Source organism: Erythranthe guttata, chromosome 7, assembly GCF_056151865.1.
Source record: "Erythranthe guttata isolate IM_541 chromosome 7, IM_541, whole genome shotgun sequence".
Classification (NCBI taxonomy): domain Eukaryota; kingdom Viridiplantae; phylum Streptophyta; class Magnoliopsida; order Lamiales; family Phrymaceae; genus Erythranthe; species Erythranthe guttata.
In genome coordinates this window covers 1,687-139,078 of record NC_142539.1, presented here as the reverse complement: position 1 = coordinate 139,078, position 137,392 = coordinate 1,687, and the positions used below count along the sequence as shown (strand labels likewise).

General features: G+C 38.1%; 17 protein-coding genes and 2 long non-coding RNA genes across 43 annotated transcripts; 10 read left to right on the top strand and 9 right to left on the bottom strand.

The window, feature by feature from the left end:
• Positions 1–816: 816 nt before the first annotated feature.
• On the bottom strand, positions 817–3,445 carry LOC105962813 (dihydrolipoyl dehydrogenase, mitochondrial). The gene is made up of 2 exons (XM_012987143.2): positions 2,934–3,445; positions 817–2,294 (listed from the first exon to the last, which is right to left on the bottom strand). Exons 1-2 carry the CDS (start codon positions 3,201–3,203, stop codon positions 1,044–1,046), a joined length of 1,521 nt encoding a protein of 506 aa, XP_012842597.2. The 5' UTR covers positions 3,204–3,445; the 3' UTR covers positions 817–1,043.
• A 1,847-nt stretch (positions 3,446–5,292) lies between these two features.
• LOC105962815 (calcium-dependent lipid-binding family protein) lies at positions 5,293–42,659 on the bottom strand. 2 transcript variants are annotated; one of them, XM_012987146.2, is made up of 63 exons: positions 42,422–42,659; positions 41,495–41,576; positions 40,320–40,423; positions 39,335–39,430; positions 39,170–39,217; positions 38,430–38,480; positions 37,529–37,632; positions 37,235–37,352; positions 36,813–36,914; positions 36,493–36,693; positions 35,838–35,995; positions 34,985–35,140; positions 34,503–34,595; positions 33,919–34,267; positions 33,391–33,504; positions 32,870–32,965; positions 32,686–32,753; positions 31,629–31,749; positions 31,339–31,548; positions 31,028–31,255; positions 30,835–30,944; positions 30,562–30,658; positions 29,489–29,587; positions 29,259–29,399; positions 28,991–29,059; positions 28,341–28,751; positions 27,927–28,253; positions 27,613–27,744; positions 27,408–27,521; positions 27,012–27,196; positions 25,703–25,811; positions 25,482–25,625; positions 24,268–24,543; positions 23,548–24,165; positions 22,611–22,829; positions 21,099–21,202; positions 20,419–20,714; positions 20,225–20,309; positions 18,854–19,561; positions 18,437–18,755; positions 18,160–18,318; positions 17,905–18,068; positions 17,614–17,794; positions 17,261–17,530; positions 16,948–17,154; positions 16,511–16,565; positions 15,897–16,027; positions 15,296–15,805; positions 14,408–15,214; positions 14,215–14,291; positions 12,524–12,977; positions 12,332–12,418; positions 11,787–11,939; positions 11,512–11,696; positions 10,051–10,587; positions 9,715–9,892; positions 9,497–9,639; positions 9,279–9,405; positions 8,589–8,810; positions 7,363–7,719; positions 6,468–6,626; positions 6,091–6,378; positions 5,293–5,995 (listed from the first exon to the last, which is right to left on the bottom strand). In XM_012987146.2, exons 1-63 carry the CDS (start codon positions 42,434–42,436, stop codon positions 5,852–5,854), a joined length of 12,672 nt encoding a protein of 4,223 aa, XP_012842600.2. In that variant the 5' UTR covers positions 42,437–42,659; the 3' UTR covers positions 5,293–5,851. The 2 variants fall into 2 exon arrangements, with proteins under 2 accessions (XP_012842600.2, XP_012842601.2); XM_012987147.2 differs by having other exon boundaries at positions 14,408–15,211.
• Positions 42,660–53,851: 11,192 nt separating this feature from the next.
• LOC148768935 (uncharacterized) lies at positions 53,852–55,926 on the bottom strand. Of its 12 annotated transcripts, none has more exons than XR_016032061.1 (7): positions 55,766–55,926; positions 55,335–55,408; positions 54,920–55,235; positions 54,713–54,819; positions 54,551–54,633; positions 54,425–54,466; positions 53,852–54,141 (listed from the first exon to the last, which is right to left on the bottom strand). It is a non-coding gene; the product is annotated as an uncharacterized LOC148768935 (long non-coding RNA). The 12 variants fall into 12 exon arrangements; XR_016032070.1 differs by lacking the exon at positions 53,852–54,141 and having other exon boundaries at positions 54,155–54,466; positions 54,920–55,020; positions 55,132–55,235; XR_016032071.1 differs by lacking the exon at positions 53,852–54,141 and having other exon boundaries at positions 54,155–54,466; positions 54,920–54,998; positions 55,132–55,235.
• Positions 55,927–69,236: 13,310 nt separating this feature from the next.
• On the top strand, positions 69,237–75,284 carry LOC105962786 (DEAD box RNA helicase family protein). Its single transcript, XM_088820441.1, has 8 exons — positions 69,237–69,447; positions 69,876–71,128; positions 71,347–71,577; positions 71,899–71,967; positions 72,532–72,801; positions 72,893–73,243; positions 73,421–73,698; positions 73,809–75,284. Exons 2-8 carry the CDS (start codon positions 69,890–69,892, stop codon positions 74,857–74,859), a joined length of 3,489 nt encoding a protein of 1,162 aa, XP_088676567.1. The 5' UTR covers positions 69,237–69,447; positions 69,876–69,889; the 3' UTR covers positions 74,860–75,284.
• A 409-nt stretch (positions 75,285–75,693) lies between these two features.
• Positions 75,694–80,147, top strand: LOC105962816 (YTH domain-containing protein ECT2). Of its 4 annotated transcripts, none has more exons than XM_012987149.2 (8): positions 75,694–76,137; positions 76,737–76,802; positions 76,968–77,109; positions 77,231–77,304; positions 77,390–77,866; positions 78,000–78,557; positions 78,686–78,898; positions 79,125–80,147. In XM_012987149.2, the coding sequence occupies exons 2-8, from the start codon at positions 76,755–76,757 to the stop codon at positions 79,755–79,757; spliced, it is 2,145 nt and encodes a 714-aa protein (XP_012842603.2). In that variant the 5' UTR covers positions 75,694–76,137; positions 76,737–76,754; the 3' UTR covers positions 79,758–80,147. The 4 variants fall into 4 exon arrangements, with proteins under 4 accessions (XP_012842603.2, XP_012842604.2, XP_012842605.2 ...); XM_012987150.2 differs by having other exon boundaries at positions 75,694–76,229; XM_012987151.2 differs by having other exon boundaries at positions 75,790–76,137; positions 76,949–77,109.
• A 131-nt stretch (positions 80,148–80,278) lies between these two features.
• On the top strand, positions 80,279–87,222 carry DRM3 (S-adenosyl-L-methionine-dependent methyltransferases superfamily protein). 2 transcript variants are annotated; one of them, XM_012995327.2, is made up of 12 exons: positions 80,279–80,599; positions 80,977–81,037; positions 81,152–81,280; positions 81,532–81,628; positions 81,845–81,891; positions 82,359–82,445; positions 82,984–83,082; positions 83,876–83,975; positions 84,485–84,585; positions 85,270–85,372; positions 85,482–85,552; positions 85,652–87,222. In XM_012995327.2, exons 2-12 carry the CDS (start codon positions 81,035–81,037, stop codon positions 87,017–87,019), a joined length of 2,205 nt encoding a protein of 734 aa, XP_012850781.1. In that variant the 5' UTR covers positions 80,279–80,599; positions 80,977–81,034; the 3' UTR covers positions 87,020–87,222. The 2 variants fall into 2 exon arrangements, with proteins under 2 accessions (XP_012850781.1, XP_088676568.1); XM_088820442.1 differs by lacking the exon at positions 80,279–80,599 and adding an exon at positions 80,603–80,864.
• Positions 87,223–87,598: 376 nt separating this feature from the next.
• On the bottom strand, positions 87,599–89,860 carry LOC105970482 (inositol transporter 4). The gene is made up of 4 exons (XM_012995311.2): positions 89,291–89,860; positions 89,090–89,197; positions 88,377–88,985; positions 87,599–88,271 (listed from the first exon to the last, which is right to left on the bottom strand). Exons 1-4 carry the CDS (start codon positions 89,831–89,833, stop codon positions 87,786–87,788), a joined length of 1,746 nt encoding a protein of 581 aa, XP_012850765.1. The 5' UTR covers positions 89,834–89,860; the 3' UTR covers positions 87,599–87,785.
• Positions 89,861–91,049: 1,189 nt separating this feature from the next.
• Positions 91,050–91,932, top strand: PER1 (1-cysteine peroxiredoxin 1). Its single transcript, XM_012987163.2, has 2 exons — positions 91,050–91,205; positions 91,304–91,932. The coding sequence occupies exons 1-2, from the start codon at positions 91,085–91,087 to the stop codon at positions 91,855–91,857; spliced, it is 675 nt and encodes a 224-aa protein (XP_012842617.2). The 5' UTR covers positions 91,050–91,084; the 3' UTR covers positions 91,858–91,932.
• Positions 91,933–93,345: 1,413 nt separating this feature from the next.
• Positions 93,346–103,725, top strand: POK1 (phragmoplast orienting kinesin 1). Of its 6 annotated transcripts, none has more exons than XM_012995313.2 (31): positions 93,346–94,232; positions 94,326–94,481; positions 94,661–94,744; positions 94,833–94,952; positions 95,038–95,151; positions 95,274–95,366; positions 95,447–95,607; positions 95,693–95,767; positions 95,972–96,059; positions 96,179–96,237; positions 96,318–96,381; positions 96,470–96,535; positions 96,608–96,775; positions 96,851–96,955; positions 97,041–97,276; positions 97,359–97,428; positions 97,509–97,577; positions 97,669–97,727; positions 98,165–98,231; positions 98,380–100,455; positions 100,530–100,637; positions 100,872–101,035; positions 101,117–101,204; positions 101,288–101,362; positions 101,775–102,011; positions 102,266–102,364; positions 102,451–102,525; positions 102,600–102,658; positions 102,872–102,983; positions 103,075–103,319; positions 103,411–103,725. In XM_012995313.2, the coding sequence occupies exons 1-31, from the start codon at positions 93,732–93,734 to the stop codon at positions 103,433–103,435; spliced, it is 5,718 nt and encodes a 1,905-aa protein (XP_012850767.1). In that variant the 5' UTR covers positions 93,346–93,731; the 3' UTR covers positions 103,436–103,725. The 6 variants fall into 6 exon arrangements, with proteins under 6 accessions (XP_012850767.1, XP_012850768.1, XP_012850771.1 ...); XM_012995314.2 differs by having other exon boundaries at positions 103,404–103,725; XM_012995317.2 differs by having other exon boundaries at positions 103,075–103,329; positions 103,443–103,725.
• An 18-nt stretch (positions 103,726–103,743) lies between these two features.
• Positions 103,744–106,157, bottom strand: LOC105970486 (S-adenosyl-L-methionine-dependent methyltransferases superfamily protein). Of its 3 annotated transcripts, none has more exons than XR_016032060.1 (9): positions 105,871–106,152; positions 105,336–105,449; positions 105,066–105,137; positions 104,825–104,900; positions 104,688–104,718; positions 104,450–104,525; positions 104,184–104,317; positions 103,928–104,105; positions 103,744–103,841 (listed from the first exon to the last, which is right to left on the bottom strand). XR_016032060.1 is itself a non-coding variant. In XM_012995319.2 (9 exons), the coding sequence occupies exons 1-9, from the start codon at positions 106,064–106,066 to the stop codon at positions 104,073–104,075; spliced, it is 726 nt and encodes a 241-aa protein (XP_012850773.1). In that variant the 5' UTR covers positions 106,067–106,157; the 3' UTR covers positions 103,819–104,072. The 3 variants fall into 3 exon arrangements, 2 of the variants coding, with proteins under 2 accessions (XP_012850773.1, XP_088676566.1); XM_012995319.2 differs by adding an exon at positions 104,967–104,986 and having other exon boundaries at positions 103,819–104,105; positions 104,825–104,877; positions 105,069–105,137; positions 105,871–106,157; XM_088820440.1 differs by having other exon boundaries at positions 103,819–104,105.
• On the top strand, positions 105,956–108,324 carry LOC105970488 (uncharacterized). Its single transcript, XR_001173955.2, has 2 exons — positions 105,956–106,094; positions 108,104–108,324. It is a non-coding gene; the product is annotated as an uncharacterized LOC105970488 (long non-coding RNA).
• LOC105970487 (putative E3 ubiquitin-protein ligase RHA4A) lies at positions 106,399–108,105 on the bottom strand. Its single transcript, XM_012995320.2, has 3 exons — positions 107,633–108,105; positions 107,421–107,512; positions 106,399–106,934 (listed from the first exon to the last, which is right to left on the bottom strand). The coding sequence occupies exons 1-3, from the start codon at positions 107,885–107,887 to the stop codon at positions 106,622–106,624; spliced, it is 660 nt and encodes a 219-aa protein (XP_012850774.1). The 5' UTR covers positions 107,888–108,105; the 3' UTR covers positions 106,399–106,621.
• A 1,847-nt stretch (positions 108,325–110,171) lies between the features above and the next one.
• On the bottom strand, positions 110,172–111,503 carry LOC105970492 (major pollen allergen Ole e 10). Its single transcript, XM_012995325.2, has 6 exons — positions 111,485–111,503; positions 111,140–111,280; positions 110,965–111,068; positions 110,799–110,871; positions 110,446–110,707; positions 110,172–110,349 (listed from the first exon to the last, which is right to left on the bottom strand). The coding sequence occupies exons 2-6, from the start codon at positions 111,227–111,229 to the stop codon at positions 110,321–110,323; spliced, it is 558 nt and encodes a 185-aa protein (XP_012850779.1). The 5' UTR covers positions 111,230–111,280; positions 111,485–111,503; the 3' UTR covers positions 110,172–110,320.
• Positions 111,504–111,669: 166 nt separating this feature from the next.
• On the bottom strand, positions 111,670–116,515 carry LOC105962819 (squamosa promoter-binding-like protein 1). Its single transcript, XM_012987155.2, has 11 exons — positions 115,577–116,515; positions 115,340–115,497; positions 114,694–114,833; positions 114,231–114,617; positions 114,031–114,105; positions 113,826–113,933; positions 113,573–113,690; positions 113,340–113,481; positions 113,089–113,239; positions 112,425–112,997; positions 111,670–112,332 (listed from the first exon to the last, which is right to left on the bottom strand). Exons 1-11 carry the CDS (start codon positions 116,080–116,082, stop codon positions 111,901–111,903), a joined length of 2,790 nt encoding a protein of 929 aa, XP_012842609.2. The 5' UTR covers positions 116,083–116,515; the 3' UTR covers positions 111,670–111,900.
• A 1,797-nt stretch (positions 116,516–118,312) lies between these two features.
• Positions 118,313–121,968, top strand: NPSN13 (Putative plant snare 13). The gene is made up of 10 exons (XM_012995324.2): positions 118,313–118,842; positions 119,095–119,187; positions 119,444–119,537; positions 119,782–119,819; positions 120,012–120,109; positions 120,846–120,925; positions 121,002–121,058; positions 121,144–121,236; positions 121,442–121,516; positions 121,621–121,968. The coding sequence occupies exons 1-10, from the start codon at positions 118,763–118,765 to the stop codon at positions 121,723–121,725; spliced, it is 813 nt and encodes a 270-aa protein (XP_012850778.1). The 5' UTR covers positions 118,313–118,762; the 3' UTR covers positions 121,726–121,968.
• Positions 121,969–123,112: 1,144 nt separating this feature from the next.
• LOC105962790 (Late embryogenesis abundant protein (LEA) family protein) lies at positions 123,113–124,271 on the top strand. The gene is made up of 2 exons (XM_012987113.2): positions 123,113–123,644; positions 123,740–124,271. Exons 1-2 carry the CDS (start codon positions 123,347–123,349, stop codon positions 124,084–124,086), a joined length of 645 nt encoding a protein of 214 aa, XP_012842567.2. The 5' UTR covers positions 123,113–123,346; the 3' UTR covers positions 124,087–124,271.
• A 327-nt stretch (positions 124,272–124,598) lies between these two features.
• RPL3P (ribosomal protein L3 plastid) lies at positions 124,599–127,935 on the top strand. Its single transcript, XM_088820437.1, has 5 exons — positions 124,599–125,168; positions 125,255–125,464; positions 126,097–126,201; positions 126,952–127,065; positions 127,456–127,935. Exons 1-5 carry the CDS (start codon positions 124,833–124,835, stop codon positions 127,627–127,629), a joined length of 939 nt encoding a protein of 312 aa, XP_088676563.1. The 5' UTR covers positions 124,599–124,832; the 3' UTR covers positions 127,630–127,935.
• LOC105970494 (putative pectinesterase/pectinesterase inhibitor 28) lies at positions 127,890–130,284 on the bottom strand. Its single transcript, XM_088820436.1, has 2 exons — positions 129,000–130,284; positions 127,890–128,887 (listed from the first exon to the last, which is right to left on the bottom strand). The coding sequence occupies exons 1-2, from the start codon at positions 130,039–130,041 to the stop codon at positions 128,190–128,192; spliced, it is 1,740 nt and encodes a 579-aa protein (XP_088676562.1). The 5' UTR covers positions 130,042–130,284; the 3' UTR covers positions 127,890–128,189.
• A 455-nt stretch (positions 130,285–130,739) lies between these two features.
• On the top strand, positions 130,740–135,023 carry LOC105970497 (hAT dimerization domain-containing protein). Of its 2 annotated transcripts, none has more exons than XM_012995333.2 (7): positions 130,740–131,052; positions 131,643–132,997; positions 133,119–133,805; positions 133,927–134,010; positions 134,094–134,169; positions 134,256–134,581; positions 134,679–135,023. In XM_012995333.2, the coding sequence occupies exons 2-7, from the start codon at positions 131,669–131,671 to the stop codon at positions 134,883–134,885; spliced, it is 2,709 nt and encodes a 902-aa protein (XP_012850787.1). In that variant the 5' UTR covers positions 130,740–131,052; positions 131,643–131,668; the 3' UTR covers positions 134,886–135,023. The 2 variants fall into 2 exon arrangements, with proteins under 2 accessions (XP_012850787.1, XP_088676561.1); XM_088820435.1 differs by having other exon boundaries at positions 130,832–131,070.
• The last annotated feature ends 2,369 nt before the right edge of the window (positions 135,024–137,392 follow it).

Here is a 137,392-nt window from a genome sequence, read left to right as displayed (position 1 = left end):
TATATGTTGATTGTTCTTTACTCTTTCGAGTGAATTCAGTAAATTGATAGTTGAGTCAGCACATGCTATGGCCATGTCATACACCATTTCTCCAATTGGATTTCAAAGTTTTTGAGCAAATTTGAGAATTGTTTGTCTTTTTGCAGAATTCATTGATGAGATCATTTGATGGAGCTGCACTGATATTGCTACTCGGTATAGATATCATCAGAAAATAAATAATTACAAGTTTCAATATTGATATTGCCATTAAAGGATATGAAGTTTGGTAGTACATATATAATTCGATGTCGTTAAATATATAGGATTCTGAATGATGTCCGAAATTGTTAAAGTCGGTAATAAAGCTGCGTTGAAGCTAATGATGATTTAAATAGACTTCATTTATCATGTTAAATGGCAAAGAGCAATTATTGTTAATGTTATCTATCTTTTTGGTTGATTGAGCAGTCAATTTGGCCAAGTCCATTGAGATTTTCCGGAGAAGAGGCATTTCTAGCTCTACGATTTGATATTATTTGTTTTTTTGCTTTCTCAATAGCCATATATATAGTTCATCACACTAGTGCAGAATGGTGGTCATTCAGAAATGGAATTCTCAATTTTCACTTATATAAATCAAGCACATAGTAATACATGCTCAGATATAGATTCGATATCATACATTATTTGGAAAAAATAAAATTAAATAATGAGAGATGAGTCCCGATACTAAATCCAAGTTACGGCGTTAGAAAGTGCAGGCAGACGTGATAGGCCCATATATCACACAATTAATTAACCCAATTAAAAGGGTATTAACAGAAAGTGAGAAAATTTTATTTCGCATCTCAAAGCACGAATCTTTATAATAAGCTCCAAAAATGTACACATATTCATGGTTTTATTATTACTTAATAATAAATCTTCATCAGAAGAGCATTTAACTCGAAAGTGAAATCATTGTTGATCACAGCCAAACAAACTATGCTAGCTAGTTTGAGTCTTTAAACTCTCAAAACACCAACTCAAAACTCATTAAATAAAAAATGTTTATTACCTTTCTAAATGTGAATGGGCTTGTCATAGGTAGCCATGGCAGCCTCCTTCAACGCCTCACTCATTGTCGGATGAGCATGGCATGTGCGAGCAATGTCTTCACTAGATGCTCCGTAATGCAATGCCAAAACAGCCTCGTGTATAAGCTCCCCTGCATTTGGTGACATAATGTGAACACCCAAAATCCTGTCTGTTTCTTTCTCAGCAAGTATCTTCACAATTCCCTCAGCATCGTCAATTGCCTTTGCCCTGCTATTGGCCAAGAAAGGGAACTTGCCCACGCGATATTCAACTCCTAGCGCTTTCACCTGCTCCTCGGTTTTCCCTACAGATGCCACCTCCGGGTGTGTGTACACAACCCCAGGTACCAAATCGTAGTCCACATGGCCTTGCTTGCCAGCAATATACTCCACGCACGCAACACCATCCTCCTCAGCCTTGTGAGCCAACATTGGCCCAGGAATGACATCACCAATGGCATATACACCTTGTACATTTGTGGCAAACCGATCATTCACCAAAATCCGACCAGCCTTGTCGGTCTCAACTCCTATCTTATCCAATTGGAGCCCAGATGTAAATGGAGTTCTACCGGCAGAAACAAGAACAACATCGGCCTCGAGGGTGGTCTGATCACCACCAGCTGCTGGTTCGAGGGTCAGCTTTACACCATTGCCAGTGCTGTCAACAGAAACGACCTTTGTTTTAAGCATGAATTTCATCTTTTGCTTCTCGAGGGAGCGTTGAAATTGTTTCCGGATTTCACCGTCCATGGTTGGAACAATGTCTGATGCAAACTCGACAACTGTCACTTCTGACCCTAGGCGACCCCACACAGAGCCCATCTCAAGACCAATATAGCCAGCACCTATAACTACGAGTTTCTTTGGGATTTCTTTCAAGGCTAAAGCACCGGTAGATGATACGATTCTCTCTTCATCAATGGTTATACCAGGTAGGCCTTTGACATCAGAGCCAGTAGCTATAATGATGTTCTTCCCTTTCACGACCGTGTTACCACCTTCTAGAGTATCAACTGAAATTTCAGAAGGGGAAAGGAACTTGCCATACCCCTTGACATAGGTGACCTTGTTCTTCTTCAATAGACCCTCAATACCTTTAGTCAAGTTACCGACAGCTTTATCTTTTTGGGCCATCATGGCCGGTAGATCAACCTCAACACCAGCAATCTTCACACCATGACTGGCAAATGAATGCTTAGCTTCATGATACATATGAGACGAATGAAGCAATGCCTGAAAATGTAAACAATGAGCAAAACTGAAGACATGGAAGCCCGAGCGACATCTTTGAAATCTTATCAGATACCTAAATGGCTAACAGATAGTTTGAACTCTTTTGTAACTTTCACTAAGCAATAAAATAATGAGAATCATACATGTCAAACAGATAGTTAAAACAAACTCCTGAAACACATTAGTTTCTTTTTTCAAAGACTCTTATGTCATACAGAAGCAACTGAAGCTAACTTGTTTGAGATCAAACTTTCTTAAACACTACATGATATTCAATTACCATCCTAACATATTCCGTTACCACCAGCTAGCCCTCAAAATCATTTAGGTAATAATTCAATTTAGGGCAACACAATCATGATTCACTTGCTCATCACCAAATCAAATTTTCATTTGCTACCATTTTCAATTACAATTAGAAAAAAGCATAAAGTAGAAGACGCAATTCCAGTACCAATATAAGCAGTAAGAATGAAAATCCTCACAAGAGCAGTTCGTACCTACTACTACTAGATGTATCATTAGTAATACACACTCAGAAGTCAGAACACATACAATAAAATACGACCAATCTTAAATCATAAAAAAAAAAAAAAAAGCAAAACAGATGTAGTAAATTATTGGAGAAGACGAGGATACCTTGGAAGGAATGCAACCAACGTTGAGGCAAGTACCGCCGAGAGCTCCGCGCTTCTCGATGCACGTGGTTTTGAGGCCGAGCTGTGCCGCCTTGATAGCGGCGACGTAACCACCGGGCCCGCCGCCTATGACGACGAGATCGTTTTCATCAGATCCAGAAGCGAATCCCCTGCTAAAAATCGAAGAGTATTTGGTGTTGTGGGAAAGATGCTTTGATGATGATGAAAAGAGAGCGGTGGATTTTCGCCGAGCGATATTCGCCATCGCCATTTCTCCGAAATTCGCTTCCGATAATTAGCTCTGGTCTCTAGTCTCTTGCCTTTTGGAGAAGGTGGCCCGTGGCCGACTTGAAACCATTATTTATATTTCCAACAAATGATCTAATCTTTTTTTTTTTTTTTAATTTATTTCAAAGGATCCAAAAAAAAAAATAGAAAAAGAAAGTCAATCTGAACCATTGAAAATCAAATCAAGGTGGCCAATTTGGATTTGAGTTGTTAATCAATTGTTCTAATTAACAAATACAGCGATTTATTTTAATAAGTATAAAGTATTTACATTCATTAAGAAATTTAAAACAAGACAACATAATAATAGTGGCTCAAAGGGCTGATGACCATAAAGAGGAATCAAAAGCCAAAACAATGATTTGTAACAAACAAATAAATAAGGCAATGAATATATGCAAGACTAAAATTACTAAGTGTAAGACCTTACTTGATGCAAGACCAAAATATAAATAAATTTACTAAGAGCAAGACTGCAAATTACAAATATAACCCCAATATTGATTTTGATACTATTCATTTAAATTACACATAATTACTATTGCAAGACCAAAAAGTTAAAAAAAATAAAAGGAAAAAAATAAAATAAAATAAAATAAAGGAGAAATTGAAAAAATGAGAGAGAGGAATGTTGTAGAGGAAGAAGAGAGGAACACAAGACGAGAAGAATCGACGCCGCCCATCCGCTGCCGAAGAATTGTCGCCGCCCATCCGCCGCCGAAAAATTGCCGCCGCCCAACCGCGGGTGCTTGAAAAGGAAGAGAAGAAGAATATGGAGGGAGGAGGAAAGAGGAAGGAGGAGTATGAGAAGAAGAAGAAGAAGAAGAAGAAGAAGAAGAAGAAGAAGAAGAAGAAGGAAATTCGACATCTACATGTTGATTTTTTAGTGAAAAATCGACATATAATCGATTTTTTTGGCAAAAATCTAGGTATTAATATTTTGGCGAAAAATCGACATGCAGTCGCAGATGTTGAATTTTGTCACAAAAATCGACATCTACATGTCGAATTTTGTGACAAAATTCGACATGTCAATGTCGAATTTTGATTGTACAAATTTTCTTTTTGAAAACTTAAGAATCGATCACCTAACTATTAAACTACATTCATTCATAATTTGTTTTCTATTTTTATATAGAATTCTCCATATTGATGTCTCGTGACTCCATAATGTTATCATTTGCATGTTTTAGTAAGTTGATTGTTTTGGGTGTTGAGGATTTTTGGAGAAGATGAAAAAAAAAATTGAAGAATTTGTGTGAAATGGGTTTGTGAGAAAGATGAAATGGGTTTTGCTTGTGTGGTCTTGCACAAAGAAAGTTGTGGAATTTTGTAATTGTGAATTTTGTATTTTAGCAAGGGTATAATAGTCTTTTAGTAATTCATTTTGTGAAAAATTAGATTTGAAGTAATTTTTGTGATTGTATATAGTCGCCGCCATAAATAATTGCTATGAGAAATTGTGTACATTTTGAAACGTCTGATTTTGCTTGAAAAACTTTTGTGTTATGTAGAATAATATGATTGTTATAGGGACTTCCTTTTTACAGTTGAAAAATTGTTATTTGCAGTTCAAACCTAATGTTATATGTATCTGAACGTCCAGACTTGGGCGCCCAAACCCATACCGAAGGCCCAAATTGGACGCCTAAACCGGGCGTGAAAAATGCTGGTGAACGCCCGTTTCGAGCGTTTACCGAGCGCAATTTTAGAAAAAAAACAGGCCTGCAAATCGATTTATATGGCTATTTAACATGAATTTACAACCGAAATTTCCTACCCAATACAATAAAAACGTTTAGGAGTTGAAAATACCTCAAAATTTCGATAAATTTGACTTATTTTTGCATCAATTCGATTTTTTTTAATTTTTTTTTTAAATGTTTTGGTGTTTGGGTGGGGAGTGGGTGGGAGAGAGTATATAGTGAGAGAAATGTTTTTGCGATATTAACTGCAAATAGCAAAGTTCTAACCCCAATGTTATACTAACAAATATTTTCACTAAAATACAAGCAAACAAACGCTTTATTTTAAATTTAAATTCAAATTCTTCTCAAAGATCTCTCCCATGATAATACTAAAATCAAAATAATATATTTATCAAGTCTCTTTGGATGGACCAACCAAACCGAACCATGTTTTGATTGAAAAGAGTATATACAAAAATTAATTATGTAGTATGTACAATAAAAGAGCACCAAGTACATTATTACCTCAGCCGACCACTTCGTAGAGGCTCTTCATACACTCACTTGAATATATACAGTGATGTGTATGTAATGTGCGTCTCTCTCTCTCTCTCTCTCTCTCTCTCTCTCTCTCTCTCTCTCTCTCTCTCTATATATATATATATATATATATATATATATATATATATTCTAGTATCCTCTTATGATGAAGCACATATTACAGTGCGAGAATACAATTACAACTCCAGATGGCGTATAAACAAAATCGCTGCAGCACAAGTTGCAATTCAACTTCAGGAAACAGCCTTTTCCTGTAAAGCTCTTGCCAGCATTCTTGATGTCTCTCATTTTTCAATCTTTCTTCACACTTTAGACGGTAAAAAGATAAAACGATCATCGTTTATGCCTTTTGCTGTTACTAGCAAAAGCTACATTTTCCATATCAATCATTGTTCACTGCTCCAAGAGTTGAATTTAGGGATACCGATGAAGGCATTTGTTGGGGTGACAATATGTATGCTCCTTTAGGAATTACAGCATCTACCGTAGGAGAATATGGCTTCCTCACTTTCCTCTTAAGCAACCCCTGCACACACCAAGAACCAACAAATTGTATCAAACCTTTTTTTCTCAAGTCTACAAAATCCAAGTGGAAACAGAAACAATCGGACAAAATCATACCATTGTATGTGTTGGACCGTAAGTAGACCTTGCTTGTTCGATTGACGAATAAACCTCAAATGCTTGATTAGAATCACGGCTACACTTTATAATGCGATATTGGTCCTTTGCATCTCCATTTTTATTGTGTAAATATAGAAGAACGCGTGAAGTTGGAGCACTCGGAAGATCTTTCTTTCCGTGAACCAGTTCCATTGTGACTAAGTCATCCCACACCACATCCCAGAGCACTGAACATGGATCTCTTGCAGGGTTGAATTTTTTCTGTGCAATGAGGTTGGATGGTTGCTGAAATAAAAAATGTACAAGAAGAGTTGAATTACAGTATATAGTTGACAGGATGATTGATTTGTTGGTTCAAATTTTAGTTAACTCACTTGCAACAACATAACTCTTCGATGAGTAACCAGAATGATTCTGCCCTTGGGAAGTGCAAAATGGTCCTCATAGGCATCTGTTAAGGCAAACTTTCCACGTACTTTAAACAGATCAACCTGGACGAAAAATGATCCCGATTCTGCTAATTGCAAAATCACCTTCATCATGGAAAAGAAGGTTCGTGAGACACATTTAGCAAGCATGGCCAAGGAAGAGAGAGCTTAAAATCATTTGTACAGGAAATGGGATATGAGAATCTAAGAATGTTATTTATACAACACACTAATAAGCAGGCCTTCAACATTTTCCAGTTTTATCCGGATAAAGTATTTAGAGCTGGCTGATGTTAATTGTCTAAGCTGAGGCACCTAGGTTACGAGGCATTGTGTTCAAGTCCCATCAAATTTATAACATAATGATATACATAACCGTTACAGGGAAGGGAATTCAATGCAGTAGGAAACTAAGGAAATTAAGTGAATGTCATGCACAGTACACAGCAGATCAATCTAGATGACCCTAATCAGAATGTCAATTCACAAATAACGATTTCTACAGCTGATTGAATGATACCATAGGTTCGCTTGGAAAGTTATAACATTTATTATTTTGCCAAAATCAATTTCAAATTGCCAATATCAGTTTACAACTCCGTATGTGAAGAAAATGATGAATTAGTTCAGTGCGGCAAAAAGGTAAGCTCAACATGTGCAGCTTCAGTTCATGCTGTAAAAATTAAGGAAAGACAATTCAAAGGTACTAGATGACATAAAATAAATCTTCTAGCATGTGAACTGTCAGACCATAACATAGTAGTTATAGAACATAATAATGACCAGCCAAAACATGATGAGTGCTTTAATGGGAGCATTGGATGGAGTTCAAAGAAAGTACCTGTCCCTGTGCTTTGTACTCATCATACGGCCTAAGCAAATTATCACCACTAATAGCTCGGGGTAATCTTCGGCGGAGAAGTTGATCTTCAGAAGCAATAGCAGATGCAATCTTCATTCTCATTGCATTTGCACCTTCGGTAGTTTTTGACAAAAGATCCAAAACACCGCTAACAGGTTGTGCGGCGGCACCTATTAATCCCTTCCCAACACCCTGTACAAAGCCCTCAACGCCCGATGCCTTTGCACCTTCGAGAGGTTTTGTTAAGATGCCAGTGAATCCTCGAAATATGCCTTTAGCTAAGGCCCCACCTCCTTCTCGAATGACATCACCAAAGTCCTCTACACCTTTGTTGTCCTGCAGGAAAGGATCAAGTCCATTAGAGGAAAAATCACCGCATTACACAACAAATATCATGTGCACATATGAAATTCGTGATAAATATTAGATATCCAAAGACGATAGTCAATGATATACATGATTGCCTAGTCAATGTGAAGTTATCATTTTCTCCACCAAAAAAAAATGTGAAGTTATCATGAGAAGCAAACATGGAGCTTATAGAGAGAGAGGTTTTCCACCTTTAGAGATAAAGCTGTCAAATAAACGGAGAGGTTTAACGCTCAGTTTAAGAGGTATGCTGTCAATTCGAGAATATTAACTAGGTATTGCGACTGCTTCTGGTTTGGGAGCACAATAAAGAAGGCTGAGTAAAACCTCAATTTGTCCAATAAAAAGAAAACGCACACATCATGAGAAAAACGCATCATGAATACATGTGTCATAAACTTACAGTAATTCCCAATTTCCTTCCGATTTTCAACTAGTTCCACAATACTGCCAACAGATAAGCAAGGGCTTTCATGGTTAATGGGCAAAAGCAGTATCTACCTAAAGACTAGCAGGAATTATGTCCGACAGGTTCTGCGCATGGTATTTTCAGCAGACAAGTTAGGATGTTTTTGGTACGAGCGTAATATCTATACAAATAGAATAGTCTATTGTCTGAAGTTCTGACTTTAGCACTTTGAAATCAAAGAGTGGGAACTGTATTATGAGGCTCTGCAATTTCTTGAACTTCTATTAGCAGACACAACTAGGCATCTTGTTAGGTCAAAGGTAAAAAATTTACAAGCATGGACTGAGCTAGCTATTACAAGAATCACAGAGAATTAGCCAGGACTATAAATACATGAAGTTTTTTCCAGAATGGGATAACTTCTAACCTGTCTTTGTCGACTTTGTATGAATTTCTTGTCCATTGATAGGGCAGCAACACCTTTGCTCATATGTCCAAGTGCACTACTTGCATTTCCCAAAATATCAACACCAGAAAGCAGCTGCAGAGGCTGACTGAGAATATCCTTTTTAATGTTTGAGATAGCATTACCGACTAGAATACTATGCCTCATAGATACATTTTCCTGAAATCTCGGGTTTATCCGCACCTGATAAAACGATATTAGTATTAGTACAAGTAGTATCTCATTAGGTTCACCCTCACATGAAATACAAGAATACTATTCGTTATACTCCTTTCTCAATTTGGGATCTCACACCCTCATAATTCAATGGTTCGTGTACAAGCGCAATGTTCTGAGACTATCAGATGATGTCACCTAGTGAAGAAGAAAGAAAAACGAAAAAGCAAGGGAGATATCTCGGATAGATGAAAAACAAGACAAAGATACAAAATCTTGGTTGAACTTATTACCAGAAGACATCATTGAGTAACCTTATAAAACAATTCTGATGTTTTCTCCTTGTTAGAACCTACCAAGTCATTTGGTTTGCCAATACAACCCTTTTCAGGGTCAATCAAAAATAGTAGCTCAAAGCTTTCTGAGGTAAAATACTAATTCTCGGGAATTACGTCAAATAGACAATATGGAAAAACACAAGGAGCACATGCTTACTGGCATATTTTCCGTATTTCCAAGAGCAGTCATTAAGCTTGCCCAAAAGCCAAGGACACCAACTGGCCGTTGGGTAGGGGACATAGCCATAGTCACTTTGAGACGAACTTCTGAGACATTAAGAACACTGCCAATACAGAGTATTAGGATTTTAACTCTACTTCATAGAAGCAAATCCAGAAATAGATGGATCAGATGATGTTGAAAGATATACATACCCAATTTGAATGATTGGATCAACAGAAACAGAAGTGGTCTGAGTACCAAAGATTCTGGCGATATTAGCTTGCTGGATTAGCCCATGAATGCGCCAAATAATTGGTTCGTGAATATTAATTAAAAAGGCAGTATTTTCAGGTCCCTGAAAGAATATTCGAAGCATCTCTTAGCATTAGGAAATCAGTTATTTATGCAGCAAATACAGTTCTACACTCACCTGCAAACCAATGTAAGGATATATGCACAAATCTAAAGATCCACTAGATTGTTGTGTGACAGAAAGCTTCAAAATATAATCAGTGTCCTCTCCAACTCTTTGTGGCCGGAACAGAACTGGCATTGGAGTTAAAGGCAACTGATTATCCAACTGAATCCCCCCCATTCTTATTTTTAACCTGGGTTAAAAAATCAAGATTAGCACAAGCATATACTCAAAAAAATGATCAAATGTAAAACGGAAGGAAGACCATCCAATCAAAATTACAGTCTAAGGTCTAAATAATATCACACAAAAAGTTGGCCCAAGCTAGAGTCCAGTGACCAAGAATTTTACCGACTAATTCCAGAGCCGAGTCCAGTAGAATATGACAGCAAGAAATTTTGCAGGGACAAATATAATATCTCTTCTGGTGTGTGATCAACAACAGACAACCCAAGCTCGGCGACTTCCAGGATGAGATGAAACTCGCAATCAGAGTTAAAAGTTGATGGCTGAAGCTGAGACTTATTTTCAGAAATTTGCTGTACATATGAAAGACTTCTATTTAAAAGCATCGGTGCTTCATTTTCTGGCATCCAGTCACTAATTTTAACAACATTTACTTTCTCTTCCCTGATGATAGTGACTCGTAGACCTCTCCTAGGTCCTCCAGCAACCTGAACGGGCTGATGATCTTTAATTTCATCAATATCATACTTCTGTGTTGTCCTTGGATCATCTCCATCTATAAATAGTTCCAAACATCGCTCTCTACCAAGGTCTTCCCATGAAAAAGAAGCAGCAGCATTAGGAAGTAGAGACCTCCACGAGTCTGTGGAACCACTGACTTGCCGAAATTGTATTGGTAGGAAAAGAGAGCGATTTTCAATCCTGTTAATAGGTTGCATTAGAAATCGGAGTATATTAACAGGAAAAGACGTTCAATTAATGGTCAAACAATTAAATATCTATGGCAGACAATTAAAATCATGAACCCTTTGCTTTCCTTGGTTAACATGAACAAGTTTACAAAATTAATCACACGTCTTAATTGCTACTTTCTTCGGTAACGGTAAAAATCATCAATATTGCTATAGCACTTTTAATAGAAGATATTTTATGTTTGCAAGGTAAAAGTCTTACACATACAGTTATTTCAAGTGAACTTTCCACGATTTTCAATCTGCCTAAAGCATTAAAGTTTTCATCAGCAATCTAGTACTCTTATATTTTTGTTAAAAAGGTTGTCCGGATGACATCAAACCAAGTATTTGTGTAGATTGACCTTTGGTCTTAACATTCTCCAGTCTTTAGCCTGTGATTTCAAAAAGTAGACCACATCGAGTGAACATCCCAAAAACGGAGAAAACAAACAATGAGACAGCATAGCCAAGTTTCTGCTAAACAGGATAACAATTATCCATGGAAACTAACTCCTACTCAGTTTGCACGATGATCTCTTGCCTAACCCCCACCCCGCTGGATGTTTCTCAAAAATAAAAATAAAAAAAAACTTGCAAGATGAACGCGTCCCAGAAGCTAACAAATTGAAGAAAAAACTTAAAATGAGAAAACAACATTAGGACACAAAGTTCAGTTCCTCAAAACTAATATATATTAGTGGTAACACTATAACGACGCAAAATAAGTCGCCATGAAGAACAAGCTCATTAGAGACTAAAACTTGCTTCTCCACTAAAGAAACAACGGTATTACTACATACCCATACATCCAATTGCATCAATTCTGTGTGAGATGATTGATTTAATTCCAAGAAAAACAAAATCATATAAAGAAGTATTATTCAGCAATCACCTGTAAGGACTTGAAAAAGAATCCGGACGAAATATAGCTTCATAGCGAGAGGTCTTTGTTCCGCCTCTTACTTGTATTGAAAGATTCATTTGATCACCTCCCAGCTCACTCCTCAGGCATATAGACATTAGACCTTCAGAGCCAATAGTGAATGGTGCACTCCACTGGTAGCCCTCCATCCGCAACTTAAGCAATAAGACAGATAAGGTAAGTCAATTCACATGCATGTAAGCAATTCATCTTTTCCGGATTAAGGATACGGCTGATACACATACCGTAAGCAATTCATCTTTTCCGGATTGCCATCCAAAATGTTTGGGAGGTTCAGTAGGATGAAGCCACTCTAGTGATTGACTATCAGATTGCCGCATGCATATGCTACACCCAACTCTGTTAATAAACATTGTGTGTGGCTGGAAATGTACAACCTACATATATACAGGTATTGTCATGTCAAATATCCACTTTGCATACTTTGAAGCAAAAAACTGCAGATAAGATAGAAAAATTCAATTTTCAATGAACAATGATTACAGATGAATCTGTTCCTAGGTTTCATTGGAATATTTCAGTAATCTTAAGTTACGAGTTGCTCATGTATAATCTATATACAACTACTGGAAGTCAGGTGTAAATCAATCCAGAATGGAAAGTATTATTATCAATCAAACCTAGAAAATAATATACTAAGCTTACTAACCAAGTAGATATATGTGAAGGTAAGAATTTGCATACATATGAAACCAAAATGGCAGAATCTGTGTATACCTTAATTGCACAATGAGTATTTAATTTACTAATTGTAGATCAGTATTTCTACCTTTGTTCTGTCTGAAGTCATGTGCAGCACAGCTGAAAGCTTGTAGTATGTTCCGTCAGAATGGGATGCCCTCACATCAACCCTTTGCTGAAGAATCAAGTAGCAACATTAGATACTGTAAGACCAAAATTTCATCTAAAGGAAAATAACTCTCAAATAATCATGAAAAACAAATGATAGTCTCCATATAACCTTTTTCTCTAGCTCAAGAAGTGATACCCCAGGACTGAAATTTTCAGAATCCCGAATAGCAACAGCAACACCCACCCTTGGGGACAGATACGTATCATTTCGCGATGAAAACAGCATAACGCCACCACGGCCAACATAATCTTGTGGAGAAAGCATACTGGGTGTTGGACTAGTATCTTCAATAGCTTCGAGCACTTGAATGTTTTTCCTCATACCAACCTGTCCCGCAACCACTGAGGTTGAAGGATGTCTCGATGCCGATTTTGCAGATTTAACTGCTTTGGAGATGACAAGAGAATCCACGTCCCCACTTTCCAGCGGTTCAATTTCCACTACTCTATAAGCCAATGGGAGGAAGGAATCATTATTTATCCAGTAGGGAACAAAAAACCTTATTGTTTTGGGGGCAGCTGCAGTTCCTCCCAAGTCACGCTCAATGCTCACCCGTAACCTCCTTCATGAAAGGAATCAAGAAGAAGTGAAACCAGTCAAATCAATTATCAATTTGAAAACCTAATTTCACATTGTCAAGGCAGTCACATTGCCTCTAGTATTTTACGAAGGAAATATTTTTGTAACAATAGAATGAAACAAAGTCGTGAGTAGGTTAATCATCCTAGGAGCTGATGAGTTGTAGCTTAACATTAATTATATCCCATTATAACTTCTACATCTAGATGCATGTCAGAATTTTTAACAGAAAACTAACTTTAAACCAGTTTGATACATACATTTCACACAATACTCATAACGTCGTAAGTGGCTCAGGCATATTTATGATCACTTGCCCAAGGATACAGCTATGAGTACAGTCAAAATAATTTTCAAATACTGATGAGAATGACATCATCAACATGACTGTTACCGTTCAACCAAGTACGCAAATATTATGAACATGTTGCCCACAGTTTTATTATTTAACATATTCCCTGGACATGATGGATGACATTACTTACCATTTCTGGACCCTTTATCACAAAGACTGCAATGCTCTATCAGATACTCGATAAAAGTCGCATTTAGGTCTACCACCGATTCAAGTGCTTGTATATATCAGTTCAGTTCAATTATCAGGTCTTATATAGAATTTCATGTACATATAGCAAATAAATCACCATTTCAACAGACATATGGCACAGTCATAGAGCTGAGGTCTCCTTAATCAGTGATTAATAAGATGTCCCAGGGCAAATCGAAGTAGCTAAATGCTATTTTCTTCATAGATGGCTTTTTAGGATAAATTACTAAATTCCATCACAGAATGTTGTCAGTGACTCAGATGAACAAGTCATGCTGGTAGATGATTATCAACTCAGCTCAAAGCATAAATTTCATAGGACATTCACAGAATAATAGGCCTTTTTTGCTGAACAAAGCAACTTATATAATAGGAAGAAACGAAATCCATGCCTGCATCCCCATTCTACATCAAATACTTGATGAAATGAGAAAATTGAAGGCAACTGTATTTTCTTTTGTCAAATTCAAACCTTCCCTACATCGGGAAAGTAGGGGAGGGATATCATCTTAACCACTGACCTTGGGTTTAATAGCCGTGGACAGGTACCGACTCTTGCAATTGACAACTATATGAATTCACAAAAGCATGTGCACGAGGTGCAAGAAGGTGCATAACATATAAAGAAGAAGAAAATATTGAGACATATATACGTAAAGAATTCTCGGACTACCTTTTTTTCTGCTGGTGAAGCATCCAAAATGAGGAAACGTGATTACCACATGCCATATCCAAAACAAGAACAGGGTCCTGATTTACCAAGAGAGATGAAATCATTGAATATTTTTTTTCAGAAACAATGGTATCGTGCACATATATACTCAAACATGCATGCATATGCCCAGTACAACCAAAAGAAGGTTTACCTTTTCCACAACCCAGCCACCCTGAACAAATAACATCACATATATCGGATTCTGTATGTCAGCAGTATATATGTGTACAGTCCCACGTGATGCTACAAAACCATGTTGTCTTTCTACATTTTTACCATCTTTCAACCTTTCCCAGATTTTGAATTCTGCAGAACAAGGAAGTCTGTTCTCCAACCGCAGTGGAGAACTCACAGATATTTTCCAATCATAAATAGGGGTATTAAGATCTGTATGAAGAACCGATGCATCTGTGCCGATGGAAAGCCAAAATAATTTACCACCAGATCCAGGGCAACACCAAAGAAGGTCCTTCTTCTCCATCTGATCTAGCCTCAATGGTGAAACTGGGGTCTTACTTACATGCTTCAAGGTACTCTGACGAGAAAGTGAAGGTTGTTCGACAGATAGCGGGTCCTTCTCAACAGAAACTGGACGGCCCCAAGCATAGGAAGTTTGAGAATGATCACTGGATGGCCGAATTCGTAGACACTGGTTAGAATTCCTTGACATGCTTCTCCAGGGTAAAACTGAAGAGCAACCTGGGGATATAGTAACGTCAAGAAAATTTGGGTTTGTTGTGGCCCAGTCATCAACTTCTTGCCTTGTTCGAATCCAACGCCTTCGACGGACAGCATCACGGGCTGATTTTGTTCCAGACTTGGGAGAACTTGGAGGCCATTTCAGACTATGATAGTCAGGCCCATAAGCCCAACCATCAGTATCAACAAACTGAGATTTGTCAACAGTCCATGTTGATGCCCATTTCCATCCAGGGGGGAGAGGATGTTCGAAGAACTCCTTTGAGAAAAGCAGGAAAAAAATCATCTAAATTTATTAAAACAAATATTTCTAAAATATCACTATTTAAAAGAAACTTACTTTAGAAGAATAAGAGAAATCCCTTGTACTCCAACGCCCTGGATCCTTATCACGAGAACCATATTCATTGTTACCCCAACCAGATCCTGGATGATATTGTTGATTTTCAAACATCTCTTCTATGACGATGTTATTTCTACTTACACTAGAAGAAATATCATGACCATTAACCAGTGAGACATGACATGTTGAAATATTCAATTGGATATCTGAATCATTGGTCACCGTAGCAAGACCCCTGAAAACCGCATGCTTCTTTCCATCTTTCATAGACACCTCTAAAGCCACAAAATCATTTTGGAGTTTCATGGTAATCACTGATAGAGGAAGCAATGAACGAAAACCATCCCATGGACCTTCTGGACCAAGTGCAACCCAGAAACCCATATCTTCATCTACATCATCTCGATCTCCCCATTTATCCTCAAAGTCGGTAGCCATACTCTTCTCAATGAAAGAAGTGGAAACGAAAAGGCAAGAACAAGAATGCATTTCATCAATATATTCGCCCTGGAAAGAGAAATGGTAAAGAGCAGGAGAAAGTTATGATATTGAACACACGAGACAAATGGAGAAACATGAAAAAACATATACCACATACCTTTCTTTTTAGTGGATAAGATGTAATACTTTGAACTTCAGATGACTGGTGGAGCATTTTAACAGAAGTAACCTTTTTCAACATGCTCGTCCCATGTCCAACAGAGAATGAACATGCACCCACGACCTCACCTAATATTTGAGAAAACAAGTTTTAGACTAAATTAACACAGCATATATCTATTGTAGTCTAGTACCTGTTGTAATCGTCGTATACGATGAAAGGAAAAAAATTGAACCTAATTAGACTAACCTATCTGCATTAAATTGTACATCCCGAAAAAATAAATGTTATTTTTTTTTTTCTAGCAAACCATTCTTCAAAAGAAAAATGTAAATCTCACAGATTGTTCAGTGGATAACAATAAAATATGTTTTTTTTAAACTGCGAAACCAGGGTTCTCTAAGTGCATGCAATAGTAAAGTAATGGGTAGCAACCAATTGAGGAAATTCTCGTTTTCTGTGCTACAAAAAAATATATTGGATAATCTGTGCCAAGTGCACCCTTGAATATCAAAAGAAAATGCATCAGTACATAGTACAGAATCTCCTGCATTCAAGAAGAAAAAAGAACAGAAAGAAATAAGGAAATAGTGCTATCATTTATAGCCTACCTTTACCGGCCTTTGCAGCAAGGTTTGTTACTTCCACCTCCAACTTAGCCATTCCCTAGGACAATAACAAAAAATGAATTTTGGACAAACTTAAATACCATAGATATATACGAGCCAACTTAAAAAAGTTGTAAAATTAAAAAAAAAAAAAAAAAATCCTATTGGCCAATAATTAATTGATATTTATCTCCATGACTTGTCTTGGAAGACAAGTCAAAATTATTTTAGGAATAATTTAATTAACCAAATAACTAGTTTTTGCCGTCTACGTTTAGATTAGTGGAACAGGAGTCTATCCCATAGAGGTGTTTGGTGAGAGGTCGGGGGTTCGAATCCCTTTGAGTGCGTGTGTTGTAGGCCATATTTAGAAGGCCAATTTAAAAAATAAAAGATTTTATTTTTTTATGATTTGGTTAAGCCATGGGTTTTTAGCATACCTTCCGAGGAACTTCGAAAATGAAGAGTTCATTCCATCTAGCTGTGCCTTCGTCAAGATCATTAACTTTAGTTGATAGTGGTCTAACACACTTTGTTCTTGCACTTTGAGGGAAAAGCTTTTGCGAATTAGCTTCTTGATTCTCTACAACCAAGCGCAGAGCACAAAAAAATCGATGACTATTTCCATCATCAAGGAGAGGTAAACCCTGCAGAAAATGGTAGAAAAATAAAACTTAAATAACATATTTACTTTTGTTTTTCAAGAAAATAGAGTAATAAATCTCTGAATTATCTAAATTGATACATAACAACCTGTGCTTCAACAATTTGAACTCCAACGTAACATCGAGGTTCCCTTGCTTCATCCGAAACATTTAATCTGTCTGAGTATCTTGGAGGTGGTATCCATAAAGAGGCACAATCATCATCCCGAAGTAAATTAATGGTATGCGAATTAAGTTGAGTTTTCTTTAGGTATATATCACAGCCAAGCTTATTTTCCACTATCACCGTCTGAAAATCGTCTTCATCCAAAGCCAGATGTGTCGATTCTTGGTCAGATGCATCAGGGCCAGCAGCTTCCTGTGGAGGTTAATAAGAAGTTAAGAAGGTGTATAAAATAAAAGGAACCTGAAAAGAGTGTGAAGTAAAAAGAGTCATTCAACCTCATACAATCTCATTGCTTTCTCTTCAAGTTCCCTCTGCTTTCTCCATGAATCCATTGTTTGCGCTAAGGTATCAATATTTGCAGCACTTAGATTCACATTCAGAATACTGGTAGCAGCAATTCGCATTCTTTTGGCTACTTTTACCGGTTGGCTTAAATTGGTATCATAAGTTTCCATCCTTCCAAATAAAAGAATAATTATTGTGCAGTAAGATGATTGCAAACGAATATGTTATCAATTATTGTTTTTCGTTTTTTGAAAAAGGAAAAAAGATTGAAAAATTCTTACTTAAATATTCCCTCAAATGGCTCAACAAGTGGCTCCCAAGCTTCTAAATGAATATTAAAAGTTGACGCGGCAAAGGAAGAAATCAATACAGCATTCATGGCCTCAAGGCGACCGTGACTTGCTAGCTTGATGTTAGTAATTGTGGCATCAAAAAGTGGAGTCATCTGAGGAACACAGATAGAAAATCAAGAAATAAATCAAGCTTAAAATTACTGAGCATGGCAAAGGGAAAAAAATAATCAGTAAGGGGTAAACCATTCCACACAAGCTGTCCAAAATAGTCAGAGAAAAGCATCTTATTTTCATGTCAGCTGTTAAATTATCCCTTGTCTTTGGCTTCACTGAGTCACCAATTGCAAATGATAATATGCTTGATGGTTTTTTGAGGTCAGAACGAGCAAGAAAGGTGCATGCCTGCAGTACAAAGTAATACATGAATGGTGAAGGGAAAAAATGCTACTCTGGAACTGGTGGGTGTGAGAAATGGTGAGGGTAAGAACATAGTCGGTTCAAAACTATCATGTAACTTAACCTGATTCTCAACTTTCCAGATACTCCAACAATTAGATGCTTTTGAACTTGATGATCTTGAAATAGGCATCTCAGCAATGTTAGCTTGGCTAACTAAATCCATTCTTGGGCAGCAAATAGATTCCAAACAAGGTGCTTCATCGTGTTGAGTTACCATACATCCCAAAGAAGCATAACCAGGAGGGGCAATGGGGTACCAGAAGAAAACTTCATCTGTGCCTTTCTTGCCTATACGAGCAACTTGTGTAAACTGGACAGGTTTTGCAGAAATTTCAGGGTCATCAGCTTTGAAAATGATGCCTAATGGAGGAGGTTCCAAGCTGAGAAGCAACATTACAAAAAAGAAAGATAAGTAACCTGATACTGCCACTAAAAAATACAAAAAAGTAACAAAGATTGCATAAAAAGAAGTTCTAACCCTTCAGTTATACAGTCACCCAGTATGGCATATCCAAGGCGTGGTATAGGTCTCCATATTGAAAATGGTCTCCGAAGATCACCACCTCTGTCCCACCAGATTCGTTCAAAATTTGGGGTTGACATGTAATATGTACTTGCTTTAGATATTGATCTTAAAACATCCCATCCAGATGAAGTTGAACCCTGATTACTTGTCTGGAGGCAAGCATTTTCCTGTCCAGTATTGAAATCCAAGAGAGATTCATTTGATGAAGATTGACGCTGGCTAGAGTTCCATAGAAGAAGATGATTCAGGTCAAAACAAGAATCTCTGGAGGGACAGCCAGAGGATGGATGGGCGTAAAATGACCCGAGACAGTTGTCAAGTCGCCATATGCTAAATCCGGATTCAAACAAATGATTAGCAGAACTATTGAGTAAACATTCTAAATATGTTGATGATGTCACCAGATCGGAACGAATACAGTGAACAATGTGACTTGGAGGTGGTTGACTTCCAACATGTGCAACACACCCTAATGCCAAGTATCCAGGAGGTGCAATGGGTAACCAAAGAGAACAGTCACTATCAGCACTTGAAAGAATTTGATCAGTCTGTTGTCCCTGAATACTTGAAAATAAACCAATGAGCTTAAAACCAAGAGGCTTTCGTACACGACCGTATGCGTTACTTACAGCCAGGACTGACTGTGAAGGGGGATTTGGCCTGCACAGTATGAAATGGAAACAGTTAATGCATACATCAAAAAAGGGTGACAGGAGACATACATTAAATTCGGAGAGAGTAGCTTACTATGACAGGACATTTATAATTTGCTCATAAATCGGGTTACATTTCAAAGCAAACATAGGCATCAGTACAACCATAACCACCACTATATATAAAAAATAATTTAAGCTGCTATATACGACCCAAAATAGATTAAAAAAACAAAAACCAAACCTGGAAGTCCCCTGCTCTCCCAAACCCAAGAATCAAACAACAGCAGATCTTTTACTATCACATTTAGCACAAATGATTTTTTCTACAAGGTCTCCGACACAAATAAAGATGGATACATAAATTATTTATATTCCCTCCGTTTGAAATCAACTGTCATTAAAGGTTTTGTACCCATATTAAGAAAGCTACTAAATGCATTACTAAATATGCATGGATCATAAGGAAAAATTATAACATGATTAAGACTTAAGTCCATCCCACTAATTATTTCTCCATTAGTTACTTATTTTCATTGTGAGAGTTAATGTTTGAAATAATTTATGAGCAATGAAGATAATACTGGAAAAGGAGTAATTAATGCATCATTTGGATTCTATAGTGACACATAAGAAACAATCAATAAGGTAATATGTATTCCACGATTACCTTGAGGTCACACAATCACCCAAAACAACATAGTTTGCCGGTGCTCGAGGTCTCCAAAATGTCATATTGCTGAGACGCTCATTTGCTGTGAACAAGTAAGTACAATAAATCATGTACAGTCAGACTTCTATAGAAAGAGGCAGAGCGGGTTAAAGAAAAAAATATATAAATACTTAAAGAAAAACAACAGACACCTTTTGGGGACACCCATATCCGATCAAAATTTGTACAAGGTGACAGGGGGTCAGCATTTCCAAATTGCAGTGCTGTAGATGCCTGACTTTGAAGATTTAGTAAAAGGGAAACCACACTTAGAGAAAGATGAGCATAGATATCGGTGGACACTACAGATATGTTTGTTTTATCTTTGACTGAAGTAAATCCCCCAGAAACATCCACTGGATCAAGAACAACAAGACCAGAACCAGCCTCCACGGTTAAATCCTTGAGAAGGCCCCTTATCCATCTATCATCTTCTTTTGATGCATACCTATTGAGCAAAACCAAAACAAGAGATAAAACTTGTATTCCTGCATGGAATAAAGAACAAATGCAGTGACTAAAATTTACAGTGATTACTGAGGTGAAGGATTTCTCAACTGGAATATCCTAATATTCCATTGTGCAAAAAGGCATAACCACATAGATTCAACTCATCCGCTTATTGTACAAGAACATATTCTACATCCACAGTCAAACATAAATTGCCAAATTAAAAAATCCTTTAAGAGGCAAGAGCATATATCTGGAAAAGGGATGTAGCAATTACTACAAATCAACGAGTTCCTGAGCTGCCTTAATTCCATCTGGTCAGAAACTTTGCTCTAGAATTTCATGTGATGAAAACCATTAATAAGTAAAAGCTAAGACTCACATGAAGCTAAAGTCTGTTTTTGCACGTAGAAGCTTTTCACCATGTGTAGAATCGTCCAAGAATGACTTACTGCTGTCATAGAAGGTGAATTCAGGAGAAACAACCTAAAAAATGAAAAAAAAAAAAAAAATCAGGAATAAAGACGGCGACAAAATCATGTTCGAGCATGCAAGTGAAATAGACATGTATTAAAAGAGTCAAGTACTTCTCATTCCCCAAAGCAGATTTTGAGAATTTATTTTCTGACACCTAGATGTTGTGAAATAACAAATTGTGGACATGTTAGGCATGGAATATTTCATTGAAAGGCAATATGCGAGTCTAGTTTGACAAAGCTCAATCGCAGAACACAGCGTGCCAGCTTCAAAGAAGCCAACAGGAAGATCAGAAAATGACATAAACACAGCCTGCCAGCTTCAAATCCAGTCTCCCATGAAAGGACAAAAGATATAGAAGTCGACTGTCACTTTGTAAGACAGAAGATTGAGCCGGGCTGCATTGCTATTGAATTTGTCAACTCAAAGAAGCAATTGGCTAATGTTCTCACTAAAGCTCTTAGAGGTCCTTGTATTGAGTATATATGTAACAAGCTAGGAGCATATGATACATACGCTAGAGCTTGAGGGGGAGTGTTATCAATCACTTAAATTAGGGGATTACAACTAGGGATTTGATAGGCATATATTATGGCTATCAAATCAATCATATTGATTCTTAGTTTGTATACCTCTATGCTTTGCTAATAATAAACACTCAGCATAGAGGAAATATTTCTCCTATGTCTCTTTTCAGTTTGAAGTTGTTATACATTAACATCTGACTTTCTTTTATCACATAGGAGCCGTGTGAGATGAAAGTCTCATACGAGACATCAGGAATAAAACCATGATAACTCATTAATTACTAAACTATTTATTCATAATGGCTAACATGTCGGCACGTTAAATCTCATTCTTTCAGGTAGCATAATTGGGTTAAATAGAACAGAAAATCTAAATAAAGATCAAAACGAGAAACAGATCTGGAGCGGAAAAATGGAAACGCTCAAAGTGACAACTTTAAACTGGGAATACTCTAGGCATGGCTAAGAAATTCAAGGAAGGACTCAAGATGTAGAAAAAAGAGGATGCATGAACTTAATGAAAGAAGAAAAAACAACTATAAAGTCTTCTCAGAAACCTTATCACGTACTGATTGGAGAGCAAACTTGCATATGAGACATGTAACCACTAGTTTAACATCAAATTACATGGATATAATACTGAACCTATTATATTTTTAATATAGAATTAGCACTCATTACTCATTAGCAATTGATTTGCATCAGTCTGATTGGAGAAAAAATTTATCCTTCAAGTTTTATTTATCCAGTAAAAGAAACTTGAGAGATGCAAGCATAATATACTGCAAAGTAAAGCATGCGATAAAATACGCAAGCAAACAGAATGTAAAGTCGAAAGACTCATTATCAAAAGATAATTATCCACTATCCAGAGTTTAAGATTTATCTACCTGGGCCTCAAAACTGAAACTCGGCATTTTACTTGATTCATATTGAGCTGTGCCGGAAGCATGTGAGATGTGTGACGATTCTTCCAATTGATCCGAGTCTTTATGGTTTTTATTCAGAGAACTATCATCCAGAAAAGATACTTCGACGCCATCTTCTTGGGAAAGTGAATAGCTGCTATCATTGCTCAAGTATGTATATTTCCTCAAAAGCAAGCCATTCTAAAAAATAAAGCAAAAAAAAAGTAAGGTTAGTTAGAAGCAGGGAAGGAGTTTTACAAACACTCCTAGTCTATATATGTAGGCCGAACTATCAGTCAAATCTAACCATGTTATTGCTAATGTCTAGTTTCTAGTTACCCCTGATTAGGCTACTTCAAGTGTGAGTCACCCAGTCATGGTGGCCGACATTACAGACTATCTTTTCTGAGCTGACTCTGGCTGGAGTATGTGTCCCAACAGAATGTGACAGGACAACTCGTCTGCCAAGCCAACTCTGACCGGACAACTATATGTATGACTCTAACTGATCACCTGTTATGTTTGCTTCTTTTTTGTTAACAAGTTGAGCTATGATTCAACTTAAGAGGGAATGTTATAAATATTTTACTTTGCATCCTATTTTTGTCTGACAGCTTCCAGCTAGCTGGGAATGTTCGAAGATATTTAGGAATCTATTTAGGTCTATGTGGTAATCATGGATATCTTAGGTTAGTAGATTTGTGTCTATCTTTGGAAGAATTCCTTATTTAAAGGTGTACTCTTATCCCATCTTTATATAAGAGAGTGGGACATCATATAATTTGTCTGGCTACTCTGGCTTTTCTATAATAATTTTATTTTGCTTTTCCATTTGACCCTACTTTTCTATTCTAATAGTATCAAACAATTGAAAACAGAAGACATAAAAAAATAAATAGAATTTAGAAATAGTTGGTACCTCAAATTTTACATTTGTGAACCTCAACCGTTTACCCCGCCCTATGATAATAATGGGCCGGAAAACCGACAACTGAAACTCTTTCTCTTCTTCCTCATTCACAAGACGGATTATCTTACCACAGCCATCATATATGTATTCATCAATCCCAACAGTATCAGCTATAAGTTGTTGACTTGGAGATAACTGCACCACATCTTCTATTTGTTTATATAGAGGAGCGGAAAGAACTATGCCGTTCTTCTTACAAATTGGATCATTTTTGGCATCCATCATATCGTCCCTCCCAGTTATAGTCCCCAAGGCAGGCACAAAAAACTCGCAGAAGGCTAGAAGAAAATCTGGAACAACAAGAACACGAGGCTGCTGCACTCGAACTACAAATGATTGCGATGAGAGTCGCCATCTCCCATCCATTAAAAACATTGTGGAATTTGGTAAATCAACATTTCTTTCAGGAGACATCTGCTTTGGGGCATCAGTGCACGAGCCAAGCATCAGCCTCATTTCAGCCTTTGTATTGGGACGAATGTCTAATATAGAGAACTTCGGTATTGTAATATATAGGTCAGCTTCACTTAATGATGTCATTCTGTATGAAACCCAAAGACCTTCAAGCTGCAAAACAGGAAACCCATTGAAAAGCAAGCATGAATTCATAAATTAGATGTAGACATGGGCATAAAATACACAAACACCCCATATACAAATTATACTCACAATAACATGAGCCAAAGGAGATTCTTTATCAGCCCCATAGCACAGCTCTAGCAAGGCATAGTCTACTTCAACAGCCACTATAGTAACAGTACGCGACAGAAGGACCTGGCTATTCATGTTCACCTTATCAGCTAGCAATCTTATTGTATCCTTTGCAGAAGATTTGCTGCTTCGGAAACTAGGAGGAAGAGTAGGTTGTTCACATAGGTTCATGTAGAAACAATCCAGAAGAATATTATATTCCTTATCAGACATTACGGCGTGCAACGAACCCACCTGTTCCACAAGAAAATGAATGATGATATCACTGTATTTATACAAAATTATTTGGAGATCTCACGTTAAAGATATAGATGTTTCCAGAGAATTACTACATAGGCTTGAAATAAACAAATGATTCACTTCAAGCACTGTACACACACACACACATATATATATATATATATATATATATATATATATATATATATATATATATATATATATATATATATGTGTGTGTGTGTGTGTGTGTGTGTGTGCGTGTGTGTGTGTGTGCGTGTATTATGTCATAACTAGTTCTGCAAAGCCTTAAAATCTCTTTTACCCCATATCGGTGTTTTGGGAAGTATAACCTCCATCCCGCATCTTCTCAACCCCCCCCCCCCCCCCCCCCCACCCTATTTCTTCATAAGATTTTGAAACAAATTAGCTCCATCAATTTCCAGAAATGTCGCACAGAGCATTTAAATAAACCCTAAATTACCCAATTCAACTAACTGTTCCCCTTAGTCTACATTTAGATCTGAATACAGTGTGGAGACACAAAGCTAATTATCCGACATTAAGGACGCTGTGTCTTAAAAACAAAAGATAATATGGGGTATACAGTAGAATGTAGGGCTCTGAAACTAAATGTGGATGGCTAAGAAATAGACAGAATAAATCAGCAACAATGTTTCTAAGTTCATTACAAAAATAATGTTTAGCTACCTGATAGACTCACTAAAGTTCTACATGATTTCACCAAAATTCAGCAAAGCAAACAAAATAAGTAAGTTAAATGCAGACAGCCTCTTACACATGTTGGTGAGAAAAAAACAGGAGAACGAAAATGAATGTAATAACGATAAAACACCCGTAATCACATAAACTTCCAATTAAAAGTTACTCCAGTGAGAGAAACAAATGACGATCAAGAAACAGAATGAGAAGTAATAGTAACGGAAAATTACTTTAACTTCCAAATTGAATGTTGGGACTTTGCGAAAGACGTCTCTCAAACTGCGCCTAACATAAACATGAACTTCTCTTCCTTCCCGTATCATTGGTTTTCCAATGCAGCCATGAATTCCAACAGCCATATTGATTCCCAGAATCTGTATACATGCAGATAGAACCAGAGTAAGGACCGATTTTTGGACTAGTTTCTAAGACTACAAATGAAAATAATAACCTCTGCATCAAGAACATCAAGATGGACAGCAGACGTATCTTTCTCACGACATCCATGCCAACTGAATGCATTTCTGATCCGTAGATGGCCAAGATCAAGTTGCATGAAACTGCATTAACAGATTTGTGAACATAACATTTCCACTCAACAGAAAGGGGTTCTAAAAAGGCCACGTTTGTTTCTAAAAAGAAAAAGAAAAAGGAATTTCAGCTTCAAATCAAATAATATAAATATTAAAATATAATAACCATCATGTTTTGCAGATATGAAGCAAGCAAGACAAGGAGACAGCATATAAAAACTCATGAACCTGATTTCCATGTTATTTGAATGTACATTTAACATATCATGTCCACTCGACAAAAACGAGGTACTGGAAAGATCTTTTTAGATTTTTACTTCTCAGTTCTCACAAAGAAAGTACAAAACAAATTTACCATCATTACTAAAAGGTAATTACCAACAACTTTTGCAGATAAGCAAGAGAGACAAACATATAGTATTTTAAAACTCCCGCTACCAGATTCCTTTGTAATTCTATGTTAAGAAAAATAAGATTAAGTCAATGAAATGAAGGAATATGATAAATTCAATAATCATTCCTCAGGCTCTCAAAGATCAAAACGTGAGAGACCTGCAAAACATCCTGAAGTTCTGAACGACCTAAAATCCTTTGGGAATTGAAAGAAGTCCGTTAATATAGATTGCCGTATGTTAAATCATAAAGTAAACAAAAATTTGAACAAATTTCACATGTTGGCTACCAAATGTCATAGTATCCCTTCAAAATTAGTGGAAGGGGAGAACACCTTCAAGAACTTGAGCACTAAAAATATTTGCTGGTTTTACTGCAAATATTTAAAGATTCAAACAATCCATTACAGCATAAAAGTGGACAACAAAGGAAAGGTATACAGGAAGAAACTGCCAATCTGTAAATCAAAGACTCTGAGAAACTAAAAAGTCCTTGTAGATTGTCGGTAACTGGGTTTGTTCAATCTTCAGTAATATGTGTGGAACTAATTTGAATCTCAAGGTTATTAAATAACTACTACTGATAAGCAAACCCTCAAGGTATTAAATAAATCTACCAATAACCACGCTAGATCATAGGGTGGGCTTGAACATGGTTGGTAGAATCTATCGCTTAGACTTAAACAGTTGAATATTCCTCATGGGATCGATATCCGGATTTAATTGTACACTATATTACTTGTTCGATACGAGCACTTGCGTGTAGGTATTATCACCAACACTTTACAGATTAGAAATGCACATTCGGTAAAACTACTATGATGGGAAAACTAACTCTTTGCTCAGTGAGTTTCTTGGAACTACTATGATGGGAGTGTCCAGTAAAAGGTCCAGCTTTACAGCAGATGCTCCATCGACCTCATATTTCTGAATCAACCATTCAATTCCTCCAACTTTATCAACAAGTTTTATCGCTTCTTCAGTATGAGGAGTGGCAAGCTCCATGAAGTACGCAGTTATCTGCATATGTACATTCACCAGACTGAGAACTTTAAAAGCAACAATTTTTCAGATTATTAAAGTAGTATTTTTATATATACAAGAAACTCGCAGCTAATGTGGGAGAAAAAGGAGAAAAGGGAGAAATGAGATATAGGAGGTTCCAGCAATCTAATGTACTTCAAAGAATATTGTGTAACCTCACTGTAAGATATTAGAACCAAAAAAGTACCTCCTGGACAAATCTGTAAAGGAAAACAATGCGGACAGCAGAAAGCCGGCCACTCAAACTGTAATCATACCCTTCATAATCATCATCTCCAATGCTGTAAGAATTGAATGTAAACTGGAGAGAGCCGAGATGAAAATGAGATCAACACCAGTTAGAAACAGAATACGGGAGAAAAAAAAAAGTTTTATGCAAAATATTCAAATACCTGTATCAGGGATTCAGCTTCTTGGTTCCGCAGATCGCATAGCCAACCCCAAGAGTGATCAGACCCAAGTGATAGATCACACAGCCTAAAGTTTCCTAATGTGCCCTCTATAGATGTAGAACTTGGATGAACCTTAATCAAAGCAAGAACTGTTTATGATGATTGACCGTGATGCGGAAAAGAAATAGTGGATAAAGAAAGATTGCTTGGATACATAATGCATAACTATAATCGATTTAGAAACAAAACTTTTTCTACATAAAACAATAGAATCTCCTGATTAAAAAAAAAATATTGAAAGGCATCTCTAGTACCTTAATATCCAAAAGAAAACTTTCTTGCACGAACATAGCAAGTTGAGCACCGTCTTCCTTATTAAGATAAATGGTAACACTGTCGACATTCATGTTCAAGTAAAACACAATTCGACCCTTTCCATACCCTAGTAGTCCCTTAATGGAAGGTGCATGTACATGTTCCTCTGTCTTGCGTTTGTTTGCTAAAGGTTCATCGTCGGGATTTTCTATTTTGGTAGCACTAACCCCACCATTTGCTGAGCTTAGATCAAACCCAAAGTTAATCAAAGCAACAAGAGTGGGTCGGTTGCAATAGAATTCCAACTTCGACATCCGGATACTCATCTGGAAAGTTCATTACATGACTCAGCGATAAAATATGGAGGATTATAAAATTATTTTTCTCTCACAGTTTCTCGTTCAAAATATTACCTGGGTATCTATACCATCATAATCAGGGGAACCGGGATTCCTCGTCAAGAATGTGACAGACACAAAATCAGAATCATCAGAGCCTATTGCCTCATAGAAAACATCACCAGGAATGATATTTCCTTTGATCAAATCCTTCTCTTGGACACCAGTTTCAGCAGAGTCATGAAAAACAATGAAATCTGGCAAGGCATCCTTGAAAATATCATCCTCCTCAACTGGCACTGCAGAGGGATCCTTCCCTTGAGATTCTAAACTATTAGAGGAGCTATGTGAATGTCGATCCATGATAACTGAACAGGCTAAATACTGTGAATGTGCAGACAGAGAACCCTGAAGTTTGTCCATAATTTTTAAAGAATTCAGCTTCATTTGTACTGTCAAATCGCCCATACAGCTCGAAACATGAACCTGCAGAAAATAAGAAATTATCATATTCAGGCATGTATCAGAAATGTCAGTATAAGATGATAATCATGACAGTTTCTATGTAAGAATCTTTAAAATCTAATGTTAACAAATGAATGCTACAAGTATTAGTAACTTAACAAGATACTCAGAATACAGCTTAAGCTACTTGTAAAACTCAAACTCCAAGTTTCATGAAAAACTTCCTCCAATTTTTCAGCCAAACCAAATCATTTACCGACCTTTCCTCCACTAGCAATAACTTCAAGTATGATCTTCTCATGTATCCTCTCATGCTCCTCATCCCCAAACTGAAAATATAGAAGAAAAATGAAACAACAAGTTATAGTGAAATAATGATTCGCAGAATGCATAACTGAAGAAACAAGTGAATTAAGTTCCTCCGAAAGAAAAGAAAGGGGCAAAATCGCTACTTGTTATTAGAAATGACGCCAAAGTTACATAACTGCTTCTAGAAACAAACAAGACAAAGTTCCCTAATTTTCTGACCTTTCCGTATAATGACAATTTAGTTTCTACCACCATCCCATTGACAACAAGATCAGCTGCTTTTTCATTCCTCACCCGGGATTCAGTAAACTCTATTGGATAATCTCTCTGACCATCAAGAACATCAACTGAAGGAGGAGCCTACATCCACATAATGGAGAGTTAGATTACGTAACCAGTACATTGAACGATGAGAAGACTGCGCTATACAAGAAATGTTCATAACTTACAGAAGCTCGGTATGTACTTTGTACAAGTCCTCTCAACCAAGTCGACTTTTCCTCCTCACTTGGAAACTCTACTATCAGAGTACTAAAAGACTCCAGAGCCTTGTTTGCAGAGCAAAAGAAAAAAATAAAAGAGCTATTATTTGCTTAAGAATAAGAAGTTACATCATAACAAAAGGCATATAATACAGACAGCATTGACAGCTATTTAGAAGAGATCTACCGATCATCATATCTTTCATACACACTAAAAAAGATAAATTTAGTAACAGGAGCTTCAGTTCACAGAACATCAAGGATATTGCTAACTGATCAAAATGCTGGGACAAACGAAGAGGGAGAATTCAGACATACAAAGAAGTTACAATAAATGGGTATACTTAGGGGGTTTCAAAAGAGATTGTTACATATCGGAACCTAGTTAGTCAGAATACTCTATAGCCATTTCTCATCAACTAACAAATGAAGCTGTGCCCAGTGCCCACCAAACAGCCGAGAAAAAATGTTATGTTTGAGAAATGATGGAAGAGGGCGAAAATATGGAGCACTAGTCATGTGCATCAATATAGAACAAAACATGCATTAGAAGCCTGTCCATCAATGTAGAAGAGTATATAGAATGGTAAAATGGGTTCCAGGAAATGCAAAAGATTGCTCTTATCTAATCGATATTGAGAACGCTTAAGAAATCACCCTTTCCCCCAGTCATCATCATTAAATTGTTATCCTTTTCGTGCGGGTTGGTACAAGAGTCTTTTCTTTTTGCCAATCATAAGAAGTCTATTTCTCTGTAATATTATATTCATTAAGACTCTTCTCCTCTGCTATATCACATAAATCTTCACATCATTCAAAATGAGGAAGGATATTATATCAAGTCTAAAGTATTCCACAATGATGTCCACAAAATGCTTAAATACATGTGCTTTCCACACCAACATCCCGCAAAAAGTTTCTAATAATATCGAACAAATGTTTAAGCATTGATTAAATCAACCATAAGCTAAGATGAAATTTTATGATTAACAATGTTGGCAAAGAACTACTATTAAATATCACTTGACTGCATCACCTACCTTTCGAATATCCATGCCTCTGCTGCTCACAGCAATACAAAAAGGCGAACCACCAACATTTGCCGGAGGAATATCACATACTTGTTTACCAGACATGCTGCAGTTCCAGAGCGGAGAGAATAAAAACAGATCATATTTTAAATCTCAACGCATGGTATTCAAAAGAAAATATTTTTGAACTCCTGATAGGTCATTTTCTCAACCAAACGTCTTTCGGAGAAAAAACTACCATAATTTAATATTAAGAAGGAAAGTGGAAGCAAAATAGAAGACCTTGAGCACCGTTGATAGGTTTGGGAAGTTTTAGATTCCAACACATAAAGGTGAAATCCAGATAAGACAAGAAAACAGGGTTGCCAGGAAGCAACTGAATAGCCAATTCCCTGCATAAAAATAATATGACAAGATGATGTCAACACTAGCAACTAATTTGCAGGGCATATAGCATTTCAGGGTATTAACGTACCCTCCAAACGAGAATTCTCGCCTCAGCTACAAGATCTGGTGGATTCCAGCGGACAAGACCAGTTTGAAGGTGTTCTACAGTATGATCCTCATCACTGGGCATTGCACGATTGAGTAACTTTAACAATTCAGTGAGCCTGAAATATCTGTCAGGAGAGAAGTGTATGCCAAGACTTGGGATTTGAACAGATATTCTTGTTGATGGATGATTCGGATGAGGTACCTTAACCTTAGTGGTCAAATAATGCATATCAATAAGATCCTTTTAAAACTCAATACATAAGATTTGATGAACCTTTTTTGCTAATATACCTGATCTACAATTACATCCATTCCACACCTATCGATAAGAGAATACAGTTTGTCAGCATCTTCAGAACTGGCAGAAATGGAAGGTTGTGATCCCCAATTCACGGAGTGACTGTTAGAACCACAATCAGTAAAGAAAGCTGCAATATCCCTTCCAGATATATGAAAACGAGAGTATAGACTGTGCCCACGATCATGGAGCTGCCCATCTTCCTGTCATAGAGATAAAATAAGTTCACTCAATCCTTCATCGCATATGAGTAAATTCAAAAAGTGAATAAAAACTAACATACCTTTGTTTTCAAAGTGAAATGACCAAAATCTAATAGAAGATGGCTGTCATTTTCAATGGAGGTACAAGATCTTATTGGAACTCTAACTTTGGGAGCATCAAGATCAATGTCAAGAGCAAATCTGATCATACCAAGAAAAAAACATTAAGGTCCTCCTAGAAGTCAGGCATCTTAAGAATAACAATATACATCACTATAACAGCCTTGATAATTTCCTCTCCATAGAAAATCCATGTCTTAGCAATTTAAGAAGATGCAAACGCACATAAGTGGTGCCTATACTTATCCAACCTTTTCATACATCAACACGGAGTGATAAAAGGAAAGCAATCTGGAGTCCAGAGAATTGTTATACATAAAAAAGAGAGGCGCATACCGTGGCTCAAGGATACGAATCCTAAATCTAAACGACACCATATACCAATATAAAGTGTCAATGTCCATATTAAGAAATTAAAGGCCAGAAAGTACAAAATTATTTTAGCAAGAGATCGGGAACCATCACTATTATGTAATTGTAGATCCCAAAGGAGACGGCTGGAGTTTTTTACTGCAAGGAAAAAATAGTTTTGCAGAAATAACTATTTTCCTAATAATTACCATTCTTTTACTGACATTTCAGATTATCTAAACACATGAATAGTTAGACAAATAGTATACTCAGAACTCATCCCCACGTTCCTCTGAAACAAAAGAAAATGAAAGTCCCTAATACGGACATTATGTGATAATAGTGAAGCTATTGAGCACATGTAATATCAAAGATATAAATGAAAAAGAAAGGGCCACCAATGTTCAGTCCAATATAAGAATAATAATTTCCATGCAATGGCCAAACATGTATACATAGTTTCAGCCAGCTGACCACTTGATGACCTTGAATAATTTTCTTTGGCTTATTTGGTGTTCCATAAAATAAGAGTAAAAACGGTAATATTTCTACCAATCTTAAAACAAGCACACACGTTTTTTAATCCAGATACAAAAGTACAAATTAGACATAAAAGACATTGCATGAATATAGAAGGATTCTTCTAGTCAATAAACATAAGTTGACCTGCTCTGCTCTTCTAATACCATTTGAAATTGCTCCTGAGCTCTCCGAGTCACTTCTTCAATTTTATTCTGTCCATTGAATTAATTTCTCATACCTTAGCGTTGACCAGCAAATGTTATGTATGAAGTAATCAAATCTACCAAAGGAAGGGCTTCTCGAAGCAAGATTTTGCGAATTATAATACCTGCAAAGCAGTTGCAGTTTCCATCGCAACAGTAGGACTAACATCAGTGCTCCTCTTCACAAAATGTAAAAAGCGGTCATAACTTTCCACAAGCACCTATAACATTCAATCCAAGAAAAACAGAGGCAAATAAGAACTTCTGTAAAAGTTAAGCAGTTAAGAATGATGAAGGAATGAGATCTGGGATAAGACTTCAGTGTATATGAATATGAAGGATCTTATTTCATGATGAATATAATAATAAGACAGTTTTTCATTTTTTTCATATCGAAAAGACAATTTTTTAGTCTATCCAGAGAAGAAATTACTACTCTAGCAAAGAAGATATCCATGGATAATGAATATTCATCCATACCCAACAATTTTGAAGGAACAACATGCCTTGACCCTAAAGCATAACTAATCATAACCAATTCTACAATGAAATAAGCATAAACTTTTGGCACTTCGTACATTGTAATAAAGGTGAAAGATGGAGAAAAAAATTAATGTAGTCGGTATATATAAAAGAAGCAAATTACCGTGACATGACAAGGAGAAATTGTTGCTGAAAGCCTCCAATCTACATTTTCTCCTGCTGGAGTATGCACAAAACTAGCTTGCAAAGCATTCACCTTCTGCTCACTGGAGACACTCTGAGCCGAAAGACAAATCAGCAAAAGAGAAAATTGAGTAAACGGTCACACCCAAGTGAAAAAGGTGAAAGATACTTTTAAGGATCTATAAGACTAGCAATATATAAATTATATCACAATAAAGGGTAGTCATAATAATTTCTGGACATTAAAAAGAACAGCTACAACATTTTCCACGTCATTCAGATGTCAGTAACAGTAGTGAGTTACTAAAATAGGCATTCAGAAGAATATATATATATATATATATATATATATATATATATATATATATATATATATATGTTATTCTTCTGAATGCCTATATATATATTGACAAAGAAGTCTTTAAAGATTCTGAAACCACAAAAAAACAAGATATTTTAGTCAATCGAGAGTTTTACTATGAAAATACATCACTGCAAGAAGACAAACCTGGGCAAGCGATCCTTCAGGTGAAGATAATCCATAATATTGCAACGTTACATCACAATGGGTGCTCCGATGTCTAAACTTAGTAGACACATTAAGATTCTCGAATCGACCACAAACAATCTCAGTGTTATTAATATTGACTATCCTGGCTGCTGCTTTACTGATGGATACATTTATCATATAGTGAATCATGTTCTGCATATCCTTTCCAATGTGAGCCAAATCCTCATCTGGCTGGAAGCTCAACAGCTTATTGACTGCTTCCCATTCTTCTTTCGTTAATCTATCTTCAACTGACTGAGATACACTTGAAGTGTCAATTGAAGACTCGTCTTCAGAATCGCTTCGCCTATTAGATAAAAGACAATTAATAGGAAACACATCTCTTGAGAATAGAGATAAATAAATCTAAACTGGAAACAGAATATTAAAGCTAATGCATTTCTGATTTTTTTCTAATGGCTTGCAGAAATGCTGGTACATGATCACAAAAGCTTCGCACAGCAGCAAGAAGTAACAGAAAATCTCAAGGAAATTAGTAATACAGTTCCAGAAAAGAAATTAGTTCACTAAAATGTACGGACCATCTCAAGGAAAACCAGCTTCTTTTTCTAAGCAGTCTCTGCTCATCTGCTTCCTTCGATTTTACTGATTCAACCTTTGCATGGGCAAGAAACCTAAATAATTATCAAGAAAACAAGATCATCACTCTAGTTGTGCTGATAATAATAATAGAGAGGGAGCATTAGCAACCAAAACCAGACAAGTAAACCCAAGCTACAGTTCAAACAAAACTCTGCATCTTAATCCACATAAATTGCAGGAATCAAAACTATCAGCAAAATAACCAGAGAATGGCAGGTCGTGCAGCGAACAAAATATTGTATGATAAGATTTTTTCCTAACTATGTATGTATGTATGTATGTATGTATGTATGTACACACACACACACACACACATATTCAACAGTAAATTAGTATTCAGATAAGTAGGGAAAACTCTTTCGATCACTTCTTACATAATTTGTTGTAAAATCTAGAGAAATCACAAATTTCTAGCACATACCTCCATAACAGGATAACTTTTGGATCAAGGTCTTTTTCAATGTCTCTTATTTCGGAATTATCTACATGTAACCGTTGCAATGAATCAGCATATAACTGCACATATCGCCTGCGAAGACGACATAGACGCTGGATTTGCTCCCAAGAAAATCTGTAACTGTCAGGATATAAAAATGGATAAGTTAATTTTGGGAGAAAAGGATACTGAAAAAACAGTGTGCCTAGTTACCCAGTATTCCCAATAATAACGCGATTCAACAGTGAGCGCAAGATGAAATCTGAAAGTTCCTCATTAAATACTTGAGATTTAGGTGACTTTTTTTCAAATTAACCAAATTGAGATCGGAAACCCGTTCTAAACTATTATGAGCTAATAAAAAAAATCAAGTTGTAAGTAAATATATAATCTAATATCAATAATTTTAAAAGATATTGCACGGATATAATAATATTAATTGCCTTACAGGTAATAAGGAAGTGCGTTGGAACGGAACTTTTGGTCACTTCGGTTTTCGATTCAATTGCCTTCATATTTATATTCTTATCTTATATATTTTTTTAACTGAATATCATAATACAGTTGTTTATGGTAGTGTGTGCACGTGGGTATTCGTGCATTTGCACCTATGTCCAATAAAAGAAGTATAATTTTAAGTCCAGTCCCAATTGCAATGGAATGAAAAGTCCTTTAAACTTTTGATATCGATTTAGACGGATCCAGTCCGTTTCAAGTATTTCCTCTTAATGCTACCAACAGTCTGGAATCATAAATAATGCACATGTTCAGTTCTATATGTTGAATGTCACTTTTAGATAGTCAGCGTTCATTTCTAGAATTTATAAAATAAAATTACCACATCTTCTTCTGCTGCAAACCAGCTTGAGCAGCATAACGCCACCATAAGGCGGTACCCTCTGAAATTTGCACCATTGGTCTTAAATGAGAGACTTCGACGTGTGTTCTATACGTAGATATGACCTCCATAAGTTTAATCCAGTCGTGATACTGAGCCTAAAATGAGGAGCATATCATGTAAATGCTTGCTCCATAATCAAACAGAAATTTTTTAGAAGTCATAAAAAATGTATGAAAAGATAAGGAAAAATATTAAAAATCATGATAGGTAACAGAAAGATGGCGAGGGAAGAGAGGATTCTTATTTACTGAACCCTCGGTTGCAAACGCGCAAAGATGCAAGACATTCTGCAGGCGCATAAAATGTTGAAACGTAAAATGAAATATTTATATTACAAATAAAACTTTAAGAAAAAGGACATTCTACCACATAGACAGTCAGACAGCTATTGTCTCAGATGCGTTTGAAAAATCTGCTGTTAAAAAAACCATTATCTTTATACGCTTGGTCTGCTATTCAATTTTATTTACCATCACAAAACATGTGTAGACATATTCAGATGTACAAGATTCTCAAATCGAGCACATATCACGATTAAGTAAACATGAAATTACTGATAGCACTTTTAAGTCAAGAAACTCAAGATTCATACCTCTGTAATAGTCAAAGAAACATCAGTGATGACAAGAGAAGCCTTCTCAAAAGGATCACTTGAATCATTTTTTTCCTGGTTTCCTAGACGATGGTACTTAAGAACTCCATTGATTGGTGAAACTAAGTAGCTCCGGTCTTGAGCGCATGGTGACACTAAAGTGCTTCCTTTTGAAGATTCATTAATACCATCTTCAAAAATCTAAACAGCATTAAAAGAAAAATTAATAATGATAAAATAAACATAAACAGTAAGATAATAAAATGAATATAACTCAGACATAGGACAAGACCACAAATAGCTCAAAATAAAGAATGTACCTCAATCCATTCCCGAGGGGTAATATCCTCCCATCTCTTGTCCAACTTCCAAGGATCACGATCAGAGTCGTGATACATAGCAAGCCTTTCGAGATGTAATGACTATCATAGAAACAGGAAAGAAAGCAAAAGTGCAAATCAGTTTAGATATTCTGCACTAATGAGACTCATGGCCTACAATTATAAAGGTGACTTCAGAGGAATTTGATACGTGCACCAATCTTGTATTAACATTTCAAAAGATATCATTGAAGAATATATGATAATTTCACTATAGCATTCACTGAATTCAGAAATCACATTAAGAATTATCATATAACTTTATCTATTAGTAGCACTTCACGCGTAAAACTTATGAACCTCTAACTCTTTCATACCGAATTCAAAAGAGCTACCAGTAAAAAGAATAACATGAAGCATACCTTGCGCAATTTATCTAAAGCACCACTTGTGTCAAAGGTTTCATTGCCCTGCTCATCCATTGTAACAGCAGCAAGCTTTGCAAGGGTAATGCCACAAGAAAATGGATGTCCTAGATTGCTGTAAGAAAACATATTGAGATTTATGTAGAAAGCAAAAGCCCACAAGTGATAACACCAAGACAGAGAGCTTAGCTACTTCGGCAAACTGTGAGTTTAAAGATTAAAAGAGGGAAAGTAAAATCACGTACAGATCACTTGAGCAAATAACAAGGATTACTCCAAATAAAAACCAACCTTACAGAATCTTCGTATCTAATATGAACATTGCTAATAGAAATCTTAAGATTTCCGATAATTGTCGCAATTAGTGAACCCAGCCAAGAATTACCGGCTGGTGGCTGCAAAATAATCACAAAATAAAAATCAATATATATATATATATATATATATATATATATATATATATATATATATATATATATATATATAGGTGGAGAAAAATAAAAAATGTATGAATCAACTTCACATTTTAGAACTGAAATGCTAAAAAAAGACAGCAGACTAACGCGATGAAAACCCCAATTGAAGATCTTCTCTGCTATATATCGATTATAAACGTTCATATTTCTCAATAATTTAGTACACAAAGACGATGCAGGTCGTTTAGAATTATTGATCATAAGAAATCAAGATATTCAAAACAAAATATAAGAAGAAACGAATTTTCCATGAATATATGAATGTATTTAAGAACCATATCATGGTCTACTTTCGTATTCTCCAATCATTTCTATATCCCCATGCAAGCAAAAATAACAAAGAGATATTCTCGAGCTATCAAGACTCAACTCGACAGAGAATGATTGTTGTAGATAAACTGACTCCAAACACTATCTCCAGTCTCCCAAGGAAAAAATTGTCAGAGAGGAGGAAAGAAAGGGGAAAGATGATAGAAGGACCTAGGTTTGGTCAGAACAAAATCATGAAGTGGACCATTTTCTCTGACTCATATCTAAAAAAAAACTTCATTTTATAACATTGCCCTTGGAGATAAAGGAAAATCTGCAAAATAAGTACAAAAACTGATTTATTTATTTTTTTAAACAGAGAGAGAACAATAAAGCTAAACACACCATGTTTATCTGAACCAGAAAAATCTCTAAACAAGGTGAAATTAAATAGTGCAGTGTCATACATTTCCCAGCTTTGATCTTGATATTGCTTCAAGTGTTGCTGCTTCTGCTTCCTGCGTTCGGAGAAATACAGTACTAATAATATTGAGAGAGGCATTAAATAAGAAAATGGTGTTTACTATTATTGGGCAAAGGCGGTAAATATATAATGTAACATCAATGTTTTTAGAAATAGAAACCGCAAAAGGGAATGTTTAACTCTTTTGAGATCCAAGAACTGGCCCTTCTTTTGCAAAACAAACAATTTGAAACAACAACTTAATCAAAGTTTTCATAATTAAATATAAATTTGCCTTTTGAACTGTGTTAGACAGAGATTTTGGCAATTTGAGAAAATCTGTATATCCATAAGATCTAGGATAACTTTTAAAATGACTGAGATGTCCTATTTAGTGCGATTCCGAATTCATGTGTCCTCTATAGACCAACTCCATAAATACCTTTATTGTAAACGGAAATTATTTTGGCGGAAGGCAAAGTGTTGGGTAATATAATCAGGGCAGCCGAATGTATTAATAAGATAAACAACTCAAACTAGATACCAAACTTCATAATTTGGAAGAGCGAATGATGGAAAGATTCAAGCAAAATAAAAAGTTTGTCCGGAAATCATCTTCCAATCAGGTTAAAGAGTAAAATGTTCTAGGAGAAGGCGTATCCATAAGCAGACATGTTTTTGTTTCTGAAATCACATGAAAAATATTCAAGTACAAAAGAAAAATATATTGAAGAAGCTACTCACATCAATTTGTTGTAGTTTGGTCTCAAAGAGCTTTTCCTGGTCTTCTTCCTGAAAGAGGGGATACAAAGATAAAATTGCATTAGGAAGAAAACATTTTATAATGTTCGAGATGAATCAAGCACTTGTCTATTTACTTTTTAAGAGGTAATATGAAATTTTTCAAACCTTCAGAGACCTTCCATCAGGGGCAGGGTTTGCAAGAATAAACACCTGATCAATTAGAACAATGACCGGCTCTTTGCCAAGACCTTTCCAAGGTACCTGATGAGAAAAGGAAAATAATTCAATCATTATCTTCTTCTCTTATATAAAAGAGTACAATAAGAACTTACAAATTTTGGTTGATGAAATCATGAAGGTCGAGCGAGAATTGCACCAGAAAAAAAGCAAAAAAGGAAAAGAAAGATGAACTAAAATACAGAACCATCAAAATCTACATGTATTTAATGTAGAAGTTGCCAACCATGTCGTAGAATGCTACAAAGGTGGTAATCTCGAGATATAATGTGTGTGATGATACTAATAGGCAAATTGCAAAACCATGCCACACGTAGTATGGTTAAGAAAAAAGTCTCTTCTACAGAGACTTGACTTGTTCATTTGTAATTAAATACGTAACATCACTACTGAACAAGAATATCCAGGATAGTTCACATCATAAAATATACCAAGTATGTTCGATATGTTCATGAGACACTTCCCATTCACATGAAATAAATATGAAATCCAAAAGCAGATAAACGTAGCGAAAGTATAAAAATTCGAAATTAAGTCAGTTGACTTCTCAAAACTAACATACAAGAAAGCAAAATCTAGATAACCTCATGGTATATGCTTTGAGTAAGAAGCAATACTCAAGCAAACACAACCAAATAATAAATAGCCTGTCTCTTTTGTTTTTTCATAACTGTGAATGGACTTTTACGGTGTGATAAGAATAATAAGATCCATGAATCTTAACCATCGCGTTTTAAATCAACTTCAGCTACCATATTCAGCAAAGTGGCAAATAGGAGAACAAAAAGGAAAAACTAGAAGGCAGAAAAGCCAAACAACTGGAACTAAATTAACGTGTAAGTGCATGACTGTATCCTCAGGATTATTTGTGAATCCCAGCTATACAGAGAGCAAACACGAAGCACAAAGTTACCTTCAAGGTTATAGTGCCAAGGAAACCAGCTTTGACAGTTACAGGAAGCTTCAATGCGTTCAATGCCTCAGCCTTTAATTTCAAATCTTTGAGAACCACATCACCTAGAGAAAACACAGGAATATTAAATGTCAGCTGACGATCCCATCTAAAGCCTTATGAAGGCACCAAAAGCAAACAAAAGCCAAAACAAAATTAGTACATACTCTACAATGCATAAAACAATAAGTAAATTAGCACATATTTTACTGTATTAGCAGACAACATATTTCACATTATAGACAGATAACATTTAAAGGCGCGTATCAAACGAGTTTTTCGGATCTGATAGTCACATAGAAAACACTAAATATTTAGTATGAATTTATTCCTCATTCCCTATATATTATTTAACATTTTCTCTTCAAGTTCCCCTATAGTTCATGTAAGTCTCTCCAATTTAAGCTACTCAGTCCATCTCTCATGTATGAGCTCTTTGTTCAGCCAATGTCTAGACTCTGGATTACTACCGCTGTGCATACACGAAAGGACATTTCAATTAATGGCTTCTCTTCTCGTGATTTCCCCTACAAAGCACTTTACTATGTACTTCAATCTTTAACATCATACTACTGGAATCTATTATCCATGAGCGGTTTGGACAATACTCAAGTCCTTATCCTAGATTGATGATGTTTTGATCCATTTAACTAATCTTCAACCTAACCTACTCTCATGAAACTATTCATCAGATATGCCACCTAAAAAAACCTATCAAAGGTGTTTTTTTCTTTTTTCATACCCCATTCCATCTCTTCTCCACCAGCTTCCTTCTCTATCTTATATTGACATCTGTAAAAGGCTTACGGACATGATCTTCCATTGCATATTTGCAACGGCTTTCACATTAATTGTGGAAATCATCACTAAATAGGAAGAAGAATAGGAAGAAGGAGAAGAAGGAGAAGAAGGAGAAGAATATGAAGAAGGAGAAGAATAGGAGGAAGGAGGAGGAGGAGGAGGAGGAGGAGGAGGAGGAGGAGGAGGAGGAGGAGAGGAAACAACCCTTTAATATCTTATTTCATCAAAGATGCTAGATAAAACAGAGATCAGAAATCTATTTACAAGGATATAATTAACTGAAAAAACAAAAAACATACAAGGGAACATACAAATCCCAGAATATAGCAACATACCTTTCCACACACTGATTCTCAAGGCTTCCGCCGACAGGCCATGGACATACTCCCCCAAATATTTTCGAAGCAAATGCAAAACCTGTAAGAAAATTAACCAAGAGCAGTAAATCAACACGATTGAAAGATCACTTGAAGACACACCGAGTCAGGCTACCACCATAGTAGAAATAGCTTAAGACTTTACTTATGAGCTCTCTCAGGACATGATATGGTAGATGATAATATCTCAAAAAATTATGGAGAAACTCCTGGAATCCAGAGGCTGCGTATAGCAAATCAAACTATCTACAAAGGAAGTACGGTCATGTTTTGGATTTCTAGTTCTCTCCTTAAGAGATAGTCATGGCACAAGCCTTAAGAGCCATTTGACCCTAGAAAAGAACAGATGTTCAAACAATCACTTAAACTATGCATTTTCATCATGCCTCGGTTTTGTGAGTATTAGCAATACTCTGTTCTTTAACCTTCTGATTATATCATATTGTTTTTTCACTAAATATTCATGCCCTCTCTGAGAAACCTATTCTTCCCTTAAAAATTTTGCCATCATAATTCATAACCTAATCCCATTACATAGAACATTAAGCCCACCAAGTGGTTAAAATTTCTAGGGCAGTTTGAGATTCTTAAGCCTCCATATAAACGTCTACACATAAATAAGATCACTGAGTAAGCTAGATTCCCCGCCATTAACCATCCTCATATTAGAGAAAATTCACTTCCACAACAATTCCAACTCAGCAACCATAGACCGTCGTTCTTATATTTCAATGTAACAACAAAACCCACTTATATTCATTTCCATGCATTTCGAATCCACAATCAGCAAAAAATCCCAATATAAGAAAAACTAACAGATGATTAAAAAAAACAAAAAAAAATAAATAAATAAAAAGAGGAAGGAGGCCATAAAATAAGCTTTACATGTGCTTCGAACATGATGAAATTTCAAACTGCCGATCGCTTCAAACAACAGTTTCATAAGTTAATTTCAGCGAGAACGAACGATCGCCGCTGAAAAGCAGCCATTGACCAGTGCAGAGTAGATGTCCGATCGGTAGAAATAATCAATTTTGAGGGCAATGATTTGAAATGAGTGAGAGCTGGAGAAGAGGCTTGTGTTTGTGTGAGAGAGAAACGGTGGTGGGGCTCCAGGTGCTGTGAATTCTAAACATAGAGACAGAGCCGGTCCTTTCTGGAAACAATTTGCGGGTCCAACCGGTCCAAAACGTGACCCGGTCTGAAATTAAATGAAATGGGCTGTTGGAACTTTCTTTGGTATATAAGTTTGCCAAGGCCCATTTCAACAACCAACCATTATTTTCCGTATGGGCCTTCATTTCTTCAAATCACATGGTCTTGGTTATAAGTTAACCTTGCTACTTAATTATTTTCTTAAGTTGATAGGAAAACTTAATTATATGCTGATTTTAATAGGATTTTTTTTTAGTGCATTTAACCTTTGATTTGTGGAATATTCTCTGATAAGCCCCCGCAAGATGGAGGTGTCACCGGCTAATCCAATCTTGATCTTCACAGTGTTCGTGCGTCGTCATCGTAATGGTTTTGTCAATAAATCTGCAAGTTGATATTCTTCAGTAATGACATGTCATGATGTTAAATCCTTAGATCACATGGGATAGTGTGGTAAACGAGTTGGGAGAGCTCTCGGTAGACTTCATCGATTTAAACAAAGCATGCCCCAATGACCATTTTCTCGCTACCAAGATTGATCAACTGGTGGACTCTATTTCGGGGTGCGAGTTCCTTAGTTTCCTCGATGCGTACCAGGGCTACAATCAAATCAGGTTAGCCCGTGAAGACCAAGAGAAGGCCAGTTTCGTCACTGATGTTATCAGGTGATGCCCTTTGGATTGAAGACGCCGGAGCCACTTACCATCGCTTGGTAAATGAAATGTTCGCGGACTTGATAGGAAATTAAAAACATGGAAGTGTACATTGACGACATGCTCGTCAAAAACACTCAAAAATCGGGGCACATTGGAGACCTACAACAGTGATTCGCCATCTTGAGAAAATATAGGATGAAGCTAAACCCATTCAAATGTTCGTTTGGAGTTAGAGGAGGCAAATTCCTTGACTACATGATTTCACAAAGAGGAATATAAGTCAACCTCGCGAAAAAAAAAAAAGTAATAACTTCTATGACTCCCCCACGGTCCATCAAGCAAATTCAACAACTTAACGGATGCCTCGCCGCCCTGAACAGTTTCATATCCAGGTCGGCAGATAAGGGACTCCCATTCTTTAAAGTACTGAGGGGAGGCAAAAAGTTCAAATGGACTGAGGACTGTCAAAATGTTTTTGAAGAGCTGAAATGTTACCTCGCCTCGCCCCCTCAAATCACAAAGCCATGGATGTCCTACTGTTCTACTTAGTAGTCTCACACAAAGCCATTAGTGAGGTCATAGTTCGAGAAGGAGAAAGATGTCATCAACCCATCTACTATATAAGTCGCGCCCTTCAAGGAGTAGAGTAGCGCTACTCGAACATGGAAAAACTCTCCCTAGCCCTAATCACCACCGCACGAAAATTGAAACCATATTTTCAATCTCATCAAATAGTAGTACTCACCAACTACCCCCTGGAACAAGTCATTCGGAGCTCGGAAACATCGGGAAGGCTGGCGAAATGGGCCATCAAGTTGAGCGAATATGGAGTCGAGTTTCGTAGTCGACCTGCCATCAAAGCCCAGACTCTAGCGGATTTCCTAGTGGAAATGGCGAGCTACGACTCTAAAAGTGCACTGCCAACATGGACTATCAATGTAGATGGATCAGCCACCAGTTATGGCGGGGAGCATGAATAGTCATAGTTACACCCCAAGGCGACGAACTCGAGTACGCCCTGAGGTTCGAGTTTCCCGTCTGTAACAACGAGGCTGAGTACGAAGATATCATAGATGGAATTAAGCTATCTACATCAAGAGGAGCTCAGAAGTTGCTCATTTATAGTGACACCCAACTGGTGGTTAATCAGGTACTAGGTACCTATGAAGCCAAGGAGGAAACAATGTCTAAGTACCTGGCCCTTACCACTATGCTCCTATCGAAGGTAGAAAGCCACGAAGTTAAACAAGTGCCACGGGCTAGCAATGTGTTGGCTAACAAGCTCGACAAGTTAGCTAGCTCCATGGCCAACATCGGCAGTAGAAGAACCACCCTCCTAACCTCGCCTAAACCGAAAATAAAAGAGGATGAATGACAAGTGCAATACAATGAGGAAGAACCCAGTTGGATCAACCTTATAACGCAATACTTAGAATTTTGGGCCCTCCCCCACAAGCCGAATGAGGCCCGAATATTGAGAACAAGGGCCTCACGCCTTATAAACATGGATGGTCAATTATACAAACGTGGTTTTTCACTACCATACTTGAACTGCCTTCCTCCGAACAATGTTGACTATGTCCCACGCGAGATTCATGTAGGAATCTGCGCCAGCCACCTGAGTGGTCGATCCCTAGCTCTCAAAGCTCTAAGATAAAGTTACTACCGTCCCACCATACAAAACAATGCAAGGAATCTAGTCAAGCATTGTAAAGCATGCCAGGAACATGCCAACATTCAACACCTACCGGGGCACTAATGCAGCCGATAGACTGCCCGATCTCGTTCGCCCAATGGGGTATGGATCTGGTTGGACCCTCCTCCTCTCGCCGGCGGTGCGACCATGGTAGCGCCTCCCCCACTCGCTGGTGGCGCTCCTCCTACACCGCCGAACCTGGCGCCGCCAGGGCCTCTCCCACTCGCTGGCGGCGCTAACCCTAGCCCTGGTTCCACGACGCTTGTGTCTCCACCGCTCGCGGCACTCAACCCCGAAGAGGGTCCTACGCCCCCATTTCCAAGAATTTCGATCCTATTTTTTTTTTATCTCTCCAAGAACATTCAAGACAAAGTTGGATGGAGTAGAATTATGGAGAGATAAAAAATATATATTGCCAAGCCACACAAATAAAAAGTAAAAGTGAGGATATAAGGCTTACCCATATTGTGTTAAGGTGGACTTTCCTAGAGAGAGGATTTTCCAAAACCTGGACGAAGAAAATGAAGGGTTTCTTACGGTCGACCACCAACTTATACTTTTCGTGCAAGCTCCGACTATACGTCACATTTAGTGCTCTCGAAGCAACTCGAGTTCCCCAACTCGTCCGAGAGTGGGGGGCTTAAAAAACACCTAAATGGGCCACATTGGGCCATTTACAATATACCACCATGTGGGCCGAAATACTGGGGCCTAGAGCCCGCAAGTTAAAAAACTCGAGCCCACTATGCTAACTGGGCCTCTATAGGGCCACCACTTATAATTGTATTAGTAAAACACCTAATCAGAGTCCTAATTAAGAAAAAAAACTAGATTATATAAATAACACCTCAATCTGAGGAAAAGGGTACGTTCTGACAAATCTTTTTTGTTCTATTTATCTCGTGTTCCCTATTTTATTTTATGTGCTAGCATCTGAAGGTTTTCCGCCGGATCAACCCCCGGCTTAGTTCACATGCTTTGATTTTACATGATTGATAGTCAAGTCTTCATTTCTGCATGGTTGGATCATCTACCTGCGTGCAAGAAACCTACATTGTGTTCCCATCTAATGATGCTAAATATTTAGATCACCTAGGATAGTGTGGTAAACGAGTTGGGAGAGCAAAGCGGATCACTAGCTTGTTAATTAGATGGTCTTGAGGCCCCTGCGAAAATAACACACGTGAACTAAGTCGGGGGTTGATGCGGCGAAAACCCCTCCGACGCTCAAGTCAGATGTGCGGATTGTGGAGATAGTAGAGAGAATATAAACTCTAGAATACTCGTGAATAATGGAATGTACCTTAACAAATGAGTAACAACCTCTATTTATATGTGTTAGAATCCTTTGGATTCTGACTTTGCAAGGAAACGTGTAAAAGAGTTGTACCACAAGTCTAAATATGCCGTGATATAAGAAGGGGAGTTTCCTTGTGTTTTAATTCTTTTAATTTGTCATTAATTGATTAGTATTAGGAATTTTATTTATACAAAGAGTTTTCTTATTTTACAACTTATTCTTCTACGTGAATAAGAATCCCTAACCTAATGGATTTTATTTCAATGGTATTTTATATTTTATGGGAATTAAGTGTTCATTAGTAGTGGGCAAATATTTCTTTCCTATTAAAACTCTTCTTTGTACGTAAAACTTAAACCTAATGGGTTTCTTTATTTCTTGTACAAGAAGATTCAATCACGTATAAAAAGGAAGACATCAGAACGTGATCGTGGAGTGCCTTTTTGTAGAGAAAAATATTTCTCTTTTCTTTGTTGCTCTTCCGGAACGTCTTTGATCGAGAGAAGTTTTTCACATAAAATATTTTTCCTCTCGTTTTTTATTGTTTCATCGTGATACGTGATTTTCATAGAAAATATATCGGCTTCAAGGCTTTGTGGTGAAGACACCAAGATTCAAGGAGTATCACAAGTTTGCTTCTTCTATACAAAAAGAAGATCGGTTCTTCGGGAGAGGGGCTTAAACAGATCTCGGGAGGAGATCGATCCGCCGACTGAGGGATTCAGCGTTGAAGGGAGTTCAACCATGCGGAGTAAGGGACGTGCTGCAAATTGAAGATTTATAATTCAGCGTAGTATACAAGAACGGCGTCAACAAAGAGGGAGTCTTTGTATTTTGATTAAGTCCTAATATTGTATTCGTAAAACAAAAAATTAGTAAATTTCATTTGCAGGTCCCCGTGGATGTAGGGTACAATTGTATCCGAACCACATTAAAATTTGTGTCTCGTTTATTACTGTTTTTACGAACAGCTTCATGAACTATTGCAACACTTCACGCAACAGTAACGAAAAAACTGAATCTGACGTAAACAATTTATATCTGCACGAAATAAATTCTAACAATTGGTATCAGAGCCTGTCACTAGATACACTTAGTGAGATTTTGGGATTTAATTTTTTAATCTGTTTTATGCATATATGTTTCATCGTGAAGGAGCGTCTACAGTACGACCACCTCTCTTGGATAGATCAAATTACTCTTACTGGAAATCGAAGATGAAGATGTTCATCAAGTCAGTTGATGAACGAGTTTGGCGTGCTATTGTGACTGGTTGGACCCCGCCCATGGCTAAAGGAACGGATGGTATGCAAACGGTAAAACCAGAAGAAGCATGGACTAATGAAGAGATATTACTTGCCAATTACAACTCGAGGGCGATAAACTCAATTTTCAGTGGCGTTGGTGACAATCAGTTCAAACTGATAGCATCGTGTGAATCAGCTAAAAGGGCATGGGAGATCCTACAAGTGACGTATGAAGGCACATCAACTGTTAAAACATCTAAGTTGCAGATGCTAGCCACAAGATTTGAGAGTATTCATATGGAGGAGGACGAGACGATTGTTGATTTTCACGCTAAATTGTGTGACATTTCAAATTAATCGTATGCACTAGGTGAACAATACTCGAAAACAAAGTTGGTAAGAAAGGCACTACGTTCATTACCAGAAAGATTTGCTTACAGAGTTGCAGCAATCGAAGAAGTGATGGATATCAATACGTTGAAGGTAGATGAACTCATGGGTAAACTGCAAACCCAAGAAATGAATTTTAGAGCAAATATTCGAGAAAAGAAAAAGGTGAAGAATATGGCATTCCAGGCTGAAGCTTCCCATGGCATCTCACAAGACCAAACATTTCATGAGTATGACATTGATGTTGAAGAATCCTTAGCAATTATGTCAAATAACCTCGAAAGCTTGCGTCAAAAGCTTGAAAATAGAAGAAGTTCCTCTAAATCAGGTAAGTATGTTAACCCTAAAAAATTTAAAAAGTTTTCTAATAATGGTTATTCTGATGATGCAAAGTCTAGGAGAATGCAATGTCGAGAGTGTGGGAGTTTTGGACATATTCAGGCCGAGTGTGCGAACACTTTGAAGAAAAAGAGGATGTCACTCACCACTGTTTGGAGTGATAAAGAGGACAGTGATGAGGATGAGAACAACAAAGAAGATCAAACCACAAACTTTATGGCATTCAGTGGTACTACTCACATAAGCAAGTGCAAAGAGACTGTCGCTGAAACTGTTGCAACAGTCTGTCCAACAGAACTCAGGTATGATGAATTATCTTCAAATAAGGACAATAGTCTGACTTCACCATTTAATTTTGCAGGTGACTCTGAGAGCAGTAGTGATGATGAACAGCCAACCCTCGAAGAGGTCAAAGATGTATATGAAAAAATGTATCGGAAGTGGCTTGAAGTATCGGAGGTAAATAAGCGCCTTGAAGAGGATAAGCGTGTTCTCATAGAGGAAAATGAAGTTTTGAATGTAAGAATTTCTACTCTTGAACAAAATTCTATTTCTACTAGTAGAGAAACAGATAGGTTGAAGGTTAGAATTGCTCAAACCCAAGATGCTATTTCTAAGTTTAATACTGGTAGGGTAACTTTGAATGAAATTTTGACCAAAAATCAGTCGAACTCTGGTCGTATAGGTATAGGGGGTAATCAGCTATCTAATGATGCATTGAAACGGAAAGAGGATCCAAAAAGAAAAATCAATTTTGTTAAACAATCCACTGTTTCACAAACTGTTGCGACACTTGCATCAACACAATCATCTCAAAGAAAAGTTTTTGTCCCTACCTGTGATTTTTGTCATGTTCCTGGTCATATACGACCTAGGTGTTTTAAGTACTTGAAAATGGTTAAAAGAATAATGGCCTGCTCACCACTTTTCGCTAAAATTGATCACACTTTTGTGTCGTCACAAAAACCCAAGATAAAGGTTGATTTAGTGAATAAAACTCAACAAAAAATCTGGGTAAAGAGTCTGATCTTAATTTTTTATCTGCCATTACTTCTTTAAAATCATGTGATGAAAGTACTAACTGTTCCAACAGTTCTGGTGACAAAGCTAGTTTGGGGAATAAAAACTTTGGTAATCTGAATTGTGATAAATTGTGTGCGAAAAATAAGTTTATGAATCCAATTCAACATTCGAAAACTAAGCTTATTGATATTTGTCATCGTTTCATAAGGGACTTGGTTGAAAAGGGGGTTGTCTCAATTGATTATGCTGCAACGAAATCCTTGCAGATCAAATTTCGAGATCCGGTTAATAGGGGCGAGATGTCGTTTGGTACCGTGGGTATGGAGCGAGAGAGGGTTGTTTTGTCGGATGTGGAAGTCCAGTTGTCGGGGCTTGGTTCGCAAAATGATGAGAGCGGTGGATTGAAGGGGGTTGAAGATGGCTAAGTTGCAGCCGTTGGGGAGGAGCGACCGCCGCTGTGCTCGGCTTGTCTCTGGGCGTTTTCTTCAATGAGAGGCAAGGAGAGAGAGGTGAGCCAGCTCGCGCGCCGACCGAGGGGAGGAGTGGCTCCGACGGCGCGACTGGGGTCAGTGAAGAGGACGGGCGCGCACATCTGGCACGACGACCGAGGCACGCGCGCGCGCATCGTGTACGATTCTTGGTGAACGCGCGCGCGCGTCTGTGGCTGGGAGGGGGAGCTGTTGCGCGCGTTGCGCACGGGAAACGAGGGACCCGCGCGTGTCCGTGGAAACGAGAGCGGATTGCGCGCGCATCTCATGCGCATGGCGCACCGCCTCATCAGGGTGCAAGTGATGGTTCGTTGGGTAGACGCGCGTTGACGCCTTGTGAACGGGGCTCCGAGGCGCGTGTAGGTGAGTGGAGTTTCCCGGAGGTGCCAATCGAAGTGGGTCGCGATAATCGGACGGTTGGACGTGGATTTCGCGAGACTGTAGGTGCTTGGAGTGATGATTTTGAGCCAAATGTTAATATTTGTCCCACTACTGATGAGGTTGGTTCTAGTAGGCATCGATATCGACGTCAAGTTGTGGATTTTGGGAGTGTTAGTAACGAGTCGAATCAATTGAGTTCGTCGAGTGACCTTGCGTGATCGAATGGTGAAGTGGAAGCGATGGTTGAAGTGGAAGAAGAAGATGATATTCCGCTTGGTGATGTTAAGATGTATACGAGGAGTCAAAAAAAGATTAAACCAATCAATCTTGATTTAGTTGATGTTGATAGTACATTGAGTGAAGAGCATTTGCAGACTATTCGTCTGTTGGTTGGAGTGCCAAGGAATATCGAAACTCTTTTACCTTAGAAGGGCGAGCGCTTGTATTCTCCACCTGTTGGGTTTCAAACGGTGTATTTGGCGTATTTGACGTGTATTTATGATACGATCCTCTCAAGCTCCAAGTTGAAGAATTGGAAGAAGATAAAGCGTACAAGTTTAAAGAGTTCTTTCGGGTTGGAATTGAAGAATAAATGCTTGAATAAGGCCTTTGAAGAGTCCTTGGTTTGGAATTGGAAGAAAAGAAAACAGAAATTCGTTGGACAAGTTGAATTTCAAGCATCCCGAAAGTCCCGTATGATTCTAGCAGAGTTTACAATTGGGTTATAACTCTCTCCTGTGATGTCCAATTTAGGTGGTTCAAATTGCTATAGAAAGCCAATTGGAAGTTCTACAACTTTCATGTTTTGAGCGGAGAGAGATTCGAAGTGTAACAGTGTCGTAATTGAGCATGAAGTTCATGCACGTGCACAACCAATTGTCTACGCGAGATTAGAAGGGTGATCGAGAAGTCGACTTGAAGATCAAGTTATAATTTATTAAATTCTGTTTTTATTTTGTATTTATTTTATTTTATTGTTTTAGAGTTCTTTAGTGTTAGGATTTGCTGATTTATTACTTTACTTATTATAGTTTAGGTAGAAGTCATTTTCCTTGTGAAAAAAGAGTCTTTTTAGACCTTATAAATAGGTTCCCAATTAGGTTTATTTTAAAGGACGAATTTTTAATGAATATTTGAGTATTTTGAGAGTTAATTCTCCTTCACTGTTCTACAGCAAATTTCGGGATTTTGCAAGTGGATTCTCGTAATTTTCTTAGCGACATAATATTGGTTTTTGGTTCTTTATAACCACGGGGTCAATATTCCACCTTGATAATAATGGTTTGTAGCTCTTTATAACTATGGGGTCATTATTCCTTGCTTCCGCCAAACTTGAATCTTTGTTTTTGGATGTCTTCGATCTTGCTTCCGCGTAAGGTATTGGGTCCCGTAACGAGTTCTGCGGGGTTCGTATCAGTTGGTATCACAGCCAACATCCAAAAGAGGTTTCGCCTATCCTTTATCTTTTGTTGAGTCAGTCTTTTTTTCGTGTCTTCGTTTTGGTTTTTGTTTAGTGTCTATTGTTGTTGAGTCTTCTTGTCTTTTGTTTAGAGTCCATTAACCAATAAAAAAAAACAAACAAAAAGACAAATTCAAATTTTATTTTTATTTGAAGCTTCTTAGAGTCTAAGTTAGGTTGTCTAGAGTCTTCGTAAAAAAAAATTAAATTAAAAAACAATCGAAATTTATTTTTGTTTGAAGCTTCTTAGATTCTAATTTAGAGTTTGTTAGTGTCGAGAAAAAAAAAAGAGAAAAGAAAAAAAAAATTGTTTTGATCATGTCTGAACAGGCCTATTGTAAAGGAGAAAGAATGGAGCAGCGTAGGATGACGCCAATGGATAAACACTTCCAGGAACTCCAAGATCGGATGGAAGGAATTGTTACCCAACTAAAAGAACTATGCAAAGATCAACATGTTCGAGGGTCATACGTACGACGTGATGTTCACCAACCAGTTATACCTTATCCTCATAAAGAGGTAGATCGTGATGGAAATTTTGGTGTGAACGGTACAAAATCAAGGAGGGAGAGAATGGGACGAGGGTCCTGATTGGAAACTTCGAGCCGAGAATATTTTGGTCGAGAAAGAGATGGCGTTGATCAAAACCTTAGTTCAATGAAATTGATTATACCATAGGTAAGAGTGATCCCGAGGGGTACATTCAATGGGAACGAAAGGTGGAGCACAAATTCGACTATGATTACTATTCCGAAAGAAAGAAAGTGAATCTCGTCGTCGAAGCGTTCATTGACTATGCAATTAGTTGGTGGGACCAATTTGTCTTAACTAGGCGGCGTTGTGGCGAACCAGCAATTGAAGATTGGGAGTGCATGAAGTCAGCTATGAGAAGGAGGTTCTTTCCTTCCCATTATTATAAGCAATTGAAGATTCAGAGCTTGAGGCAAGTTACTAAGTTAGAAGAAATGAGTTCATCGAGTTGGAAATCATATAGGAGATCTTCAACGATGCAAACAAGGAACCATTAAAAAAGCCCAAAGCAAAGGAAATGCTATGAGACAAAGGAGACTACGAGCAATTAAAGAGAATGGGTGATTCTTTATCGCCACTTGAAAATGAAGATACTTGTCAAGGTTTTGAGAATGATAACATTGTAGCCGATTTGGAAAGTGATGATGCACTAGTTGAGGCAGAGGTAACTGAGAATGTTGAGGTCGAGGTCGATGAGGAAGAAATAGAACGTTCGGATTCGAGGACAAATCCTTTTGAAGAGGTGGAGAATGATATGATCCAGCCATGCATCGAAGTTAATGCCGAGCTAACCGGAGAGCAAACGTATATTGTGCATTATGATGAGATGGTGGTGTTGAGGTTTGACGCATTGGGGCTTCGAGCTACAAAACACCCACATGAGTTTACGCTTCAGTGGCAGATAGGTGGTATGTTCTACGATATGGTGCAAGGATGTGTAAGTTTATTACCAAACAAAGAGATCGATCCTGAGATAAATTTAATTTATACTCCATGTGATATTTGTCCGGATTCGAGGACGAATCTTTTTAAAGAGGGGGAGTATGATACGATCCTCACAAGCTCCAAGTTGAAGAATTGGAAGAAGCGAAAGCGTACAAGTTTAAAGAGTTTTTTTGGGTAAGAATTGAAGAATAAATGCTTGAAAAATGCCTTTGAAGAGTCCTTGGTTTGGAATTGGAAGAAAAGAAAACGGAAATTCGTTGGACAAGTTGAATTTCAAGCATCCCGAAAGTCCCGTATGATTATGGTAGAGTTTACCCTTCGGGTTATAACTCTCCACTACACCAAAAAAGCTATTTCCTAACAGATATATCTGTTAGGAAAATTATATGTAATGGCGAAAAACCGTTAGAAATACTGCGTTAGAAATTTGAGGTGCAAAATTTATAACATATATAAACCGTTAGGAAAATTAAAACATCTGTTAGAAAAATAAATATTTCTAACGCTTGTATCCATTAGAAATGTAAACGGTTATAATTTGTAATGGCTCTAGCAAAATTCCTAACGGATATAGCTGTTAGAATTTTTATGACAAATTAATAAAAAAAAAAATATTACCATTTTCAAGAAAATGGTAATATTATATATATATATATATATATATATATATATATATATATATATATATATATATATATATATATATATATTAAAAAAAATACAACTGAAATTAAATAAACGAGTTTAACAAATTTAATTGACATCTTCTGTAGCTCATACATCAACATCTATCAGCAGAATAAAATAATTGGATTACCATAAAAAAGATATTCTTTCACGCATTGTTTTAGTTGGTTGAAAAGCCATCTTTCCCACATTTCTTGCAACTCTCATTTCTTGCTTAACTCTATAGGACCATATCCCAACTTTCACAACTCTTATTTCCTCAATTTCTTCAACATGGTAATTTTTTTCCGTCTCTTCCACTTTATACCCTGATTGACATTGCAAAAAGAAATCAATTAGAATAGTAATGACTGTTATTATCTGTGAAATTTTTTTTAATAAAAAATAAATTAATGGCAAACTAGTAACTGGAAGATGTATCAAGTTACCTGAAACAGGGTGAACGAGTATTGGTGAAATAACATTAGTAATTATAGAAAACGAGGTAAACGGAACTAAAATCCAGTATCTAATTGGAAATTCATAGTAGATCATCATTCATGAAACAAACATTACTTGAATACAACAGTGTTAACAAGTCGCAACAAGTACCCTTTCATAAAACTCACAAGCCGAAAATCACATGTTCGATATCTGCATACAAAAGAAAGCTACGTAATAAGAAGCATGGTTTCATCAATGGGGGTATACCTTTTCAAATACTAGAAAAAGACATACAAAGGGAAATTTCTCAAACTTCTTTCCAGATCCAATGTTTCTCACAGCTGCAAAGTCTTCATTGCTACAAATACTTGCAGAGACTGAAAATTCAACATCCTTATCAGGCAAGAACGATAATTAGATAGAAATTACTAAGACTAAAGCAAAGAGAATCTCTACCTTAATCCAACCAAAACCTCTCAAAATATAACAAGTTTGAAGCAATATTTGAAATGTAGATGAAGACATCTAAAGGCAATATAATTTAACTTGAAGTTGGACAAAATCTGCACAACAGTCTATTTCAATAGCATTTCAAACTAAAGCATATACATTTATAGAAGATTAACCCGAAGTAAATAACAGTTTCCATAAGAGATAACTGACCCGAAAATCGAAGAATCTTTATTCTACAAGCAACATCAGGCCTATCGACGGTGACCTGTCTGTCAAATCTTCCTTCGTACTTTAAATGCCCAAATCAAAATCTCGATAGCATATAATTGACAGAATTTTGAAATAAAGAAATATTGTTATAGCTAATTCATTAAAAGGGAAGCAAAGGCGAGCAGTAAATCTCAATTCGTGTCCTTGTATACCTAGTTAATGTAGCAACATCAATGCAATGCAAATCTTTTCACACGTGATAATGTGTTCTGAGGATGTCTCGAGCCTTCTCCTTGAGATATGGCCCATAATTCGCCTGCACAATCGATGGAGAAAACTCAAACTCCCCTAAATCTAATACAAAGAAATGAATATATTCATTTACCCATATAGCCATATATATTAGAGATCTTACACTTGAAAGCAAACCCATACAACCTCTGCCGACCAACCTTTTATCTCCACTTCTATGGCAGACTTAGGAAAAACCTGGCGCACAAAATATTAAAAAAAAAATGAAGTTATACATCTAGTTCCATAAAACACACCAAAAAACAGTCAGTTTTAATTTTGCAATCGATAAAACAAACAGGCACCCATGAAAAAAAATCAAAACTCAATAGGGGTATCAATACTCAATGTGCGTTTTTTAGGTTGGTAAAATAACCGTACCATATAGATCGATATTGAAGGAAATCGAAAATACATATGACGATAGACACTAGATTTGATTAAGAACCGTAAATAAATTTAAACTTCACTTAGTTTTAAAAACAAAATCAAAATTTAGGGCATTTTCTTCAAAAAAAACCTAACACGCGAATACGATTGGAAGAAAGAGAAAACCTGAAATAGTGGAGAGCTTTGTGGCGGCGACGGTGGGGATGGCGGCGGCGGCGGAAAAGATTGAAAGGAAAGATGGCAAGCAATCGAAGGTTGTACCGGTTAAGAGAAGGGAAATGGCAAATTAAAAAAAATGTGCAGAAGGAAATGAAAGGTAAAAGGGAAACGGCAAAATATATGAGAGGTTAAATTGATTTTAATTTATTTAATTTAGTTATTATAATATTTGGTATAGTACTAACGGAAATTTGCTGTTAGAATTATTAATAAACTTTTACAATTTCAAGAAAAAACAGTGTATTATTAATTGTAACGAATATGTTTAATTCTAACGGATATTAGCCGTTAGTAATTACTAACGGATATATCCGTTGGAAATCACAAATTTGTGCCGTTAGAAAATGTTCATTTTGGTGTAGTGCTCTCTTATGATGTCCAATTTAAGTCATTCAAATTGTTGTAGAAAGCCAACTGGAAGTTCTACAACTTTCATGTTTTGAGCGGAGAGAGATTCGAAGTGTAACAGTGTCGTAATTGACCATGAAGTTCATGCACGTGCACAACCAATTGTCTACGCGAGATTAGAAGGGTGATCGAGAAGCCGACTTGAAGATCAAGTTATAATTTATTAAATTATGTTTTTATTTAGTATTTATTTTATTTTATTGTTTTTGAGTTCTTTAGTGTTAGGATTTGCTGATTTATTACTTTACTTATTATAGTTTAGGTAGGAGTCATTTTCCTTGTGAAAAATGAGTCTTTTAAACCTTATAAATAGGTGGCCAATTAGGTTTATTTTAAGGGACGAATTTTAATGAATATTTGAGTATTTTGAGAGTTAATTCTCCTTCCCTGTTCTACAACAAATTTCAGGATTTTGCAAGTGGATTCTTGTAATTTTTTTAGCGACATAATATTGGTTTCTGGTTCTTTATAACCACGGGGTCAATATTCCACCTTGATAATAATGGTTTGTATCTCTTTATAGCTATAGGGTCATTATTCCTTGCTTAAGCCAAACTTGAATCTTTGTTTTTGGATGTCTTTGATATTGCTTCCGCGTAAGGTATTGGGTCCCGTAACGAGTTCTACGGGGTTCGTATCAACTTCCCGAATCACTCTGCATCCGACTTTGTTGAAAATATGTGACGAGTTCAAGATAGGGTATAGTCAGCCGTCTCAGACTGTGGTTCCTATGTTTGAGGAGTTTCACCATAGGATGTCGGAAGTGGGGCTGCCTAGTAGTGTCAATTTGTTCAAGGCGTTGTTTACGTTATATCGACCGAACAATTTACCCTTCTTTTGTGCTCATCCGCGGGTTCCTTACAAGTTTTTGAAGAGTGTGAAGTTGTCATGGGGAGATTGGAAGTTCCCATTTCTTTTATGTGAAGGCTCCCTCTTTTGACGTTCCCCTAATTTGGAACCCCAGGTGTGAGAACTTCAAGATTACCGAGAATATGGCTAGGAGGATCAGAGAGTCTAGGTTGTGTGATGTGGAGTTTAATCCGAAGCGTCTGATCTCGGACGACGGCCAGTGACGAATATCCTTTTGTTTTACCGAATGTTCTCATGCCTTTTTTTTTTACTAAGTCTAATATTGTTGATGTGCAATTCTTCGGTTTTATTCATCTTTTGTCTCTATTTTTGCAAGTTATAGTATTTACTTTGCGGCACTTCGAGCTAAGGCGAATGGTCTTCAATGAAGTCTTTGAAAAAGGCTCCCATGAATTTGAGAGGGTCTTCCCATGGAATGCCACGAGAGATGGTTTGTGTGGAAACTCCTCGAGTAAGTGAAGACGACCGTAGCTATGATGGTGAATTGGAGGTGCGGGATCCCATGAATGACATTGGGAAGGGAAAGGCAATGGATACTGAGTACGTAGCTGCACCGAAGCGTCCTCTAGTAGATCCGGAGGTACCGTATGCGTTCCATGGTGGACAGGGAACCAGTTGTTTACTTTTGGTGTGAATCGCGAGGAGCTTGAGGTTAGTAGGGTGAGACGAAATCCTATAAGGATGAGGCTGCGAAGTTGGACAAGTGGTATGATTTGCTGAAAGCTAAGTATGAGAACGAGAAATCGACGGGTAAGAGGTTTCTCGCTACGTCGGGAGGTGCTACTTATAGGTAGTGCAGCTTGTTGTGCTATGATTGAGGAACGTAATTTGGCTGCAGTCTACACGCCATTAGTTCGCACTTGTCGCAAATACCTTCGCGAGGTGGGTGGGATCAATGAGAGGGTCATTCGAGGGATGGAGCCCGGTATTCCATATGAGGGAGAGGATGTGGAGGATGTTAATGAGACGGGCAGTGAGCTTGTGGATGACATAGTTGCTGATGATCCTACTACGGTGGCGTCTTCCGCTCGTGATGGGAAAGCTTAGAGTTATATGCGATAGTTCGGTAATAGTTAACTTCTCTTGTGGGTGGAGGACTTAGTGTATTTTTATCTTTGACGTAGATGGGTATGTCCACTACTATTTCGTTTGAATTTTCTTCCGTGTTTGAAATTTAAAGTTTGATATTTTGATTTATTTATTTTGACATTGTCAACAGTTTTATGCGTTGCTTATATGTGTTTACATTTAGCATTGTACGTAATGTACTTGAGGAGGGGAACAGTCTCCCAAGACTTTTGTTATGGGTCGTGCCCTTTGTTTAGACCGATGGGTCGTAAGTATGTTAGGACCGTGGCCACGTTTTAAATGGATGACACATTAAAACAAAATAGAGAGACTCAGATAATCCAGTTGGCCAGGTTATATAGATGATCTTAATTTCTCTAAGTGTTCGTAGGGTTATAATTATATCAACCCGTCATAACGGTTAAGTAGTATAGAAACAATAACACTAAAAGTAAAGCAAAAACTTGATTTATTCATGGACGGAGAGTGCGAATTGTTACAAGCCTATGGAAATACACTTGTAAAAAGCGAATGGTTCGAAATAATGAAAATTATTCCACGTAGCAATAATAATTGTTTTTTCTTCCATGTCATCATTGTACTTGTTCGTGCTTGATTTGCTGGTGGCATGTCGATTGCCTTTGGTGTCTCTATGCCTGAAAAATATAGTAGAAAGTTTCTAAGTACTTGCACTGAATACTTAGTCATTTCATAAGTTGAGGTGATGTGTAGTAAAGAGTCACGTACTCAATATGGGGACTGCGTCTCGTTCTCGCATTTAGAGATATGAAATCAACTCGTGAGTTGCGGTGATTTGTTGCGTAATCATGCTTGTCAAATGGGATGGCATTACATTGTTAGTAGAGATATCGAATATATGTGCATGTGATATCACTTAGTAGAAGTGAGGTTACCCTTCGTGAGAAAGTGCGGAGTATCTTCTCTCTTTGCGCATCATGTGATTGGGGGAAGGCATCCCCTCGGAATTGATTCTCAGTCTGTAAGAAGATGGTGAAAGGTGGTTATGGAATGTTGAGGTAAGTAATATTAATAGCCCCCCAGTTTGGATGTGACGTTTACGTACCTCGTTATGGAGTAGGAACTTCTCGAGTGTTTAGAGATATTTTTGCAAGACGAGTGACGTGGAAGGTCGCGAAGCCTGCAAGGGTAGTTGTTTTAAAGCGACTTTTGTATGAGTAGGATGCGGATGCCAACTGAAACATTTTTTAAGTAAGGTGGGTGTATAACTCAAAGTCTAGAACCTTTTGAGGGTCCCTATATTCCAGGTTCTAGGTATAGGGTGTCCATCAAGGTTTTCAAGGCGATATGCTCCAGTGTTGACCACTTATGTTATTTTATATGGTCCTTCCCACTTGGGGTCGAGTTTACCAATGGGGCGCGAGGCTTCAGTTTTTTGGAGGATTAGGTCTCCCACTTGGAAAGATCGAGGGCGGACCTTAGAGTTATAGGCCTTGGCCATGCGCGTTTTGTACATCTATCGGACGCATGCAATCTCTCGTAGCTCATCTACAAGGTCGAGGCTCCCTCGCATAGCTTCTTTGTTGGCCTCGGGATTATAATTGGTGAATTGCCAAGATGGTTCACCGATTTCAACGGGTGCGATAGCCTATGCTCTGAAAGCCAAGTTAAAAGGCGATTGTCCGGTTGCTGCTAGTGGGGTATTTCAATATGCCCATAGGGCGTTGGGCAATTCATCCACCTACTTCCCCTTGGCACTTCCAAGCATTGTTTTGAGGTGTTTGAGTATGGTGCGATTCGTGACCTCGGTTTGGCCATTTTTTTGTGGGTTGGCTATGGATGTGAAGAACTATTTGATGTCGAAGCCAAAGCACCAATTCTTCACTTTGTCACCACAAAATGGGTTCCATTATCTGAAATAGTGAACCGTGGGATTATGAAACGACACACGATATTCTTCCAGAGAAATTGAATGACTTACTCTTCTTGGATGCGCGCTAAGGGTTTGGTCTCCACCCATTTACTGGAGTAATCCACGGCTGCAATGAGGAACTTGTGCCCTCTGGTGGCGGGTGGGAAGGGGCCGACTATGTCTAGTCCCCGTTCAGCAAAAGAATGGGGATGTCAATCGGTTGCATTAACGCCGCTGGCATGTGAGGGATGTAGGCATGCTCTTGGCAGGGTTTACACCTTTGTACTGATTTCTTCACGTCTTTATGCATCATTGGCCAGTATTAACCTTGTCTCAATAGTGTCAGACCAAGGTTCTACCACTCAAATGATTTCCGCAAATGCCTTCATGTACCTCTCAGAGTACGTAGTTTGCTGTAGTTGGGTTGAGCCATTTGAGATAGGGGAAGGAGAATCCTTGTTTGTAAAGTTATTCTTCCACTATTACGAAGCGAGCAGCTGCCGTTTTTAATTTTTTTGATTGAGTAGTGTCGGTTGGCAGTTCTCCCTTCTTGAAATAATTAATGATAGAAGTTAACCAACATGGTTCGTCCTTCTCATTGTAATGCACCTCATCGGTGGATGCTATCTCTGGTTAAGGCGAGGTGAGGAGAGTAACTTTCCGACTCCCAATGCTTGCCATGTATCTTCCAAGCCTAGCTAATTTATCTGCGTGGATGTTGCTGGAGCAAGGTGCTTGTTTTATTTCGTAGCTTTCGAGCTTGGATAATAGAGTGTCCGTGAGGGCCAATTATTTGGCCATGGAGTCTTCGTTGGCCTCATAGGTTCTGAATACTTGGTTGACGATGAGCTAAGAGTCGCTTTGTATTAGGAGCTTCCGTGCTCAAACTGCTAGGGCGAGGCGGATTCCAGCAATCAATGCTTCATACTCCGCTACATTGTTTGAGGATGTGAATTCGAATCATTGAGAATATTCGAATTCATCTCTGTTGGGGCTCGTTAATACGATACATGTGCCACCTCTTGCGGCAGTGGAAGATCCATCAACGCTGACAGACCAAGTGGGTAGGGAGGTGCTCTCCTCTGTAGAGGTCATTTCTACTAAGAGATCGGCCCATGTTTGCGCCTCGATGGTGGGGCGAGGTTTGAATTCTACCCCGTATTCACTCAATTTTACGGCCCATTTGGCTAACCGTCCGGATGTCTCGTGACTCCTCAATATCTGCTTCCGGGGATAGTTGGTGAGGACCACCACTTGGTGTGATTGGAAGTAAGGTCAAAGCTTCCGATCTGCATTGATGAGGGCGAGTGCGAGTTTCTCCATGTTGGTACAGCGTTGTTTAGATCCTTGAAGGGTGCGACTTATGTAGTATAGTGGCTGGTGACCTTTCTCTCCATTTCGGATGAGAACCGCGCTGATAGCATTAGCTAAGGTCGCTAAGCAAAAGAAGAGGGTATCTCCGAGTTGAGGTTTCGTGAGAAAATGTGGAGATGCGAGATATGATTTCAATTCGCTGAAAGCCTTTTGACATGCTTCATCCCACTCAAACTTTTTTTCACCCCTTAATATATTGAAGAAGGGCAGACCTCTATCTGCTGACCGAGAGATGAATCAATTCAAAGATGCCAAACATCCGTTAAGTTGTTGGATCTTCTTGATTTATGTTGTTGGAGCCATGGAGGTGATGGCTTCGATTTTCATGGGATTAGCTTCGATTTCTCACTGTGATATCATGTATCCCAAGAACTTGCCTCATCGACCGCCGAACAAACATTTGAGGGGGTTGAGTTTCATCTTGTACTCTTGTAGGATGGCACTACTGACCTAAATCAGCTAGGTGGTCCGAGACCGTGATACTTTTTACGAGCATGTTGTCGATATACACCTCCATATTTTTGCTGATTAGGTCTGCGAACATTGCGTTCACTAGACATTGGTAAGTAGCTCCCGCATTTTTTAGGCTGAAAGGCATGACTTGGTAGCTATAGATGCCTTGGTATGTGACAAAGGTGGCCCTCTCTTGATCTCCTAGAGCGAGCAAGATTTGATTGAGGAGCTCACATCCCTAAGTCGACTCAATGAGCTGGTCAATCCTAGGCAAAGGAAAAGGATCCTTGGGGCAAACTCTACTTAGGTTGGTGAAGTCCACGCACAGTCTCCACTTGCCCCCGGTCTTGGGAACAAGTACTACGTTGGATAACCATTCAGGATACTGAAATGGTCGTATGTGACTTGCTTCCAAAAGTTTTGCATCTTCCGCTTTGATGTGCGCGTTCGAGACCAAATGTCCGCTTCCTTTGTTTGACCAGTTTCAACCTTTTGTCGACGTTGAGTCAATGTAGAGCCACCTTAGAGGGGAATCCCGACAAATCTTAGGCTTTCCAAGAGAACACGTCTCCATTGTGTCGCAGGAAGTTGGTTAGCTGATGTTCCGTCTCTGGATCTAAATCAGATCCGATGCGTAGGAGCTTGTAATTATCTCCAGGTGTGAGCTCTATGGGCTTAAGCTCTTCGACGGCCGCTAGCTTGATGTTGTCGTCTCGTACGCTGATGACGATTTCTCTATCGGCCTCAATTACTGCGTTGACCCATTTTCGTTTGTTGGGTTTTTAGGTGTCGTCTCCCCTTCCGGATGGCTTAGACTTCTTAGATTTTTCACGTAGGGCTCTCGCGTAGCATTCTCGCGCGAGTCATCTATCTCCAAGTACTTCTCCCATCCCATAGGGAGTAGGGAACTTCAATTTTTGGTGAAGAAGGATGGAACAGCCTCCAAAGCGTGTATCGTAGGTCTTCCCAAGATGATGTTGTACGGAGATGGTGTATTATCTATCAGTAATTTCACCGTCTTCGTAACTCGACATGGGTTATCTCCGAGTGATATGGGAAGTTCTACTTCACCATTTGAGTATACATCACATCTTCTCCTGTGAATCATTTCAATGGAGTATTCATGGGGCATAATCTGGCGTTGTTGATCCCCAGCTGCTTGAACGCGTGAGTGTACCTGATGTCGGCCGAGCTCCCGTTGTCGACAGGTATATTCTTGACTAAATAGTTGGCCACTGAGGTCGTGGTCGCTAGAGCGTCGTTGTGAGACTCAATTGGACCTTCTAAGTCCGATGAATTGAAGACAATGCTAGTATCGGGTCTTCTTATCTGATATATAGAGGCGGAGGAAGATCCATGTTCCTGACTTATGCGTGCCGACCGGGCAAGGTTGCACCTTGAGTTGTGTGAGTCACCACATGCCGGTCCTCCCAAAATAAAAGCAATGACCCCTCGATTGGGTTGATTGTCATTGTTGTCTTGGTCACGTCGATGACCTTCCTCATCTCATGATTTCGATGGTTATCTCAACGTGGGGGGTCATCTCGTCGTTTGCTTTTGGACTTGTCGATGTACATCGCCCAAGTGTCCTTGTTTGATTAGCCTCTCGATGGATATTTTAAGTTGTGCTCCACTCCTCGGTGTTGTGCCTTTTGTCCTAATGAAAACGACAGTATCAATCTGACTTCTCCTGTTTTGCGTTGGGGTACATGGGGCGTGAAGGCTCTGCCAAACCTTTTTGCTCTATTACATGAAGGATTTTAGTGAGGCCAATGTTTAACGGAGTTAATCGCTTATAAGAAGAAGATGCTTGGCCTTGAGGTGGGGGTGGATGACGTCGATCATCTCGTCTCCTAATGTCCTGACGATCATCTTCCCTCTTCCTCTTGGGAGGGGCATGGGTAGAGGTTTCCTCTATGCGTATGTACTTCTCAACTTGATTCAACAACTCATCTAGATTGACAGTAGGCCTTCCGGCGATAGATTATTTGAACCTACCCGACTTCAGGTTTTGCTGCATGAATCCTGAGAGCATGTCTTCTCCTACGCCGGGAACTTCATGGACAGCTTCCACAAAACGTCTGATGTAGTTGCGGAGTGTTTCGTTGTCTCTCTGTACGATACAAAAAAAGTGTGCCGGGGTTTTGGCATATTGCTTGTTAATGGCGAATTGGTTGGTGAAACGCTGCGATAATCGAGAGAATATGTAGATTGATCCCGTAGGTAAAGAGTTGAACCAATTCATGGCCATCTTGGAGAGAGTGGTGCGGAACATCTTGCACATTGCTGCATCTGTCAGGCCATACAAATCTGCCATGGCATAGAACTTCTCTATGTGTTCTTGCAGGTCGGTGGTACATTCGAACTGAGGTAAGCCTGATACTTTCACTCCTTGAGGCATTACCTCGTTGAGGATGTCCATGGTGAAAGGACTGCGTCTTGTTCGAACTGGTGCTCTTCCGCCAACTGGGTTGTTCATTTGGGGGAAAGAGTTTTGGCGAGATATTCTACTATTTATCTCGTCTTCTCCTTTATTAAGGAGAGGAGCTCTACGTGGAGATGCATTATCAAATGGGGGTGAGCGCTGGCGTTGTTGTCTGGGTCGTGCCCCCATGTGATTAGTGGATTGTTGCATCCGGGACCGTGGGTCCGAGGTGAATGAGGACACACTTATTCGATGGTCGTCGTTCTGGACCGGTTGTTGTGCCATAGGTGGCATCAGGGGAGGAGCATTTGCTGGCATCGTGAGGGGAGCATTTTCTCCCATCGTGGCGATGTATTAGGCCACTGCCTCAACGGCTGCGCGAGTAAAGGCTTCTGCTATCATACGTTGGAGTGCTTCCTCGGTTATCTGAACGTTCGCGGGAGCGGTGGATCGGCGGGTGGTGGGTCGGCGAGTGGTGGATCCCGAGGGGGATTCACTTGGACATCGCGAGGTGGATCCGGAGCACAGGAAGGAGGTGGCAAGCCTGAGCCTCCGCGAATTGGGAGGTTGTTAACTGTGTCATTTTCTCTCCGAGCGGATGAGCATGAGCATCTTGCAGGCTACGTGATCTGGTATGCATTTCCCACCGATGGCGCCAAAATGATAATGCTAAATATATAGATCACCTAGGGTAGTGTGGTAAAAGAGTTGAGAGAGCAAAGCGGATCACGAGCTGGCCAATTGGATGGTCTTGAGGTCCCTGCGAAAATAACACACGTGAACTAAGGCGGGGGTTGACCCGGCGGAAACTCTTCCGATGCTCAAGTCAGATGTACGCATCGTGGAGATAGTAGAGAGAATATAAGCTCTAAGATGCTTGTGAATCAATGGAACGCACCTTAACAAATGAGTAAAAACTCTATTTATATGTCTTTTATTGTGTTGGGTTTGATTTGTTCGGCCCAAGCCTTATTTGAAGGTGTTTTGGGCTTTCGTGTAGCGGGCCAAAATAATAGATGAATCGTGGGCCCATTGGGTCGGCCCAATTAGGTATATCATTAAGCCCCCATCTCCCGAGTCGAGGCGGGAGACTTGTTGAAAGGGTGTCGGATCGTGTCGATAGTTAAATGTGTCGTAATTTGACTTGTTTCCATTGTCGTAGATTATTTCGTAATAAAAAAGGGGTAATTATATTTATTTGGCAGGAAGATATATATTTAAGGGTTTTAAATATTATAGCAGTGCCAAATAAATTGAATTCTTTTGCGGTGGAGAAAAATAAATTATAAAGGTAAGTATTTTTAACCTTTGGGGTATTTCTATGTGTTCTTCCTTGTATATTTTGTATGTGTTCTTCCTTGTATATTTTGCGGTAGAGTAGAATCTGTTCCTCGGTTGAGTATTGTTTCGCAAAAAAATATTTTTCATGATTAACTCGGGTAAATCGAAATCCTTGCGGATAAAACTTCGAGATCCGGTTAGAATGGGTGAGATGCCGTTTGGTACTTTGGGTATGGAGCGCGATAGGGTTGTCCCGTTAGATGTGGAGATCGAATTGCTCAGGGTTGGTTCGCAATACGAAGAGAGCGTTGGGTTAAGGGGGGTTGCTATTGGCTTAGGCGGAGTAGCCGTAGCTGAAGATGGCTTGGCTCAGGGCACACATCCCGATGTGAGGCAAAAGGAGATTGGAAGGTCGGCTCGTGCGCCGACCAAGGGGAGAAACAGCTCAGCCGGCGGGACTGGGGTACGTGGAAGAGTACGTGCGCGCGTCAAGCACGGCGACTTAGGGATGCGCGCGCACGTCTGACGATTTGATTGGTGGATGTGCGCGCTCGTCGGGCGTGGATTTCGATGAATGCGTGCGCGCGTCCGTGGTGGGGAGGTGGTGTTAGAGTAGGTGACCAACAAGCCAACTTGTGGTTGTGTTCTTTCCATTTATTCTTGTAATAAATAATCATTTTTCGTATTAATGATAAAACACCTTGGCATTCTATATCTTTGTCCCTTGTTCAAACATATATATAGTCCTTACAACTATTACAAGTACTTGTAATTGATCTTTAAGGATCGTGAGATATTTACTTAAGAATTATAACTGTTAAACGTGTTCTCAGTCGAAGGGTTACGCCACTAATGATGATATCAACCTTTCTCATTAAGAGACTAGCACTTAGTGTATGTGTACTGCGTCTCATCAGTAAACGGTATTGTAATATCGGCATGCATAAGTGGGTGCTCGTAAGTTGACGAGTTCACTGAACTCCCTCACCCTAGAAATCTCTAAGTGGTTCTCAATAATCGAGTAGAGATATCTATGGTATAGTTGTACACCATTAGTCCTTAAGACCTACACATCACCGTGACTTCACTAGAGGACCAACTGTATCGTGACCTGTCCCTGAGTTCCACCGAGGACCGCCCCAAGGGCCAGTGTTCGAGGAGTTGGAAATCTAGTGGGAGGTCTCTACATTGTAGTCGGGGATTCGATCGCTAGAATAGTCTTGGATGTCTTGTGTGTTCTCATAGTTTGTAATCTTTAAGTCTCTGGCCAGAGCTGACTAAGTGATGATTAGGGAATTCGATTCTCTAAGTCATGCACGCACCGATTACAACACTTAGAACGATCGCACAGTTATTGAACTACTAAGGAGGTCTCGATGAACCAATGCCTCTAGTTCAATCGGGACATATGAATCGAAGGGATCGTACTGTACGTTAACTATATCAAAAGGTTCTTGCAGGACTTCATTTGTATCTAGGAATCATGACGCATAGTTGCTATACGCCAATCTTGATTCGTTGGGTGATTAAGTTGAAATGAGTTTCATCTTAATCGTAGCTCTAGTGACGATGTTAAAACACAAAGGGTTGTGGATCCACGGCTAGCTTACACATGAACCATCGAGAGTCACACTGCTCGTGCACTCGAGTTCTTTGAATAAATATAATGGTCAAAGATAAAAATGTTTAATCTTTGCATAATTGGAAGTCAATACGATTGAGTACAATATTCGTAATTTGGAAATATGAATGAAAATAAGAATAGGAAAAGAACTAGGCGAACATCTTAGTGAACTTTCTAAATTTGGAAGTTTCCAGATTTAGAAGGTCCACTGAATTAGAGTTTCCACTTTTGGAAATTGAAAATTGAGAATTGGCATTCGTAATGACGAGGACGTTTCAATGATTCTGAAAATGTAATCGTTATAATTTTCCGACCATTGAGTTGTGAGAAACGAGCGAATAAAGACTAACGAACTTAAGCTATTGGGTCCGGTCCAACTTAAGCCCGTTAGGGCTTTTATACAAGACACTATAAATACAAGATTTATAGATCTTTCACAACACACAACACACATCACAAACCTTAGCTGCTCTCTCTCACGTCCACGGCCACTCTCCACCGCCGCCGTCGCCGGAATCGCCTCTTCCGTCTATTCTAACTTTTGCGTGTCTAGTGCCACGTATTTAGTAGATCTCAGTATACGAGGTGAAATCCGAGAGGAGGAAGACCAAGGGGTAGAATTGCCGAGAAGCCATCGCCGAAGCACCGCCGCATGCGCCTTCACGTGCCACCCAAAGACAGCGCGTGGATCTCATGCGCCGCCGTCGTTGAGCGCGTCCGTGGCCGGTGCACCGCCGTTGCTCCACCCGACTGCACGGATTGATTTCCGTGGCAGTTTGCTCCAATCCAAGAATTTGCCTCACGCTTCAAGAGGTAATTTTCGGATCCGTTATTAATTAGGTTTTAATTCAATTAGATTAAATTATATGTTAATATTCACAGTATGAGTTTTCGTGAATTGCTATACGTGATTGTTTGTATGAATTCGTGATTTACTGCGAGCATGCTATGTGATTTATTATCGAATTAATTATACGCATGTTGTACTTTAATTTTTGCTGGAAGCATTAAGGTACGCAATTAATTGCTTAACAAATCGAGCATGTGATTATATGAATATAAATCATATTTTTCATATAAAATTTTTGTTTTCCGCTGCGTACACGTGCCCGATTCCCAACAGATGGGTGGCGCTGTGCGCGTCGCGCACGGAAAACGAGGGATGCACGCGCGCGTTCGGGTTGGGAGAGTGGATAGCGCGTGCGTTACGTGCACCGCCCATCCAGGGCGCGAGTGGGGTGCGCTTGAGTAGACGCGCGCGCGCGTGGCAGACGCGTGAGGAGGGTTCTGGGGCGCGTGCTAGCGCGTGGATCGACCCGGAGGTGCTGGTTCGAAGCCGTCCGCGATAATCGGACAACCGAACGCGGGTTTCGCGAAGCGCTAGTTGCTTGGAGTGATGATTTGGGGCCAAATGTTAATATTTGTCCCACTATTGATGAAGTTGGTTCTAGTAGACGTCGTTATGGGTGTCAAGTGGTGGATTTTGGGAGTGATAGTGATGAGTCAACTCACTTGAGTTCGTCGAGCGAACGTTTTTGACCGAGTAGTGAAATGGAAGCGATGGTTGAGATGGAGGAAAAAGATGATACTCCGCTTGGTGATGTTGAGATGGATGCAAGGAGACAAAAGCAGACAAAGCCAATTAATCTTAATTTAGTTGATGTTGATAGTACGTTGACTGAAGAGCATTTGCTGACCTTTCTTCGGTTGGTTGGAGTACCGAGAAATATCGAAATTCTTTTCTTCAGAAAGGCGAGCGTTTGTATTCGCCACCTGTTAGGTTTCATACGGTGTATTTGGCGTGTGTTTATTTATATATATATATATATATATATATTATGTAAAAACTTGATAGTAATAAATAAATACACTTATTAAGTTCCACGGTTGATTAATGGGTAAAATTAGACTGGATGCAGTGCGCAGTCGAAAATATAAAACAGGGGTTTTTTGTTAGTTAAAATAATAGAGGGACTGTTTGCAAATTGAGATAACACAAGAGTTTTAAATGCAATTTAGCTATGACGGAGTTTCACAATTAAAACCGTGTACGAGCACACAGCTAATTCTCTCCCACTTGGAACCCTAACCTTTAACAATCGTTATTATTTTCCGAAAATTAAAATTCTTCCTCCCTCCGGCAACTAGATTGGAACCAGTTTTCCTTTCTGCACCTGTAATTTGAGAGGGAGTAGGTGAAGTATATATTCTGGAGCTAGATTATACTCTCACAGGTGAGTGATTTTTGGATGAATTTCATTGGCGATTTTTTATTTGTTTTTTGAATGTTACTCGATAACCTCCCCATAGATATTTCATAAATTGAGCTGCGACGAACTGATGAGTGTTCTGGTTTGTATGAAAACAAAACTTAAGCTGGAGATATTTACTTATTTTGCTATTTTTTTATTTCATGATTGGAGCTCTGGGATTATGCATATCTTTTCACTCGAATTACGTTCGATTTTGTAGAGAACAAAGAAACATCCTTAGTTTGTTAACATGGTTTAGAGATTCTACTCCGATTCTTCTAACTTTGTGTAATAAGTGCCTTGAGATTTACGATGCAACAGATTTTATTAAGAATGCTTTTGATTGTTTCTTGACTTCATTAATTTTTAGGAGCGTGTGCTGTGAATTAATTTCATTGAATGTTGTGTAGTTTGTTGAATAAGAATGTCCACTGCTGAGGCATCCCCAAGTAGCCTTGGGCCGAGATATGCTCCGGATGATCCAACTCTACCCGAACCCTGGAAAGGTTTAATTGATGGAAGTACAGGCGTTTTATATTATTGGAATCCTGAAACAAATGTTACTCAGTATGAAAAACCGGCTTCTGTGCCACCACCTTTGCCGCTTGGGCCACCACCTGCAGCTTCCACACCTAAGATGAATCCTGTACCTGCAGCCAGAGACAGTACTCAAGTTTCTCAAAATCAGCAAATGATGCAAACACATCAACAAATGCATGTAGTTTCACAGGCCACTCAACAGCAAGCTGGACCTCCTGGGCAGTTTCAGGGGTCATACATGGGGCCAATTCAACATGGACCGGAGCAAGTGAGACCACAAATGATGCAACAGCATGGTCAACAAGGGCCATCTCAGTGGGGACAAATGTCTACACAGCCAGGGCAACAAGGATTTCAGCAGTCAATGCAGCAAATTCCTATGCAGACAGGGCACCAAGCTCCTTATCAGTCAATGCAGCAAATGCCCCATGTCCAACATGGTCAAATGTACCCTGGTGCGCAGATGGGATCTCCACATGGTTATCAATTTAGCCATCAGCATTCACAATACATGGTGCATCAGCAGAATGTACCTCCTCAAGGGCCACAAAGCTCCTTGCAACAGGTGCCTCACAAACAAGAGCATAAAATGGAACCTGGTCAGAGAGACGATATTGATTTTAATCAAGGGAAACAGCCAGGATTTTCACCCGCCAATCAGCATTTGGTACAAGGGCAACAATTTCCTCATCTCCGAGAGCAAAAAACTGGAATTCCTCAGAGAGATGATGTTGAGTTTCAACAAGGAAACCAGGCAGGGTTTTCACCTGGCCAGACTCAGACACCATCTGTGCAGAAGATGAGCATTCAGCTAAGTCAAAATGCACAGTATGGGGGATCATCTGCTAATATGCAACAGAACAATCCTTCGGCTCATGTGCAGCAAACAGGGGTGGAATTACCACACGCACAACATGGTTCTAGGTTTCAGAATCAGATAGGCCCTGGGATGGTGCATGGCCAGCAGCAGAATCTACCGCCTGGTAGATCAAATAGGCCATATGAAGAAAACCATCCTGGGAGACCTGGAAATGATTTATTTTACAACACTCCAACTGATGTCAGTGCAATGCCCCCTCATTTACCCAAACTTGCACCACTACCCATGACCAGAAATCAGCAGGTAAATTTTGTAATTTGGACACCCTATGCCGTAGATATCTGTGTTTATATATATATATATATATATATATATATATATATATATATATATATATATATATATATATATATATATATATATATATATATATATATATATATATATATATATATATATCTGTGTTTATAGCAAGTGAACTGAGTTGAATGTCTGTTGATGCTGATTCTTCCTTTTGTCAGGAAATGAGGACTGGTGATTTCCCCCCTCAAAATGTTGCACCCAGTCTTCCAGTGAATATGAATGGTCCTGGAGGCCCTCCCTTGCATGGGGCCTATGGTCATGCATCTGCTGCTCCTCCATATCCAAACAATAATTTTGTGAGGCCTCCTTTGGCAATGATGGGATCTTCAGATCCTATTCATTTATCAGCTGCAGAAATTTATCGTCAAAAGCACGAAGTCTCAGCCACGGTTTGTACTTCTATAAATCATTTTCCCTGATTTTGGGATTAGAGAAAATAAATTTTTTTTGTTTTCCGATTGATGTTAGACTCGATGTTCTCTTTAAAATATAAATAAGTTATCTGAACGTGTAAGTATCAATGAGTTGAAGAAACTCATATATCATATAATTAAATAAAATCATGTATACGATGCTGGAGAAGCATGGATTATTCATTCATGAGATGAAAGCTCTGGCTTCAGAAATTTATATTCTTTTCTCTTTAGATTCATTGATATGTTACTGGAGTCAGAATTCGTATTTGACAAGACCCAATTATAATTATTCAGGGCGAAGATGTTCCAGCTCCATTTATGACGTTTGAAGCCACTGGATTTCCACCAGAAATACTGCAGGAGGTAAGGGCTTGGTTATAAGGTGGATTGTATTTTTAGAAGTACGATGGTGAATTTGCTGTCCCTCATTATGTTCATTCAAAAAAATGATGCTTTTAGCTTATCAGTTTTAACTTGTCGCAGGTGCGATATCTGCTCCAGAGGAGGAGCACATGTCGTACGCTGCAGTGCTATGCTCATATCTATCCAACAGCTATTCTGATTTTTTGAGGCTGCAAAATGGACTGTTGGAGCCTTCATATAGCACTACTTCTTGAAGGGTGCTTCATCCAATTCACACTATATATGTGACTGGGATTTCTTGCCTATTGGCTCCGATTCCTCTGTTTTATTTGCTCCATTTTTTGCGTCGAGTTGCTTTCAGTAAGCAACCACAAACCTATGAGTTTTTTTGAGCATTCATTTTTTTTCTTTTCTTTTCTTTTTGGTACTAGTTCCTTCCTTTGCTTTTCAAATATTTAATCGCTTAGTGTAGCTTTACTTTCCATATTGAGTTGCATGGAATCTTTTCTAGATATTAATGTTTTGCGGGCTTACGTGTTCCTTGTATTTTTTATTATATTGCAGATACATTTTGCTGGTTTCTCTGCTCCCACACCAATTCAGGCACAGACGTGGCCTATTGCTTTACAGGGCAAGGACATAGTTGCTATTGCAAAGACAGGATCTGGGAAAACTCTAGGATACTTGATGCCGGCATTCATTCACCTCAAGCGAAGGCGTAATAATCCTCAGAACGGCCCATCTGTTTTGGTATTGGCTCCAACCAGGGAGCTTGCCACCCAAATCCAAGATGAAGCGATCAAATTTGGTAGATCATCTAGGTTCTCTTGCACGGTAGACTACCTGTCAATTTGTTGTTATTTTAAAATGAGCATTATTCTACTTTACTTATTTGGGTTAAACGATGGACTTGTCCCCTTGTCAGTGCTTATATGGTGGTGCTCCAAAAGGACCTCAGTTGAAAGAGCTAGAACGGGGAGCAGATATTGTTGTGGCAACTCCTGGTCGGCTCAATGACATCCTTGAGATGAAGAGGATTGACTTCAGGCAGGTCTCGCTTCTTGTTCTTGATGAGGCTGATAGAATGCTGGATATGGGATTTGAGCCTCAGATCCGTAAGATTGTGAATGAGATTCCTCCGAGAAGGCAAACTCTTATGTACACTGCCACGTGGCCCAAAGAAGTTCGCAAAATAGCAAGTGATCTTTTGGTCAATCCAGTACAAGTTAACATTGGGAGTGTTGATGAGCTTGCTGCAAATAAGTCTATTACCCAGGTACCTAATGACCATTCTGCCTTGTCATTCTCATGAAAACTGAGTTCTGAAATAATTAAATCATTCTCAATTTTTCATGAGGATCTGTTTCTGGCTATGTTTGATATTGCTTTATGACTATGAATGTTTTCTTTTGTGATTTTCTGTTTCTATTCACAAAAAAGTACCCCTCTGCAGTATGTTGAAGTAGTCCCTGAAATGGAGAAGCAAAGACGCCTGGAGCAAATTCTAAGATCACAAGAACGTGGTTCTAAAGTCATTATATTTTGCTCTACTAAGAAGTTATGTGACCACCTGGCACGTAGCCTTGGACGTAACTTTGGGGCAGCTGCAATTCATGGAGACAAATCCCAGGTTGAGAGAGACTGGGTATTGAATCAATTCCGGGCAGGGAAGTCCCCAATTCTTGTTGCCACCGATGTTGCTGCCAGGGGGCTGGATGTAAGAGACATAAGGTCAATACCTTTACATTTGCTTCATTATTGTTTAAAAACGTATACTTGAATCAGGTTTGCTTTGTTGCGTTAGTTCTCCTAGTTACACTGTTTGAGATTTCACATCACAGGGTAGTTATCAATTACGATTTTCCTACCGGGGTTGAAGACTACGTACATCGCATTGGAAGAACTGGGAGAGCTGGTGCTACTGGGATTTCATACACATTCTTCTCGGAGCAAGACTGGAAGTACGCTCCTGATCTTGTTAAACTCTTGGAGGGTGCCAACCAAGTTGTGCCTCCTGAAGTTAGAGACATAGCATTGCGTGGTGGGCCGGGTTTTGGCAAGGACCGAGGTCCTATCAACCGTTACGACTCTGCTGATGGTGGGCCTCGTTGGGATTCTGGTGGTCGTGGTGGTGGTATGAGGGATGGCGGAGGCTTTGCGGGACGTGGTGGGATGAGGGATGGCGGCTTTGGGGGGCGTGGTGGGATGAGGGATGGCGGGTTTGGTGGTGGGAGGGATGGTGGCGGCGGGTTTGGTGGGCGTGGTGGTGGAATGAGGGATGGTGGCAGCTTTGGCGGACGTGGTGGTGGAAGGGATGGTGGATTTGGCGGACGTGGGATGAGGGATGGGGGATTTGGTGGTGGAAGGGATGGCGGTTTTGGTGGTCCTTCAGGTGGTCGTGTTGGTTGGGACAGGGGTGGGCGTGGTGGTCCACAGGACAGAGATGTAAGAGGGCGTGGTAGAGGAAGAGGGGTTGGACGGTTTGATAACAGAAGGGAGAGCTCAGACAGAAGTAGGGGAAGGAGTTATAGCCCAAGTCCAGATAGGGGGGTTCGAACATGGGGTTATAGCAGAAGCAGAAGTAGAAGCAGAAGTTATAGCAGAAGTCGTAGCAGAAGCAGAAGCAGAAGCAGAAGCTGGTCACGCAGCCGTAGCCCAAGGAGCAGCCGAAGTCGTAGTCGTAGCCCCAGACGTAGAAGTAGAAGTAGAAGCTACGAGAGAAGACCACCACGCAAGTCTAAATTTGATCAGATGGCACCAAGTGCTGATGTGTTGGTTCCCTCTGAATCTATAGCAGCAGAGCAGCTTCCTTATGTTGCATCAAGCATGGACCAGCCGATCAATCCTCTATTGGAACCCTCGTCTGACAGAGATGCTGCTGCTGGACTCTAATTCTAAAGGTGAAGGTTAAGATTTTTTGTTTGATGGATTATAAAAAAAAAATAGCTATTGTGGTTGGGGACTCCTCTTGACAATTTTGGCAGAGAGACTCTTTGTAGAAGCAAAATCAAAATGGGAAGCGCCGTGCTTTAGTGCTATGATCTACATTCTACAGTTGGTGTGCACTGGAGGAGCAGGAGTCATTAATGTTTCTTTTGTATTGCCCAGGGGTAAAATATAATATATATATATATATATGTATGTATATCCACCCCCTCCCCTCCCCTCCCCTTTACTTTTCAGTTTATCTTCTACACATTTGACTGTTTTAGATGTACTTTGATGATGTGGCATGCATTGTTTGTTGGGGACTTGACCTAAATTCTTGACCTCGGTGAGGCTTGTCTCTTTCTATTCATGCTATCATTCTTTTTCCATTTTTTTTTTTCGTTTTCTTTTTGTGTGTGTGTGTGTGTGTGTGTGTGGATAAGCTCATATATATATATATATATATATATATTGTTGTGTAATGTTGGTCATTAATTTGCTAGTTGGGAGTTGTAGACGTGCAAGATTGTCTTGTTTTTCAAACAAGAGGTGGAGAGAAGCCCTCTTTTTTTAAACATAAAATTGATACACGAAATGATAAATTAAATCCTAGTGTTTCATAATTATTTTCACCAATGTAATTCAAGTGCATTTTCTTGAAAAATTAATCAACAAATTGACCTATTTTATTTTCACGCAAATACCAATAATAAATAATAATAATAGAGAAAAAGAATAATGGAAACAAAATCCAATTTGGTTTTGTTATATGTTCCAAAACATCTAGTTCCTTCTTTTGCCTTCTTCCCCACGACTTCCTTTGCCTATTCTTTATCCAAAATTCGAAAACCAAAGGCTATATTAGTAATTTAACCAAACAGCGGATTCCTCTTTGTGTAGTGCAGCTTGTGCCAACAAATCAGTCTCTCCAAACATTTTTCAAGCTTTCATTTCGTTCCGCTTTCGACCGCCTTTAATTCTCTCTCTCTCTCTCTCTCTCTCTCTCTAGGGTTTTCTCTCTTTCTTAACCGCGTATACATTTGAAAACATAGAAAAAGAAAAAAAAACACTTGTTCTACGTCTAGCAATTTTAATAATCAATTATTCCTAACGAAATCCAATAATTAAACAAACACTGATTCCTCCCAGAAATATTAAGAATTCGATTCACCCATCCTCAACTATGATCTTCCAGCTCCTTTCTGGGTCAACCATGGCTTGATTCTTCTGCTCATCTCTTCCGTAAGTTGTCGCCCATATATATATCTATCTCTCTAACAATCCTCCCTTTCGCCTCTCCTTTTCAATTCGCTTTCGTATCGATCTTCTTCTAGGTATGTCAATACAAGTTTTGGATTTTCCTTTTTCCTTTCTAGTATTCATATTTATTTAGAGTTTTTGGTAACTTTCTCGGACTCACTTGATTTCTAGGGATTTAGTTGCGAAACAATTATTGATTGAACTGATTTTGGTATACGATTAGGTATCTTGCTTAAATTTTGGCCCAACTTATGTTTTCACAGTTAGGTTTGCATGATTGGCCGAAAAATCATATTGAGATTCTGATTTTGGATTTGCCTATCAATTTTGAGGCACCAGAAGTTCTCAAATGTTCCAATTTTTCTCATGAACCAATTTCCGCACCTCCTGCTAAAAGAAATTAGAGAGCTAGGGTCCATCCTCATTCACTTCATTGGATATCCCGATCTTCTGTTACTTTACATCATCAAACGTCTAATTTTTTCTTGTCAATATGATAACTCAGACTGAGGTTTCAAACAGATTTTAAGTTTCTACTTGAGCTCTATATGCATTTTAAGTATCAGTATATGTTTCTGCAGGGTGTGGCAAGTCCTGGGATGGAAGTATACAATGTTCCTGGTCAAGGACTTGCTGATATGTATCTGGTAAACACCTGGAATGTACTTTTTTTAACCTAATATTTCACGAGTTCTCCGGGTAGAGTGATTCAGTGGTCTGGCAGTGATACGGTTTATTGCTCAGCACGTTGTTGTCTTTTTTTCCTTTAATTTGTAGATTGACTTTAATGCAGATTGTTTTGGATTTCCCAGATTCAAGGTTCTGAGCCAATCCCACAGTTTATTTCCCAATTTGAACCACTTGAATCCATGTATAATGAGGGAGCTCCGGACTACTTTGTCGATCAGGGCTTGTATTACCCCCCTACTACCAACTATGGATATATCTGTACAGGTAAGAAACATTATACCAATGAAATAGCAATTGTAATTAAATTGGTAAGCACGTTGTATTTTGGTATTGGTAATTCTGTATGGTACCTCGTTTGAAATGATATGCTCTTCCCTTCTGGTAGGATTTGAATCAACTGGTGACTGGGAAGACCACCAAAGGATTTTTGGTCTGGATGGTCAAGATCTTCAGTATACTGTGAGTCCTTCTCTTCTGGCTTGTTTATTTGCATTCTTATTCGAGTTACCGGATCTAAGATATTAATCTGGTTCTTTTCTTGCAGGGTGTGACAAATGAAAATCTGCCATATGTATATTATAATCCTAGCTATGGATATGGGCAGTCACCTTATAACCCATACAATCCTTATATTCCTGGTGCTATGATAGGACTGGATGGATCTATTGTAGCGCCCCAGCAGTACTATGCAATTCCCTCGTATGAAAATCCCATTTCATCACCTTCGTATGTGCCCGTGGTTCTTCAATCAAGGCCCGAGTCTCGTGCAAATGGGATAGGAGACTCATTCGTTGATAATGCTGTATCTGTTAGTAAAGTTGATGGTCTAGTTTCTAGATACAATTTGCCTCCAAATACCCCTAATTCGTCACTGGCTAGACTTGGGGATAACTCTAGTCGAAGAAATTCCTCTGCAAGGATGTCTGAAGGGGGTGGAGCTAATACTGGATCTGTCAAGCAGCATTGGCCTAATGTTACTTCTGTTAATTTTACTAATAGAGCATCATCACAGATATCTCTGGTGAGTAATTTTAACAAGATAATTCATGTCTTCTTATCAAATAGATAAAAATAAAACATCCAATTTCCCACGTTTTATAACAATATTTTGATATTCAGTTTGTACGCTATTCTGTTAAAATCTTGTATTTTAGGCAAGAGATCCTCAAGGCACAGAAAATGCTTTACGCGGGAAGGCTTCATCTGCTAGTAGTCAATCAAAGAGTGCTTTTACTTCTGCAAAAGGATTGTCTGGTTTCGAATCAAGCAATCACGCTCAGGCATCTGTACATAGAGTTAAGCCCAATGCACTCTACGATAGAGTCACTGATGCTGAAAGAGCCAGCCCTGACGCATTGAGAGAGCAGAATGGGGGACCATTGATAGAGCAGAATCGGGGGTCTAGGACAAACAAATTGAAAAATGAATTGGTGGTTAGAGCCTATACAACAAGGGCCGGAAATCCGGATGCTCAAGGAAACATTACTATCTTTAAAGACCAGTATAACAAAATTGATTTTCCTGTCGACTATGCAAATGCAAAGTTCTTTGTGATCAAATCGTATAGTGAGGATGATGTGCATAAGAGTATAAAGTACAACGTGTGGTCTTCTACACCTAATGGGAACAAGAAGCTCACTACTGCATATCAAGATGCCCATAGAACAACCCTAGGAGATTTAAGAGGCTGTCCTATCTTCCTCTTTTTTTCTGTAAGTAATGTTTCTCATGTCTTTGTTAAGTACTTAGGTTGTTTCTATTAGAGGGGCTCCCGTATTTCTTTTCCCTTTACTCATTAAATGTTACTGATCGGGTTCTACTTTGTAATTCGGAATTTCAGGTTAATGCTAGTGGCCAGTTCTGTGGTGTTGCAGAGATGACTGGCCCTGTGGACTTCCATAGAGATATGGATTTCTGGCAGCAAGATAAATGGAGTGGTAGCTTTCCTGTGAAGTGGCACATTATAAAGGATTTGCCAAACTCTAATTTTAGGCACATTATACTAGAGAATAATGAGAACAAGCCAGTGACAAACAGTAGAGATACACAAGAGGTATCCTTCCACTTTTTATATAGTGTCATATGCTTTCGCTTTTGAATATTTATCTATTGCTGAATGCTGGCATCATCGACATCAAAAAGTGTTACTTTAAATTTATGACTTTCAATTTAGCGACACTATGTTGAAGCCCAAGGGCTGTCACAAATACTCAATTTTATTGTTTGACCCGAGTTCAATGTGATCAGCGTGCTTAAATTATGCTAATTGTTGTTTTCAGATATGCTACAAGAAAGGTTTGGAGATGCTGAGAATTTACAAAAGCCACACATTAAAAACATCCTTGCTTGATGACTTCATGTACTATGAGAATAGACAGCGGATTCTGCAGGAAGAGAGAACCAGGCTGCTCAGAAAGAGTTACGAAAATCAATATCTTGTTCCACAACTGGATCCTCCTCGCAAGCTTCAGTATGTTCATGATTTTCCTTACACTGGAGATGTAAATGGTACGAATAATGATGCCGACAATTTGACCATTGTGAACAAAAACAAAGTTTCAGAAGATTCTGAAACGGACAGCTCAGTGACGAAGAAGCACTGTGCATCTACAGAGCAAGTGTCCTCGTCAGATTCTAGTACCAACAAATTAACAAGTGTGAGTGAAAGCGGCGCAGATGGAGTGCCAAAAACAGTTGATGAATTAAAAATGAGTTCATTGACGATAAATGCAGAGAAGACAGAGCCTGAGTGTCCATTGCCTAGTGTTGCTGTTTCTAGCACGACAAAAAAGGAGCAGGTAAAGGTTGTGACTATAGGGTCAATGGCAGTGAAAGTTACGGGAAATGAGTCTTGTGGTTTTTTAACAGTTGGAACAATACCACTTGATCCCAGAGCTCTTAAGGGTGATTAGGTATATATTGAAAGAGGGGACAATTTTCTTTTGAATGGGTTTTGGACAAGTTGTTGGTGAAGAAGTTGTGTATATTTGGATTTTGGAGTGTATCATTCATTATACTCGGTCATGGCTCTACAGTTTTCAGTCACTGGTAGAGTTATTCCTTGGGTGCCGGCTTGCAGTTTGATTGGATGGAGGACGACGACTTCGTATTTGACTACATTGATTGATGAAGAATACTGATGTTTTTTTCTCTTTTTTATTTTTCCCCAAGTAGGGTGGAGGTGATGATACACTCTCTTATGTTAACTTTCTTTTGTTTTTTGGCTTCCAATGATTATAAAAGTGATATGAAAAAAGAAAAAAGAAGAAAAAAAGAAAAAAAAAGGCAATACGCCATATTCAGTGTCTCTGTTTTATTTTTCTATTTGCGCCATACATTCCATCTATGTTTCTTATTAATAATGTATTGACTATATAGTATATAGATAGGATGTAGTAGTGTACACCAACCATTAAATTTTAATTACTCAGTCAGTACCATCATTTTTTAAGAAGATACCCGACCATACCCCCCATATTTGTACAACAAAATGAAGACTACTAATATTAGGGGACAAATTCAAATAAAAGAAAATATGAAGGGGCAAATTGAAGAATACTGAATCTCATGGGCTAATTTGAGATATTACCTATCTTGAACCTCTGTCGACGCAATTACATATTATTAAGTCTCAGCTTTTCACTTTTTCAGCTCTGACTTCTGAGAGCACTCAATACAAATTGTTATATATTTCTCACCGGTGCCTGCACTGCACAGTCGACGCGAATTTGTTACCGTTGCCGTCAATCGACAGGTTACCCCCTTCTTCTTTTGCTTCGATTTGTTATTTTACTTTTATTTTTTCCTCCTTAAATTAGGACAATAATTTAAATAAATAAAAAAAAAAAAAGAAGAACGAGTTCCCCCTCTTTTGTACATTTTCGGGTTTTGGTGTTCTTTTGCTGAAGTATTTGCATGCACCGATAATGCTGACCAATTTAAAGTTCTCTCCGTTTTCATTCGATAATTTCACATCTTGATTTCATTTTTCGCACTCAATTGCAGAAAGTTGATAAAACGTAAGCAATTATTGAACATTGTTCCCATGGCATACAATAATCTTCAGTTTGTGGGTATTGTTTCCCAGTTAATATCCTCTGTATATATGCTTATTTATTCTCTAATTTGCAGGACCTGTCAGGAAATAATCTTGGTTTTGCTTTTATTGGGAACCACAAGTAATCTTAAGATGGTAAGCGTTCGTGAATTTCAGGGTCTGAGTTTGGGTTTTTCTATTTGATTCAGGGGTATTTAAAATGTTATTAAGACTGTTTTCATTTTTAATTTTATATTCCCCCATTCTTAGTGCGAGGTAGTGGACATTTCGGATGACGAAGATTCTCCTGTGCTGGAAACCGATGTTGGCTTTGTTTTAAAGGATGAGATTGTAAATTATAATTTGCCACCGCAACACATGTGCTCGACTTCTGGGGTGGTATGTTTGGTTTTAGTTGCTATCTGAATGTTGCAATTTGAGCAAGGTTTTATGAAAAAAACTAGTTTGAGGTTGAATGCGATCCCTGTGCCAACATTCCTGTTGTAGCATAGGGACTAGCAGTCTAGCAGTACAGTACATTGTAACTTAAAACATTTGCATTCGAAGATATCATTACATAATATTGTGGTCGGACTTGGATCTATTTATTCACTGATGCTTATTGTCTTTGTGAACTGCTTTTATTATAGGATAATGTGGCAAGTTCATCTGGAATCAATTTGAGATCATCATTCATAGGGATGGGTTTCGCGCCATCGCTTGTCAACAAAGTCATTGAGGAAAATGGTTTGTTTAGCTTCTTCTTATGGAAAACTCGGTTGTTAACTGTGCTTTCATGTTCTCTAAGCTGAAAAAATCTCCAAACCTTTTTATTTAACCCTTCAGCTACTTAATTATTTTCTTAAGTGCTTATATATATCTCAGTATCATGATTACATATCACCATTTCCATTCAGTAATGAGTAATCAAACAAACAAGTGAATATTTTCTTCCTGTCATAGGTGAGCAGAATGCCGAGTCATTATTGGAGATTCTCTTCACATATTCCGTAAGTTCTTCTCTCCCCCTTAGATAAAGTAATATTGATACTGTATTCGTATACATTTTGTTCTGGGCAATATGATACTTCAGTGTTCTCTTTCACATTTAGATGGTGAAAGTGTTATTACTTTGCTCCTTGAAGTTCCGGTTCTTGCCAGCTTTTGCAATTATTTGTTTTATCCAAGTTTGCTTTTCGATAAGAAAAAGGGATATAGGATCATTATGTGACAAACATGGGTTAAATCTGTTTAAATTTTTTTTTTTTTTGAATAAAGTCAAACAGCTTAATATATCCATGATTTGACTTCTCTCTATTTGCAGCTGAATGACGGGGATTATAAATTTCCCAAGATTTTATGTAGTCTTTCAATTGCATAAGATGATGAATGCTAAATAACACTGATCTTAAATTTTATTTTATTTTTATTTTCTGCTCCTTATCGAAATTATACTGCATTCACATTAATCGAACAGGATCTTCAGCAACCAAAGTCAGAGTTTTCTGATGATTGTTTCTTGAGCGGTGGCAATGATTGTTTAGCTGCAAACCTTGCAAGCAAGGTACTCATCTATTTACTTTGGAAAGCTGTTTAGTCATATGCGAGTTCGAGTCTGAGGGCAAATCACCCTGGATTTTTACTATGTTAACTCGCTGAGGACTAAATTGTTGACATAAAAGCTGCATTTAAATTTTGGTATTGGATTTTTCATTATATGATTCAATATTCTAGTATAACAGCAATCTTAAAATCTTCTCCCGTCGTGTTTGTGACTCAAGACATATGACTATATTTTCTTTAAATTGTAATATGGACTTCACGGTGGGTTCTTCCCAGGGTGTCATATATTCTCATTTTACCATTGAATTATTGGTAAATTAAGTGTTACTTCACATAATTTGGATTTTAGTCATCATGATGTCAATGTGAGCGAGTTGAATTACATACCCTCTTACCCTCAATCTATTAGTGAATCTTCTCTTTGTACCTCATTCTTTGAAGCTACTTCTAGTTCCTATTCACCAGATAAAGATTTATCCTGGACTGTACTTGCTGTAGATGTATAGTTGTTGGTTTCTGATTTGATTTATACCTTCCAGGCTTTTCATAAATCCGAGTCATCAGATTCTCTAGACAGCTTGTTCGGCAAAGATACAGATATGAATGCCTACCGCGAGGCCGATTCTCATGTGAAAATGGTATCTCTTAAATTCTCTTTTCTAAATGTGTTCATTCAGACACGATAAGCGAACTTTATACTAAATTTCTCTTTTTAATCAACTGATCAAGTAGGTTTTGGTCTGGTGTAGCACTGTTTGTGTTCTTTTGTGTTTGTTCTTCATCCTGTTAATTTTCTTTAAAAAGTTCTGTTTTAATGGACTGATGTTGTCGCAACCTTAATTTCCTGCTCCTATGAAAGCAGTTTACCCATTTCCTTTATTGTGACATAAATATGTCTATTGGTTAAACTAATTGTCAGCTGCAGTATTGGGCAAGGTTATGTAGTTTCTCCTAGTCTTTACTTTCTAAGAAGGATGTAAATTATATTGACACTTTTCACATCTTAGACCGTAACTATATTTGCAGAATCATTAACCATGTAGCATTTATGCAAAGTATTTCAATTTGAAGAGTACTCAGTCTGTTGCTTGTCCTGATGATCCTCACCTACTGATTGTGTCACTCATACTTGTCAGCTCTCCGCATACCATTCAGCTTAAGCTTTGATTTTTTTGTACGGCAAATGGACTGATGGCGACTCAATTTCTTAGTATTTGATGCCATTTAATGGAATGCAATAGCAATATTCTCTGTTGTAGTCAAGTTAATATTTTACTTCTTCAGAAAAATGTCTCTATGATCTTTGAACACTATTAAAGCGATGTTTATTTGTCTTTTGAAAATGCAATTTAATGTTTTCACATTGCCTTCAAGTATTTTCACTCATGATATTCTAATGTTCTTATGTTGGTGCAATGATGGATCTTACAGGAACCCGGTATTGGCAGTGGAGTTAGTGAGGAAAAAATGGCGTCGTTGTTAAGAATGAATTTCTCTTTGGATGAAGTCCGTTTTGCTATGGATAGACTTGGTTCGTGAAATATATCTGAACTCTGGATTTCAGTTTCTGAATTATGGGAAAAATGTTTCTTTTCTTTCACTCCTAATGACACATAGTGAAATGTCCACTTGACCCGTCTGTATGATCACAAGTTTTTGAAAAGGGGCACGTACTTAACGCTGTTGGCTGACCTTAAACTTGCTCTACATAATCATTTATTCAAAATTTTGTATTCTTGATTGGTTGATTTTTCTAGAGTGGGTTGTGTTTGTATCTTGAAACCTGTTAAAAATCATCATTGCTTTCATAACTTTGATGTTTTCATGAGTAGGTTGGCTTCAAACATAATGATTTAAGGCAAGGCCTTACCATTTTGTTGGCCAACTGACCAAGTGTCCTTTAAAATACTTAGCCACTCCTATTATTGAGTTCTGTTAGGTTGTGTTTCTCAGGATTTGGTACTAGTTTATTTGTGCGACGAGTAACTATAGTTTTTTCCCATGCTGTTACGTAAACTTAATTTTGATATTGCATTACAGGAAAACATGCTTCTATTGATGAATTAGTGAACTTCATTTTTGCTGCAAGGATGGCCAAAAAGTATGAAAAAGATGCAAATAATCCATTTCCTGGAGATGACGTAAGTATAAAGTTCTTCAATAACTTCTTCTGTGGGTTATATTTAGGTTGATTTGATGAATTTTGATGGTCTGGATACATCTTCATGCTGGAACAGTTATATTGGTCTGTCCATCTATTATGATCTACATAACAGCTCTAAATTGTAATTACGCAATCCTTAGAGATTGGCAGTTTGAGAACTCCTTATAGCCAGTTTCGGAACTTATGCCCCAAGTTCTTCATCTTTGAACTTGATTTGTCAGACCAGATCTCCGGTATTGGTTTACACGTGATAAACAAAGAAAACCTTACTTGATAATGTCCTTTCTTGACTAACAAGATGGATGGTTGTACATAAATAGGTACAAGGTTCAATTTGAAATACATAAGCCTGTTTGATTTGTCTGGGCAAATGATAGGAGCAAGCTTTTTAGACAAGTCAGTACCTATATAGGGTGAACACATATCGGGGAGGCTACAGTCATCACGGCCTGAATAAGCTTTTAGTTCTCATATTTATTCGTATGCAAGTATCTTATTGGATGGGGATTTTTAAGGAGACTGTTTAGAGGTGCACTTTTTGGTTAACCTGGAAAAACTTGAAAACTAAATAAAGATGGATGAATCTTTTACACTATTCTATTCGCTTATTATGTTTTATAATGTTTTCCATTCATGCCTAAATTCAACTGCTAATGTTCAGAACTGCAACAATGAGGCCTTATTTGGTATTATGGACAAGACGCTCCGATTGCTCGAAATGGGTTTTACTGAAAATCAAATTTCAGCTGTTTTTGAGAGATGTGGTGAGCTAAATATCATTAAATTCTTGTAACCACTTACATTTTATGTTCTATGAGTTGGTAAATTTGTACCCTCTCTTTTGACATTCTATTTCATGTTCTTGTATTTCAGGTTCAGAAGCACTTCTGACAGATCTTGCCGAATCAATTATTACAGGTGGTGCTGAACCGGATGCTCATAAGGTCTATGTCACTACTAATAAGCTTTTCTAGCCACTTTCACATAAAAACACCACTGTTTTTACGGATTGTTCATATATTTTTAAAAATTGTATTTTGCAGTACTCTTCACCTTTGAGCAAGCAAAGTGTCCAAGTTAATTGCCGATCACTGAAAAGAAAGACAACAGGAGATTTTCTAATGAATCAGCAGCCTCTTAGCTCGGTATTGATAAAAACCGAGGAATACAGTTCAGATATTGTACCTGAACCAGACTTGCTTGAGAGATTGAAAGGCAAGAGGCCAAAAGAAGAACATACTGATGATGAGCCAAACAACTGGCTGAAACCAAAAGAAGAATTTATGGAAGACACGAGCAATTCCGAGGGTAGGATGTGGCTAGAAGCAAGAAGAGGGATCTCCAGTTCGACAAATAATCGAGTAGCAGCCTCGCGAAGACGGGTTTTGGGGATTCTAGAAGATAGAAACCCCACCATGTCCATGCCCAATCCTTGCAAGAGTCTTACTAGTGTAGTAGCTAAACCTCCGTATTTCTTTTACGGAAATGTGACTAGCTTATCTCAAGACTCTTGGGCCAGAATTTCCCAGTTTCTGTATTCCTCACAACCCGAATTTGCAAATACTCAATTATACTCCGCATTGAGCAGAAAGGAAGGCTATATACATAACCTCCCCATTGAAGATAGATTTCACATTCATCCAAAGGGGCCAATGACTATCGAGGAAGCTATACCACATTCAAGAAAATGGTGGCCATCATGGGATGACAGGAAGCAACTAAGCTACATCAGTTGTGAAACGAGCGGAGTACCCCTTCTATGTGACAGGCTTGGAAGAATTTTGGCTGATTGTAATGGGCTTCCATCGGCTGAACAACGTAGACAGATTCTCCAACAATGTCGGGAGAAAAATTTGATTTGGGTAGGCAAATATAAGTTGGGTCGACTAGAACCCGAACATTTAGAGCGAATAATGGGTTATCCGTTCCAACACAGTCAAGTTGCTGGATTTGGCGTGCCCGAGCGACTTGGATCACTTAAGCACTCATTTCAGACGGACACTTTAGGGTACCATCTTTCAGTTATGAGGCGTTTAGTACCTGGAGGAGTGGTTATTTTGTCGTTTTTTAGTGGTATAGGTGGAGTCGAAATCGCTCTCCACCGACTTGGCATTGTTTTGAAGGGTGTGGTTTCTGTTGAAACTTGTGAGGTGAAACGCAAAATTCTGAAGAAGTGGTGGGAGAGTAGTGGGCAGAGCGGAGAGTTGATCCAGATAGAGGACATCAACAAGTTATCCAGTCGCAAACTTGAAGATTTGATGAAGAAGTTCAAAGGATTCGATCTTGTGGTGTGTCAGAACCCGTATTCGGCTGCCGATAGTGATAACTTGTCTGGATTGGATTTTTCTATGTTTGCGGAGTTTGTGAGAGTTGTACAACGTGTAAGGTCTACAATGGAGGGAGACAGATAGATGATTTTATGACCACGATCAAACAGTCCCTTTTGTTTTTGTTTTTTTGGTACTAATATTATTATTATTTGTAGAGAATGTATTTTTTCAAATTTTTCGAAGTTTGGCTCCTCTGAAATCCAGGCAAAATACTTTTGAGAGACTCAAATAGTTCATAATTATGTTGGCGCATTAAACCAATCGAATGTATTTTTTTAATGTAACAAGAGGATGTCAGATGAGATTATTCAATTGTTTAATCATACACGACCAACATATGCATAGATAGTTTATCAAGCCTTTACAATGTAACATAAATTAAGCCAATATAAATATAATTTATTGAGATTTTAAACAAACCTAAGAAAGAGATTTTTGTATTTAACCTTCAAGGAAATGAGTATCTCTAAAGTGGACTGCCATTGAACTTTGATCAAACTTATAAATTCTTTCAATCTTGTCTCTTTAATTACTTTACTGCCCTAGCTCACAGTATATAATCTTATTACATATAATTCTTCTTATTACATATGTGGAAGCTATGCCTCTCATGGAATGTATAATAATAATAATATAACTTAAAACACAATTAGAAGCTGCTTCAAACAAATATATAGATAGCCTGTTTTATTAATATTAATTAATATAAAATAATTACAAGTGTGCAAAATGACTGAGTAATTACCATAAACAAAACATGAGATGATGAATGGGGAAACAATTATGTAAACCTAGCTATATAATATATAGCTGAATTAATCCCTTTATTAATGATGATTAATGATTATTATTTGTTCTGATGATGATGATGATCATCATCTTTATTATTGTCAGTCTTGTTAAATGGAGAGTAGCCTTTCTGCAACATCTTCTCAACCTCCTCGAACTGGAGACCTTTGGTTTCCGGAACGAGGAAGAAAATGGAGACAAGTCCTACGAAAGAAAACCCTGCAAACAACAAGAAAGTGCCGGCGGACCCTAGATGCTCCGTCAGCGTTAAGAAAGTCTCACTCACTACAAGATTTGAACTCCAGTTAGAAACTGCAGCTATACCTCCACCAATCCCTCTGTATTTGAGCGGATAAATCTCCGAGTTCACAATCCAGGGGACTGTTCCCATTCCTGGTGAGTATACTATGATGTACAATCCCAACAATATCACTGCCAAGAATCCTATCTTGCTCGGACACCCTTCTGAGTACCATGTTCTTTTCGACGCTTTGCACGCCCCTTTTACTTCGTCTGTCATCACCAAACACGCCCCAGGGTGGTACTAAACAACAACAACAACAACAACAAATGAGTAATGGACAATTTTAGTGATTGATTGATTGATCATGACAAGTACATGTAAAATATATATATATATGGTTCTTACCAAGCTGGCTCCTGCAGAGCAGTAACCACAATCAACGTCTTTGGAAAGGCATTTCATGCAGCTCCAAGAAGATGCGTCGGGTGCAGTTGTGTAAGCAGTGCAAGTAGAGTTTGCACCGAAGAAAGCGCTCTCGGATGGGCTGATTTTGGGGGCGTTGGCCGAGGCTTGGTAGAAGACTCCGGATAATACGATCAGGCAAGTGATGATTCCTATCATGGAGATGATCATGAGCCTTCTTCTACCGTATCTGTCGACGAAGCACATGCTGACTATCGAGCCAACCGCGTTGAGTCCAGAAGTGATGAGAGAGAGTGCCATAGCTGTCTTGTTTGATGCGAAACCTGCAAATTGGATGATTGTAGGGCTGTAGTACATGACGGTGTTTATGCCGACAAACTGCTGTGCCACCTGGACTGTAATGCCGGCATAGAGTCCTCTTCGGACAACGTCGTTTTTCCATGCACTTTTTAATTGGCCGAACATGCCACCTTCTCCGACTTGCTCCTCTTTCTCTTGCTTGATGGATGTTTGAAGGGCTTGAATCTCGTGCTCAACTTCTTCTGCTGGGTAAATTTTCTCCAATATGGCCTTTGCCTCTTCTTCCTTGCCCTATTAGTACAATATAATATGCATGCAATTAATCATTTTTTTTGCCATAATATGTAATTAATTAATTGGTATATGAGCATAGTAGGTAGGTATAAGGTAGTTACATTTCTGAAAAGCCATCTTGGAGATTCTGGGAGTGATAGCATTAAAACAAACTGAATGATGGCAGGAATACCAGCTACTCCGAGCATCCACCGCCATGTTCCGGGTACCTATTTAATTATTTAATTTTGTAAAAAATAATTAAAAAGGATCATATATATATATATAAGCTAAGATATACACATATATGCATGCATGCATACGTGGGTGAAAGCTAGATTGATGAGATATGAAAAGAACTGGCCGCCGGTGATGAGAAGTCCGTTTGTGCTGACGAGTGCGCCTCTGATTCTATGAGGAGATGCTTCCGATATGTATAGAGGGGATGTCATCGAAGCCATCCCGACACCCAGTCCCACGAATATCCTCCCAATGATGATTACCCATGGGGCCGGAGCAAGTGCCATAACGATGGCGCCGACGAAGAAGAGCACGTCCGCAATCAATATAGAAACTTTTCTTCCGAACCTGTCGTTGATCCATCCTCCGACTGCAGCGCCGACGATGGCGCCCGCGACGGCCATACTGACGATGGTTTCCTGTAGCCATGTCTGCCTATCTACCTGCTTGAAATCCTCACGTATGTACAGAAGTGCGCCGGAGATGACACCTGTGTCGTATCCGAAGAGAAGACCACCGAGGCCGGCCGATAAAGCAAGCCTCATAATGTAAGGTGTTTTCCATGACGTTCTCCAGCATTCCGTGAACTCGGTCTTATCTGCCTGTGCAATTCCTCCCTCAACCATGCTTACCTTACGTTGTGTATATATATATTTTTATATATTTATGTGTATGTATGTATAGAGATCGATGCGCTTCTAGGCCTTATTTCTTTTTTTAATTAATTGATTAATTAATTACACAGAAGAGAAACAGGAATCCTTATACATTAATATATGTATGTATATATATATACAGTATGTGCAGTATCTGCAAAAAAAAAAAAAAAAAAACCATAAGAAGAACGATGATCAATCATTAATAATTATGAGTAAAAGCAAAGGAGAAAGAATACATATAATGAAGTATAGATAGGTAGGTACCTTATAAATTATGATTATGCACGTACATACATAGAGGTGGGTCTGAATAAATATTAATATTAATTATGATTCTGGAATGAAGTTCCCTGTAAGTTTTATTAATTATATTATTTGTCTTCCAAAGAATGTATTCCAGAAGATAATAAATATATATTATTCATTAAAAACTGAATTTCCAGTCCAGATAGTACACAAGTATATATAGAGCCGCATGCATCTCCGGCCTTCTAATTTTGGTTATATGGATGGATGGACGGGTTAATTACGCAGAGATAATTAAGGTCCTTAATTTCAGTTCAAACTCATATTAATCAATAATTAATACCAAGTCAAACAGGAACACAAATGTACGTACGTTTAGGATAATTTAACGGAGTAATGTCAAATTTCTGCCGGAATTAATTAATTAATTAAACCTTATTGCATATATATATGTGCATTTTTATTTGAAACAGCAAAACATGCATGTTCTAATTAATTATTAAGGTCTATATATATATATATATATGTATGATTAATACAATCTAGTCCATCATAGATCATAATTCATATAATTAATAATAATGTCTATATATGATATTTTGGCTATATATATTAATAAAAATATTGGGAACGCCATCTTTATAAATGAGAATTAGTAATATTTTGGATTGGCAATATATAAGTGATATTATTATATAGAGTAATAGTGAAAATATATATATAGGGCAGCCGGTGATGACAATAACTACTCCCATATGCATATATATACGTTTGATGAGATCATATTTATTTTATTAATATATATATAAAAAAAAAACGTGGAAGCAAAAGAGGGTATCTGGTGTGCATGCAACTGCCACGTTTTGTTCATGCACATCCCCTTCTCCCTCTATCTCTCAATATATATATAGGTATATTCCTGATCATCAATATTATTATTAATAAATTAAAATAGCTGCAAAAAGAAAGAAAATGCCAGGGCTTACCATCGGAGACACACTCCCAGACCTCGAAGTTGAAACCACCCACGGCAACATCAGACTCCACGATTATGTCGACCAATCTGATTTCACCATCATCTTCTCTCATCCCGGTCGGTACCTACCTACGAATACGATCACTCCATCCATCCATCGATTTCCGATCCTACTATTAATATATTATTATCCATCGAATATTGATCGATTGCAGGTGATTTCACTCCTGTTTGCACGACTGAGCTGGGTATGATGGCTGCTTACGCCGACAAGTTTGCCGAGAGAGGCGTCCAGCTTTTGGGTTTTTCCGCCGATGACGTTGACTCCCACAACCAGTGGATCAAGGACATCGAAGCACACAACGGCGGCCACAAGGTCACTTACCCAATTGCTGCCGACCCTCACAGGCATTTCATCAAACAGTTGAACATGCTCGACCCTGACGAGAAGGACTCCTCCGGCAACCAAGTCCCCTCACGCGCTCTTCACATCGTCGACGGCCGTGACAAGAAGATTAAGTTGAGCTTTCTTTACCCTGCTACCACTGGCCGCAACATGGACGAGGTGCTGCGGGTCCTCGATTCTCTACAGAGGGCGTCCGAGTCTCAGCACAAGATTGCTACTCCGGCAAACTGGAAACCGGGTGAGCCGGTGGTTATATCCCCCAGCGTGTCTAGTGAAGAGGCTAAACAGATGTTCCCTCAGGGTTACAACACTGCTCATCTTCCCTCTCAAAAGGACTACCTCCGCTTCACCAATGTCAACTAATTATCACTAACTATGTTTATTGTGTTATTACTGTTAATTACTTTGTATAATTATTAAACTTTCTAGTGTCACTCACTCACTCGTTTTTTTTATAATTAATAATAATAATAATAATAATAATAAGGCAGCGATTATATGCAATCTAAAATTTACTTAGAGCAAGATCAAATAAAAGTTTATACCAAATTAAGTATGAAAAGACTATAATGACCTTAGTAAAATATAAATAAAATAAAATATAATTACACCAATCACTCTTGCAAAACTAAATAAAAAAAAAAAAGTAAAAGAAGAAAAAAAAAGAAAAAACAAACCCAACACAATTGAAGAAAGGGAAGAAGAGAACTATTTGCAGATTCGCCGCGTCGGCATGAAGTCGACCACCGCCGTCGTCGTTGCAGTCGACAGTCATCACAAGTCCATTTAGAACATAGGGTATGATTTTAGGGTTAGATTCCACCACCATTGTTGAAGGAATTGTGGTTTTAAAAATATCGACCTGTAATTGTCGATTTTTTTGTAAAATTTCGACACATTGGTGTCACTAAATTTCGACAATAAGTTGTTGTCGATTATTTGCATTTTTTTTGACATTTGTGTGTCGATATTTTGTTCAAAATTTGCAAACGACATGCTGGTGTCGTGTCGATTTTTCAGAAACTGAGAAAATCGACGTTGTAATGTCGTTTTTATTGCTAAATATCGACCGACGTTGTAATGTCGTTTACCTGTAAACGTCGAATTTTTGTGTATGCGAAATTATTTTCGAAAGACGAAAAACGATCACAAAGCTAAATAAAGTACAACATTTCTTATCTTATTGTGTTCTTCGACCTTAGAATCATCCATATTAATGTTTCGTGTGTCCATAATGTCGTTCTTTTCAAGTTTTAGTAAGATTTGAGGGTTTTGTTTGATGATGATTTTTGGAGAATGAAAGAGTTTTTTTGTGAAGAAGAGGAGGTTGGGTTTTGTTGGTGAAGAAGAATGGTCATTTTTCATTTTTATTTCTTTGGTCTTGCAATAGCAATTAGGCATTTTTTGAATTAATAATATCCGAATTAATATTGGGGTCATATTTGTAATTTCCAGTCTTGCTCTTAGTAAATTTATTTATATTTTGATCTTGCATGAAGTAAGGTCTTGCGCTTAGAAATTTTGAGATTGCAAATAGGTGCAGCCTAATAATAATAATAATAATAATAATAATAATAATAATAATAATAATAATAATAATAACTATGCGTTTGTCGATCAAAAATCCTACTTTAGTGGGCCCGTCATTTTCACGATTATTATATTTGCACAGTGGGCCTTTTATTTGTTGCAAAAAAATAAACTGGGCCTTGGGCCTTTTATTTATTTATTTGTGGGGCCCTACTACTAGATTTGAAATTCAATTCCCCCAAGTTTAGAACTATTCTTGTTTTTCTTTGCCAACGGATAAACACATTTTCTATATATGTCATTATTATATTTCTTCATTATACATACAAATATGAAAAAAGGAAAAAAAGAAGAAAAGAAAAGGAAATGGGGGGGGGGGGGGTCATATAGAAAATATAGAAAGTCCAGGGGCAGCTTCAAAGCAATTAATTCAATCCCTAATTGAAATTTGAATTTAAAGCGGGCTTCTTTTATTATCCTTCATTTCGATTCACAGCTTTCAAGCTCAGCCTTTTCTTTTCTTCATTATCACTTTCTCTTCCACAATTCCCCATTTCCCCTGAAAGCATCTGCGATTCAACGAGACTGATCATCGTCATCGTCAATTGTTCAACCCTCCCTTTTCGCATGTTTCAAAGTTCAGTACTAATTCCCCCTTTTCACAAACTTCCATTAAATCTCCTCCTCCATTTTTACTCCCTCATACTATGTCCAGTGACTCAAATCATCGAAAGACATTCCAATCCATTCCAAACGAGAATGATTTCGACACTTCTTCCAATCATATTCCATCTGTCCCATCAAGAGCTCCGCTCAATTCTATACCCGACCCGTCCCAGTACCATTTGCATCAATCTCACGACCCATCTATAGCTTCTGCTACTAAAAAATCCGACGGAATTGTAGAAACCCACCTACTTCTGAAAACTCCAAAGTTTTGTGGTAGAGGTAAACTAACTATTTCGGAAACCAATTCAGCTCAAACCACACCAATCAGAAGCGGGCCTAGAGTTTCCAATATCGGTGTTGCATCTGGGAGTACTCTCACGAGGTTGCCTTCTCAGCTACGTAATGGCGGAGGAAGAGGAGGCCCTTTCCCTAGGGTTTCTAGGGGGATTTCTGTCGTCATTCCCCAACAAATATTAGTTGATGTTCCACATTTCGAACTTGACGATGATCGCTCCTTTTGGAATGACCGCAATGTGCAGGTTGATTCATTGATTTGATTTCTCTTTTATCTTTTAAAGATGGGTTCTCGTTGAATGATTTGGATTTTCATTTTTTTCCCTAAATAAATGCAGGTTTTGATTCGAATTCGACCATTAAATAATAGCGAACTCATCTCCCAAGGTCATGGGAGATGCCTGAGGCAAGAGAGTGGACAGACGGTGGTTTGGCTAGGGCACCCCGAAACCAGATTCACATTTGATCACGTAGCTTGTGAAAGTATTTCACAGGTGCCCATTCGTTGACTATATTGGATTTAAATACTGGGTCTGAGATGCAAATAATGTATTCAGTAATGATTTGTTCACTAAATTGGATTTAATACTTGGACATTTAGTTTCAAACCGTGGATAATCATGCATTGTGTAACTCAGGAAACTGCTGTTGTGTCGATTTGATTTTTGTGTAGGATAACCTTTTCAGAGTTGCTGGACTGCCCATGGTGGATAATTGCATGTCTGGGTATAATAGCTGCATGTTTGCTTATGGACAGGTAGGTGCTGTTGAGGCAGTTTGCTATTGGAGTATATTGATCTTGTTGTTTGAAACAGATTACAAAATTTTGAATAAACTTATTGCAGACAGGTAGTGGAAAGACGTATACAATGATGGGTGAAATTGATAAAATGGATGGAAAGCTCAGTGATGATTGTGGTATTACTCCTCGCATTTTTGAGTATCTATTCACAAGGATCACAAAGGTTGATAAAACAAATTTTTTTTTTTTCATGTTCGGCTGCTCTTAGAGTTTTGCCTGTATCACATTGATTCTTGTCCATCTTTAAGGAAGAAGAGAGCAGGAAGCAAGAGAGACTGATATACAGCTGCAAATGTTCTTTCCTGGAGATATACAATGAGCATATAACAGATCTTCTCGAACCTTCATCAACTAATCTTCTGGTAATTACAAGTTTGCTTGATTTAAAATAAACTATAATCCAGATCAATCCTGAGGTCAACTGAAACTTTTCTTTTGTCCTTTTTATAACAAATCATCTACTCTGTCTTTCTGATAAGTACAGCTTAGAGAAGACTCAAAGTCAGGTGTATATGTTGAAAACCTCACCGAGCACAGTGTCAGAACGGTTAATGACGTGCTTCAACTTTTGCAACAGGTGATTCACGAAGTTATATATCTTTGATTGAAAATCTTCCATTCGTTGAAACTTGCCTCGTCTGACAATATCTTGGATAGGGGGCTGCAAATAGGAAGATAGCTGCAACTCATATGAACAGCGAGAGCAGCCGGTCACATAGTGTCTTCACTTGCGTCATTGAAAGCCGTTGGGAGAAAGACTCTATGGCCCACCTTAGGTTTGGAAGACTGAATTTAGTTGACCTAGCAGGTTCTGAGAGGTAACAGCTGGTCTTATGGAAAATCATCCCAATTTGATCCCAATTTGATACAGAATATGTTGGAATAACATTTCATGTATAATAGGCAGAAGAGCTCAGGGGCAGAAGGAGACCGCTTGAAAGAAGCTGCAAATATTAACAAGTCTCTATCAACTCTCGGGTAATATTTTCTTATCTCATATTGCGTTAGGTTTCTGCTGATGCTCTCAGTCTCTAATAATACATAAATTTCTGTGTATCCATCTATGATATCATTACACCCCGAAGACACAACAGTTGACTGAGTTTTATTGTTATTATTATTATCTTATTTTTTTCACTTTTAGGTATGGACTTTAACTCTTCTGCTCATTTGTGCCTTTAGACTCGTAATTATGTCTCTGGTGGATGTAGCGCAAGGGAAACACCGACACGTACCTTACCGAGACTCTAGGCTAACATTTCTTCTTCAGGTTAGAGAAATATAAATTTTTGTTATAACTTACAATTTTACGTAGTACATACTCGATAATTTCTTTTCATTGAACTTGTATATTAAGGCTCTGTAGTTACGTACACCTTTTGAATACAGGATTCTCTTGGTGGAAATTCCAAAACGACCATTATTGCAAATGTCAGCTCATCTATTTGGTAAGATAACCTTGAAGCGATAATGCAAGTGGTTATTTTGAACAAAAGAATGACTTATATATTTTTATTTTCTTCTGCAGCTCTGCAAATGAGACCTTGAGCACTTTGAAGTTTGCACAACGTGCCAAGCTTATCCAGAACAATGTATAAATTTTTTTACAAAGTTGTTTTCCGTAGAAAATTGAAACTTTGAAATCCCTTTTTTTTTGGTTAATTACCCTGGTCTCTTCAGGCTAAAATAAATGAAGATGCTTCAACGGGTGTAATTGCATTGCAGCTGCAAATCCAACAATTAAAGGTAGAAACTTAATTCACGAGTATACAAACGTGACTCCTGCAAGCTTGTCATTTACACATCCATTTTAAACAGGATCAGTTGTCATTCCTGATGAAGCACCAGCATACGTCAATGGAATTTACAGATATCGTTCCAAGACCTGAACAATCTAGCTTGGGTAACTTTTCTGAAAGTCCCGAGCCATTCGAGAAAATTAATATCTATGACGAGAATAAGATTCCAAAGGGTAGAAGTAAGAAGGTAATGTTTAATCCTAAATGAAATTTGTTCATTATTCAAGGCTATACGAATTTCTCAACTAAACTGTTAATGCAGAACAAACGCTTCAAAGCTATCTTGCACGGTGTCCTACGACGAGAGAAATTGGCTGAGACAGAAGTTAGAAGACTGAAAACAGAAATTGAACATTTCAAGTGTTTGGTATATCACATATTCTTCAATTGGTTTATAGTGTTCTGTAATGGTGTTTCTGTTTCTGGATAAATAAATGTGAAAACCTTTGCAGGCTCACCAGCTAGAAGAAGAAACTCAGCATGATAAAATGATTCTCAAATTCCGTGAGGAAAAGATAAATTGCTTGGAATTACTGATAGATGGACTGGTATCCGATGATAAATTTTACCTGGATAACAACAATGCTTTAAGAGAGGAAAATCTGTTGCTTCAAGCAAAAATTGAGAGAAATCCAGAAGTCATTCGATTAGGATCGGAGAATATCAGACTGCTCGAGCAAATTAGACTGTAATCATCATGAATACATCTAGAATGCTTCTTGGTGGATATGATTGTACCTTTTAAATCATCCTGCTTCCCATGTTTGCAGGTTTCAGGATTTCTATGAAAAAGGAGAAAGAGAAACATTACTTGCTGAAATATCAGAGCTGCGCAATCAGGTTTGCTGGAATTTTATCATTATTTTAATACAGATTTATCCGTTGATGACAATTTTATTGCATTGTCCACATTAATGAAGCTTTTGGAATCAGTTGCCGTCGAAGAAAGCTCTACACACCATCAGTTATCTCCAGTGAGCGGAGACCAGGTTAACAATGTAGCACTATCTGTTTTGTTTAATTAAGTTCCAAACAATTCAAGTTCTTTAATTTCTTATTATATCTTCCCTGAAATTGAAGGAGCTTGAAGTTGCAAATGAGTTACAATGCTGCAAAGATATGAATTCCAAATTAATCAGGTGAATCTACTTGCTCAATTTTGACAGACAAGCTCATCTAGGTGTAGGCTACAGTATTCTTAAGCCTCACATTTATCTTGACTGCTTTGATACTCTTTTTTCACTGTTTCCTTGTTGATTAGTTTAGTCAACTAATTTTATTAATGCCTTTTGTTTTATCCGTTAAACATATTTCAGTTTAACATTTTAGTTGCATTATCGAAATAAAATTACGATTGTTTTAGCAATCACTATGTTAATGCTCTGTTTGTTTGCTTTTTTCATTAGCTGTTGTATTATTTGGCTTTGGTCCTAACGGTGTTTAGCTTGTCCTCCTTATGACGTACAAAGGATTTGGTGCATTAGTTTAGGATTTATCATATCCACTTAATGAAATTGGTCGCCTAGTTGCTTGAATTAGCTCATCATTTCACCTTTGTCTACATTTTGCTTTGCAGGGAAGTTGATGAATTACGGGGGAAACTGATAATCAGAATGAACTCTAATCAAGATCCTTTGCACTCAGTAAGGATAAGTTACATGCACTTTTCTAGCTACTTTGCAGAGTTATAATGTGTTAAAAGTGATTCTGCAGATGAGTTGGAATCTACTAGGTTAGTAAGATATTTATGACCTTTCTAATGAGAAGGTGGGATATATGTTGAATTTGCAGTGTGACAATGCCCACAAACAACTGATGGATGCACAACCTTTGACAGAAGCCTTGAAACTAGAGCAGTTTCAATTAATTGAAGAACTAGAATCAGTCCAGACCAAAAATCAACATTTAATGAAAATGCTGGACAATGAAGAAGTTGTACAGAGGAAACTTGAGGACTTTGACATAAAACTATCTGGTTCAGGAAAGCAGGATCCAACTTCGAGTACCGAAGGCAGTGAAGGCACTAGCATCTTTGATTTGCAAACGAAATTGGAAAAACTGTCCAAGGATCTCAAGCAAGCACAGATATTTAACAGAGAATATGTAGAAGATAATCCAACACTGATATCTCAAGATCAACAAACTGAATTAGTCCGCGATGAAGTTGGAATGGAAACCACAAGAACAACCATTCATCTACAAGAAGAGAGAGATAGACTTCAGTCAGAATTTCAAGTAAGCTTGTGCTCTATGGCTGAACAGAATTTAATTCTCAAAGACACTGTGGCAGCTAAGGAGATAGAAATAAGAGTGCTCTGTGAAGGGTGGGAAAGAGCAACCTTGGAGCTAACAACATTCCTCATAAATGGTTCTAGATCCCTGGTTGATGCTTCTCGCGAAATAAGCAGTATCTCCTCTTTGTTTCCGAATACTAATAACTGGATTAGTGAACATGTTGAGAAAGCTGCTAAAATATCAGTTGGAAAAGAAGAAACTATTCTATTACTGCAAAAGAGTTTGGAAAATGCACAAAACACTGTGATGCAAATGGAACAGAAATTATACTCCCTGAAGGGTGCTGCAATTGCTCTGACTGAATTTCAGCAGCCAGAAGATATCCAGTTATCCAGAACGACAAATGACTCAACTGAAGTGAAAGAGTTTCGAGAAGATAAAGATATTTCCAAAAAGGATCAGATTACTGACAATCAAGGTAAAACTCCTATGTTGGTGGAAAATAGGACATCTAATAGTCCCACAAGCGGTCTTAGATTCACTGTTGCTGGAAATCTGCCATTACTCCACACCAATGCTTTTGCAACTACAGATGGAGAGAACGAAGTAATACATGATGAGATCCAATTTAGCTTGAGAGAAAACACTAACACATTGTCTTTGGTTGAAGAATGTTTTCTTGCAACTCGGACAGATGTGGAGCAACTGTTTGCGACTGCACGTGCTGATGCCATTCAAGTTGTTGCGGAGTTGCAAGTTTTCTTCTGTAGGTTGAGATCTCCCTTGGAAGAATTAATCTGCAATGCAATGCAGAATGATATTAGCATACTTGTGTTGCAGTGCCAAATGGGAGAATACTCGCACAAATTCAGAAGGCCAAATGAACTAGTTGCAGACAATCTTGAACAAAGTTATGAAAGTCAAGATGTTAACTCAGCTCTTCAGCCTGTGAAACTGAAAGAATATCAGATTGCATGTGTTCCAAGGAAAGAAATTCAAGAGTTGGACCCGGTGGATGGTGACACTGTGGATAAGAACTCTGAACTCAAGAGAGAGCTAGAACGGAAAGATGTTCTATTGAAAGGTTTACTTTTTGATTTCAGCTTGCTCCAAGAATTTGCTTCCCACAGGAAGGACATTAAGGATGAACTTGATAAGTTAATTGTTGCTATGAACAAAGTTCAGCATGAACTGCAGGTCAAAAGAACTCAACATGATGATACACTCATTCAGAACAAGAAACTTGAAGGCCGCTTGTTTGAAGCTGAGCAAGCCTTATCCAACTCAAACTCTGAATTAAACCAGACAAGAGGAGCATTACATATTTTGTCAGAGCAAAATGTTGAGTTGAAAGATCTTCTGAAAGATCTCTATCTGAAAAACTCATACGCGGAGCAGCTAATAGAAGATCAAAGAGAAGTTATCAAAAGTCTAGATAGAGAAGTTATTCGTGATGATTCATCACCAGATAAACGACTATTTCATTCGGTGGAAGATACTGAGGTTGCCTTAGCAGAGTCCACTTCAGAGAGAGATGAACTTGTCGAAAAGCTCACCTCTTTGCAATACAATCTTGATATGGTTTCTGCTTTAGCAGACGAGAACCAAGCTATTGCTGCCGAAGCCCGTCAGGTATGTTAAGCTGGAAGCATTTAACTCTGTAAAAAGTTTCAACTCTACTTTGGAACTCAAGTTTAAATCTCCAGGAGTCAGAGACCAGGAAACTGTATGCTGAGCAAAAGGAAGAGGAGGTCAAGATTTTGGAACATTCTGTTGAGGAGCTTGAGAGCACCATAAACGTACTGGAGAAGAAAGTAAGTCCATTTTGGACTCTAATTTCATGAAAAAAAATTAAAAATTAATTTGAATATGAGTTGCAATTGAACTACTAGATGGATGAATTTTCATTACTTGTTATGCTGTCCACCTGCAACTTTTATCACTTCTGAATCTGAAGGGTAACTCTTATATGAACTTGTACTCTCATAATGGCTGTTCTGTTATTTGTTTGTTACTTGAGACTTGCCTTAAATTTTTTCATATTTTAGGTGAATGAAATGGAAGAGGAGGTAGAAAAACAAAGGTTGATAAGGGATTCATTGGAAGTGGAACTTCAAGCACTTAGACACAGATTATTAACTGTTGAGGACCTTACTGAAAGTATGGCTTCTGAGACCTCAAGTACATCACTACTTGAAGATCATTTTTCCAGGTAGAAGAATCATTTATTTGTATGAACATGTTATTTATAACTTTCAAAATTATTTCAGGCATAAAAAAATTTTATTTACAGGAAATCCCATGCCAGAATCCTGGAAATTAATGAGGCTGGCAGCCGAATAAGATTTCTTGAAGAGGAGAACAAGAGACAAGCTAAGGAGGTTTAGTTGCATTGGTTATAATTAGGTAATGTCATAGTGTTCTTTCTTGTATGCTGATGCCAATTGTTTGACATACACTGCAGATCAGACAATTCAAAGATTATATTTCTGAACTTGTTTTGCATGCTGAAGCACAGGCATCCCAGTATCAACATAAGGTAAAGTCACGGCCCCTATGCTTGTTCTTATGGAATGTGTTGGGAACAGACACCACAAGCATACCTATTTTTGGTTAACATTAGAACTTAAACTATTAAAAAAAAAAAACTTAGCTAAACAAGTGTCTATAAAAAACTCACGATAGTACTATGTCAATTTACATACCTTATTAGTTCAGAATCCATTTCATATTATCAAAATTCTCTGAATGCCAATTTTCAAGATAAGCCTGAAATGTTTTCTCTAAGGAAACAAAAAGAGAAGTCGATGGAGTTGAAAAATCACAAAGTTTGTTGCGTTCAATCTCATCCACCGATATGTAAACCTGCATTTGTTTTGTTTGGTATTTGGTTCTTGTTCATTAACAAACTTTCGTCATTTACTGTCACGTACTTTGTGTCTTATGATTAGTACAAGACCCTGGAAGCAATGCTTCACGAAGTTAAACCAGATCTATCAAATGTATCTGCCACATCAACCGTAGAAAAAGTTGATAAAATCTCAGCAAGGACAAGAGGTTCGAGTTCACCATTTAGATGCATCTCTGGACTGGTCCAGCATATGAATCAAGAGAAAGATCAGGAATTAGCAAGTGCTAGACTTCATATAGAAGAGCTAGAGGCACTGGCAGCCAGTAGGTATAAAGAGGTAAATAAACTTTTCCAACCATCATGTTTTCATGTGAGTCTGCCAGCCTAGCACCATCATGCAGCTTATCTCTTTTGTCGGGAGGGGATATTATTATTTCTAACGTTTCTGTTCTGCTACTTATATTTACAAAGAAATCGTGTTTATTGTTATTGGTATCGATGATCTTACTTTTATTTTCAATGCCATGTATTACTTCCTTTTGTTGTGATGAGTTTCATCTAATGAGCAGATGTCCATCCACTATGCCTCAGGTGTGTATGCTGAATACTCGGCTGGCCAATACTGAAAGTATGACACACGATGTCATTCGTGATTTACTCAGTGTCAAATTGGATATCACAAATTATGCTGTAAGTTTAGGCTTGCGTAAAAAAATATTGGTTCAGATTTCCCTTTCTAATCTAATATGCGAAAAAACCTTGTGGTTTTGTTGTAGAATATAGTCGACCAACATCAACTTCAAAAGTTAATTGAGGAGGCTCAACATTATAGACAAGAATTTGTTGCAATGGTATACTTCTACAGGATTTGTTTTGTGATTTCATTGGTTTTGCTTCATGGCTTTAATATATTTTCCGTGATTAGGAGCAAGAACTTAGCTACCTGAGGAGTCAGATTGATGATTTACTGGAAGAAAGAGATAGGTAATATGCATTGTCTTTTCTATATCAATCAGGAGTTAAACTTGAAATATTCCACTAAGAATGCTTAATGCTAATATAAGGTAAAATATCACCTGTTGGTCAATGTAATTGATTAGTATTTCAGAGCTATCTCAGGTTAGTGGTTCTTTGTTAAACCTTGCAAGGTTTATTTGGTATTATTAGCTGGGAATTGCTGATAATGTTTTCCTGCAGATATATTTCAGAAATCAAAAGAAACAAAGCAGATCAACTCGGTACACAGATTGTTGTGGAACAATTACGAGAGCGAGATCAATTGTTGATTGCACAGAATGATATGCTGAAGGTTTATATATATGTTACACATTGTATCGTAACAGAATGATATGCTGAAGGTTTATAATATATATTAAGATTAACTGCTAAAATATTTACAGATGGACAAATCAAATCTACAGAAGAGGGTTGCGGAACTAGATGGCATGGTAAAAAGGCTATTCAGCATGAAGGAGGCCCAACGACGTAACCAACCACAAACGGGTAGTAGCTCAGTGAGGCCATTTGATTACGATCTTGGGGAGCGGTTGGTCCACTCACAAAAGGCGCTTTCAAGAATTAATAATCAACTTGCTCAGTATCGTAGGCCTGATGGCACCTACCCTGATGAGAACAAAGTTAAAAGGTGATTTCAGGTACTGGTTGAAAAGGTCATTTTGATGTTGTAATCTTACGTATCACGTTATTAAGTTTATACAACATTTGGCAGGAAACAGAAGCCCTAATCAAAACCATTTGTGATGGTTAGGAAATTCTCTTCCAGTAAAAGTCAGGAAACTCTCTGATGGATGGCAATAATCACTAGGTATGATGTTAAGTGTTAGTAGATTCATTCATTGATTGAAAATGAATGTGGTTTTTCTTGATTTATTTTACGTTTTGGAACGTGCTAAAATAATGTGTTTATAAGTTTCTTATTCTGCTGTATTTGTATATTCTGTGCAAGTATTGTGTAATATATAGTGAGTGGGCTAGAATTTAAGATTTTCTCAGCCCTGAATGAATCTATAGAGTCTGCAAAATTTATAGCATGCGGAATGCTTCCACGATTTAATGCATAACCGAACCATTTCAATAATAAAATCCAGCACCGAATCTATGATAATTCATCTCTCTCAAAAAGGAAGAAGAACATCTGGTAGTCCATCTGAAATTTAATCAATTCAAGAATTATAATGGATACACACATATAAAGAAAAAAAAGGCTAATTTGCAGCCAAACAGAAGAACAACCTTCCACAAACCTCCCAAGTATTTGGTCAGCTCAAATTGCTAAATAGCAATAATCACTCTCATCCTCAGATTATTTATTAATCACAATGATCAATAATTTATAATCCTAGTAATCTAGTCTCTCATCGTCATTCCTCTTACAGGCTTATGCTTCTTCACTCTTCCCAGAAGAATCATCCTGCACGTTTAAAAGCTTAGTAGTGTATCTGCTCAGGTGTACTACTAATGGCCAAACAGACACAGACAACTAACTAACCTTTATGCATACATAAATATAGTGAACAACAGCGTTCATTCCCACAGCTTCCGAGAAGCTTCCATTCACATCTAATGGGACGGGAGCGGTCAACTCCCTGCTCCAATTTGAACTATTTTCCGATTGATGTTTACCTGCATTTCATCACGTTACAGAGATCTTCGGCAGTTCAATCCATAGACAATTTTTATTTTTTATTTTTAAGAAAAGCAAGGAGAATGAGAATCCTGTAAGCAGTATATGGGCATGGTGACATTCCAACAAACCTATCACATGCAGCTTCGTTGTCCAGTTCAATTCTTTCAATAATGATAGTCGATAAACTGGTGAACCATATGTAATCTATAAATATGAAACCCCTGTGTTAGGAGGCAGGGAAAAAACACAAGCAAATTGCATATGCATAAAACAAGAAACCAAGATCTCAGCCACCATAGAATAGTTAAAAAAAAAAAAAAAAAAAGGGGGGGGGGCTGGGGAAGGGATGAGAATGAGGTAACTTGCCAGAATATATACTCCTTTATCCTTGAGGACCCTATAGTTTGTCATCAACTGCTTCAACTTAGGGAAAGAGTGAAACGGGTAAAACAACATCAAGTAAGAGAAGTAAACAAATGAGCTTAGAGATTTTGAGTTTGTACCTCCACACTTCCTCGAGCATCTTAGCTGCATTGTCGCGTGAGTTGTGTCCACACTGCACGAGAAAAGCGAGATATACTTGAGCTTAAGTAACAATAAAGCCCTAGCTAGAAAGGAATACCTAATGTAATATAGACAACTTACCAAAAGAGAATCGAGTGTCCCTGTAGGAAAAAGGAATATTCAGAAACTGCTGTGCTAAGTAATATTTAGTGAAAACACATTTTGGTATTGATAAAACACTACCTTTATCTATAACAGCAGCAAAGGTCCCTCTGCCGAAGGCACTCATATCTCGTACGTCCATCATCATATCTGCTCACACATTAAGAAATATTGACAGAAGTACGCAATTCATAAGGTGTTAGACAACAGTTAAGTAATTTTGTTTGCCTTTTCGTTGGAGTTACTACTGTTCGAGGTAATTTCGTTCATCCTCCACCATGTTCTAACTATAGTAATTAATTCAAAAAAAAAAAAAAAAAAAAAAAGAAAGAATGAGATGAAAGATACATTTGAGGTGCGGGCAAGTAGAATACTTGTTTTGCATAGCTTCAATCACCACTGAGGAGATATCAACATTCACAACTTCATCATATCCATCTTCAACCATGCCTTCACTAAAGGCTGCAGAAACAAACAATGCAGTACTTTGAGTTGGTTGTTATCAGTGATTGTTTTTTCGACTCAAGAAAAATATATTATGACAAATAAGAAAAAGAAAAAAAAAAGGTTTCCTACTTGCTCTAGTGTAGTGAATAGCAAAACAGACATACAATGTACAAACATAATGAGAGAGAATTTTTTAGCAGGTAAACAGCGAATAATCCCAATGCTCTAGGTCTACAACACAAAAAAAAAAAAAAAAAAAAATAATAAGAAACAAAATAAGAAACAAATCAATCACGATGATTGGAGAATAAATCTTCAAAATAAGAAACAAATCAATGATAATGCACTTAGAATCAAGACAAAAAGAGATGGAAGATTAAAAGAAATAGCAAAAGAAGAGCTGAAAGTCAAAATGGGTATAAAAAAGGAGACGCACCAGAGTTGCCGCAGCCGACGACGAGAATAGGGTGGTGGCGAGGAGCGTAGAGGCGGATGAGAGGGGAGAGGGAGGCGTATTTTTGGTACCAATCGAAGGTGGATGGATCGTGTGTGTACCGATTGTCCCAGTACCATGCTTCTCCGTAGGCCTGGCTGCTGCTGCTGCTCGCCGGAGTATTATTCGCTGCCGTCATTATTGCCGGACGGATTAATCTTTTACAGGTATTAATCTCAACAATTTATGATTATTGTTATTATTCCATCTTCAAATCGATTTCCTTTTCTTCTTCTTGTTCACTCGAGTTTGTTTATTATGGGAAAATTGTAAATTGGCCCTTCCATTTTACACAAATTGCGTAGCACCCCTAATTTTTTTTTTTTTTTTTTTTTAATATAAAATGCGTAAATAACTCCACTTGATGATGTATCATACGTATGCTTGTTTGGCTCTTGTATTAAAAAAATTGGTGTGAAGTTTGATTTTGTTAGAAAAACACAGTAAAAGTATGATATTGTAAGACCTGTGTTGGGTAAGTAAGATGGTTAAATGAAGAATTAGGGAGCAATTACAGGAGGCGCTGGGATTAAATTTGCAAAGAATGAAACTAAAAACGATGGAGATATATGGTAACAAAAGAAAACAAAAGGTGCATATCTCTCATTTTCTCTCTTTTTAGCTAAAAAAAAGTGATGCATTTCATTACAAGTAGTGAAGTACATGATAGATGAATGAGTAGAGATAATAATCTTTAACAAATGGTGGTGGTGGTTCCGGCAGTAGCAGCAGTTGATGAGGCCTGAGAGGAGGGTGTTGTACTTGTATTTGTAATAATAAGAGTAGTAGTGAGTGTGTGGTGCAGCAAATTAGAATTAGGAGAGAGATGGTGTTGGGATTTGGAGGTGAAGAAGTTAGGAGAGAGAAAAACAGGGGATCTACAGAGTGGACAAGTAGAATTGTTATGTAGCCAGTGTCGAATGCAGTCGATGTGGAATATATGGTTGCATGTTCCTACTTGAAGCAACTCTTCTTTCACCTCGAATTCTCCCAAGCACACACAGCACCTGCATGCCCCATTCATTCATTATTCTTCAATTATACATTCATGAATAATATACAACAAATTCTTCTGCATGCATATCATGTACTAGCTAGCTAGCAATAGTGCTGCTGAATGCTACTTTACCTTTATTCTGCTTTTTTTACATGGGATGGGAGAGAAAGGCATCTTTCTATCTATCTTCTCTAATTAAAGAGTGGACAATATACAAAGATTCTCATCTCATCTCATCATTTTAGATAATAATTTAATTTAAAAATTAAAAAATTAAAAAAAACTCAAGGGTGAAAGTGGCTATAGAGCATGCAAGTAGGTAGTTGATAATGATTGCAGAAGATGAGTGGGACTTTTTCATTTGTTAGTGGGCTTTAAGCATATGTCCTACTCCGATCCTCCAAACCACCATAAACTAAACCATCAACAACCTTAGCTTCTTTGTATAATTTCCAGTTTGGAATGAATGAATGAATGATATAATGATAGAACTTACGAGGAATCCCTTGTTTTCATGTACTCATCGAACAAAACTGTGCAAAGCTTGTTCTTCTGCTCAGTTTTCATATATTCCGCATCACTATTATTCTGCACGTACGGAAGAATTTATATACATACACCATCATTCATGAGTACAAAACACACAATCATCAAGTAGTTATATATATAAATAAAAATAATATGGTAGCTAGGGTGGCGGGTGCTTACGGTTGAGATGATGGTGGTGGTGGTGGTAGGGTAGTTGTTGATAGAAGTGCGTGGAAGAAGGGAGGGTGATGATGATGATGATCTTCTCTTGAGGTAGAACAAATAGAACAAAAGAAAAAGAATTATAGAGAACAAAATTGGAATTGAAAATATAAAAGCCTGATACAGCTTTAGTTGAATTTCTTGGGGATATTGGTGTGGAGACCCTGCTGCTGCACTATTACTATTACTATTACTATTACTAGAACTACTCATCTCTCTCTCTCTCTCTCTCTCTCTCTCTCTCTCTCTCTCTCTCTCTCTGTGGATATATGTGTGTATGTATTAGCTTACTTGTTAAGCTGTATAGATAGATAGATATATATGGGATGCAACTCTGATGGATAGATAAGCTCTCTCAAAACTAACAATCTGCAGCTGCAACAACTAACTCCAAAAGCTATGTATCTATATAAAGGAGCTTTTCTGCAGGTCTGTATTTGTGCGGAGTCTATGAAGCCTGTATTTATGGAGTCTATGCACGAGAGAGAAATTAATGAAAGGGGTGGTGGTGGGTGCATGTTTAAGGATATTTGTGACACTGATAATAATAATATATAATGTAGATTTGATTTTGATTTTGATTTTGATTTGATAATAAAGAATGTATACAATACAATACAATACAATACATACAACAACAGGCCTGGAAACAACTTTTGAAGATGATGATGAAGCAGTATATATATATAGATATTCCTTTGTTTCTTTTCTTTTCTTTTCTTTTTGTGCATTATTATGGGACATCATAAAGTATAATTCCCACTAAGTAGTCATATTTATGGGCTGGCCCCCTCCCCATTAATCATTAATCATTCATCTCCAGGTTATTTAGATTATAAGTACTAACAGTAATTACATTAGCTAGCTAGCTAGCTACTTATAATAATAAGATACATACACCTGATCAAGATATATGTATGTATATGTATATAGGACGCATTCATGCACGTTAATGGGTTCTGGGCTCCCCTCTTGTCCCTGTTCAAGTTAATAATGGTGGGTACTCATGACACCGCCATAGATAAAAGCAATCATGTTCATGTATATATATTCTCCCCACTCATCTCATCTCCTCTCTCTAGTCTACTTATGCTGCATTTTTTTATTATTACAAAAAGAAAAGAAAAGAAAAAAGAGACAAGGATCCCACATGATATGATTAATTAATTAATTAAATATTTTGTAAATTATTCAGGGCAGCACTAATTATAGTATTATATATATACGGCGATGTACGTACTAAGCTAACGTACCCGACATGATGAACCACCACCACCACCACCACCACCACCTGGATGATCCACTAATACTCCTAAACATGCTTTCTACCTATATATATTTCCAAGTTAATTATATATATTGCTAATTACATGCATTATATCACATATGATATATCATATATATATCAAAATATTAATTGATGGTGAGTGAAGTGTGACGAAGACGAATCTCCTTATATATTATTTAATAGAATGAGATCTCCTTATATGTACCTTCCACTAGCATATGTATACATGATCTATCATCATCAGTCAGATATTTTAGATTTTGAGAATTAACAAATATCTAACTACTGTTGTGTATCCTTTTTTTTTTTATTATTTTTTTTATATATAAATAGAGATATATAGAAAAGTGCATTCACTTTTGGCACTCTTTAATACCATGTATATACAAGAGAAAGAAAACAAAGGGGAGAGAGAGAGGGGGGGGGGGGGGATTAGTGTCTGTTGATAAGGATAATAGCCGCCTTCCTTTTGAACTTTTTCAATCGATCAGTTGATTGGTTGAATCCACATCAACTACACATTAGTGTAATGTTGCTCTGCTTCTGCATGAAATGATTTCATTATGCAGAGTACATGTATATAATATCCATGCATGCATGCATGCATTGTTTGGGACATGAATTGACATTTATATATGATTTAATGTTAAGACAATTAATTAGAGCATATATGCATATAATTAATTAGGTTATTTCTTGTAATTAATTAATTAGGGCAATGTATATAATTAATTAGCTAGGTTGTAAAAATCCATCAGCAGAGCCCCGATATTGCCCAGGGCGTCCATGGTCATCTAACCAAGAAACCAGAGGATATTGGTGCTACATAGTTAGGCTGCAGGCTGCAAAGAGTATTGTTGCATTGTACAGGTTTCATATGCATGCTATTGGTGTGCCTGAGCCGTTGTCTGTCTGTGTTTGTGGACACGTACGGTACTGGTAAAATACCCGACAGAGAGATTCTCAAGATAGTGAAGAAGGAGTTTGATTTCAGGCCTGGTATGATCTATCTATCTATTAACCTGGATCTTAAGAGGATCTGGTCGAAGGTTCTTCAACACTGCTGCTTATGGCCATTTTGCTAGCTAGGGATGACCCTGATTATAAGCCTCTCAACTGGGACAACCCTCAACCTTAATCACCATTATCATAAGATGTTGGCTTGCAATCAATAATCATAGCAAACACATAACTTAAATGGAAATAAAATAAATGGAACAGCAAATTAACATTTCCATTGTCTATATATACACTGGAATGATTTTAATTCACCATTTTCTATACTAAAAGATAGACATAATCGAATAAGCTGAGCTGTTTTATTAATAAACCATCTATCTCCTCCATAACAGGTTTATTCAGGCTGGGTAAATGCAGTTGCCAACAGCTGCATTCAAAGGAAATCATTTCATTATTAACAAAAATTAAACTTGGTTGTGTGTTTGTGTGTGCAAAAAAGATTAGATCATATGAGATGACTTACAAGGATCCTGAGTAACAATGAGACCGGTTCGATTAAAGTCACAGGTGAAACCTAGTTTTCCATTGAGTTTGTAGAATATGTTCATTACAACAGATGCATCAGATATCTTGTTTGGTGGAAGATAACAGTTTCCACCTGCCTGGATCACTCCACAGTCAACTCCTTTTTGTGTGCAGCAGAATTCTATTATATCGTCCAGCTTTTCTTGCGATGTTGATGGCTTCGCTATGCACCACGTCGTACCATTCCCATTCGCATTCCCCTTTTTTTTTTCCAATTAAATTATCATCATATATTAATAATTACCGGTTGCATGAAAACTATATATATATATATATTCGTATAATACCTACCTGGTTGGGAATAGCGGGTTTAGATCTTCTGCCTCTTGAAAGCTGCTGAGGTCCTCCTCCTATCTTCTGGTTGCTGCGGCATTTTAATATAAACATGAATGATGATTAATAATGAATCAAGTTAAGGCAACAATTGGAATGTAGTGATAGAAATGTTATTACATACCTTTCTCCTATGTTGTGGTGGTGGTGGTGGTGGTGTTCATTTGGTATATCATGATGAGTTGCAAGTAAATTTGCTGCGGTGTTGACCAAAAGGTGTCGTTGAACCTACAGTTGTAACAGTACAAGTTGTAGTAACAGAGTTGAAGAACAATATATGTATGTATAGACGATTGTACCTGTTTCCCTTGAACAGCAAAGACGGTCCATCCTGCAAAACATAGGAAACAAACAAGACAGACGGATCGTGCGCTCTTATTACCCCCCATCTTTCAAGTTGAACTTGGATCGATATGTGTTTAACAGGTCTTGCTTGGGAACTTGTTTATATAGAGAGAAAGATATAAAGGAGTCGTAGTTAATGTAAGAATAAAAAGATCTATGTGATCAAGAATGGATAACTGATGGTAACAACTAACAACTAAATAATTATTAGAAATGATTTTTTAGCAGGCTACATCCTATGAAACTATAATAATTAAGGAAGGAAAAGAGAGACTTTATGAATATCATCATATCACCACCTTATAAATGTGTTTTCTTTTGAACCTTGCTTGCTTGCTTCACTTTATAATGAATGAATGCTCTTTTTTAATACCATTATATTTTTTCTTTTTAGAGTAAAGCAGATTTCAGAAATCAAATTTCAGCAGTGGTTTGACAAAATATCAAACACTATGTCTATATCTAGTATTTCTTTACCTTTACGTTCTACACAAAAGATTCATACATTGCTTTTCCTTGTTACTAATTTATATTTATTACATCACTCGACGACACCCCTTCAACTATATATGAATTATTAATTGAAACAATAAGATAAAAATAAACAAAAAGTTATAATAATAAGTTATAATACATGGAGACAAAGCATATCCCCTAATTAATTTATATATCATCATCAGTTAACCAACAAAACATGTACAATTAATTCATAATACTACTGAGAGCCATACTTCAATTGGTCCCATCTGAAAGGGCGGAAAGAAAAGAGAACCTCAGGTGAGCTTTTGAAGAGCAAAGCAGTGCACACACATACGGCAGCTATTCCTACCAATGAAAGCATTGCCGGTCTGTATATTCTCACTCTACCTCTCGTTGACCTATTTCCATATCTCATTATTCTCTCTTCGCATTCCCCACACCTTCGTCTTCTCCTCTCTATTTCCATTGTCTTCTCCACCGATACCGATAATACTACTTCTCCTCTACTACTACTACTATCTCCGATATGAACACCAACAACTGCTGATTTCTTGTCCACTTTCCTCTGAACAATATTTATGTACGAGTACTGCCCACGTATACATGCATAGTCATGCGCTGTTAATCCACTACTGTCTCTACCCCTCTTCCATTCTTCAATTCCCACCTTTAAAAATATTCAATAATAATAATTTAATCATTACTTAGGACATAAAAAAAAAAAAAAAGATTATGAATAAGAGAAACAGAGCAGCTTACGGATCCAGGATCTTCAGTTAATGCATCCAATACATTCTCACATCCGTCCAGACTGGCTGCTATATGAAGGGGAGTCAATCCACCTGGTCCCGCAGCATCCGGCCTGAACAAGTATAAGTGGGCCCCACCCCCGTCATCCGCAAGTGGATTCGTTTCGTTTAGTAGAAATTGAACCATGGAGCTGCACTTCCTTCTCACAGCTCGGTGAACAAGGCCAACGTCATTAAGCAGTGCCACTATATTCGAGTTCTGTGGTCCCAAATCCACAGTCCCATCATCGAACAGAATCCTCAACAGCTTTTTTACTACAGCGCACCAGTCATGGTCGACGGAGAACTCAGTAAGCCGCCTGAAGCGTTCAAATGGGAATAGATCCCCGTCACCTAACCTAGACTTGAGGCGATTTCTCTGTAGAAGCCACCCCATTTCGTGTATAAAGTCCAATGCTTCATTCCTAACTTGTATCTCGTTTGCATCTTCAATTACGCTTTCTAGAGTACATATTTCAGAGCAGACATCTTTCTCTGCCACAATGAACGGAAAGAAGCTGCTGCTCAGACCATGGTCTTCAATCTAATAACAAATTCAGTGCTTCGAGAGTGAGGAATGACAAGATAATATTTAGTACTAATTACTAAACAAACAAGTAGAAAATGGGCATCACCTCTATAAAACCCCTTCCAACAATATTTGGTACAGCACAAGAGAAGGTCAAGGACTGAATCTGATTATGCTCGATGAACGAATCTGCTCTTCCTATCATATCACCACAATTTTCCTGCACTAGATACTTCCCTTCTAGTGCGCATAGTAACCTGACAGAAATGCTATTATTATTACTCAATATTGATGGAATTAATCTGAATGAAACCAAGAGAGTGATGCATGTATGGTCTTCAAAACAAGAATATTCACCTTGAAGTAGAACGAGACAAATTGAATCCTTTGACTACAAAATGAACACCCTCGGAAACAGTGACAGCGATTGGCTTGATACTTGATATTCTGCAACTTTGATGATTTCGCACAGGTAAGGGTGTGTCTAAAACAACCTGGCCTGCAGCATCACAAAAACTATCAGCCTTACAGCTTGTGAAGGAGTAATTCTATGAGAGAGGTGTTGAAAGGAAAGGAAATATAGAATGTACCATTATACATAAATGTGACATGATGGTGTACTCGAGTGTATATCCATCCTGTTCTCCAAAACGAGTCAGTAGATGAATTGAGAAGCCTCAGCAAACTTGAAGTCAGATTGCAGTAAAGCTGCAAACACAATAATCACAATAATCAAGAATCATATACTTAAAAGAAACAAAAAAAAGAAAAGAAAAAGAAACTGAGAGTATGAAAAGAGCGGTCTAGTAACAAAACATATTTCATGTGATGAACCAAACACACCTCATCCCAACTGGATTTTTCCATATGTAAATATATCGTCAATATAATGCAACCAGGTCGGATGTAGCTTTCTATGTCCGTTGGACTATTTGATAGCCAATCAAGAATCTGAATCAAATTGGACAAAAAACAAACTATTAAAGAGGCAATGCACAAAAAGAAAAGCCAAAAGGAAAATGTTTAATCTCAAAATCAGGAGCCATACCTGTTTTCGCAGGAGAAGAGGGAAATCGCTTGGATCTTTCCCAAAAAGTTTGAAGACAATTCTATCTGTCCGACTCTGCAAATCAATTGGAAATCTAGTCACAACAAAAGGACTAGTCTAACAAGAATTGAAGTATAAATGCTTTTATCCGACAATCTCTATCAAGGATTAGATTTGCTACATGAGGAATGAGTTTGAACCTGTGCCTCTCCGCTGGATGTAGATGGTGACTGGCTAGATGTAGAAGCTGAATTGCCACTATTCTGAGGTGGGCCACACCGTTGAGAATCCTTACATAACCACGATGATCCACCAGGAGACGTTTTGTTAAGATGTGAAGTATTGGGCATATCCTCCATGCAATCTTGAGAACCATCATATGCACAGTTTAAGTCAATGTTACTTAGTTTTGTCCTCCCTACTCCAGTATTTGAATCTTTTTCTTTGAATAAGTCGCTTGATGTTGTTCGAAATGGTAAAGGAGATTCTGAAGTGGATGCATGTGATACTCCACCTATTAGCGTCCTCTTCTCTGTCAAATCAGATGCAGGTATGGTCATACCTGGCCCAGAAGGCGCACTAAGTCCCTGCAGATTAAACATCTTTAGAAGACAAATAAGAAACTCAAAGACAAATTTAGAAATTTATGACCTATATTAGAACCTTTAGAGCAGTGCCTAAGGAAGTCCCCACATTCTGAGATACAGGTAAAACTCCAGCAGGATTTGTCCCGGTGAGATGTGCAAGGTTTTTTAGCAGATGAGACACAAGGTCCTGATCTTGTATTTGATCAGAGCTGTTCGCTGCAATTGATAAATATGAGATATAATGTACGTAACCTAAATCACGATAAAAAGCACAGAGCTAAAGCAAGAAAACAAGGAATGTAGAAGGAGAAATTTGGAGGAAAGTGCACAAAAGGAGATGTTTACTTAAGACTATTAAATAAACCTTCTTCATCATTCAGCTTCTATATTTCTCAAAAACAACTTGCTTTTGCACCATTCTAAGTTCTAACTAAACAAGATTATTTTGGCCGCAGTGAGATTCAAGCTTTAGGAATGCTGAAAGTGAAACTCTATCCTTAAAAAACGTGACCTTTCCTTCATAATAAAACTTTCAATAGGAAAATGAGCTCATACAGACATCACGTGTATCGTGACAACATTGCACATATCAACAATGTAAACACCAAATGCCAAAAAAAAAAAAAAAAAACAATGACAGTAAACAAACGATGTCCTACAGCTAATTAGAACATAGTGATTCAAAAAATGAAAAGAAAACCCGTAAGATGGCTAATACTTACAGTGTATATTGGAGAGTATCCTTAGGAGACTGATAAGTAAGTAATTACTACCCGGCTCATCATTCTCAGGATGTGTTTTTCTCCTCCTTTTGTTGTGGCCTGCCAGACGCCTGCGACAACTCCTCTTCCCTTCATCAAACTCTTGAAGAACATGAAACCTGTAAACAAAATATTATTCCACTAGGAAACCATTAGGAATTTTTTGACAAGAATATATCAAGATGAATAAGTGACCACCTGCTGCACTGCTGACAAAACCTCTGCATAACATCTCCCACTAAAGCACTGGTAGACTTGGAGTGGAGATCACATACTTTATGCCTTCGGTGATAATCTTTGGCATTGCTCAAATCAGCTCTGCAATCCTCTACTTGACAAACAGAAGGACTAGACATAGGCAGCGCATTTGAAACTTTGGTCTTCTTCCCACTCTTCCCTTCCATTTCGGCGATAGGGTACACTTGTCCACCTAGCTTTAGATTAGGTAATCCCACATCTTCATTTTCATTTTCTTCCATCTCGAAAACTCCCCTTGCTCTTTTCTCAAAGTCCCTCTTCTCCCTCCCATTCCCATTCCCATCACCCAACAACACTAGTTCATCTGATCCAAGCTGTCTACTCCTACAATCCGACGGCACAGAATTGAGAGGAGTAGCAACAAGTAAAGCACCGTCCCATCTCCATTCATTTGAATCCCATTCCATACTCTTATGAATCTTTTCACCACCAATCTTACTCTCCATTTTCAAATATTTTTTTTTAGATAGCTTTTCTGAAGAATCAGGCCAAAAGTAATCCTAAAAACATACACCGACACATCCACGGATCAGACAAGATTCATTAACCCATATGCGAAAAACATGTTAATTCACATCATTGCAGAGCAGAACGTCGACTCTCCGACAAAAAATAAAAAAATAAAAAAATTAAACCGAGTAAATTTTTGATCATGTATACATACGTATACTAGAGCTAAGAGCAGAGATAAGAAAAGAACGAAGTTGGCCCGACAGAAGAGAGAGGAGGTTAGATTTGATCTTCTTGTGAGGACGTGTTCAGTCTGACGTAAACATCGCCGGCGATCTAGAGGTAATTATAATAATAATAAAAACAAAAAAGAAACAGAAGAGAGAGAAAAATATTTGACACGGTTTTGGTGTACTAACTGAAAGGTTTGGCAGCGACTATTTGCAAGACGAAATTTACTTAGTGCAAGACCAATTTAATTTTTTTTATTAAATTCAGTATAAAAAGACTATAATAACCTTAATAAAATACAAACAAAAAAAAATTATTTTATGAATTTTCTTTTGCAAGACCAATTTAAAAAAAAAATTAATAAAACAAAAAGAAAAAAGAAATTGAATTGACAAAATCAAAACGAGGAGGGAAGATTGAAGAAAACAAAAAAAATCAATTGCAGCAAAAAACCGCCCGTCGCCCGCCGCCCCGTCGTCGTCGCCGCCGTTGAAGTCCACCGCCGTCGCCCGTCGCCGTTGAACTCCGTTGTTGCCCCAACCCCGCCGCAACAATCTCACGAAAAACAAGTAAAAATTACTTTTTGAATTAACTTTTTTTTGAGAAATAAATGTGATAAACATGATTTTATTGTTAGAATAATGAATCAAGTTGTTTTAGAACATAGTTGATGATTCTAGGGTTCGATTGTAGCACTATTGTTGAAGGAGTTGCGATTTTACAAAAATCGACCTGTACTTGTCGTTTTTTTGGAAAATTTTCGACACACAATTGTAACAGTGATAATTCGACACACTAGCGTCGAAATATCCGCTTAATATCGACACCAGAATGTCGATAATTTCAATATAATTCGACAGTTAATGAGTGTCGAATTATTTTGACATTTTCGACACTGCAGTGTCGATATAAAGTTGATATTTCGACCTGTACATGTCGATTTTTTTGTACGTGAAATGAGGTGCGAAAAACGAGAAAAACGATCACAAAGTACAATATTTCTTACCTCTTTGTGTTCTTCGACCTTAGAATCCTCCATATTTATGTCTTGTGTATCCATAATGTCCTTCTTTTCAAGTTTTAGTAAGATTTGAGGGTTTTATGTGATAATGGTTTTGGAGAATATGGAAGATTTTTTTGTGGAAAAAAATGTGTAAAATGAGGGTGAAGAAGAAGATGTTGGTGTTTTGTTGGGTGAGTGAGTTCCCTCTCTTTTTTCTTTTTTTTTTTTATTCTTTTTTTTGTATTTTTTTTTGTCTTGCAATAGCAATTAACTTAATTTAAATTAATAATATCTAAATTATTATTGGGGTTATATTTGTAATTTCCAGTCTTGATATTAGTAAATTTATTTATATTTTGGTCTTGCATGAAGTAAGGTCTTGCACTTAGTAATTTTCGTCTTGCAAATATCTGCAGCCGAAAGGTTTCTTTCAGGGGCCTAAATGGAAATTAAATAAAATACATACATTTTTTTATTTTACCAGGAATTACTACTAGTATTACTATTATATAATTGCCTTTTATTTTCATAATATTTTTTATATATATTATATAATTGCTTTATGTGCGTGAAACTTACTTATGATGCTGCTGCTGATGTTTAAAGTTGTAACCATAATATATATACAATACAATTCAATCATTCTGTGTACATGAGCCAAGGAAACAAAGAAAGGTTTTATGACTGGAAAAACAAAAAGTAACAAACTTATTCGGCCTTATTAAACCATATTATTATTAATTTAATTAGCTACAAAACCTGTATTTATCCAGCTAATACATGATAAGATAATGTTGGGGCCCATTCGAATTTTCATTAACAGATTTCACTAATCTTCATCGTATTCAGGCCCAACCTCTGCTAATTAAGTGGGCTCAATCAAGCTTTTTTCTTTTTCAAAAGCCTGTGTTGGGTATTTCCTCTTCTACCCCTCTCCTTTTTTTTTTTTTTGTTTTTTCATTTTATTTGAATGAAATGTTTTTTTTTTTTTTATGTATATATTAATATTATAGAGTAGAGTAGGTGTGACAGGCTGACAGACAGCCATCCTCATCTATGTTTAATCATGAATTATTAATTATTTTTATTCATTCTTACTTGGGTGCAAAACTTTTAATTTATTTGAATTCAGACCATTAATTAATTATTAATTATTAATTATTAGAAATTAGAAATAGAATCCCCTCTCTAATCTTTCCCCCTTCTCTCTGCAACCCTAAACCATCTCTAATTCCCTCTTCAATTTCACATTCACCTCTCTCCAATTTTGAATTCAATCCTCAATATTCCTCCGGGGCGGGGGAATTCGATCGATCAATCGCCCATTCTTTCTTTTCTTCCCTGCTTGTTGGGATGACCTGAAATTTCGTTTCTTCTTTTATTTACATATTTATACAAAAAAAAAAAAGATACGAGATAGGCAGAAACTAGGGGGGGTAAAGATGCCTGTTCAGGAGTTGCAGATGAACCCTCAAATGGAGCAGATCCATGGCGAAATCCGCGACACCATCCGTGCCCTCGCGTATTTTCTCTCTCTAGCTTATCCTCTATTTATTTTGAATGTCCTTGTGCAAATGTTTGTGTTTCAGTTGAATTTTGGTGTGCATCGGTGTTTTGATGAATGGCATTGTTCTTTCTCATTCGTTGTGGTCTGCATGTCGACCTAAAACAACGCTAATTTCATTGTTTTTCCTTCTTCAAATTGGAAGCTCTCTGTGTTTTTCTTCTAGTGATAGCATCTCTTTTAGTTAATCACGGCTGTTCTTTTAACCAGTAATGGCTTCCAAAAGCTGGACAAAATCAAAGACTCGAATAGACAAAGTAAACAGCTGGAGGAGCTTGCTGGCAAGATGAGGGAGTGTAAAAGGTGAGTTCGCGCCGTGGTTTCTCTCTATAATTAAAATGGCTACAGTTTAGGGGGTGAGCTATAACCGTCGCATGTATCAAGGAAAAGTATGAAGATATTGCTTTTGAAGTACATTAACTAGCAGTTTTTAAAGGTTTCTTACATTACGCTTGAACGCTATTTTTGGAAGGGCAAGTGGCTTTTATATATGTTGAATTTTCACATATTCTTCTTTGGGCCTGTTAAACTCATTATTGGTTGCACGCCAATATTCCAGATTGATTAAAGAATTTGATCGTGAAATTAAAGACGAGGAAAGTAGAAATCCTACGGAGGTGAATAAGCAACTTAATGATGAGAAGCAATCAATGGTAAGCACATTCAGAACTTGAAATTACTTTTATGCTGACTCACTTTCATTTATCAGTGAGGATATTATTTTCCCTTCGTCGAACCGGGCATATTTTTCTCTCATCAAACCACAGTTGCAGACTGAAATACTCGTAATATTCAATGTTTAAATTCTTGGGAAACAAAAGATAATATTTAGGCAAAGGCGGAGATAATAATGATATTTGATCATGGAACTGCATTTGCTGATTTTTATTTGTGCAGATCAAGGAGTTGAATTCCTTTGTAGCCTTGAGGAAAACGTAAGTTTCTTGAAGTATTTATTCTCGATTAATTTTTTGGTTGATATTGCATTCCTTTTGGTTTTTCTGATATATCTTCCCGGTAACACTAGTAGTTAAGAATGGGAGGGGGTCTCTGGATAGTGCATGCTAGCTATTTCGTGTCGTCCTTGTTTTTACTTATTTACTATTCTATCTCATTTTGTGGTGCAGCTACATAAGCACTCTTGGGAATAAGAGAGTTGAACTTTTTGATATGGGAGCTGGTGCCAGTGAGCCGACAGCTGATGAGAATGTTCAAGTGGCATCAGGTAGCATTACAAGTCTTTCTTAATTCTATTCATTTCCAACATCTGATGAATAAATGTGAAAGAGCAGTGTCAAGGCATTATTATGCTGTAATACTTGTATGTAAATAGCTTTTTTTCCCCTGATTGGTTGCCGCTTTTCTGCCCTTTTGCCTTTTGTATTAGCTGGGTTATTATTCCGGGTAATCCATAATAATCTTTGATCTTCTACTGATCGAGTGAAGACTACAGAAACCATTGTGGTAAACAGCTTGCAGCTACAAACCTTTATTGACACTTGCATTTTCCCTTATGATAAACTTCTATATATGAATATATGGGGAGCTGACCTAAAGTGTCCCAATACGGCCCATCATTTTTCTATGTCTATTATAATGCGACATGGTTGACATGAGGGTGCGTACAATGTCTATTTGAAGCTAAGGGTGTCACAACATATCCTAATTAAGACAAGGGCTTCCTTTCGATTTTAGCCTGTAGTTGTGTAAATCCTGTATTTCTGATTGAAGCTCTGATTTTAGCCTATAGTTGTGTCTGGTTATAATTGTAACTTTTGTTGTTACAATTTAGCCTGACGCGACCATGATATCTCCATCATTGAATTTATTATGCTGTGGATGTCATGCTATTGGACTATAATCTGCATTTATTGCTGTCTTCATGAGTTCCAATTCTTAGATTGATGGTTCTTCTGACCTTTATAGCTGACAATTCTTTCCATTTTCGTCTATTAATATAGAAATGTCAAACCAGGAGCTTATTCATGCCGGAATGAAGACAATGGATGAAACTGACCAAGCTATTGAACGTTCCAAACAAGTAAGAAATAAAATTTATGTGCATTTCGAAGTTTGGTTAAGTGTCGATGGTATTCTAAACCCAGTGTAATTCTTAGGTTGTTCACCAAACTATTGAAGTGGGAACAGAAACTGCTACAACTTTGAAAGGCCAAGTGAGTGCAACTTTATGCATGCTAATTTGATTGATCTCAAGTGTTTGTTGTCTAATCACTGACATACTTATACTTATATCTACAGACTGACCAAATGGGTCGCATAGTCAATGAACTGGATACAATACAATTCTCCATTAAAAAGGCATCACAGCTTGTAAAGGAGATTGGTAGACAGGTAAATGAGTCGGAAATACTACCTATTTCGTCTTTGACTGTTGTATGCAAAAAATCTAATATTGCAATGTGCTTTCTCAGACCCAAGAGGCATTTGAAACTTTTTGTGACATGATTAAAAAAACTTGCGAGGGTCATTTTGTGCACTTGACTATCTTCTTTGCTTGATCAAGCTTTTTATTGTTTTTTATTCGTGTGTGTTTCAGGTGGCTACTGATAAATGCATCATGCTTTTTCTTTTCCTGATTGTATGCGGGGTTGTTGCAATAATCGTCGTGAAGGTATTTCAATCTCAATTTTACAAGCGGATGTACATATTTGTAATATTTGCTCCGTTTACTTTTATTGTGGTAACTGATGTGTGATACTTGTGTGTGCTGATTAGATTGTGAATCCGAACAATAAAAGCATAAGGGATATACCTGGACTGGCTCCACCTGCTCCTACGACGAGGAGATTGTTGTATGTAAAGCCTGCACAATACTTTTGAGGTAAAAAGGGGTCACTATGCAAAACCAATTTTCATTTATTCCTGTTGTGTTGTTCTAGTCTGGTTTGTGCTTGAGATGTGTGCATATATGTATCTACTTTATGTAAAGCATATATATAATTGTTGTTGTTTTTATTTTTCTTGGTTTTTCGTATTTTCATTTATTCACTTGTGCTGATTGGTTTGGATGCTATTATCATTGTAAACAATTAAAGAGGAAACTTTGTTACTCTGAGCGAAAAATTAATATTGTATTCTTATATTCATTTACTCTTATTGTGGAGTGAGATGGCCCAGGCAGAAGCTTAAGGGGGGAGCCCATAAACGAAGCCAACTTGAACTTGCAGTATTGTAACAAATATTTGCTCTATTTCTTTTTTTCCTCCTTAAATCAGCTATTTATAACAAATGTTTATGGGATAAATTGCAACCACTTTCCTTAGGTAAAGTGCAATTACAAAAAAATCCACTATTTTTTAGAAATTACATAAATTTTGCAAGAAATGAGGGATTTTTTGCAAATAGACTATATCTCATGATTTAGCCATATTGAGATAATAATTTAACACGATTTTACCAAGTCGGGACTGAAAAAAATTTATTATTTAAGCGTGGTTATTAATTTATCGAGGTTGAACTGTACATGCGAAACTAGGGTGTAAATGAGTTGAGCGAAAAAAGCTCGAACTCAATTTTTTTGAGTTTGAGCTTTCTGAGTCGAACCCGAGTTCATTTTTAGTTGTTCGTGATCCGGTTCGCGAGCGTCTTTTTTAAATTCAATTAATAAGTAATAAATTCATATAAATAATTAAAGAAATAAATTACAGGAATTTTTTTATTTTAAATTTCTTTTATTATAATTTATAATAATAATTTGCTAATAATATGAGTTAAAAAAAATTGATGCAAGGAATTTTCTAAAACAGCCAAACACGACTATAATTAGGTGGTGTTTGCAAATGATTATTTACAAACAGAAGTTAGTGATTGTGATTTAAGTTAGTTTTAAGTGCTTATTTCTAAAAGTTGGGGGTGTTTGCAAATATTTTGGAAAATGAACTAAAATTGAAAAAGCAGGGTTAGGGGTGCTTTTAAAAAAATAGCTTAAAGCAGATTATTTTAAGAGAAGCAAAAGCAAAAGTTGATTTTGCAAACACCTAAAAACAGATTATGAGCAAAAAAAACCGCATAATCACTTTCAATTGGAAACTCTTTTGATATTTGGGAGTATTGATAAGACTAGGTAGGATGGTTGGGAGGAGAATTATATCGTGGAGGTGAATACAGTGCATGTTGGCCACGTATTGTGCAATGATGCCACTCGTCCTCATATCTCTCTCTCTCTAGAATATTACTAATTAATCACCGCCACGCTACATATATAGATATATTAGATATCCTAGTTTGATTGCAAAATTAATTTGATATATGAACCAGTACTGATACAATATAATATATAAGGACGTAGGAGGTAGCTCTAATTAAATCAAGAATATACATATACACATAATATAGATGCCACATATGTGGGTGTTCCTGTTGATAGCAGCAGCGTTAGTTGTGATAGTGGCCGTCTTTTATTTGCAGCTGTAATTAATCTCAATCAATAATTGATCTATCGATGAGAATCATGAAAAGGGTAATTTCAATTTCAATTAATTGTGTGGGTGTGGGGTTGGTGATGATGTTAGTTGCCGTTCTTGTAATTAATGGTTGCAATGCGGGGGGAACCACTGAAACCAGCAGCAGCAGCAGCAAAGTAATTGAGGGCGATGGAGAGGATGAATCAACAACTTGGACAGGATGGGCCAAGGACAAGATCTCTGAGGGTCTTGGCTTTAAAGAAGACCATAATCAGAATATTGTTGATGATGCTGCCAAGAAAAGCAAAGACAAGGTCACCGACGCAGCTGCTGCAGGTACGTATTATGTATGGTATATATAATACTAAATAAGTCATTTCTATTATATTATTGATGATAATTAATTAATGAAGTGAAATATTATTAATTAGGTGGAGAATATGTATCGGAAAAGAGTGTTGATGTGAAGAAAGCAACAGGAGAGGCAAAAGAGAAAGCATCGGAAGCAAAGAAGAAGACGGCTGAAAAGGCAGAGGAAGCGTATGACAAGACGGCTGATAAAGCAACGGACACTAAGGAAGCGGCAAAGGCGGGGATGGAGAAGACGGAGGAGAAAGCACAAGAGCATATGAGCTGGGCCAAGCAAGGTTATGAAGCTGCCAAGGATAAGGCTGCACGAACTTACGACTCCGCTAAAGACACCATATCCGAAAACATTGAAGCAGCCAAGCTTATTAAAGACGATGTTTTAACCACCACTCATGATGAGGAGCTGTGAAACTACGATCGACACCGGCCTACTTATGTTTACATATGGATGGATGTTTTATATATATATATATGTACTATGTAACGTAGTAGAGATGGTCATTTAAGCTGGTGTGTGTGTTTGTGTGTAGACATATATATACACATGTTGTTTTATGTACTCGATCGCTAAATAATTGATTTTCTTCGTCTCTTTGTTGGACTTGCTAGCTAGCTACCACTTGCACACATATGTGCTATTTACTCCTACTAATATTAATTAATGAACAATATCATCTAATTCAGACTTTTTGTGATTATCGATCAGTATATATATTTATACAAGTGAAAAAGTGAGCTCTATAATATGTTTTCACAACCATATAATAGAATGATATTCAACCAATTGTCCTCTTTCAGAATTAGGATTCTGGAATTATTTCATGAAATATAACAACACTTACTAATTCTAGCTACGCTTGTAAGTTGTAATTGGAAATTTGATGACCTAATATATATATATTATTCTATTTTAATTAACACGTACGTGTATGTGAGTAGAGGAAAAAGTAAAACTAAAAAAGATTATCAGAGAGAAAATAACAAGTGGGTTTCACGCAGAGCAAACGAGGGTGTGAAGTAGAGTAACATTACCCAGCCCTAAAACCCTATTGTCACCTCCCTCTCACTCTCATTGTCACTGCCAAAATCAAACCCCCAAATCGCAAAATTATAATTAAACCCTTTGCTCAATATTCTAGCCCACCGGCCAACGGCATGGCCGCCGCGTCGAGAGGTCTCGTTCGTCGTCTCAACCAGTTTCTCTTGAGGTCTCTCTCTCCTTCTCCTTCTCCGGCAGCTCTATACAATACCTCCCACTTGAGAATGTTCTGTGCGGAGGCTGAAAAGGAAGACGATTCCCGAGTTATTGAAGCCAAGCCTGGTGTTATGACCCGCGATTCCAAGCGTAGCGGTGCTATCGCCGTTAAGTGTGGAATGACGGCGTTGTGGGATAAGTGGGGCGCCAGAATACCCATCACCATTCTTTGGTTGGATGATAACATCGTCTCCCAAGTCAAGATCCCTGAAAAGGAAGGCTTCTGTGCGCTTCAGGTCCCTTAAACTACTACCACCCAATTACATCAAATTTTTTTCTTTTTTCTTTTTATTATTTTATAGATTTACTGTTCGGTAGCTAGGTCGGGTGTGGACAAAAAAAGGAGAAGCATTTGAGGAAGCCTGAAGTGGGACATTTTAGAGCTCAAGGTGTCCCCATGAAAAGGAAGCTGAGGGAGTTCCCAGTGACTGAGGATGCTCTTCTCCCAGTTGGAACTTCCATTGATGTTCGCCATTTTGTTCCAGGCCAGTATGTCGATGTCACTGGAATTACAAAAGGGCATGGCTTTCAGGTGATCAATTCTTTACTGCACCTTATTTTTTATATCTGCTTTCTGTTTTTACATTTCACTATGCTGATGTTAATTGTCATTCGGGACAATCAGCCACAAACAACCTCTCACAATCAAGATGAACTCATCGAAATGTGTTTCAGTTTCTGTATGAAGTTGCTGTGATTTTCTCAGATTTTTTGTTTATTTATTTTGTATTGTCATTTGAGGGCTCCAAACAAATCATATGCACAACTATCTATGTGATTGACTTACCCTGCTAATCACCATGACAGAAATAGTTTTGGATGTTTTGTATTTCCTTGGGATTATGTTGGCAAAAGGAAAAATAAAATATCCCGAAGCCGGAGCTGCTGTTTCGAAAATAACCTGAAAAGGATGGGTTGTTTTGAGTTTCAAGCGATCAAAGGAACGTATTTAAAGCTATCGACTTTAGGCAGGAATGCTTGCCATTCACCAACTGTAACATGGGCATTGTTCATCAGACTTTGAGCTGTCAAATAATTTTTGAAATCTTGTATAGAACTTCATTTTTTCTCGTCTTTGTTAAGTGAGATCCATGTTAGGTTTGTGAAATTGCAGTTTTTTTGAACTGTATGATAACAGAGTGCTACCGTTTCTTCTGGTTTTAGGGTGGCATGAAAAGATGGGGATACAGGGGTATGCCTGCATCGCATGGTGCATCATTATCACACCGAAGTATCGGTTCTACTGGTCAAAGGGACGCTCCAGGAAAGGTTGGTTTGTCTTTAGTTAAATCCCTGGCCAGTTTTTATTTAATCAAAATATCTGTTTGCTTTCTCCATTTTGGCAGCATCCAGCATCATGATGATCATCTTTTTTCCTTTGTTATCAGTAAATCATAGATACTATTTGTAGCATTTTATTCCATGTAGTATATAAATCAAGTTGTCAAAGTTCAGAACAATTGCGGTAATTTATTGCACCAAAACAAATTTGACCATCTGTAACTGAGCAGCATGCTTCCAATAAGGAAGACATTTCTCATTAGGGATAAAGTTATGAAAATTGGGACCTAGTAAAGGGATCGATAGAGATAATAAAACATCTAGGCCTCGTTTGGTTCCTAAGATAAGATTAATTTAACTAATCATGACTAATCTTACCAACCAAAAGAGTCCTTATAGTATAATTGGGGGAATAAGATAGCGAGATACTTGCTAAAGCTTGAGGTTGGAGTAAATTAGAGAACTAATGAGGGTTTTTAGTAAATGTAATAGTAAAAGAAAAGAAGAAATGCCAGAGAGTTTTGCTCAGTTCTGCCATTTTTTTCAAATTGTCTACAGTAGTTACTGCCATCTGCAAATTATGGAAATGGACGTGTGTTGTTGCAAGTAATTTTATCAATACACCATTCTACACTAGTTACTTTTTTTTTGGTTGGTATTTTTGAGGACTTTTTGTTTGATGATTGGCATATAGTATTTTTTGCATATTGTAAATTATACTGTGTGCTCTTTTAACAGGTTTTTAAAGGAAAGAAGATGGCTGGACACATGGGTGTTGAGCAAAGAACAGTAAAAAATGTTTGGGTTTACAAAATTGACCCTGCAAGGAACTTGCTGTGGGTAAAAGGCCAAGTACGGTTTTCTTACCATCTTCTCCTCTGATTTACATCCTAAAACTCCAATTAAGGCAGCAGATAAATTCCTTGCTCTTAATGCCATTTCTCTTCCTGGTCCATTTACTTTTTGTCTATTTAGAATAAAGGTCCATCTTTCCAGATATTAATGTTCAACAGTATAAGCTACATGAAGAAAAACAAATAATATTTTTTGTAACAAGACATTAGTCTTTAACATGAATTCATACATTTTCAAGCTGGATGTTGCTCTAAACCCTTTTTGATGTCTCATTAACTGAGCATTGTGTCTGATGCGACATCACACATTCATATACTGAAATACAACTGACCTAGGATATTCTCAACACTAAATTTTATTTGAAACTGCTGCTGGTGTGTATTGCAGGTTCCAGGTGCAACGGGAAATTTTGTTTTTATAAGAGATGCAGTGTACAAGAAGCCGGACGTTTCATTGCTTCCATTTCCTACTTATTTTGCACCAGAAGACGAGGACCCTGAAAAATTGGAATCTTTGGTAGCTGATATTGGTGATACAGACCCCTTCATGGCAGCAGATTGAATGAACTCAAAAGGCCACACTGCTATGTCTAATGTTTTGGTTTTGTTTTATTTTTAGGAGAAGTGGTGTAATTGGTTTAAATGGTTTTTTTATGCCTTTGAGATTTAGATTGAACTAGAGCATAGTTCAACAAGCCCTTGGGATGGTTCGTTTTGAACTCGTTGGATTTGGCATGCTACAAGAATAGGAGGTACTAAGAGATGTAGTTCGATTATATTGTGAAGAATCCATGCCTGGGTTTTCATAATGTTTTGCTGTCATTATTGTCAAAATTCCTTTAATAAATCAATGGTGACGAAAATAAAACATGTACTTTACGGAGTGTTTAATCATCCTTAAAAGGACAATCTTTGTACACCTCCTCAAGCATCTACATATTGCTTGTTGTTTGCTAATTAAGGGGAAAAAGAAGTGATTAAGGTTACATCAAATGAACATCTACGGACTACGTTGGTTGAATAAAAAGGTCGACTATGAAAAAAAGAGAGAAAAATGTAATGTGAATGTGCGTGTATAGGTTGACAGATGAAGTGGGGATGGAATGAAACTCGGACGGACGATCAGTTTTTGAGGCCAAGAAAGTAAGGCACACCAGTGGTGGTCAGCCATTGGTCGGCTTGGATGAAAGGGGCAGCAGTGAATTGAAGAGCATCGTCCCTGTTTGTTATGACACTGTATCCTTTCCACTTGACCCGCTTATCGGTTGGTGCCCCAGGTCCCTTGTTTGCATACTCCCTGTAATACAACGTATCCAATGCAAAGTTGCCACTCCAAGGCATCCACCCTGCTGGCTGTATGAAATCCGCAAGTGTAGACTCCATTATTATCGTCTTTGAGTACTTCTTCCACGGCCTTCCCAGATAAGTCGGTATTTTGAACCTCAGTGGTTCCAATTTCTGCTCTGGTACTATTCTGCAGTTTTGTATCACTATTCCGGTGGTCTCCTTGCTCTGAGTTCTCCCTTGTGCCGTCACTGTGTTCTGCTGGTTGTCCATTGGTTTCCTCACTATGATTAAACAGTTCTGTATAACTACAGCAGAATCTCCGAATATGAAATCCACTGTTCCTGAGATGACGCAGTTACGGTAGAACTGGCGATGTGTCTGTGCGTACAAAGTGTCTTGATACCCATCCATTCTGCAGTTGTAGAATGCAGACATGTCCGATTGCACCCGTAGAGCCACTGCCTGGTGTCCCTCCGGCCCTGCTGTGTTTCTGAATCCCATCGACTTGGCTATGAATCCATCCCCAATTGCAACTGCATGCCCGTACATCCAAATTCATCAATATTATATTAACAATATGTACATTTATATATAACACGTGCGAACATGCGTGCGTGCGTGCATGATGATATTGGTAGTACTTACTGAATGGGGCCGTCTGGAAGGTGGATACACCGTCCGTAAAGCACTTCTTACCGGTGACAATGCTCTTTCTGGGTCCATCTCCATACATGTACACGTTAACCTGGTCCTTTGTTATGGTCACAGTCTCGTCGTAAACTCCAGCCTTTACGTATATAACATACCTCCCTTTGTGATTCTTGGGATATGCTGCAAGAGCTGCACTTATGGTTTTATAGCCACCACTTCCATCCTGTGCCACCACCGCATTGGGCGCAGGTTGGCCACCACCGCCGCTTTTGCTAGCCAGCAATTTCCTGTCTCCAGCAGGGAGCCATGCAGGAAACGACGAGGATGAAGACGTTCCATCATCATCATGGTCATGGTCTTCTTCAAGTAATCTTCCGGAGGAGGCTGCGGTGGAGTTGAGAATACTATTACTAGGAATATTAATGTTGAATGCCTGAAATATTTGAGAAATAACGGTGACAATGGCGAGAGCATTGTCGGTGAGCTGAGTGGCATTGAGGAGGCCATCGGATATGGCTTTCTGCAGCTCTGGTGTTGTGAATCCATCGATGCACGTTTGCTGGTATGAAATGACAGCACTGAGCCAGTTCTTGAGCTCCGCTTCTCTATCGGAGATGGTGTGCAAGCTGCTGTCACCGACCATGGAAAATGAAGCCTGGAGCTCAGCAACAGCATATTGAAGAAGATCCTTGCAATCCTCAACAGCCATTTTCTGCTGGGGATCGTTGGCAGATTTGCCTATCGTGTCTGGGAGGCTCATTGCAGCCTGCACCTCTTGGATGGCAACATTTATTGCAGCTTGGAGAAAGTCCATTGGTGTTGCACTCTCGTTGTTTGCTACGGTGCTGAGGCTGTCAGCGCATGTTTTCTTGTAATCTGTCTCTCCGCAAACTGTAAACACTGCCTTGCTGCTGGTCCAGAGACCTTCTTCTGTGGCTTTCTCAGGATTCACACCCGTTATCAGGCCGATCACCACTCCAACAACCAGAATCACCCATACTCCTACTATCACAAACTTACCACCACCCCTCGTCATCTATCGATCCAATATCTCTTTATTAATTCTTGATTGATTGATTGATTATATATGATCTCTTATCGTACCGTACCGTACCGTACCTACTGTGTATTATTATAAAGGTATAATACATTTGTATGTTAATAATAGTTATACATCTATACATATATATATATATAGACAGATAGAATGGAATGGATGAGACTCCAATTAGGATATATAGGTAATAAATAGAGGGGTGGCTGATAATATTTGTGGGACAAAGAATGGATGTGTTGAGTTGAGGTGGTTATATCAGTTTCATTATTATTAGTGTGTGTGTGTTTGTGTACGAGGAAGAGAGGTTCACAATCAACAAAGATGAGCGATTCATGTATTGTATTATGGGGAACTTCATTACTAATTACTACTTAGCTTAGTGTACAAAGTATATCAATATCTTTATTTTTACCTCTCAAAATTATAAAATAAAATTATTAAATATTTGATTTCACATGTATCATTAATATAATTAATTACTATAATATTAAATGCATATAATCTTTCTACTGTGTGTTTCAAACACTTTCATGTACACATAATGTACAATGCTACAAGCACAAGATGTGTTATTTCTTTGATTTTGGCGAAGAAACACAAGAAAAGTAAAGTAAAAAATAATAATAAAATGTATATGTGATATTATAAATTAAATTAAATTAAATACTCGTTAATTTGCTAATAATAATTTATAGAGGTGTATTATAGTTAAGAGTAAATATTAAAGAGGAAAAACAAGTATTAGTGGCGTGTCCACTCAGAGAGTCGCGATTCCAAAACCCTAGTGGAGAGTAACGCCGTAGAGAGAGAGAGAGTGGTATAGAGAAGCACACACCGCGTCCACTCGGAGGAAACTCACGATTCCATTCTCAAACCCTCGACTCGTTTCTTTCTTCCGATCCAATTTCATTTTATGTTTCAATTTCTCCAAAATCAATCTATGTTTTCTTCGTCAAATTCTGCAGATTCCAACACCTTACCATCTTTCAGGTTCGCTGCAGATTTTCAGTTACATCTTTTTAACTTTTCATATTCTCTATCTCTCTCTCTCTCTCTCGCTTTTTTTTTTTTTTTTTCAATAAATAATTTTGATACCTGGTTCGGCCGAATCTAAAGTAGTCTTCTTTAACTGTGATGTTTAGCTAATTTACTACCTCCTACAACTGCAACTGCATCACCGATTCTTTGCTAAGTTCCTCGAGTTTAGTTTTAACTTGAAGTGATATTTTCTCTGTTCTGCTGAGAAGCTTTTTGTTCTCTAAGGAAGCTGCATAGTCTACTTTTAAGTTTAAACTCCACAGTAGCTAGACCCTATACCTGATGATAATGTTCTTTGTTTGCAATTTATCATTACGTGTAATGTAAAATTGCTAATTCCGGTGACAAAAATAATTGGGGTTTTTGAACTTATAACTGCTCAAAGGTTGTTTCATGTAATTCCTAAGTTGCACTGAATATTAGAGATGACAGAATATGCTATGCAGCTTCTAAAAGAGATATTCAGATTGCTTATTTTTTAACCGTGTGTTACTAAGAAATGGAACTATTGCAATGTTTTGAGCCTATTCTGATTGCTGCAGGAAAGAATAGAGTAAATGGTCTGAAGATGGCCTCCCTTCGATCTTCTGGATATGTAGACCCAGGGTGGGAGCATGGTGTTGCTCAAGATGACAGAAAAAAGAAGGTGAGATGTAATTACTGTGGCAAAGTAGTTAGCGGTGGAATTTACAGGTTGAAGCAACATCTTGCCCGGCTTTCTGGTGAAGTAACTTATTGCGATAAGGCTCCAGAAGAGGTGCGTTTAAAGATGAGGGATAATTTGGAGGGGTCCCGAGTTGGTAAGAAATCAAGACAAACTGAGTATGAAGAACAGTCTTATTTGAACTTCAATGCTACTGATGATGTAGAGGAGGAAGAGAATGTTGGATATAGGAGAAAGGGTAAGCAATTGTCGGCAGATAAAGATTTGGCGTTGAACATGACTCCACTTCGTTCATTGGGATATGTTGATCCTGGTTGGGAACATGGTGTTCCTCAGGATGACAGGAAGAAAAAGGTAAAATGCAATTACTGTGAGAAGATTGTCAGTGGTGGTATAAACCGGTTTAAGCAACATCTAGCAAGGATACCCGGTGAAGTTGCTCCTTGTAAGAATGCTCCAGAGGAAGTATTTCTCAAAATAAAAGACAACATGAAATGGCATCGTACAGGTAGGAGACACAGACGGCCCGAAACTAAAGAGTTATCTACTTTTTACCTCAACTCAGAGAATGAAGAGGAAGAAGAGCAAGAAGAGGAAGAAGGTGCAGCATATCCTATGGGTAATGATAAAATTGTACTTGGTGGTGACAGAAGATTCGACAGAGATTCGAGAACAACTTTCAGAGGATCGTCTACTTGTAATGGGTCTGAACCGTTGTCGAAAAGGCCAAGGTTTGATGTCAATGCTCTTAGGACACCCAAAATTCAGATGCCACTATCCGGGAAACAAGTAAAAACAGGTTCCTCCAAGAGGTCCAGAAGAGAAGTCATTTCTGCAATATGCAAATTTTTCTATCACGCAGGAGTGCCTTGTCAAGCAGCCAACTCCCCATATTTTCGTAAAATGCTGGAGTTGGTCGGTCAGTATGGCTCAGATTTTGCAGGACCTTCAAGCCATCTACTATCTGGGCGGTTTCTACAAGATGAGATCTTGACCATCAAAAACTACCTTGAGGAATACAAGTCTTCTTGGGCAGTTACAGGGTGTTCCATTTTGGCAGATAGTTGGAGAGATTTTCAGGGCAGAACATTGATCAATATTTTGGTTTCTTGCCCTCGTGGAGTATATTTTGTTTGTTCCGTTGATGCAACAGGCTTAGTTGATGATGCAACCTATATATATAAATTGCTTGACAAGGTGGTGGAGGAGATGGGGGAGGAAAACGTTGTGCAGGTAACCTTTTTTTTTTTTCTTTTTAATTTTTATTTTTCTCTTTTCTATGATACCTTATTGTTCCCACCACAAATAAAAATAAGAATAAAACACCGTTCTTCTCCTTCGACTTTGACTGTAGGTAATCACTCAGAATACACCCAGTTATCGGGCTGCTGGTAAAATGCTTGAAGAAAAGAGAGAACATTTATTTTGGACACCTTGTGCTGCCTATTGTATTGATCAAATGTTAGAGGAATTTATTAAATTAAACCAGGTGCGAGACTGTATAGAGAAAGGGCAAAAAATTACAAAATTCATCTACAATAGGATCTGGTTATTGAACCTTATGAAAAAAGAATTTACTGGAGGTGAGGAACTGTTGAGGCCGTCAGCCACTCAGTCTGCTTCAAGTTTTACTACATTGCAAAGTTTGCTAGACCACAGGATTGGTCTTAGAAGAATGTTTCAATCAAACAAATGGATTTCGTCTAGATTTTCAAAATTGGATGAGGGTAAAGAGGTGAAAAATATTGTGATGGATTCGTCATTTTGGAGGAAGGTACAGTTAGTTAGAAGGTCAGTAGACCCTATAGTGGACGTACTGCAAAAGATGAGTAGCGATGAGAGTCTGTCAATGCCATTCATCTACAATGACTTGTACAGGGCAAAGCTTGCAATAAAAATCAATCATAATGATGATGCACGAAAATATGAACCCTTTTGGAGTGTGATTGACAATCACTGGAGTTCACTGTTACATCACCCACTCTATCTGGCTGCTTACTTCCTCAATCCTTCATACCGGTATCGTCCAGACTTTATTCTGGTAGGAGAACGATTGTCCTTCTGGAAAAAATCATAAAAAAATAATTTAAAGATATAAAAAAGTTGTTTTTGTTTGAATTTATAGGTTTTGCTAGCATAACAATAAAGTGTGCATCTTGTAGCATCCAGATGTTGTGCGCGGTTTGAATGCCTGCATGGTGAAATTGGAATCAGACAATGCTAGAAGAATTTCAGCATCTATGCAGGTATTGATTTTTTCTAGTTTTATTCTTTACATCGAGTAAATTTAACATTTTGAAATTCAAACTATATGCATTTTCCGCTTCAGATATCTGACTTTGGGTCTGCAAAAGCTGATTTTGGAACTGACTTGGCAATTAGTACCAGATCAGAGCTTGATCCAGGTTATTCCATTAAAAATACTTGAACCAAAAGCTAGGGCTGTGGATTTAATTTACATGGGATACTTAAATCAATATTATATCTGTAGCTGCGTGGTGGCAACAACATGGGATAAATTGCTTGGAGCTGCAAAGAATAGCTGTGCGGATCTTGAGTCAAAGTTGCTCATCATTTGGGTGTGAGCATAACTGGAGTATACATGATCAGATGTACGGACAAAGGCATAACCGGTTGGCACAGAAAAGATTGAACGAAGCTATATATGTTCACTACAACTTGAGGCTTAGGGAACGCCAGATGAAAAAAAGGTCTATGTCTTCTAGCAATCCAGTGACCCTCGACAGTGTTCTGCAAGAAGATATTTTGTATGACTGGATTGTAGAGACAGAGAAGCAAACCTTGCCAGAAGACGAGGTATTATTAATAACTGATCTTTCCTTTTTTCTTAGTCAGAAATTTTTATTTTGACGAGGATGTATTATTTAATAATTCCAATAAAATATTATTACAGGAAATCATTTACAGTGAAATGGAAAATGGGGATGGGTACGAGAATGAAATGCAGGAGTTTGATGATGGAAATGGAGAGTCGAGAAAAGGATCAATGGAGATGGTGCTGGCAGATGATGTGGTGGTTGATAACCAAGGTTTCAACTTTATTGACGACGAAGATGACAACGAAGATGACGACAATGATGATGAAGATATGACTGAGTAACTGTGAAGGCGAAAAAGTTATCCCGTTTAATTGGGTGTTCATTTTATTCATTTGAGTATATCCAAAATTGAAATGACGATGTTCCAAAATCATTGTATATGGATTGAAACAATTAGTATAGAAGGTGATTTTCTTGAATAGTTTTTGTGATGATTACAAAAAGGTCGAATACCATAAATATATATATATATAATGTAAATAAAATTTTAATACTTGTAGCACTCAAATTAAAATATTAAAATATTTTTTAACATTAAAATCAAATAAACTATATAGAAAATTTTATTCATAGAGAGTATAAATAGCCTAAGAATTGTGTACTTTTGACAAGCAAAATAAGGAATATTAACATGGTTTTCGGGGTTTCGGGTTTTCGGGTTTTCGGGTTTTCGGGTTTCGGGTTTCGGGTTTCGGGTTTCGGGTTTCGGGTTTTCGGGTTTTCGGGTTTCGGGTTTCGGGTTTCGGGTTTTCGGGTTTCGGGTTTCGGGTTTTCGGGTTTTCGGGTTTTCGGGTTTCGGGTTTCGGGTTTCGGGTTTTCGGGTTTCGGGTTTCGGGTTTCGGGGTTCGGGTTTCGGGTTTCGGGTTTCGGGTTTCGGGTTTTCGGGTTTTCGGGTTTTCGGGTTTTCGGGTTTCGGGTTTTCGGGTTTTCGGGTTTTCGGGTTTCGGGTTTCGGGTTTCGGGTTTCGGGTTTCGGGTTTTCGGGTTTCGGGTTTCGGGTTTCGGGTTTCGGGTTTCGGGTTTCGGGTTTTCGGGTTTCGGGTTTCGGGTTTTCGGGTTTCGGGTTTCGGGTTTCGGGTTTTCGGGTTTCGGGTTTCGGGTTTCGGGTTTTCGGGTTTCGGGTTTCGGGTTTCGGGTTTCGGGTTTTCGGGTTTCGGGTTTCGGGTTTCGGGTTTCGGGTTTCGGGTTTCGGGTTTCGGGTTTCGGGTTTCGGGTTTCGGGTTTCGGGTTTCGGGTTTCGGGTTTCGGGTTTTCGGGTTTTCGGGTTTTCGGGTTTTCGGGTTTCGGGTTTCGGGTTTCGGGTTTCGGGTTTCGGGTTTCGGGTTTCGGGTTTTCGGGTTTCGGGTTTTCGGGTTTCGGGTTTTCGGGTTTCGGGTTTCGGGTTTCGGGTTTCGGGTTTCGGGTTTCGGGTTTCGGGTTTCGGGTTTCGTGGTTTTCGGGTTTTCGGGTTTCAGGGTTTTCGGGTTTCAGGGTTTTCGGGTTTTCGGGTTTTCGGGTTTCGGGTTTCGGGTTTTCGGGTTTCGGGTTTCGGGTTTCGGGTTTCGGGTTTTCGGGTTTTCGGGTTTCGGGTTTCGGGTTTCGGGTTTCGGGTTTCGGGTTTCGGGTTTCGGGTTTCGGGTTTCGGGTTTCGGGTTTCGGGTTTCGGGGTTTCGGGTTTCGGGTTTCGGGTTTCGGGTTTCGGGTTTTCGGGTTTCGGGTTTCGGGTTTCGGGTTTCGGGTTTCGGGTTTCGGGTTTCGGGTTTCGGGTTTCGGGTTTCGGGTTTCGGGTTTTCGGGTTTCGGGTTTCGGGTTTCGGGTTTCGGGTTTTCGGGTTTCGGGTTTCGGGTTTCGGGTTTCGGGTTTCGGGTTTCGGGTTTCGGGTTTCGGGTTTTCGGGTTTCGGGTTTTCGGGTTTCGGGTTTCGGGTTTTCGGGTTTCGGGTTTCGGGTTTCGGGTTTCGGGTTTCGGGTTTCGGGTTTCGGGTTTCGGGTTTCGGGTTTCGGGTTTCGGGTTTCGGGTTTCGGGTTTCGGGTTTCGGGTTTTCGGGTTTCGGGTTTTCGGGTTTCGGGTTTTCGGGTTTCGGGTTTCGGGTTTCGGGTTTCGGGTTTTCGGGTTTCGGGTTTCGGGTTTCGGGTTTCGGGTTTCGGGTTTCGGGTTTTCGGGTTTCGGGTTTCGGGTTTCGGGTTTCGGGTTTCGGGTTTCGGGTTTCGGGTTTCGGGTTTCGGGTTTCGGGTTTCGGGTTTCGGGTTTCGGGTTTCGGGTTTCGGGTTTCGGGTTTCGGGTTTCGGGTTTCGGGTTTCGGGTTTTCGGGTTTCGGGTTTCGGGTTTCGGGTTTTCGGGTTTCGGGTTTCGGGTTTCGGGTTTCGGGTTTCGGGTTTCGGGTTTCGGGTTTCGGGTTTCGGGTTTCGGGTTTCGGGTTTCGGGTTTCGGGTTTCGGGTTTCGGGTTTCGGGTTTCGGGTTTCGGGTTTCGGGTTTCGGGTTTCGGGTTTCGGGTTTCGGGTTTCGGGTTTCGGGTTTCGGGTTTCGGGTTTCGGGTTTCGGGTTTCGGGTTTCGGGTTTCGGGTTTCGGGTTTCGGGTTTCGGGTTTCGGGTTTCGGGTTTCGGGTTTCGGGTTTCGGGTTTCGGGTTTCGGGTTTCGGGTTTCGGGTTTCGGGTTTCGGGTTTCGGGTTTCGGGTTTCGGGTTTCGGGTTTCGGGTTTCGGGTTTCGGGTTTCGGGTTTCGGGTTTTCGGGTTTCGGGTTTCGGGTTTCGGGTTTCGGGTTTCGGGTTTCGGGTTTCGGGTTTCGGGTTTCGGGTTTCGGGTTTCGGGT

Bases quoted from the DNA above. Each gene is read 5' to 3' on its own strand.
- LOC105962813 (XM_012987143.2), bottom strand. From the start codon at position 3,203: ATGGCGATGGCGAATATCGCTCGGCGAAAATCCACCGCTCTCTTTTCA. The intron at 2,295-2,933 runs GTATCCTCGTCT...TTACATTTTCAG, and splicing joins TTGGTTGCATTCCTTCCAAG to GCATTGCTTCATTCGTCTCA.
- LOC105962815 (XM_012987146.2), bottom strand. The intron at 34,268-34,502 runs GTCCGTACATTT...TTTATCTAATAG, and splicing joins AGCTGGTTTTCCTTGAGATG to GCGAAGCGATTCTGAAGACG. The intron at 31,549-31,628 runs GTATGTTAGTTT...TCTCTATGACAG, and splicing joins ATTTCACTTTGAAAACAAAG to GAAGATGGGCAGCTCCATGA.
- LOC105962786 (XM_088820441.1), top strand. From the start codon at position 69,890: ATGTCCACTGCTGAGGCATCCCCAAGTAGCCTTGGGCCGAGATATGCT. The intron at 71,129-71,346 runs GTAAATTTTGTA...TCCTTTTGTCAG, and splicing joins CCATGACCAGAAATCAGCAG to GAAATGAGGACTGGTGATTT. The intron at 72,802-72,892 runs GTAGACTACCTG...TCCCCTTGTCAG, and splicing joins CATCTAGGTTCTCTTGCACG to TGCTTATATGGTGGTGCTCC.
- LOC105962816 (XM_012987149.2), top strand. From the start codon at position 76,755: ATGGAAGTATACAATGTTCCTGGTCAAGGACTTGCTGATATGTATCTG. The intron at 77,305-77,389 runs GTGAGTCCTTCT...CTTTTCTTGCAG, and splicing joins GTCAAGATCTTCAGTATACT to GGTGTGACAAATGAAAATCT. The intron at 78,899-79,124 runs GTATCCTTCCAC...TGTTGTTTTCAG, and splicing joins ACAGTAGAGATACACAAGAG to ATATGCTACAAGAAAGGTTT.
- DRM3 (XM_012995327.2), top strand. The intron at 82,446-82,983 runs GTACTCATCTAT...TATACCTTCCAG, and splicing joins CTGCAAACCTTGCAAGCAAG to GCTTTTCATAAATCCGAGTC. The intron at 85,373-85,481 runs GTGAGCTAAATA...CTTGTATTTCAG, and splicing joins AGCTGTTTTTGAGAGATGTG to GTTCAGAAGCACTTCTGACA.
- LOC105970482 (XM_012995311.2), bottom strand. From the start codon at position 89,833: ATGGTTGAGGGAGGAATTGCACAGGCAGATAAGACCGAGTTCACGGAA. The intron at 89,198-89,290 runs GTATGCATGCAT...ATAATTAAATAG, and splicing joins TCAATCTAGCTTTCACCCAC to GTACCCGGAACATGGCGGTG. The intron at 88,986-89,089 runs GTAACTACCTTA...TTGTACTAATAG, and splicing joins CAAGATGGCTTTTCAGAAAT to GGCAAGGAAGAAGAGGCAAA.
- PER1 (XM_012987163.2), top strand. From the start codon at position 91,085: ATGCCAGGGCTTACCATCGGAGACACACTCCCAGACCTCGAAGTTGAA. The intron at 91,206-91,303 runs GTCGGTACCTAC...GATCGATTGCAG, and splicing joins CATCATCTTCTCTCATCCCG to GTGATTTCACTCCTGTTTGC.
- POK1 (XM_012995313.2), top strand. From the start codon at position 93,732: ATGTCCAGTGACTCAAATCATCGAAAGACATTCCAATCCATTCCAAAC. The intron at 95,367-95,446 runs GTGATTCACGAA...TATCTTGGATAG, and splicing joins TGCTTCAACTTTTGCAACAG to GGGGCTGCAAATAGGAAGAT. The intron at 95,768-95,971 runs GTAATATTTTCT...TTGTGCCTTTAG, and splicing joins AAGTCTCTATCAACTCTCGG to ACTCGTAATTATGTCTCTGG.
- LOC105970486 (XM_088820440.1), bottom strand. From the start codon at position 106,066: ATGACGGCAGCGAATAATACTCCGGCGAGCAGCAGCAGCAGCCAGGCC. The intron at 104,719-104,824 runs GTACAAACTCAA...GACAAACTATAG, and splicing joins ATGCTCGAGGAAGTGTGGAG to GGTCCTCAAGGATAAAGGAG. The intron at 104,106-104,183 runs GTTAGTTAGTTG...TTAAACGTGCAG, and splicing joins ATATTTATGTATGCATAAAG to GATGATTCTTCTGGGAAGAG.
- LOC105970487 (XM_012995320.2), bottom strand. From the start codon at position 107,887: ATGAGTAGTTCTAGTAATAGTAATAGTAATAGTAATAGTGCAGCAGCA. The intron at 107,513-107,632 runs GTAAGCACCCGC...CCGTACGTGCAG, and splicing joins CCACCACCATCATCTCAACC to AATAATAGTGATGCGGAATA. The intron at 106,935-107,420 runs GTAAGTTCTATC...TGGGGCATGCAG, and splicing joins ATGAAAACAAGGGATTCCTC to GTGCTGTGTGTGCTTGGGAG.
- LOC105970492 (XM_012995325.2), bottom strand. From the start codon at position 111,229: ATGGGGGGTAATAAGAGCGCACGATCCGTCTGTCTTGTTTGTTTCCTA. The intron at 111,069-111,139 runs GTACAATCGTCT...TTACAACTGTAG, and splicing joins TTGCTGTTCAAGGGAAACAG to GTTCAACGACACCTTTTGGT. The intron at 110,350-110,445 runs GTAAGTCATCTC...CTTTGAATGCAG, and splicing joins CATTGTTACTCAGGATCCTT to CTGTTGGCAACTGCATTTAC.
- LOC105962819 (XM_012987155.2), bottom strand. From the start codon at position 116,082: ATGGAGAGTAAGATTGGTGGTGAAAAGATTCATAAGAGTATGGAATGG. The intron at 114,618-114,693 runs GTTCTAATATAG...TTTAATCTGCAG, and splicing joins CCTTAGGCACTGCTCTAAAG to GGACTTAGTGCGCCTTCTGG. The intron at 113,240-113,339 runs GTGAATATTCTT...CATTTCTGTCAG, and splicing joins TTGTCTCGTTCTACTTCAAG to GTTACTATGCGCACTAGAAG.
- NPSN13 (XM_012995324.2), top strand. From the start codon at position 118,763: ATGCCTGTTCAGGAGTTGCAGATGAACCCTCAAATGGAGCAGATCCAT. The intron at 119,538-119,781 runs GTAAGCACATTC...TTATTTGTGCAG, and splicing joins ATGATGAGAAGCAATCAATG to ATCAAGGAGTTGAATTCCTT. The intron at 121,237-121,441 runs GTAAATGAGTCG...TGTGTGTTTCAG, and splicing joins TAAAGGAGATTGGTAGACAG to GTGGCTACTGATAAATGCAT.
- LOC105962790 (XM_012987113.2), top strand. From the start codon at position 123,347: ATGAGAATCATGAAAAGGGTAATTTCAATTTCAATTAATTGTGTGGGT. The intron at 123,645-123,739 runs GTACGTATTATG...ATTATTAATTAG, and splicing joins CACCGACGCAGCTGCTGCAG to GTGGAGAATATGTATCGGAA.
- RPL3P (XM_088820437.1), top strand. From the start codon at position 124,833: ATGGCCGCCGCGTCGAGAGGTCTCGTTCGTCGTCTCAACCAGTTTCTC. The intron at 125,169-125,254 runs GTCCCTTAAACT...TTCGGTAGCTAG, and splicing joins AAGGCTTCTGTGCGCTTCAG to GTCGGGTGTGGACAAAAAAA. The intron at 127,066-127,455 runs GTACGGTTTTCT...TGTGTATTGCAG, and splicing joins TGCTGTGGGTAAAAGGCCAA to GTTCCAGGTGCAACGGGAAA.
- LOC105970494 (XM_088820436.1), bottom strand. From the start codon at position 130,041: ATGACGAGGGGTGGTGGTAAGTTTGTGATAGTAGGAGTATGGGTGATT. The intron at 128,888-128,999 runs GTAAGTACTACC...ACGGGCATGCAG, and splicing joins CTTCCAGACGGCCCCATTCA to TTGCAATTGGGGATGGATTC.
- LOC105970497 (XM_012995333.2), top strand. From the start codon at position 131,669: ATGGCCTCCCTTCGATCTTCTGGATATGTAGACCCAGGGTGGGAGCAT. The intron at 134,011-134,093 runs GTATTGATTTTT...TTTCCGCTTCAG, and splicing joins GAATTTCAGCATCTATGCAG to ATATCTGACTTTGGGTCTGC. The intron at 134,170-134,255 runs GTTATTCCATTA...TTATATCTGTAG, and splicing joins CAGATCAGAGCTTGATCCAG to CTGCGTGGTGGCAACAACAT.